At 43.7% G+C, this 144,179-nt stretch overlaps 4 protein-coding genes across 6 annotated transcripts; all 4 read right to left on the bottom strand.

Annotated features, from left to right (window-relative positions):
- Positions 1–36,992: 36,992 nt before the first annotated feature.
- DHX35 (DEAH-box helicase 35) lies at positions 36,993–65,434 on the bottom strand. Of its 2 annotated transcripts, none has more exons than XM_050313583.1 (22): positions 65,376–65,434; positions 63,208–63,341; positions 62,737–62,829; positions 62,500–62,577; positions 60,758–60,862; positions 59,448–59,509; positions 58,760–58,829; positions 58,107–58,166; positions 56,100–56,212; positions 55,668–55,764; positions 54,469–54,627; positions 52,967–53,177; positions 51,163–51,287; positions 50,650–50,704; positions 45,663–45,758; positions 45,238–45,332; positions 44,555–44,632; positions 43,291–43,420; positions 42,518–42,599; positions 41,974–42,045; positions 40,239–40,377; positions 36,993–38,728 (listed from the first exon to the last, which is right to left on the bottom strand). In XM_050313583.1, the coding sequence occupies exons 1-22, from the start codon at positions 65,413–65,415 to the stop codon at positions 38,684–38,686; spliced, it is 2,139 nt and encodes a 712-aa protein (XP_050169540.1). In that variant the 5' UTR covers positions 65,416–65,434; the 3' UTR covers positions 36,993–38,683. The 2 variants fall into 2 exon arrangements, with proteins under 2 accessions (XP_050169540.1, XP_050169541.1); XM_050313584.1 differs by having other exon boundaries at positions 40,266–40,377.
- Positions 65,435–66,739: 1,305 nt separating this feature from the next.
- Positions 66,740–71,751, bottom strand: LOC126639086 (protein FAM83D-B-like). The gene is made up of 4 exons (XM_050313592.1): positions 71,296–71,751; positions 69,997–70,164; positions 69,270–69,394; positions 66,740–69,017 (listed from the first exon to the last, which is right to left on the bottom strand). The coding sequence occupies exons 1-4, from the start codon at positions 71,749–71,751 to the stop codon at positions 68,627–68,629; spliced, it is 1,140 nt and encodes a 379-aa protein (XP_050169549.1). The 3' UTR covers positions 66,740–68,626.
- A 2,131-nt stretch (positions 71,752–73,882) lies between these two features.
- On the bottom strand, positions 73,883–79,727 carry LOC126639083 (protein FAM83D-B-like). The gene is made up of 4 exons (XM_050313588.1): positions 79,272–79,727; positions 76,527–76,694; positions 75,522–75,646; positions 73,883–75,158 (listed from the first exon to the last, which is right to left on the bottom strand). The coding sequence occupies exons 1-4, from the start codon at positions 79,725–79,727 to the stop codon at positions 74,204–74,206; spliced, it is 1,704 nt and encodes a 567-aa protein (XP_050169545.1). The 3' UTR covers positions 73,883–74,203.
- Positions 79,728–80,470: 743 nt separating this feature from the next.
- On the bottom strand, positions 80,471–140,949 carry PPP1R16B (protein phosphatase 1 regulatory subunit 16B). Of its 2 annotated transcripts, none has more exons than XM_050313803.1 (11): positions 140,807–140,949; positions 123,071–123,475; positions 94,029–94,099; positions 91,914–92,059; positions 90,572–90,675; positions 90,118–90,242; positions 88,189–88,314; positions 87,741–87,816; positions 87,213–87,342; positions 86,315–86,483; positions 80,471–85,744 (listed from the first exon to the last, which is right to left on the bottom strand). In XM_050313803.1, exons 2-11 carry the CDS (start codon positions 123,315–123,317, stop codon positions 85,223–85,225), a joined length of 1,716 nt encoding a protein of 571 aa, XP_050169760.1. In that variant the 5' UTR covers positions 123,318–123,475; positions 140,807–140,949; the 3' UTR covers positions 80,471–85,222. The 2 variants fall into 2 exon arrangements, with proteins under 2 accessions (XP_050169760.1, XP_050169759.1); XM_050313802.1 differs by lacking the exon at positions 140,807–140,949 and adding an exon at positions 124,541–124,586.
- Positions 140,950–144,179: the final 3,230 nt, after the last annotated feature.

Raw genomic sequence — 144,179 nt, 5'->3', positions numbered from 1 at the left:
GAATGAGGGATGGGGCCCACTTAATTATAAATAAATAAAAATAAATAAAAATAAATAAAAATAAAATTCAGCAATGTTTCTCAGAAGTATTCTGGGGTAGACAATGAGGTTTCTGAGAACTATACTAAATGTTTCTTCCTGTTGTGCAAACAGGGAGTAAATATTCTGAAAGCACCTTTAGGATTAGATTTTAATGTCAGCCTTCAGGAAGGTAACAAGCTCTATGGCCAGCACAAGCAAGAGGAGCACTGCAATCTTTTCTTTCCAGGTCAGTTTTGCTATGTGGGACTGCAGTTGGGTGATCCTGTCACTGCCTCTGTGAGCTGCCCAAAATTGTCATTTCACTTATTTCTTCCGTTATTTCTCTCTGTGACTATAAATCAACTAAACCAATTAATTAACAAGTAATTTGCACGATATGTGAATATATATGTCTCACAACAGACACAGAAATTACTGATTTTCAAAAACCTTCTATGATAAATTATATAATTGTAAAGAAGACTGTCCGTATTAAATGACCTGTAGCCAAAAGTGATCTCAGACCCCTCATATTGCACTATCATGGGTTTGTTTTTAATAGCAGATACTCATTGTTTCTACTAATGTTCCTTGTCTACGTTTTATTTTCAAAAAAAAAACTACATTAGGATTGATATTGCATTAGGTTATATCAGCACAAAAATGTCTGTCCAATGTCACATCAGTAGGAAGAAGACTTCTAATGCTGGCTGCTGTTTTATGGGATATTGTGTACAGGGTATAAATATTTATATACGGCGTGTGTTTGTGAATACATGGCCGTACACAGGACCAGCCAGACCCAGTTAATCAGCCAGTTTGAAAACTTCATTGCTTTCAGATGAAAAAGAAAATTATATTAACATATCAATAACACATACATTCTGAGAGAGTGATTACCCTTTACATCTTCAGGATATCCAAGCACCCCCCACACACAGGCCCAGCTATGCAGCCATCCTATCTGGAATATTCTGTCTCAGTATCTCTCATTTCTCCCCTACTCTTTCTTCAGACTTTCTTCTCTCTCATCTGTCTTTCCTCTTTAGCTTTTTCCATCTGTCTCATTTCTCTTTCCATTTCCCTTGTTCAACCATCTTTCTCCTCTCCCTTTTGTCATTCATCACTCCCTTGTCCTTTTCTTTTTCCTTTTCCCTCTTTCTCCCCCTCTTCTCCTCCTGTTCTTCTCCCACCCCCATTCCTTGCCTGCTTTGCTTGAGGTTTCCACCTTGTGGGTGCGTACTGCTGACTTCACATTTGCTGTGGTGGGAACTTCACATCTGTGAGTGGATGACAGGAAAGATTAATAACTCCGTGTTCCCCTTCTCCTTGACTGTGGGCCTACCTAATGAATAAATATATAAATAAAAAAATGAGCTAAAAATCATCTAAATAGAGACCCAGAGCCTGGAAGAAAACAATATTTTGCTGAATCTAGTATTAAAAAAAAAAAAAAGGCAACAAAAAACCCCTGCAACCTCTAATGATCTTTAGTTTACACACTCGGCAATTTTTTTCCTAAATACTTTATGGGAAAAAAAGAAAAGTTAGAGGCAAAGGCATGAGCCCTTTCTCCTGAGCCAATTAAAGGAAAAAATATTTAAAAGCAATAATACAGAAGATACAGGAAACATATGGGAAAGAAATTTAGATGCCTTTCAAGAAGCAGAGCTGTCAGTGGTGTCAGAATGCAATCCCTGTCAGTACCAGCTCACACAGGGTCATGTAGGAATTGCACTGAAGAGCCATAATGTTAAAGCAAGGAAGGTATTTCTGGCTAATTCCAGCTTTTCAAGGCAAATGGAAACCTCTGCCTTGGCTCCAGACCCACTCACACCATCCACACAACTCCTATCACAATTTAAGTTTTATTCAATTCCTCATTTGTAACTCTAATATTTGACTTAACATTAATTGAAAGCAGGGACACCCAGAGCAGGTATGATGCCTCTTCAGCATCTTTGGAGATGGAGGAGGGAGCTTTGCACCAAACTTGTTCTCACTTTAATCCCTCCCCTCTCCCTCCAACTTAAGAAGATCTCAAAAGGGTCTTTTTTATCAAGGGGGGAGGAGACTGGTCACTACAGGAGGGGACATTTCAACTGGGAACAGCAGGCTGCCCAGCCTGTGCAGGTGTGACAGAGGCTATAACAGCAACAAGTCTTGGGGTTTCGAATCATCACCCCCAGGAGATCACACACTGTTACAAATCTTGCAGTCTGATCCAAAGACATTCAGCTGTGATGTCAGAGTTTTGAGATACAACAGAACTAATACTGCTTGCAACATGTAAATGTGCAGGGGAAGAGGGGACAATAATTAAATCAGGAGCTCAACTCTGCTTTTTAGTCTCAGGCAAAGTTGTCGCTGGCTTTGCTGAGCCCTTTGCAGGAGCAAGAAGCAGAGGAGTAACCCAACCCACCACGTTTTATTGCAGTTTTGTCCAACTCTAGCAACCTGCCTGAGAGAAAACATCCCATCTCTTTCATCACCTGCTGCCCCCAGCCCCAGTGCAGGCCAGGGGCATCCCCACATGAACATCCTTTGAGCAGGCTTTTTCCCAGAGTAAATTTTTTGGAGCTATAGAGGAAGGAGACAAGAAATAGCAACCACTGTGTTTATAGGCAACCTCAAGAAACAAAAATCTGTAGTACAAAACTCCAGATATTTCACTTCTTATTTAACCTCTGCCACTTCTCCAGTGCTGGCCACCTTTGCTGCTTTAGAAGGAAGAATATCTCACACTGCCTCTCCCTCCCTCACACTGCTGCTGTTCAGTGTGGAGGAGAATTCTTGCCTGCAGGAGCTAAATTAAGTGTCTCCTATGACAGGTAAATCTCTTATCTTTATTTGAAACACCTGAAACTAAACGTGGCACTAAAGTCCTGACCTCAACAACCTTGTTTGGGGACATCTATGTAGCAAACCCTGGTTGCTCTTTCTAAAGTCATCTGTGCATCCAACTGGGTTATTACAATATAGAAAAACATTTTGAACCTTCTAAAAATCAGCAATGTAATAAATACAAGCAACTTTAAATTATACAATAATTATAAATAAAAATCAAACCAGACATGAATTACATCCCTGCTAACACTTGTATACAGGGGTAATTTTACTCATGTGAATTTACCAGCTAAGCCCCATAAAATCGTATGGGAAAACCTTTATTAAAAAAAGGTAGATATCTTGCCATCATCTAATAAATATGTAAACACACACATGCCCAATTTTGTAAAAGGTAGTATTTAAATTGCTGTTATCAATGAAGAAAAATATTGATCCTAAGCCTGCAGATTTCTTCTAGGAAAACTGCTGTGATAATATAGTGCAGGATCATGCCCAGTGCACACAATCTTACAATTCTTTTCTTGAAATTTTAAAATAAAGCAATTTTTCTCTGTGGAAATTTTGCTCTATCCATGAATACTAAACTGTGCTAAAATGATAGTGACCTTCAGGTTTTAAATTTGAAAAGAAATCTAGATGGAAGAAATAAACGCAGTGTAAATAGCCACTGGGTAGTTAAATTTATTTTTAAATAGCATCAAAGTTCAGAAGAAAGAGAATAACAAAGAATATCTCATACAGACATGCACAAAGGCTGTGTCTGTATAATTAGTTATCTAACAGTAACCAAAGTCTTTTTTATACAGACTGATTAATTTTGAGATTGCATCTTGCAAATCTGAACTAGAAATGCTTTTTGTGCAGTGTTCAAACACGAAGCTGCCTTTGGTAACACTACAGGCTGAGGAGCCCGAAAAGATATTTAATTTAGATTGAACAGGACACTTATGCCATGGTAAATAAATCAGTTTACTAATGAAAGTCTTTTCGTTGATGTTTAATGGCTATCATATCTATGGAATTCCTGTTAATCCAAAATAAATGTGTTTAATAATCAATTGATATTTGTTTATAACACAATCATTTTCTTATTGAATCAGAATCAAATGCCTATCAGGAAATGTTAACTTAAAGCTTTACTAAGACCTCCGGATAAGAGTATAATTAATAATTATCTTACTTCTTGAAAAGGAGTAACAAATTAATTGTCAAAATATTGTAATGGATGTTGTGAAACCCCATAAATGAGAACTTTGAATTGTTAAGTACAAAGAAGAGATAACACTTTCTAAGAGCAGATTAAAATGTCTACATTATAATTATTACAGTTAGTAGGATTTCTTTTTCTGGATTTTAATAATTCTAAAGTCTTTTTTTTTGTGATTGAATTGTTTGATGACTGGGAGAAGAAAAAGAGAGGAGGGATATCTTAATTTTTTTATTTCCTTACAGCTACTTACAAAATAGCTGCTCTTAGTTTGACAGATTTTCCTTTCCAACAGCAATTCTGTACTACTGAAAATTCCAAAGTTCTTTTTCTTTCTGATTTCTTTTAGAAGATGGTGGAGAGGGAATATGACAGTTAACTCACTGGCTTTAATTGCAAACACATCACTTCCCATCAGCACAGTACTTGATCAAAATGTCAGAGATAAATAAATTAAGACATCCATCAGATTCCTGTCCCTCCTTTTATCTTTTAAAAGAAGTTGGAAAGTGCCTGTTGTTCCCATCCTAAGGGCTGGGCTGAGTTGTGTCGGATTCTCTGCCACTTTTCAAGCACTGAGGAATTATTTGTTTCAGTGGTGTCAGCCTTGCACCCACCAGCAAACCTCAGCAGCAGAAGCAGGGACTGTGCAGCCTGTGAGCAGCACTGGGGAACATCACACCAGGGAATGGGTTCTTGAGCACTACAGTGAACAAGGAGAGAGGCAGAGGCTCTAAACCTCTGTGTAAAAGTGGAATAATAGATGGCTGAGAGCCAGAAGTGTATACATACTGTTAAAATGAAGCTGTTAAAGAAGATGCTCTGTGCAATTCAGAAGCTACCCCTGCCTCACTCTGCATTTGGCCACATTGATGTTGTTTATCCATAGGCTGCAGTGGAAGGAGAGGAGGGTGTAAGAGCAGTTCAGTTCTACTTAAGGAGTAATGATGTTTTACAGAGGAACCGAAAATGTTCGAACAAAGTGACACCTCCTTTTTCATTTGCTCCCCACTCAGGAAGCTACAACCTTGTCCACCCCTGACAATTATCTCTATTAGTGACCCAAAGCACAGGCAGACCTTCAAATTGTTCTTTTCCTAACATTTCAAAAAAGTAGAAAAGGAAAAGAAAAAATAAATTTAAAAAAAAAGAGGAAATTGGTATGTATTGAACTGAAACAAGCACTGCTCTCAGTCCTTCCTTTTGCTATTTGTGACAACTTATAGCACAGGAGTCTCCTGACACGAATATTTATAAGAATCACCAGTCTGAGAAATCTGGATATAGAACACAAAAATCGCTGCTGCATCGGTCCTGTCAAAAGCACCATCAGGTGACCCAACCCTCAGTCAAGCTGGAGGAACGGGTCAAAAATTGCCAGGAAAAGGATTAATCACAAAGAACCGCACGCAATGAATAGAGGAGCACACGTGAAAACCAGACTGCTCATACAGTTTGCAAATAGAACGGGAATAAATTCCCTAATGAATTATTCAAGATGTGGTCAGCTCTACCTTGGGCCGAATTTATCTTCCACGGGAGCAAATGCAACTCCTCATAAAGTTCACGGCACTTCTTAACAGGAGGCTGGATGGTCGGGGCTTGTCGGCTGCACTCACTGTTACACTGGAGACTGATTTCTCTGGAAGGCTTTGTCAAGTGGTTCAAGTTTCTAATAAAAATGTGAACTTCTGCAAAGGAGGAAACCAGATTTTCAGTAGTGGATCTTGCATGCCCCAGCCCAGAAGTGTTTAATGAACCTTTTATAAAATGTTTGCTTGTGTTGGTTAAGTAATCAACAACATTTCGGGAGACCATCGGCTACCAGAATCTCATTGTCCTCTCTGCATGTGAGCTGGAGTGTGTAAATATATTTTAAATATATATTTTTTTTCACTTGAAGCTATATGTGTGCACAGCTATTACAACTAAACTCCAGCAAGCCAAAAGAGTCACCCTATCTATGCAACACAATCATAATTAAACATTCAAGCCCTGTCATAACAGCAGGCAGAGCTGAAAAGATCTGACATCCTTAGCACCAGTTCACTTGAAAAAAAAAACACATTGCAGAAGAGAGCTCATCCCTTTGAAGAGAAAAAGAAACAAAAATGGAGAGAAAAAGGAGATGGGAAAAAAAGAAGGAATAAAATATATTATTTACGCAGCAGAATATTAACTTCTTTCATTTCTTTATAACTTCTATACAATTTAGGATCTAAAATTCTTTTCTTTTAATTAAAGAACAAAATTCTCATAATTCACTGTGCTGGTTTAAATTTTACCAGCTCACTGTTCATTGATTACGAGGCAGGAGGAGCACTTCAAAACATCCCTTACACATGCAGGAAAACCAGATAGACCGGGGCAGGTTTGAGAGCGTCCCCAGCACAGCCAGGGTGTCGGTGAGAAGAATGCTGTCGTCTAACAGCACCTCTGGGCTGCAGCCTCCCAGAAGAGAGAAAAATGCTGCCCTGTTACAACTGTAAAATAAAAATAAAAGTTCTGAGTTTCAAAAGAGAAAGTAAATCACTTCAACCAGCAACGATAAATTACACTTTATAATTATAACATATATAACATTTACCATTTTAAAATGAATGTAATAATTAAACTGAGTGAAAAATTAATAAAACCCATAATTTCAAGGTCTCCAAACAGCTTTTTACCGTGCCTCAAGCCCGGCTACATTGGAAAGCCCAAGAGCTCCATCTTGTGGTTTTTCTGTTCTGAGGTGGGGAAAATAATAACAAAATTACTTTTAAGTCACTCAGAAATGCAATTACTTTTGCTGGCATCACACATAGAAGCAAGGCAGAGAAGAAACTCAGCCAACAAACCATGTTTTGCTCTGTTTTGCTGTGCAACATCATCTCCTTTTCTCGCTTAAGAAAGAATTCTCTGCTTTTTCCTAACCCACAACCCATTGCAAAACTGTTGTCAGCAGCAGGACCTAAATTAAATAAGACTGCGGTCTGAAAGAGAAAGTTGCTGGGCTGGAGAAGGGCATAGCACCCAGCAGAGGGGCTGCACAGCTCCCCATTGAAACCAGTTGGCAGCTGCTTGGCACGAGTGATTCTCTTCCCACAAACACCCTCCCTAATCCAACAGAAAGGAGATATTTGGGCCAGGCCTCATGCATGCAGGTCCCTGCAGTTATTTTCTACATTTTTTATTTACCGTTTATGACATTTGCAGTAGGACACCAGAGAGATTCTGAACTGGATGTTCTTGCCTGGGTTTCTACAAGGATGGCTCTGAATCAGCTCACTCCTCTGCCTCCCACCTGCAGCTTCAGTATCCACCAGAAGCTCCAAGGTCAATTTATAATGCTATGGGAAAAATGAGAGATATGATAAAAGAGAACTAAAAATTAAGAAGGTACAGCTGCTTATTTGATGGAATAAATCCAGCCCTGTCACAGAATGGGGCTGTTTCAATATCACAACATGCAAGGAGTCAGTTGGCAGTGAAAGCTCTCCCCTAACATTTGTTACTCACACTGGTTATGCTGAAACAAAGCAGAAGACCCTGAGAGACAGCCAAAACTTAAATAGGGGGCTGCTGAATCAGATCAAGGTGCTAGAGAGAAGAAGCTGTCCTGTAAGATGTGGTGCTGAGCAGCACATCCAGATGAGGGGACGTTTCCCTCCTGGCAGGTACAGCAGGAGACCATCCCCCCTCACCTCCACCACACAGAGTTCAGCCCTCGTCTGCTCTTGTCCTGCCCAGGGCTGAGCAGGAGCCCACAGACATCTCTGCTGTACTTGGGAGGGCTGGAGGTTGGTCTAAGAACAGCTGGCTCACCCACAGCTAAAAATAATCAACCTCTTCCTATGTGTGATAGGAATCGTAGGAAACACATTGTCAAGTTCAGAGAAGGGCTAATGGCCATTTCCCCAAATCCATTTGTCTTTTGGCACTAGGCTGTGCAACCTTTACTCACCCTGGGACAGGACTTTGCTCCATCAGGACTTCCACTGGCAATAATGTCACTTTCCTGGATTAAAAAAAACACAGTGTATGAAAAGGAACAGAGAGGAGCAGAAGGATGGGGTGCAGCTCCAGAGAGGTTAAAGGACCTCTGCAGAATGGCCAAGGCCACTGTACCAGAAACTTGAAATCCACAATTAAGGAGAATAAAAACAAAGCCAAGAGAAGGCAGAGTGTAGTACAGATCTAAGGAGAAAAAACAGGAGCTCTCAGAGAGGGGTTTTATTTTCACAGGAAACGTTTCATATCAACAAGGTAGAGGAGCTAAAGGGTGAGTAGGCAGCCAGGTGGCACCAGGATAGTATTTGCCGAGGCTTGGGAGGATCATGGGAGGGAGAGAAAGTTACATAAATCTGAACTTTTCAGCTCACTGGTCGAGTATGAAAAGAGAAAAAAAAAATCCATCTCTCAGACAGATGTAAATTCAGGGTAAGCACGCAAATAGGATAACTAAATCTTGCATATATTGGTATCTGTTTTTTCCTGACTCATTTATACAATGGGCTGTATTTATGTTTCAAAATACTTCCCATCAAAATAACCTTAGAAGAAACAGGACTTGACTGACACCTTATTTCTCTGTGTTTGCATTTTTTTGCCATGCAGGGCATAATCTGGTTCTTAGGGAGTTAATGCACCTGCCATTCCAGTGCTGACAAGCAGTTTTTCAGAGGAACATGGAATTTTATTTATTTATTTATTTATCTAAGGAGCCCTGAAGATTGTTCTCGGGAGACTTCTTGAGCACTGCCAATAACTAGCAGGTACCAACACATGTACATTTTTGACTGCACCATGATTGATGGTGCTTATTTGTGGCTTGCTGCCTAAACCTCTCCTTTTCCTTTGCTTTCTGTCTGTCTCTCTCACTCAGGCTTTTTTAGTGTGGGGGCCGAGGGGGGTTAAATAATAAAGACTCTTTAGCCATTTGGGCTGGGGGAGAGGGGGGAGAAGTGGCGGGGGAATGATTTATCTGATGCCACTGTTGTCTTTGAGCTGCTCTGTTCCATGGAGGTTTTTAGAGCAGCAAATGGTCAGTGGAGAGAAACTGAGACCTATGGGCTGTGGACACAAACTGGCAAAAGCCTGCAGGAGCACTGATGGAGGGACCCTACCTTCTGAGTCCAGTCCTGCTTTAGAGCTCGTGCCAACTTCTCTCTCTCCAGAGTCAGAAGACCCAGCTAGCTCCCATGAGCAAAAAGATCAATCTTCATTTCTCTACCCCTTCTTCCCTATATTTACCTCCTTGAAGAAGGATGGGGATGAAAAGTCCATATAGAAGACACAAGGCTGTAGAAAACACCAGAAACCTGCAAAACTCACTCAGTACAACATTACTGGCCTGTCCATCCTTCACAAAAGTCCGTCCGAGAACTGAGCTTAAGAGGCTCACAGCAAACCCAGGCAAACCTCTGAGCTGGATGCTGCTTCTCCTTCAATTCCACAGATGACTAATTGCTTTTATCACTTTTCCTAATCCCCTTTACATCTGCACAGCACACTGGGGAGAGGCAGAGGAGTGTTTTCCATTTCCCTCACACACAGGTTAACCTGTTATTTCTCTTTCAAAGGAAGAAAATTGATCTGATGAAAGCTTAAGCATGAAAGGCCTGGCAACAAGACAGAAATAGCACCAGGTCTACCAGGAGATCCTTCTGATTTGGCGTAGCTGAATCCAGCCAGAAGCGCTGGCGTTGCTGCCAGCCGTGTGGGAGTGATTCACACCAGCATGGGCGCATGGCATGGTCCCTGCACCGAGAGCAGCCTAGAAACAAGACTCAAAACCTCCAGCCTGGGGAGGTTCAAAGCCCTTTACACCTCATCCACAAGGAGAGCCTGTGAGGAAATCAAAAGCCAGATGAATTTCAGCCAGAGACAAGGGCGCCTGTTTCTGGCACTTTTTACAAAGCCATCGCTGTGTGAGTGTGCATGTGCAGGACACACGGACTACACACCGTGCTGCTCTGGTGCTTCAACACGGGGTAAAACAGGTGCTCTGGATGCTGCGCTGTTGCCTGCAGCTGATTTCATTTTACCCTGAGCAGCAAAGGGCAGCAGGGTGGCATAGGGCTCCCTGTGAGATGGGGGTGCTCAAGTGTGTCAGCTGAGAGGGCAGCTCACTGCTGCCAGGGTATTCACAACACAGCAGGAAAAGACAAATATCTCCTTATCCAGGTTACAGCTGAATTCAACCTTGAATAACTGCCCCCTCCATGGGGCTGAAGTAACAGGGTCCAAAGGGAAAAGGTGAAGGAGAGGTGATTTCCCACATCACTGACTTTAAAGAGGCACTGTGCTTTCAGGACTGAAATGTAGATACGTGCAGAGAAAATGGAAAGCACAACCCAGTGTCTCCCAGCAGTGAGCTGAGCCCATTGGCTCTGAACAGCAACATTCCCAGAGCAGAGGAAAACTGCAGAGAACACATCAGACTGCTGGGATGGCTGTAAAAGTGTTTAAGTCCTGGACAGATGAGATGTTCTTCCCACACCTTTGTAAGGCAGCAGTGACTCCAGGGCTCAAAATGTCACAAAAACCTAACCAGAAGCATCAAATATATATATAAGCTCACCACCCTCTCTCAGCCTTCTGGTCCACACACCAACTGCTCAGAAGAAACCAGCATCGCCAGAGTCCTCAGAGCTGCTTTTCTCCAGACCAGCAGCACTGCATCTTCAACCAATGAGGAGTTGATTAAATCCCACAAAAACTCTGGCCATCCACCCAAACAAAGATGTTAAACTCCCTCAGGCTACAGTTCTTGCCCAGCTCCTCAGGTCCCTATAACAACACTGAATATCCACTGATGAGGGTTGTACCTACAAACTCCCTCTTACACAGCCCCATCCCAGAAGGGTGCTGGGCTTCTGCTTCCCATGCGGGTAGCTGACCTTCCCAAAACCACCCAGAAATCGGGTATCTCGTGGGTAAGGCAAGACTTTTGCCCCTTCATCCACAGAGAACAGGTGGATGCTTAGGTGCTGCTGGATCTATACACATCCCTGGGCACACTTGTAAAATCCACCTTAAATCTGCGGTGTTACCTGAGGTGCATGGCTGCAGAATGGTCAAACAGTACCATCTGCAGGGAACAGGAGAGGTTGCAACACGTGCCTGGTGGCCAGGAACACTCTTACTGCACTCTGGTGGGCTCCCACTCACATAGCTGAGGCACCGGCTGCCTTCACTCCAAAACACATTAATGGGAGGGACATTTCAAAAAACAAAACAAGGACAAAGCAATTTTTAAAACTTGCAAAAACTTCCTGTCTGGAGGATGGGAAGCCCAGACACACTCAGCAGAGCAGTGGCAGGTGGTTGTTGACTGACAGATCACACTGCAGAATTCACACCAAGCCTCACCCCGGGTCGTGCAGTTGTCCACCATGCTCTGGGGAGACATAGCTGAGAGCAAAGCTGTGCAGGGGCTCAGAAGAAGGAACTCAGAGCCAGGAGGACTAACTGGACATGAACACAGGAACTGGAGTCTCATTCCCTGTCCAACTTAAAAGGAAGGAGAGTTTTCAGAAATCAAGGCATGGGTGACACTCAGATGTCCTCTGTGACCTGTTCATCTGGGCTACAAAACATTCCCAAAGGACTCCTAGGTTTCCTTTAGCTGTAAATTTGTGGCACTTCCCTTAAAACCACCACCACAGTGAACCTAAGTAGCTGCAGCCACAGCATTTACTGCGCATTATGGCATCTGCAGAAGTGCTGACAGGGACAGCTGACAGCTCTCCACAGTGTAATTCACACCATAACATCATGTCCTAGGCACTTGGGCTTCTCACTGAAAAATTATGTGACGCTTTTTTGGAAATCCAGTGTCAATTTATTGATACACAGCCTGCACCAAATAATGAGATCTGCAGCAATTTAGCTTAACTTTCAAATGATATTTTTCTCTTGTAAGGTCTGTTTCAATCCACTACGTGCCGTGGTTTAACTTGGCAGCAGTGAAACACCCCACAGCTGCTCTTCATTCTTCCCAGTGGGATGGGGTCGAGAATAAGAATGAAGGTAAAACTTGTGGGTTGAGATAAAGACAGTTTACTAGAACAGACAAGGAAGAGAAATTAATAATAATTATATAAGAATATACAAAACAAGCAAAGCATAATGCAGTTGCTCACCACTCTGACTGATGCTCCGCCAGTGCCTGAGCAGCAGCTGCTGCGCCCAACCTACTAAGCACAAACCCACTTTGACCAGTTGGGGTTACCTGTCCCAGTTGTGTCCCCTCCCAGCTTCTCATGCCCCCCCCACACACCCCCATCCCCTCACTGTCTGAGCAGCATGAGATGCTGAAAAATTCTCAGCTTAGTGCAAGTACCACTCAGGAACAACTGAGTGTCATCATCATTCTCACCCTGAATCCAAAACTCAGAACTGTACCAAATACTAGGAAAAAATTGATCCTATCTCAAATGAAATTGGGACACCATGTTGAAACTCAGAGAATTCTTCAGCTGTACCTGTGACTCCAGCCTGCTCCCTTTTGGATTTCTGTCCTGAGCAGTTTTATTTGCTAAACTCTACACCAAGCCATAACAATGAAAAATTCTAACACTCAATAAACTCTTTTTCATTTCTTTCACAACATAAAAAAAAATACCTAGAGGTCAGAGCCTAGCAAGGATCTACCTCTTACTTGAACAGATCAACCCAAGATATTCCTTACATCAAATATTTTACAATATCTACTCTGCAAACCCGAGTCAGGGACCATTCAGCTGTAAAATACAAGTGTTAGTCCCAGCTTAAGCTCACGAGCACCACTGATTTCCCAATATCAAACACTATGTAGGTTTTGCCACGTCAAATCAGACTGTCTCACTAGACTTTAAATCCAATACAAGTGACCAAAAAAATCCACAATGTACACAAGGCCTTCAAAGTCTAGGCCCTGCTACCAGCTAGCCAAGATTGGATTAGTCCCCGTTGCATCTGACACCTACCATGAGGGAGGCAGAGTGAAGCTCGGGTTCTATAAAGCCACCAGACATCACAGGACACCAGTGCTATGGGAGCCAGGGACCTCCTTGCCCAGCTGTGAATCCAGTGCAGGGACTGAACCAGCTCCTGTGCATCACACTGTAATGATGATGATGGTAGGAAAGTTATCATACAGCTCCATTTAAAAAATAATGGTAAAAATCAAAAATAATCTGTTACCTTTGTCATCTGGGCACATTTCTCTGTGTTGTTTAGCTTATGGAGCACAGGAAAACCCTGCACAAAGTCAAATCTTTCCACATCTGCCACTGCTCAAACACAGATTTAGTACTGAAGAGACACCGTGGTCCTCATGCTTTGCTCATGTGCCTGGACTGTGAGTTTCAACATTCAATAAGCCACCAGAGATCTTGTGGATGGTTGGCACTTTGGCTTGATGCTTTATTCCTGCTGTGCTCCTCTTTACAGAGTTGCATTTTATATCTGTAAAGGGTTAAGAACACAGAGACTGTCTCCTCAAGGCTGGTTGGGATGGTTCAAAATCCATCCACTGGATCCAAAGCTCAGGCTAAATAACGTGGAAACAGAGTTGGGCCAAAAAGAGAAGGAAAAAGGCAGCTAATCTTGGGAATCGGCAAAACCTGACCAAAATTTGACGCAACTTAAGTATTTTACCTGTGTGCCTACAAAAAGACCAGGAACCTGAACAGTGGGTCCTTGTTAGACCCAAACTGGTTCACATTTCCTTTTACTAAACCTCCCAGAAACAGCAAAGGACATCCCTCATGGAACATCGTGCCAGGGCATATGAGAGCGCTCCCCTCGTACTTGTCTCCTTTTGTCCTCTGGGAAATCATGCACCAGAGTCAGGAAACAAAGAAAAATGGATATTTAATTCACCCACAAATGAATAGACTTCTCCTCCTCCTGCAGCTTTGTACAAAATCTACTTCAGTGTCAAAATGGTAGATTTGATGTACTTAAGTTTAACTCTTTCCAGTAAATGTATGTTTTTAATATCCATAGGAAGGGGATTATCTTAAAACACTATGGGTATATGTTTAGCTACATCTACAAGTTTTCTCTGTAAAAGGTTTTGAAAAAGCAGATAAGGGCATATTTTAGAGCTGAAAAATCAAGCCTGGGCTTATTTTCTAGGAACTCCTTTAATCAAATAAGAGGGAATTATCATGACCAGTTGAGGTTGGCTATAAGTCTGTTCCCACTGAAAAAGGCAGCCCCAGCCACAAGTCTTTGTGCTCCCCTCACCTCCATCTCAGTGATTAAGGTAAAACCTCACCTTTTTGTGTCCTGGTCAGCTCTGCTTTCAGGATTATCCCAATCCCAGCAGAGCAGGTAGCCAGCAGTGGGGCAGGGGCAAGGAGCATCCCTTTACCTGACCTGTCCCAATTACAGAGCTGGACTTTTAGAAGGTTTTAAAATCTGTGGCAAATATGCCTGTGTTCACTTTACAAGAGCACATGTAATACAAAAACATCGCAAAGGAGATGAAAATCATGATGCAAAAGGGGTTTTAATGTCCTAAACATTAAAAAAAAAAAAAAAAAAAAAAAAAGAGGCATTTTTCCTACAAGGGAGCCAGAGCAGAACCTGTGCTTTGCAATCTGTCAGCACCGGTGAAACACAGCCAGGGCACCTGAGGCTCCCCCAGCCCTTGCTCTGGATCTGCTGAAGTCAAATAATGCTCTGAAAAGTGGGTGAAGACTTTTGACCCACCCAGAGCCACTCCTGGGAAGGAACACCTGTTCAGTGCTGACTTTTATGGGTTTTTCTTCCATCATTCATATTATTTTGACACAGTTTTCTTCTTGCTGCCGAACGTGACAGCTCTCTATATTGACACTGTATAGTGTATTTATTCTAGTTTAGCACAGTCTCTGGTCCACAACGCTTAAAGCTACAGCCCATGTTCAGTCTGTATCGGTTTAACATGCCAGCACCATATGGCTTTCCATAATCAGCTGCAGCATTGTACTTCAAACCCACTGCTGCATTTATAATATTATTCTATGCTGCACAAACACCAATATTTAGAAAGAAAAATGTCCATTTTATTGGACTCCTGCTGATACCCCAGCTGTTAGCCAAGGCACGCAAAGAGTTTCTCTTTTTTGCATGCAAAAAAAAGAGCCCAAAGGGTTTTTAAAAAATCTTACATCTGAAAGGTACATTTTGTCCTGCCCCAGTAGGTCTGTAGGACTGAGTTAAAATGTGGTTTTTTATTAGATGAATTGCATCATTAAATTACATTATAAAAACTAAAAATGCACCATTAATTTTCAAAAACAATAGTAAATGCATCTCATTTCTGATACATGATTCTGCATTTAATTTTTGCCCTGGGCCACGTTTTTCTAACAGGCTCACTGTCTTCCATTATGCAGACTATACAAATGGAGCTAAATTGCTGGAGTTGGGGGAAGGAGATGTTGGTCAAATGTTTAATGTGAAAATAAATGAATTTCTAATCAGCTGTTGCAAAAAGAAAAATTACTTTTTGATCTCGGCTCAGCCAAGCAAGAATCTACCTAGCTCAAGCAATAAGAATTGTATAGGATGTAGAGAGAGACAAAAGGTTGGACAGACAGACAGTCACAGTAGTAAATTAGGTTAGTGCACTCAGTTCTGTTTGAGTAGCATTTCTTAATTAAATGTGCAGGAGTTCCCCTGAACTCGAGCCTCGTTTCTGCAGGGTCCTCACCACTAATGTAGCTGCTCTCCAAGCACCTATAGATCACTCTGGGTTGGAAGAGAAGAGAGGATAGAAAGGATGTGTCTGTCTGTATGGCGGTGGGTGAGCAAGGGAGCAGAACCAGAAGAGAAACAATCATCTCGAAACGTTTCCACGTGCCATGAATGGGCAAGTCGAACCTTGCCAGGGGTCCCACGAGCCTGGCAGAGGCCAAGGACATGCTGTGTGCTTGGGGGCTGCAGTCAGCTGTGATACACATCTGCAGAGAAAGCTGCCTGCCAGCCAGTGGGAATGTGTTCCAAATCAGCCCACAGCAGAGAGCCTAAACATCTTCTGCTCAAAAAGAGCCTTTGGAATGGCTCCTGCACCTCAAAATGCACCAAATCAGGACAAGAGCAACTCCCAAACGCAACTGGGTGGCTACATCCATCTCCTGTCCAGGTCCAAATTCAGCAGGTGATGTCCCCACCCCAAAAGGGCCACATTTGCATTCCCAGGGAATGTAGACCAGGAGGAGAGGAGCTGCAAAACCAGGCTCTGAGGGCCTGACATCCACACTAGCCACAGCTCAGAGGATTTTCGGTCCAGATTAGTCTCACTGTGGTCCCATGGTCTAAATGCCCCTCAGTGGCTGCATCACATGTTTGAGGAACATTTTCCATTTCACTCTATTTTAAAGGAATTGAGGTCAGCCACTCCAAGATGTGAAAGCAAACCAAAATCATAGAATCACAGAATGGTTTGGATTGGAAGGGACCTTGAGGATCATCTAGTTCCAACTCCTGTAGGTGGAGATAGCCAAGAGATTTGCCTCAGAAGTGCCTCCCTGATCCAAAGCACACCCCAAATATAGGGGTACCCAGAAAGACCCTGGAGGCCAACACTTCTAAGCAACAAAACACAAAGGAACATCACTGAAAGTACAGAGAAATGGAGAATTTAATTCCTCCTGAAGACAGGCAAGGAAGATGTTGAGTCCCAGTTTTGTACAGCCAAGCCCATCAGAAGTGTTTTAAGCCTTTTATTTTTTTCTGCCACCACCTACCACTACTAAAAGTTATTGTGGGTTTTTTATGGTAAGAAGGAAACCCACCCAGCAAAATTGACAAAAGGTGTGGTGTTCATGACTCTAATTACAGTATAATGCAGCGATATTATAAGCTAGTTATAGCTCAGTATCATTTTACACATAAAGAGTTTCAGTCCTGCTTTTTGTAGGAAAGACACAGAATAACTGCACAGAATTAGTTCTCTACATTTAACACTATTGTAAATAGTTTATGATTTATATAATTAATATTTTTTATTAAATAAATGATGAGGGTCAATGCAGAATGAGAAAATATGCTTTTTGGTCTCAACAGGGAGGCTAGGCTACATGGGAGGAGGAAAGAGAACACATGGATCAAGCACCAACACAGTCCATGGTGTTTCTAAGATTTTGTGCTGGTTTTATGGAGCTGGAATAAATAAAAATTTAAGGGAAACCCTCAGGAAGAGAGAATGAGAATCAGAAACAGAAAAGAAGATAAGAGAAGGGTGTGTATGGAAAATCCAAAGAGATCTGCTGCTCTAGGTTTTTTTATCAGAATAGTTAGTTTTAACAGAAACACATTCAGCACAAGTCAGATATCACTGGGAGCCCTGTTTCCCTGATCAGCCAGGTGAGTGATGGCTCCTTACCCTCTTAAGTTAACAAGCACACTCCTGCTCTCCATCCCCCTGTGATGCCAAGCAGCAGCAGCATCATGATGCACTGTTTTTATAATCGGCTAATGGATGAAAAATATTTACCTCATTACCCTCAGATACCCTTGTCAACCCATGACAGGAGCCATGTTGCTCCACATGTCCCTGGTTGAAAACTTCTATGCTAAATTAATTCGCATGCAACAAATTTTACACAACAAGTCAACGATGGTAGTGCAATAGTGTAGAAATGGTGTGCTTGTTCTGTGAAAATGTTCAGAGTTGAAGGAAGTAAATATTTTCTGCCTCTGGGTGAGAAATCTTTAAAAAGAAAAGAAAAAGCAGCTTCCCAGCCCCAGTAGGCAGGGAGCAAGGAGGGAAGGAGAGAGCCTTCTCCTGGGTGTCAGCTCTACTCATTGCTGTAATAAATATGGTCAGGATTTTAAATCATTAACTGCTTACTGTAAAATTCAGAGAGAAGCAGAAACCAAAATGGTCAACAACCTCTGACAGCAGGACTCTGGAACAGCCTGCCTGAGCATCTGACCCAGCCAGACCTCCTGCCCCAGGCGGTTGTGAAGTGCCTCTCTGGGTTAAGGCAGAAGCCTAATTCAATGCAATCCTATATCTAAGAAACTTTACAGTTGAAGGTATTACTCAAATTGATACAATCCTGGAAAAAAAAAATCCCAGTTGCAAATTATCAGCATTTTCCCCAAACTAATTTTGACTAAAGAATTTCTGACTCACTCTGGGCATGAGGGACACTGACAGGCCAAAGGTGACAGGTAGTGATCCAACAGCTGGGACAAATAAAGCAGGGAATTCTGTAGGCACTGTGGAAAATAGTGACCAAAGTCTCCTCCTCCCACTCTGACAGCCCGTGGGTCACAACAGCAGGGAAGGGACCAAGATACACTAATCATTACCTCACTTTAGGATTTTTGCTAATGCAGTGCTACCATACACATACAGCTGATTCTACATCCATTTCCTGATCAGCAACCTCTAGATCACCGAATAGATTTTTTTTAAAGAAGACTCTCTATTTTTAGAGTACATATTAATTACCCTTAAGCAGGTGCAAAATCAACCTGTTTATTATTGTTTCTTTAAATCCTTTATGGTACTTGCAAGCAAATAAATCCAGTTAATGCAATAAAAGGATTTATTGTCATCTAAATTTACGCCAACAGTTTAATCATAACACCTTTCCATCTGACAGACTTCCTCGAGAACAATTTGCCCCACAATTTGTCAGCAAGAAAACGGCCTTGTATAAATGCTGGGAGAAAATAAATGCTAATACGTGGCACAGTCTTTCATTCTTCTAATTGCCCAGGGAGTTTAAGGGAGACAGACTTATTTACTCATGGTAGGAAGCGTGCTGTAATAAATTAGCACTATTATGGGCCTAAGTAAGTCCCTGACAGTGACAGAACCAAAGGTGGTAGGGAAGCAAGGGGAGACACTGGCATCCAGAAAACATTCCTGCTGGTGAATGGGTGTGTGAGGGCACAAACCTCCATGTGAGCAGTGCAGTGTAATCATTTGTTTGCTCTTTCAGATGACACCTCAGTACCATAAATAGCAGGAGGTGCCTTGGCAAGCCAGAGGGGAGGTGAGTGAAGCAACAGAAACAAACGATGACAAACCCTATGCTCCCAGCCTGGACACCTCCTCCTGGGGTTCCTAATGAATGCCAAAGACCTCAAGCCTGTCCTTGAAATTTGTGAATTGCCATAACAACGGGCTGGTATTGCCACAACACAGATAAGCTTCAGGTATTCCCTTCCCTTATTATTATTTCTTTATTTTCTTCCCCCTCCCGCCTTTTTTTCTTCTTTTCCTTGTGTCCCTCTCTACAAAGACTCCCTCATTTCTCTGAAACAAATTGCCCACAGCTTGCTTTCCCATACATCACAGAGTGAGGACCAGGCCTTATCAACATTGCTCTGCTTTTCCCATCTATTACCCGGTTTGTTTGCACTTTTATCCCATCGTCCTTGCACAAGGGAGAAAACATCCATCATGCATACATCTGCCAGCTGTCACAGGGTTGTCAGCACAGTGACAGCCAACGTGACAAAACTGTTGTAACACTACACCAGCACTGGGGCTCTGAGTTGAGATTAAACAGGCAGAAGAAAAAAATAAAAGGGAAAAAAAATTTAAAAGTAGCCTTAGCTACAGAGAGTAAAAATAAAAAAATTGAAAGCTGCACTTTGTGCAAAGAGAAGAGGGAAGGGAGAAGAAAGCAGCAAAGAAGGAGGTGAGGGGTAGTGGGGTAGGGTTAGTTTTCAAAGATGTGTCAGAGAGCTGGTACAACAGAAAGAAACTGTAATAAGCGTTTTGTTACCTGGCTCAGATGAACATTCCTGAAGCAAAAACAGTATGCACAGCACTTCACCCTGTGTCCCAGAAGCTGCAGATCTCCTGCAGGAACATGGCACGGCTTGGCAGGACCCCAGGGAGCAGAGGAGGACACAGCACTCCCTGTACACTAACCACCACAGCAGGTTTGGGGGTCTTTCCTGTTGCTTCCTGTTCTTTCCTGAGCATTGTCAACAGATCTGCAGGCTCCTCTTTCATGGCCACTTCCTCCCTGCAACATTCTTCCTTACAATTCACTTGTAGCTTTGCAGAGCCCTTCCCAAAGCTCTGAGCCAGATTATGGGAATGCTGAAACCCAAACCCTATGGAGAACATTTTTTCATCAAAACATTCAATGCCAGTAGCATGACTAAAGCACCAGAGACATGAAGATGCTTTAGACAGGTGGAGTTGACGCCCTCCTGTCAGAGAACAAGTTACACTGATGTAAACCCTTTGGTCCAATACAGCTATATCCCAAATTTCTTAATTACTATCCAATCATGCCCTCTTTTTAAACTCCTGGAAGGATCAAGCCATGTTGAACACATCTACTCATTCATTGCTGTCTTGACTGTACCTTGGTCTCCTCCCTGCTCTTGCTCACCACCGTTCAAATTACACAGTGCTTCAGCTCTAGCACCCGTTTGGCCACAATAAGAATGGAGACCAGTTATAAACCCTCAGGACAGATAATGCTCTTATGCTAAAGTGAGGAGAAATAACACCATCCATGGGGTCAGGGGGTGATCCTCATGTTGTTAAAGACATCTTCCTTTGAAATACTCAAACTGCAACCTGTTGGAGACAGAGTCTCTGCCTCCCATTTGCCATCTGAAATTTTGTGCAACTGGCAAAACCTTCTCAAAAAATAGTCCAGATGTTTTAGCCATAAAAACATCAACAAAGGTTACAGACAAGAGAGGAGAACCTGGATGATCCCCTTTTCCCTGTGCCCTGGTGCCACCACTTCCTCAGCATTGTGAGGACCAAATTCAGCCAAGTGCTGCCAGCATTCAGCTTAGAATTATGGATTTTTGCCAGGTTCCCCCAGTCGGGGAATGCAGCTAACCCCAAGGAAGTTCCTGACACCATGGCTCTGTAGGAAATAAGGATTGTTATGGTTAAGAAAGCATGGAAAAGCTTGTGTGTTCCTTTCCCCAACTACTTTAGTGTTTCTGCTAAATAAAAATCCATTTTTATTCTTAAGGGAGCTGAGTGGAGAGATGTTGTTTTACGTCCTGCTTTTTGCCAGTGATGATGTATGTCCCTTTTACAAACTTATCTCTGGGTTTTTGCTCAGTTTATAAGCTAGGAGCAATCTTTCTTTCCTAGAGCTTCCTTCTCTCACAGTCTGGAGGAACCTTGAGATTTCCTGCAAGTGATTTAAAGGGCTATAACACTCGCAGGCTAGATTTGTTTTAGTGTCCATAAAACTCAAAAATTTCATAAAACAATTGGTGAAAATAAAATTACCAAAAAATGATGTACTGCCAGCAGACTGTATAATAGTTACGGGGGAAATGGAGAATATGATTCACTGGGGTATAAAAATGACAATGTATTTATTGCAGCGCAGCGACAAGAAACTAATTTGTCCCTTTTACTTTTCAGACAGGACTTGAATTCCAATTTTTCTCCTTTGCTTTTGCTGTGGGAGGGTAGGAACGGGCACATTGTGACTGCTGGGCTGGAGGCACAGCCATAGCTGTGGCCACAACGCCAGTTACTCTGCCATTGCAAGAAGAAATGTAAAGAAAAGCTGCTCTGTAGAGTTAAATAATCGAGAAAACTGCAGAAATATTAATTACAGACACCTTTGGCTAAAATAAGTGTTCAAATGTTAACCCAGAAACTGGTCTATTTGTGTGGCTGAAATAGAGTTAACTCTCCCAAATTCATCTTTTCTTCTTGAAGTCAAACCCTGCACTCCCGTGGCCCAGATGTTTTCCTCCTTAGGCTTCTCCAGAAGCTCACGGGAAAACAAACCAGACTTCAAAAAAAAATCAAAGGTCCAGGGTGAAAACAAAAGTAAGTGAGATGGTTTTGATGAGGAATCACAGCTTTCACTCGCCTCAAATTGTGGAATATTCAGCACCTTCCCACCCTTCCAGCCTTTGGACAGTCTGGTCCTTTTTGTTCTGGGTGCACAGTCAGTATGGGGAGCTGGAAAACCTCATTATAACACAGATTCAGAATTAGATCTGGAAACGGAGAAAGGGGGTTTATTCCCTGAAAAAATGAAGTTATGCAGCTTGACGTATTGCAGCTGTAAAGCAATGAAAATATGCGTTTGGCATTTCCAATGAAAAATTTTGGAGGGAATAGGTGCACAATAAAACTCAAACAGTGCTACAGAAAATTCAAAACCAGAATGTGGCAGCCCCTCGTGCAGTCAAGTCAAATGTACAGGGCATTCACCCGCCTTTTTAGGGGTATTTTAGGGTGTCTCTCTTGCTCCGGTTGTGCTACCCAGTGCAAACAAACTCAAAAGATCAGATCCTGGGGTGCAGAGAAGTTGCCCTCAAACCTTGGGCTGCAGGGAGAGGCTCTCCCTGTCCCGCAGCAACGGTGGGACGTATTTATGTCTAAATATCCCTTTCCAATTGACCACGGAGGTGAGCATGGTGGCTCTGGTCTTTGTCCCTTTGACACTTCATCTCTATATCATAAAGTGCTTCCACTGGCAGTCCTTGCTCTGGCAAGCCCAAAACAGAACAGGATTGATTCCAGGGCTGTATAAACTGGGTTTTATGAGGCAAGAGAAGCAGCTGAACATATTGCCCAGGTCATTGCCCTAAAATGCACCATAAAAGTGTTCTAAATTTTCTGTGTTTTGGGGATGGAGTGACAAGCTCACTACTTTTTCCAGCTTGCACAGGTCTCTGGAGTTAATAACTTTCTCGGGTTTTATAATCCGCAGAACTGGATTTCAGCACAGGTTCAATCTGTTGTTTCATTCCGTGCTATTAAAAACATTTATTTCTATGAGCCCCTTTACTCTCATCTGTCCTCAAAAATACAGGACACATCCTGCCATTTGCTCCTGGCCCATAACACTTAAGTCCTCATGGGTCCCTCCAAATCCTACTGAGAGCTGCTCTAAGAGGCTCTGGGCTGGCTGTACACAGGCTGACTTACAGGCTGAAGGTCTGGAGATAACTTCAAATGTGGGATCATAACCTCAGGAAATAAAGGAACTGCTTTACAGCAGCACTGCCTTTGGAAAGGGCCCTGCACTCCAGCCTGAGCACACATTATTCTTAAAAATATCGTAATGCATGATTTTTAGCATTATTCCAATTTCCCTTTTAAATCAGTGAGGACAGTGGAAGGAGGGCATCTCCTGGGGTTTCACCAAGCAAAGCCAGTGTACTGCACCCACATCCTTGTCTCCTAAACTGTGTGATTTGGGCTCATGTTGGTAATTTCGATGTTGCCACGGACAGCAGAGCCTTACAGCCAACTCCACTGGGGTCATAGTGCCAGGAAGGGATAGATCAATCATACCCATTTCAGAAAATACATTGTGGTGTGCAAAGTTTAAAATTACTGAGCCCCAGAGCCTGGTGTTCGACATTACAAACCAGCTTAGAGTCACAGAATCATTAAGATTGATAAAGACCTCTAAGATCATTGAGTGCAAACATTAATCCAGCACTGCCAGGTCCACCACTAAACCATGTTAAGAAGCACCACATCTACTTCTGCCAGAGCTTCTCCCTCTCTGCTCAGTCTCAGTGAATGTCTCCGTAGCAAAAATGTCTCAAGACATTTCCTCCTCACTATTTCTCCTTAAGTGAGAGATGCCAGATTTTCCTCTTAGTAAATTGCTTAGCAGACATGTTTATTCGCTTATTGTCCTTGAGATTTTATTCATTTATCTGCTAGTTTTGATTCTATTTTCCACCGTAGTCCTATGAGAGAAAAACTCAATTCAGGTTCCTTCCTGGGCTGTAACCTGATCAGAGAGCAGATCACACTTTACATTAATTGCTGTTGCCAAAAGTGACTTTAGAAATTGGGGGGGAGGCCAAGAGTATTCGTTTGTATATAACCTGCCACCCACATGGCTAATTACACTTTGCCTGAAATCTAGGGAGGAAAAGACTTGGGCTTTGAAATTAATTAATCCAGCTGCAATACATAGAAGGCAAGAGTCAAAAAGTTGAATACTGCCCACAGAAAATGTGTGCAGGTGAAGCTGATATCCTCCCAGGTACTCTGAAAACACTCCACAGCAATTGCTGAAGGCATCTAAAAACATGTACTATTTCTCCACTAAACCAGGCTTCTGGCACTTCCAATTCCAATCCCATTATGGCAAAATACTTATCCACCTACCAGCCATACAGGAACTATTTTGGGACTACTTCTAAAGTCATACGTTGTTTTGCTCTTTTTCCACAAAGATGTTAAAGTATTTTTGATTTTGGACTGAGGATTTTTTTTTAAACAGTTGCTAAATTACTGCTGAATTCCAGTAAAGCTCCTTTTACCAGAGCATGAAGCATTCAAACAATTAACATTTTCTTGAGATAAACATCTTTAATCTCAAGCATTTTATAGGCAAATTCACTATTTCTCATAGCTGAAAACAAACTGGTCTGTGTTAGCATATCACTTGCTCTTCAGAACAATTAAAATTAAAGCCCAGAACAACAAATACTAAAGTCTAGTGTTATTTTCACAATTCTCAGCCACCCAGGAGAGCTGGCTTTAAATCCACAGCCAGCACTGACCTGCAAGGAGCCCTGGCTGGGACAGTAGTACTGGTCCCCCCACTCAGCTCAGCCCATGTGCTGTTTCTCTCCCTTCTCTCCCAAAAGAAACCTTCAAAAGAAGCTTCTTCAAAACTGTAACTTCTTGCTTTGCTGGCCAAGGGGAAGGCTGTGGCAGAGCCAGGTGTTATCAGATCAGCACCGAGAGTAGATACACACTTTCCATACCTGATGAAGGAGCTGGAAATTAATAATAAAGCAAGAAAAATATGGTTTGTTACCAAAAATCACAAGTAGCCCCTGCCTCAGTGAGGTCCAGAATTATCTCAGTCTACAACTGCTTTTCAGGGTGGGAGTTAGTATTTCCCTGCATGGATTTTTTACAAAGTATTTTGGGATTATGGATGCGTTCACACAACCCAAACAGGCACACAGGCAGCTCACTGCAAAGCAAATGATTGCAGTGAGACACGTGAAGGTGGAAGAGACAGGTGGGAGTATCCCCAGGCAGTCACTGAGCCTTGTCTGACATGAGTAACTCCCTGAACCCATCTAACTGGATTGCTGTGACTGATGTGACCAGACAAACTGGTTCAGGCAGGTAACATACCCGTTTCTTACCTCTTACTATCTCCTATACTGTCCTCCTGTGCTGTTTCAAAGGACTGGCACAGAAAACACAAGCAGTGTGTGGCAGTGGATGCTTTCTTTGCATGGAGGCATATGATGATGTAACTCCTGCCCTATGCTCTCACACTTGGTTGCCCTTTCCTCCTCCCTCCTCTCCCGTCCAAAAGGTTTCTTTTCAAATGTTATTGTATTTGCACCATTAATGTCACCATCTGAGCTCCTCAACCTGCTTATAACAACCCTTAGTTCACGGATTTATTTTCCAAATGCCAAGAGTCTTGTTATCACTAATGAACTGTGGGAAGCATGAGAACTTATACATGATGATCTGGATTTATTTACTCAGCTGGCACCTTTTAACTACTGAAAAATGTTACCTCTTTAAATCATGTAGCCCCAGATATATGTATCCTAAAGCCTGGTAGACAGAAGATGCAGTGACCCTTCCCCATCACAGTTGATGACCTTCAGTTTTTAAACAGGATCCATTTTCTTAGACTTTGGCTATTCCTTTCATGTCCAGAAATCTGCATTACCCCATTCCAAAGAAAGGAAATGTGTGAATCTTTACACTGGAGATAAAATTCCAAAAAGGCCAGGAATACATGTATGTGAACATCCCTCCTGCTATCAACTAATTTTGTTTAAAAAATAAATTACATATCTTTAATCAGCTAATTATTTATCACATTCAAACTACTTGATTAATTTAACCTCTTTCCAGAAGCAAGTCTTACTACTCTACAGATCCAAATTCCATAATATATGAGGCAGCTTTGTGATTAAACAGGTAAAGACACTGGATGTGTCCTGTAATAAACATTGGCTTTCCTCAAAAACTGTGAACTTAATACTTCGATTTGCACACACAAACTATTACTTTGGGATATGGAATACTGCTGCACACAACCTTAAACTTTATAGAAGAAAAAGCTTTCATACCAGCAGGATTTTATAGTCCAAATTTTCATGGGAAGTACTTGACAGAAAGGCATGAACACAGCTGAAACAAATTCACTTAAGTTACACACTTCATTCAGATTGCACATGTATTTAAGAGTTCTGCTGGGCTATGGACCAAAAAACCAGTCACAGAAATCTTCTTATTCACTCTGAAATTTTGGTTTAGTACTTCTGGCCCATCCACACACAGGCTGAAGTTTTTGACAGAGATCTGCAATAGCAGAGCTAAATTTCACCACAAAACTCTCCCATGGACATGGTGGGGCAAGGCCAGCTAATATTGCACAGATAAAAGGTGGTGGGAAATGTCCCATTCCAGCAATACCTCCCAAATTCCTGTTCCTCTTTGGAAAGTTTTTATTTGCCTTCTGGTTCCTGAGTCTTTACAGTGGAGCCAGATCACATTTTAAAGCCATTTTCACAAACCACAATTACTAGAATTGCTTAAAACAAAAGCCAAGATTCTCCTGCAGTCACTTGCCTCCAGGAGCTGGGATTATAAACACCAGCCCAAATATCCCAAGACTCAAGAGCCCAAGAACAGGCAACACTGTCTCTATTTCAAAGCATGAAAAGGTATTAAAAGCTCTGGTCAGTAGAGGGTATAAACCAAATACTACAGGACGTGTGACTAGAGATCCTATTACTCCAGTGGATTTGTCAAGCTCTAATTTTATAGATAAAGCTCAAAAAATAAATATGCCATGCAAAATGTTATTGATAATTCACTCAGGGCAAAGGACTCTCACATGGATGGGCAGAGGCAGATGTGATACCAAAAGCTCTGTGCCAACTGGAATAGAACTCCAGCAGCTCAGCTTTGGGGACACAAGGTCCAGGCTGGTCCTTGTTGGGCTTTATTGGCCAACTTCAAGAATTCTGTCTGGTTTCTTCCAGTTGCTTATGTTCTCTTGGAAGACAAAAAAAAAAAAAAAAAAAGAGAGAGAGAAGGAAAAAAAGTGGGATGGATTTAGAACAAGATGGGTATCTGAGAAGGATTTGAAAGCATCAGTTAAATGCAGTGAGAATTGGCATACTCATGTTTTATCGTCAATTTTACATTCACATCAAATTTTACAGCTGCAAATGACCCAACCTACTGCAGGCATGCTGGAGGTGACCTGCCAGCTGCCCCCTCTGCTCCCTCATCTCACCCCTCCACAGGTGGTTATTTATCTAAGACAAGGCTGAAATTAAACTCTCATGTCAGTTTACTGTAAGAGGAGAGCAGAGAGCAGCAGGCAATGAAGCACATCTGATAAAGTGTGGATTCCCCCATTTGGGACGTGCTATAGGACTAAACCTGGAAGTAATGGACAATGGCCCCTGCACATCAGGGGCTTCCCCCAACAATCAGTGCAGCAAGGATGCACTAGGACATCCCACCACCTCAGGACGCTCCCCTGTGGCATTTGAGCAAAGTCTGAGGAACAGTAGTGAGAACAGTGAGTTCAAGGAGGTGCTGAAAGCTGCCAAGACCACTTGAGTTACCTGCTTGTGGAAGCAACTCCAGATGAAAGGGAAAAGCAACTCCAGATGAATGAGAGGAGCAGTGTTATATCAGCAGTGAGGGCAGAGCACTGAAGGAATGGCCTTACACAGAAGCAACTAAAAGGAATCAAAAAAGCCAAAAGCTTTTGGAGGTTTTCTCCTTTCTTTTCCTTTTTTTTTTTTTTTTGTATTAATAAACACAGATTTGTGTCAACCAATGTGTTTTGTGAATTTATATTATTTTCTCTTAATTGTTTCGATCAAAAATTCTGCCAATAAATTTGGGGATGTAGCATCAGTACCCTGGGTTCAAAAGGAGCAGCTCAGATTGCAGATTCCCAGTTCTTCCCCAGCCATCATAAAGATAAATCAGAGATGGAAAAAAACGAGTTGTCATTAACTAACAACATGTCCCTCTGTGTCCATCTGGGAAAAGTAGAAACATTACTTGTGAAGCAGCTGCTTCAGGCAGTATTGAGGATTCAAACCATCTAATTAATGAAGTTTGGAAAATAGCTAATACTTTCCAGCCTACAGTACTGCTGCTCTGCTGGTTGTCCTGAGAAGCAGAGTGAAGTCATTGCCAGGTAAAATCTTAACTGGCTTTTCTCTGACACTAACGATATCCTCAGCACCATTAATCACATCCTGATCAATGACTGACTTCAAAGCAGGACCCTCACTTCACTAGATGATCTCCAAGAGCTCTGCCACCATTAATGGATTTTACAGGATTCTCCACTGTATTTTAAAAGGAACAAGCCCAAGTTAGATAGGTGCCAGTGCTTAAGCACAGTTCAAGAGCTGGAAATAAACATCTGACCACCCAGCTTGGGTTACCCCTGTGCATCCTCAAAGTGCTAAAAATATATCTGCAAAATAAAAGCTCCTGCCCTGCACACCAAAACACAACAGGCATCAAATTGCATTAGAATGTTTATATTGAGGAAAATTGCATCCTGCAAACTTAAATTATCTCTCTCCTCCCTCTCCCCTCCCACGTGCCACAGCCCATTTCCTATTATATTTTTCTAACAAACCAATAGATGCTTGAAATCACAGAAAGCCATAAAGAATTGAAATCAAATTAAGTCTACATTCTAACTGCATTAGGTGCTGTCAAGCATAGTTTACTCACTCTTCACAGTTCTATCTAGAGGCTAAACAATTTTGTACCCTTTTTCTACTAATCAAAACTGATTACTCTGATAATAGACCCCTGACGCTGAACGCTTTATGAAGGTAAATTATGCTATATCGAACAGGAAGGGGAATGGAAAAGCATCCTAAGATAAATAGGTCTAAAGATGCATATATTGATCTCACACTCATTCCTTCTCTCTCTTTCAGTGTCTGTATGGCCAAAGGTTAAATCAATACTCCCAGTGCTATAATGCCATCTTTTATAATACCATCATAATTGGCTGTTACCACCCCATGCCCCTGGACAGGTTTGTGCTGGGGCCTTTTATAGCCCAGGGCTTTTGTTTCTTCCCTTCCCAGACCATGGAACTGGAGGGGCAAGTTAAACGTGGCCTCGGTGTTCTCCAAGTCAGAGTCTGCCTGAGCACCAGGGCAAGAGAAGGGCAGGGATGCTCAGCCATGTGCTGGAATAGCTGGGAAATTCGGCCAACAATCTTGCAATTCATTTACCCAGAATTGTTCAAGCATGAGCAGATCTTGTGCTTGAGCATGGTGATTTTTGATTTCGAGAAACAATATATCTTTACTGCTCTGGAGCTCCAAAACTCTTCTTCTTCCCAAAAGAAAGGATGGCTTTGGTTTTCCAGGCACCACAGACTATGTGTGTGAGGCACAGATAAAAATGCTCAAATAACAAAAGCTTGGTTGAACTGATTCTAGGCTCTATCTTCTATTTTGACACATCTCTCAGATTTGACAGATCTCTCAGTTATGCATCTCTCAGTGAAGAAGGAATTAATACCCCACTCTCATGTAACATTCTGTCCTCTCCCCACCCAGGTAAATCTGCAGGAGGCAAAAATACTTTGGACTTCACTAAAACAAGATAACTGACTCCAAATTTACAGGAAAACACAGAGGGGATCCCTCTAGGTCAGCAGCAGTATTCTGGGAACTACTAGGTCAAGAGGAAAAACAGCAAACAAGCAAGAAGGCAGGTGGACTCACACACACACAGAAATGCTTCAGGGTTCAGTTTCCCACCCATTATTACACCCAGCCTAGACAAGACTGGGAAATACCCTAAGAAAAGCATCATGTCCCAAGGGCAGCTGTGCTTTACAATAGTGCTTGACCAAAGGAAGTGTTGTTATAGAGCTACATCTGCTGTTCCAGTTTGGATAAAGATTTCTGCCCTGAAAAATCCAGAATTACCTTTTGGTCTGGGAGGAGAAAGTGACTGTTTAATCTAGTTTAACTCTTGAGAAAAAGGGGGAGATTTCACCTATTAAGGATGAGTACAACAGCTTGGATCAAGATATGAGAAGTCTTTTTAACATCTCTTGAAGTCTCATGGGGAGATGGTTCACTTTCAGAACAACTGGCTTGGTGAATATTTAGAAATCAAAACATGAATAACTGGCACTTATGGATCGAAACAATTTTAAATACCACAGTCCAAGCCCTGTCAATCACCATGGGCTGAGACCCACTCAGGTATCTGCATATGAATGCCACACATCAGCAATCAGGGCTGCCTTTGGATGCTCAAGAAGATGGATGTCCTCCTCTCCAAGATGAGATACCCATCCCACAAACCATTACTCTCTTCCCCCTGCACCTTTGCTTCCCTCTAACCCTCTTTCATTATTCATCCACTGGAAGCAAATGCAAAGAGTAATAATAATTAGACAAGTTCACAAACTGACCTGAACTTGTTTCAAGAGGCAAATGAGGGTATCAAATTCTCCAGGCACAACTTCAGGCATTTTAAGGGGGAGGAGGCAAGAAATAAACTTCTATTAATTGAATTATTGGTCCCACTTGAAACATCTGTGTCCTGGGAAAGACCTACCATTGCCTGCCTCCCTCAGCCATGTGCAATTAGAGGAAACCAAGCTACACAAATCACCTGATCTTCCCTCTGTAACTGATTGAAGGCTTTGTGGGTCATTGCTGGCAGCTGTGCAAAGGTATCTCTACAGGTGCTCAAATGGCCAGACTGACTCATTTAAACTTTGGGCCATGACCCAAAGCTCAGTCAGCTCCTGCAAGTGTCCTGGCAGAGTTGGCAGCAGCATCTGACAGAACTGCAATCCCTCCCCACTATTACAGGCTCCTCTGCACCACGAAATCCATTCAGTTTTCAACCCCCCTTTTAATAACAGCAAATCTGGCCTCTCTGCTCCCTGGCTGTGCCTCCCAAGAAAGCTGCTTTATCTCCTTTGCACTTAACAAGACAAAGAAGATGGTTAACAAGAACTTCTGCAGATATGTTTTATTTTTATTTTTAAGACCTTCGGAAGCCAACTCATCTGCTCTCATGGGCTTCTTGCTGATACGTCTCACTTTATTAGTGACTTCGGCCTTGAGTGCCTCAGCTGTTTGATCAATACTGCAGGGGGTCAGTGATATTTTCTCACTTTAGTGTCTTGCTGCCTTTAACTTTGTCACCTGATGAACAGCACTACCCCTGGAACGCTTATCTCGTATCGATTTTCTCCCCACTCCTGCTGCATTTCCAGCTGTCCCACCATTTCCCTCCCTGTCACCACATGCCCATTTAATGTTAACTTATCCCCTTTCTCCTGGGCTCTCTATTCTTACAGGGTCTTTTGCCTTCTCTCTCCCAACAGCAGATTGTCAAAAAAACAATTTCCTTTTTTTTCACCTGACTCAGTGTTATCCTTCAGCTCTTTATTGTTTGTCAGCGGGTGTCCACAGGGATGGCTGGGGGAGAGATGCTGAATTGAAGCAGATGTTTGAAAGCCACCTGCCCCCCACGTCATACCACCCAACCCGGGATGGAGGGCTCAGATCTACCCCAGGAATGATGTGGTCAGGTAACAGGCACCCTCAGACCTCAGCTTTCATCCCAGCCTGGATTTGGAGCAAACAACAATCTGTTGTTGTCCAAAACAGTGTTTCTGACCTTGCATTCCAACAGGAAATTACAAAGTAAAAGATGTTTCACCTGATACTTGATGTGTAAAATCTTAGTTTATCAAGAAAAAAGAAAATTAAAGAATCAGTGATTTACACAGCTCTATTGTCAGCCACGTAGGTGGGAGTCCACTGGATTCAGCAGACCAGATCTAACAGATTTCCAGGTTGTTTTCCTGTTACCAACCCTGATCTTTAGCCTTTTGAAGTTCTGAGCTCAGGGATGTAGAGATGGGGAAATGTAATTGCTTACCTTGTTCTACCTTTATTATACATAATTGGCTTGAATTTATCCATTTTTAGGCAAAATAGTACAGCAAATCAGGAAAAACATTCCATTACATCCATTAACATAGGAATATTCCTCTGCAGTACTTAGTCCAACAATTTCCTGATTGAAATCAGAATTCAAGCCCTTCTGAAATGTTTATTTTCAATAAACACATCACCCTTTAACAGCTAAGCATCTCAGCCCTGGTTCAAATGCTGCAAAAAGAAGCTGGTGCACTGAGCAGTGAGTGGAGCTCAGTCATACCCCACATCTGGGGGTTAACCAGAAGGGAGGATTTATTTGCAGACCATCCAGCTGAGCTCCATTCCTCACTAAGGAAGCTGGGGATGGAGGTAAAGGAGGTGATCACCACTCAGTAGATGAAGCAGGAGGACTGCCCAGAACACACAGGAGGGCCAGAGAACACTTTTTTCTGGGAAGGGTTTCACAGGAGCTTGTTTCCCCACCGGGACTAGTGAGAAAGGAATCAGGCAAGCAAGCCTCTCTGCCCAGCAGGAAAACCAGAGTCCCAGGGAGTAGAAGAAGAGTGTAATGGCAAGTGCTGCAGAGATTACCTCTCCTCAGTGCAAGAATGTTTCATAAATCCTGGCCTCCCAACTCACTTCTGCTGAAGCCACACAATCCCAAAGTAAATTATGGACAGGTTTATGGACAATCCTGTACTCTGGAGTGGGTGAGGACAACACACAGACCTAGGGCTGCTGGGCAGCTTGTCTCTGCTGCCTGTGAGAAGCTTTCAACCCCCTGGGGTCTTATTGTGCCTTCCTCTGAGCCATCTTAGAGGACAGAGCAACACGGCTGAAGGGCCACCCAAAGCTCTCCAGCCCTGCACATCCCTTTCAAACTCTGAGCACTTCCCTCCAGCAGCTTTACCCGTTTTCCCACTGCTCAATGAGGTGCATGCAGCTCTCAGTCCCTGCCATTAGACTCTCTGATTTAATGTACATGTACTCTTTTATTCATCCAACAAGTTTATTCTTTTGTCAGGTGCAGCCTCACATCGGGGGGCTGCACTGAGACGGATACACAGGGAATTTATTGCTCTAACAGGTTTATTCTTACCCCAGCCATTCATTCATGCAGACTCCCCTCTCCCTGGCATCCCTGTGCGTAAGTGGAGGCGGCAGGCTCCTGCAGAGCGAGCCTGCATTGCCCTCCTGCGGCCGGCCAGCAGATCCCAGAGCCCACACATTAATCATAGCAGCAGGAGTGTAAAATTCAATTTTACCTCTCCATTCATTCTGAGATGAGTTGAAGGCCGGCCTTGTACATATAAACCACACTTTACTTCATCAGAGCCCTGGTAACAAATGGAGTGTCTTCTTTGGGGAGTTTAACCATCAAAAAACACCGCGCCATTTAATTCCACGCGTGCCGAGGGTCAGAGAAGGAGCTCTTGGCATCAGCAAATGCCTGAGCCCTCAGCTGCGCAGTAAACTATGTTTTAGAGATTGTTCCTCAATACGAAATGATCAGTCCATTTATCTGCTAAAGCAGCCTGTCTCTTTGTTCAGTCTCCCAATATTTTTTCCGCTGACCTGATCTGGACAATAAACCAAAGTCATCTTAAGATACTCACCATTCAATTTGTTACTTGAGTGCCTCCGAGCCCTGCTGTCCCTGCCCTCAGCATGACAGGCTTCCCAGCCTTCATCATTAACCCCAGTGCCAGTGCTGGACACTCCAAGCTCTGCCCAGCTCATGGGGACAGGCTCTCCAGTCCCAACTCCTCCATCACCCAAATGCCCAGCAAGGTGTTTTGTCCACTGTCCCTCTCATACCAAGCACACAAACAGTACTTGTGTAAGGATTTAGGGCTCTCTGCTCCCTGGGAGCTGCTTTTGCAGAGTTGCAGCCACACTCCTCCTCCCAAGGCGATATCATTCTGGTTCCCTTTTACAAGGGGTAGCTTATTGGTACTCAGGGGGTGCAGAGTGCCCCCATTTGCAGCCTCAGCCTCTCTCTTGAAGAGTGTTACTGTGACTGAAGAGGAATTAGAAGTCCCACCACAGTCTCCTCAGTGAATACAACTGGATTTCCAGCTTTAGAACTGAGTCATGCATGTCTACATCACCCCATGGGAGTTTTCACAGTACCCAGAAGAGTTGAGGTCCCACCAGGACAACCACCTCAAACTCATTTTTACCTGGCTGTCTCAGGTAGATCAGTTAGCTTTCCCACTTAGCAAACTGAATGCCATGTACCTTATCCTTTGGTATCAGTAGTTCCTTTGCAGTGCATGGAAGATTAGACACCTACACAAGGCTGTGGTGTCCACTGCAGGAGCCAGATGTCCAAAAGTCAGCCCTCACAGATTCCTGACTCATGCCCAGAGCCCTTTCATGCATGTAGCCGTAAATAACTAACGCAAGTTTACGCTACAGTGATGGAGGGATTTAATCTTTAAAGACATTAAAAGAGCTTCCAAACCTCTGAACCATCCTGGCTACTCAGACAAGACATTGTCTAGAAAAGCTGCTCCCTATAATAATTAATTTTGATTCAGTTGCCATTTTTCATTACATGTTTGCCACGTGCTGCTCCACTCAGGAGCTCCATATCACCTCTTCTGCATCACATAAGCACCAAGAATTTAACAGCAGTTTCTGCTGACAGCAGGAGCTTTCATAGTGCTTCCCACCTCGACTGTGCCACATGAACCCTTCAGCCAAAACAACACAGGCTCACAGAACAAATGCGAAATGGAAATCTCTAGAAGGGCATCATGATTGCATTTCCAAGGCCCAGTGAGTCCGACTGGGGGGTGGGGGTGTGTGTGCAGAGCACAGCTTGGAGAGAAAAACGTCAAGAGCTGGGCAGTTTCAGACAGGGCCATTACCTTAATTTGTGGATTTTTCCCTGAAAACTTTTCATTAAAAAGGCTTTGAAATTTTTTCCACAGGAATATTCTACCACTTTATCCATGTTTTTAAGTTTCATGCTGCTTTTTCATTTTTTTTTTTTTAAATAGAAAAGGAGGGGGAACAACACTCCCTTGCAGGTCTGCATCTTTCTGCAGTGGAAAAGCACAGGGAGGAGAGGTGTGTAGCAAACTACTTTCTGCCATTCAGCCATGGTAGAAGAAGGGGCAGAAAGAAGACTCACTCCCTCCTCTCATAGCTTTTCCTCCAGTGACCACAAAGGAGGAGTTAAAGGGAGACAAGTGACATAAATAGTCCCCAGAGTTTAACAGAGAAATCCAAGTGAGGAAAAAAGTGCAACTAAAATCAAGCACAGCATTTAAAGATCAGTCAGCACTGAGAAATATCAGATGTCAGCAGTCTGTGCCTTCCAGTTTTACAGAGAAGAGTTTTCTCTCAAACTCTTTCAGCCTACTTTGGCAAGAGAACTCCAAACACACTAACCCACTTGCCAAAACCATTTTTGCCTTCCAGAAAGCATCATGTTTGTGGGTGTCAATAAGTCTGACAGACATTGCAGTCTCCTCCTGGTATAGGAGGTAAAATTTCACTCATATTTAGACTTCAGTAAAATGAACTACAAAGAGAGAGACAAAGTCAACAGCAAATTCAGATGCTCCAGTTCTTTCTGTCTCCAACCAAAAAGTCAGTCCAGAAAAAAATTCTGGAGGGAGGAGGTAGATACAGAATGTTTATCTTCCAACTTTTGTAAAAATACACAAAATGATCTCTAGTACCTCTGGAGTCCTTGAAGGTTTTTTTCCCCAGAGAAGCCTGGTGACAGACACTGAGCCTGCCTCCACAGCTCTGCTGGGTGCCATCAGCATGGCTCTGCCCTGCTTAGAGCTCTGTCAGGCTCAGCTCAACTCTCCTCTTGCTGCACCCAATGCAGGAATTCTGGCAAAGCCTAGAACACCTGTCTTGCCAGAAATTATATCACAAACCATGGAGAAGCAATAGCAGTTACCCCTCCCTTATTTTTGTCCCTTTTCTTTTTAGTATTTTAACTACTCGTCTCTTTCTTCAGATTAACCTGGAAGAGTTGTGACTGTTTTCTCATCAGGTTATCAGAATTACTTTAAATCTACAAGATGAGAAATGTATTTCAATTGATAATTATTTTAGCTGAACCTTTATTCCAATTTAGCTTTATCTTATTCTAGAGCTGACAGTACTGAAGTCATGAGTAGAAACATTGACAGCATTTTCTTTTGGGCTTGAGGAGTGTACCTTCCTTTTTTCTCCACAGTCATTTAACATCAATGGATTGTAAATTTACCTTTTAAAAAAATCTGTTTCCTTGCCAGTGAAGGAATTATTTCTATTTCAAGCAGTATTTTGATTCAACAGACTAGTATTTTAACCTCATGCTCTAAAAGCCAGAGATAAAATCCTTAAATGTTTCATAAACTACCGACAACCATCTTCAAATGACACCAACCTCCCCCACAACAGACTGTTTATGCAGCAAAGAGCCAACAACAAGGCAGTAACCCATCTCCTGTATCAAGGCTATTTAAAGCACAATGCTCTGTACAAATCTAGCAAAGCTGTAGGCCAAAGCTTTACAAAGCAAAGAGATTTTCAGGGTTTTTTAAGTTTTGGGTCTCCATCTTCAAACACCTTCAAAGGGTCCATATCTCTGATTTCTCTTAAAAGGTGACCTTAATCTGGATCCTAAAAACATTTATTCCTAGCCTGCACCTCTAGTACAAAGTCTGCCTGTTTTGTGGCTGATGATATCTCAATAGTTTGTAAAATTGCCAGAAAGACAAGTCTTAGTTTCTTCTTTTGTTTACAAAGACCTACAGCACCCATTCTTATAGAAGAAAAATTGGTTGTAGCATTTGGCAAAACTTGTACATCCCTGGGTTCTGAACTCCTCAGGAGTCACAATCATTCTTACAGAAAATTTTGCAGCTGTGCAGCCAGGTATAAGAACATCTGGGGAAGAGAGTTCTCCAGAACCACCCAAAATTCTCAGAACTGGCAAATACAGTAGCCACCCACTGACAGCCCAGGCCAGTACAAATACACAGTACCTTGGGAAATCACCCATTGAAGTGATGAATTCTCAAACTGCCTCGATTCAATGGTTTTATTTTTCTTAAGAATACTTCCAGAGGACAGAGAAACACAGACATTTTACAAGTCTTCATATTCAGTTCTTCCTCCAGTCCTTTAAGAGAAAAAAACCTGCAAATTGAATCTTTTCAGTAAGTGCCAACGCTGCTCTCAGCTCTGGCTGGGAGACAGTCCCTGCCCCAAAGAGCTTCCACTCTAAGAGATTTATACAAATGTAAGGGTCTCAGGGACAACAGGGAGGAAGGTGACACAGTTTTCATGCTGCTGGTGCCATTCGTGGAGACTGGTACATCTGTTTGTGCTGGCAGTCAGGACACTGAAGAGATACACAGTGCACATGGCACAACATGTTCTCTCTGCAGGTGTTTGGAAGGGAGAAGGTAACAAAGCTCTCAAGAAAGTTTTCAAGGTAGTCCTGTGATGAGGAAGGCATTTGTTCTATGTAGAAGTTTTTGCCTATTTACATACTTTAAAAAAAAAAGAAAATATGCCAAAAACATATTAATCAAATCAGTTGCCTTACAAAAATAAAATTTTCAAACAATATCTTTCTAAAATAAATATTAATAGGTAAAAATGGAAAATGGAAATAAATAAATACATGTATCCAAGCTATTTTGTTAAAACAAATAAGCACAGTTTCTTACTGAAAAGTAGCCATGGAATCCCAGTCCCCCCATTAAAGCAGAAACTGTTCAGAGCATCCTTCTCTTCAGTAACACAGGAAGATGAGTCCCAAGCAGAACAGATTCATAATAAAAGAAATATATAGGACTGTGTTCATTATAGGAAAGTACAAAACATTTCCTTCCATACTGGACAACAGAGACTAAAAAAACAGTGTTCCATGATATCCCCCTAATGAAATTTACTGGTATTTCCAAGCAGTCAGAGACTAACATTTTTTCTCCTGTAGGAAAAAAATAGACTAAAGTGAATTTGATTGTTTGGGAATATACATGTTCAGTCCCCTGATTGAACAAAAAAATTAATCCTTCTTAAAAATACTGAGCTCCTCTTCCTCCCCCTCCCCAAACAGCAACTCTCATGTGCAGAAACAAGACATTCCAGTCCAAAGCTGCCCACAGAAGGACTGCTCAGCACAGGTTGCCAGGGCAGCTCCATCTCAGGCAGGGGACTTTTACTGCTTGGGAGTACAAGCTGCACCAGTTTGACATGGTCCAACATGAAATCAGTGTTTGCATGGCAGCACCTTGCACTTCAAGGGGTAGTTGATTGCCCTAAGCTCCTGCTGGCAGGAGTCAGGCTCAGTTTTGCCGGTGTAGGTCACAGTGCTCTAGGTAACAGAGGCAGGGTACCCTATTCCCCATGCTCGTAAGGCAGTTGTACCACTCCAGGAAATCTGTTTCTTTCTTGAAGGTTTCAATTTTTTTGTGGTTTTGTATGTCCTCTTACTTTTTAAATTGTTTTTCTACCTATTTAAAAGGAGCAACATGCCCAGATTAACAACAGTGGTCAAGTAGGCAAAGAATAAAACGTCCACAATGCAAGCTCTACGTAGGTTTACAGTGTACTGGTCATGCATAAACCCCTACAGATCCTGGCAGGCATTTAAACATTTAAGTTGATGGAAGGTCAGATTGCTAATGAACTGACTGCTGAATGGACTGTAGCCAGCTTGGAATCACTGGTGGGTTCTGCTTCTGATGCCACAAGACTTAAACAATGTCAGTGGTCATCTACTTTAGCCCTTTTTGCTTTCAAGGAAAGATGCTGCAAGAAAAGAACAGAAAGTCTTCTTAGCAGGCACACCATGATTAGCAAAAAAATCAATTAGAATGATGCTTTCAGTCTTTAATCCCAAATTATATAAATTCTTACACAAATTCTTCCCAAGCTCTTATTATTGCTGATACAGCTAAAATAAAGTTTTGAAATAAAAATCCACATCTACCCCAAAGTGATATTGTGGCTTGGTGTAAAATATCATCTTCCAGTACTTCTGCACTAACTGCAAGCGAAGGGACAATTTCCCACTGGAAGCAAGTTGCCAGGTGTAAAAATGCACAGAGAGATAGAAGTGCTCCCAACAATACACCTGCACAAACACCAGGAGCACGTACATGAAGGACAAGACTTTAACTACTGTATCAACCCTGCAGTTATTGGACCTTTGGACCTCTGTGCTTTTAAAAACTTACAAAATATGAAATAAAAACATGAAGGAAATTCTGCAAAATTTGGAATGAGAAATAATTGACTGAGACCAGATAAAGCTGTAGAAGAACATCTTTTAACACAGGATCCTAATCATTGGGGATTTGGTTTTAACTTGATATAGGAATAAAACCTCCCATATTTGAGGAATCCCTTCCTAGCACAAAGATGTGCCCTTCAGTAGAAAAAGGGTCTGAATGTTTATAAATTAACATAAATCTGTGTGGTTTGCAATGGTTTGCTTATTCGAAATTTACATGTATGATTCAAAGCTTTACACAACAGAAACATTTCTAATTTTTAAACATTTTATAAGGAAACCCAAACCTTCTGGCTGATATGGATAACTGACCAAACTGGAAAAAGACAAATTTCCTCAAAACCAGCACAGTCCTCCAGAGCTTCCATTCACTTCAGGATGAAAGCAGTGATTAGGTCATACTGCAAACTGAATTCACCTCTATCATATCAAAAGAATGGTAATGGTAAAAATTAGGTTCTGATGTAGTTTCACAGAATATCCACATAGTAGCAGCCCTACCTTGAGAACATGTTCTCTCAGTAAGGTAGGCAGTAAATTCAAGACAAGTATTCTTCACTTACAAAAAGCAATTCAAGCTTGATCTGAACAAACTATTGAGTCCCACTTCCCAACGCCACCTACCTAAAGGAAAACCTCTTCCCAAACTTCAGCCTGTGGAGAGGTCATATCACTATGGGATGTTGTGATGTGCATGGGATGTGAATCAAAGGACTAATTATTCCAGAAAGAGGTTTGATACAGCACTGGCTCATCACCAAGTTCAGCACGTATATTCTAGTGTAAAATGGTTGAAGGCTTAATTTACCAGGGTGGAAATGAACCACTTTGTATCTCTGAGATCCTGTCTGATGTCTGGATAACAGGGAAAAACCTTTCATGCATCAACTTATTATCCTCTTCCTTTAAATTAACATCAATACAAATGAATGAACAAAACCAACTTAATTTTTGTCCAAAGAAATAGACAACAAACAAAACACTTAAAAAGGACAGATACAAGAGCTGCTGATGCAGCAATGGTACCGTTTGGGATTTATGCCGATTCCGTACCGTTCCTTGCTGGTAAAAATGAGGTGCCAGTTCCAGGAGCCACGCGGATTCAACAGCAGTCACATCTCTCATGTAATATTTAGCAGTCTGTATGACTTCATTGTAGACTACCCTAGGAGGAAAGAGAAAATATAGAGTTTGCTGTAAAGCAATGAGGGAGAGATGAGTAAGAGCATATTTAGGCAGTTTCACATACATGCTGCCAGAGGTGTCATTTACAGAGCATCAAGGGAGTCTTTAAGTTGTAACTTGGCCTCTTACCTCTTCGCCTTTGCTTGGTCAGAGTATTGTCCATTAAGACAACTTTAGATTGCCATGAAACACCTTCACATACTACCAAGACATACGGATATAAGGTACAGAAGAGAGAGTATTTCTTGTAATGGGGCCAAGGGGGACTCACAACTGATGCTTTGGAAGAAAGAATATCAGTTATTCTGTGATATCATAAGGAAAGATGTCAAAAGCACCAAAACCCTGGGCCCACAACAAGCAGGGCATGAATCTGAGCACAAGTATCCCTGGTGCCAGTCTGCAGACAAGCAAGATAAGCATTAGAGGGAGAAATCAGCTTTAACTCCTGCCAGAACATCTCCTGGCAAGAGATACAGAAGCAGCCAATCATGGGGACTCATCCCTGCTGCCAGCACGAACAGGATACCAGCACGGACAGCCTGTTTCTGAGGTCAACCTTTAGCAGGGAAAGTCCTCTTTCCCAAGGAAGCACAAACCCCCATGCTGAAGGGTTAGTCACCAAAGCCAGAAGTCACTATCTGCCTTCCATATGCAGCAGAGCTGCAAACACATGAGGTTTGTGGGCTCTTATTAATTGGTATTTTGCTCTCAAAAGCAAAGAGGAGTGAGTCCAAAATTCTCTTTGCCAAATGCAACATGAGATATGCCAACTAATACAACTAAAGAGAAAGCTGAGGAAAATAAACCAGAATGAGAACACATTTTCTATACACCTGTAACAGACAGAGAATTGAAGCCCTCAATAGAGGGTGGTTGCCCAGGAAGCACTAGCACTGAAATTTAGGTTGCTAATTACTCCTGTCTTACAGGATGCCATAAGCCATGACACTGGGCCAAGTTTATCCTTCAAAGTCCCAACAACAAGCAGTGAAGGACAAAAGCCCAAATACTTCAGGCTGATCATGGTGACCTGAAAGTTAGGAACACATTTGTTTATCTGAACATTTTTGACCTGCAAATAGAATGATAATATCCCAGCTGATGGGAAAGTAGAACCATTTCTTTCCTCAATTTGCTGGACAGCCGTAACTTCTCACATCATGTATTTTATGTGTAAGCCCTCTCCTAGCAAGCCATTTGCAATTACTGCAGCATATGTTTGACAGGATATTTCCTTAATAAGCTTAATAAAAGTAAATTAACCCTAGTTCTGTCTAGGTACAGAGACTACTCGGAGAACAATCTGCAGTGCAGGATATGGTGCCCACTAAACAAGGGTTACCTGGCTCTGCTTTCCAAACTCTGCAGGTTTTTCTGGCAGTTAAATGTCACTCTATTCCCCTGATTTATTTGGATACTGCCTACAAAATGTTGCAAAGCCAATTGGATTCTCTCTGTGGGAATGGTAACCTTCTACATTTATTTATCCACTGGGGGAGAGAAGTCATTCAGGAACATGTCTGGATGTTGCCTTAAAAAAATCTCCAAACAAGTGAAAGCAGCTTTAACTTACCAGCGTGGAGGTTTCTCTGCATACAGCACTGAGGTGGGGTGGATGTGAAGCTCATGGTCATCACGGATAGTCCTTGAAAGTAAGATACTATTTCAGACTGTGCAGCTATTTATTGTTTAACATTTCCCCAGTAAGAATGTCAATAAAAACAAGAACAAAAGAACTGGACTAAATTAACAACATTTGCATTTAACGAACAGATAAAAACAGGCTTAAATCCTTGCCAAAGGAACAATTGATAATTTAATGTCCTAAAAGAAGTTCTGCCTACATTAAATGAAAAAATAGTATTTCAGGCATTTATTTACTGTTGCACTACCACTGTACTTGCTTAAATAAACACAACCTAATTATTACTAGTAACAGCTTCCCACTATTAATAACTCCAAAGAGATAAACATTGAAGCTGTTTGCAAATACACAACAAAATATTGAGTAAATCAACTGCCACATGTTTCTAATTGCAAGTGTCTAGAGAAGCATCTGTTTGGTGATTAAATTTAGATTTATTCATCAAAGGAGCTTTTCAACTATATATAGTTACCTGTAAGCTCCAGTAGAGTGGAATTTAGCTGCATTGGCAAAGAATCCAGAAACTATACATCTCAAAACAGGATCTGGATCACCTGAATAGAAGAAATTTTCTGTAAAATGAGTCAATGGAACAGCAAAAATCCCTAAAATACCACTTAATCACCTCAAAAAACTTTTCACAGTGCATCAGACTTTGACAGCAAAGGTATGAAGGCAGACAAACCCTGCAATCTCATTTGTCTTCAATCTCACAGCAATTCAAAAATTACTACCTAAAAAATTACTGCTGCCACTCCATGCAGAGAGTTTCAGTCCTTCACCCTGCATGACAGTGAGTATTAAAGCCTGATTTTTCAGAGGAGTTAGAGACACGTGTTGAGAACTAGTCATGGCACCCGTGCACACATGGCACAGCTGGAAATCAGTGACTGAACATCATTTTGAACATACCGAAAAATGACTTTTTGGAAAGTCTAAGAGGGAACAGTGTGACCTATTTATGAGTCTTTTTGGTAAATCACTTCCTTAAGTATATAATCAGTGGTTAAAATCTCTCGCTGGAAAACTTAGCTAATGAAGATTGGATTAAATTTTAATTGTACAAATATGCTGAAATGCTCTTCTGCAGCCATTTTTAGGAAAAATATCTGGGTTTAATTAACATTATTTTTAGGCCAGGGAGAAAATACTTCAAGAGTTACAAGAAAACCAGGAAGCAGACTGACAATTTGGAAACTACCTTCAATATTTATTGAACAATGAGTTTAAAAAAAAATAATTCACCTTCACTGGACTTCTTTGGCACTTTAAAACGGACGAGAAGCTTTTTCAGTTGCTCTCTTACAACAGAAGCTCTAACAAGTCCTTTGTAGTTCAGAAAGTGATCCTGACACCACTGGGAGCTCTTACTGTGCTGCACAGTGAGAAGAACAGAAAAACTTGCAATGAGATACCATCAGCAAAACAAACCCCAATCTCTTTTGGATAGCCTTGCTCTCTTTTAATTCTGTCTCCTACAACATATCTATTGTGTTTTCCCTGAAAATTACCTATTTACATAGCACCTAACAAGGGTACACACCACCAGTAACTACCAAACATGTTTCAAAAAATTCCTAAATAATAGCAGATCAAATGCTGCAGGGTATTTTCGAACAGATGTGCTTCACTTCTTCATATGTGGTGAAAGAGAACAGCTTCAGTTGTTCCATTTCATCCTCTAAAATCATAAACTAGTCTGTTTTCAACCTCAAAATGTAAATAATCTTTTCTGTACACTGGCTTCAGTCTTCTCTATGCAGAGAACTGTTTCTCCAGCAGCCATCACTCCACGATCTCTGCATTTGGCTGTTTCTAAGAATCACACAGATATAAAATTTAAGGGGGATTATTTAGTTGGTGCCTGCCTGGCTGCTTTGTGGCAAGCCATGTTTAAACACCTGAGTGGTTATACTACTTCAGCTCAGCACTGCTGCAAATATATTATCACAGAATTGCTATATACCAGCAAAGTATACTTCTCCCAAATAGGTGAAGCACTTCAAAATCATTAAGTGAAACCTCAGCTTATAGAGCAGTATTAATATTGATATAAAACCTTAGGATGAATATATAAGGTGAATGAAAAAGAGGGTATGATGACCAATGAGTTTATTTAGAACAAAAAAAACCAAACCAAAACAAAAAAATTAAATTTAGATGCAGTTTTTCATCAGTAGAACATGACAAAATATTAACATTAGAAATTTGGATACTTGTTTTCCCCAAGCCCCTTCAAAAATCCCAGTCTCCTTGAAAACAACTGTCTACCCATAAGATTTCTTTTCTGTACCCAAACAAAATTCTCTTTATTCCCTGTTCCGAGGAACTCTGGAAGATCTGTGACAAAATAGGATCAGAATAGCTTTTAAAGCGGAACTATCACTTCATAGACTTAATAAGTTCTCAGCTTTGAGCATGCTGTGACTCTGAGAACTTTCAGATTCAGAACTGAGAACCTCAAATTCTTCCCATTCCTGCAAATCCACATACACTTGAACTGACTTACTTTGACAAAGGCTTCATAAACATTAAGCATAGTGAGGTGATCACCTTCTTCCACAGCAAACTTTCTGTGTTGCCTGGCCTGGAGAAGAATAAATAAAACTTTAGAGGCAGATTTTTGCAAAAATCATGTCGAATATCCTCAATTCCCATCAGCTCTGTATTTCCTGGTGACTTAAAATTATTACCATCTAGGGTAGTTCCTCCAGGCAACAGCAATATTTCACTACTTCCCCCTGTATTCAGGAGTACTCCTTCAAACGAAATTAGAAAAAATTATCTGATAAACAAATTCCTTTTGTTAAAATTAGGCACCTGCTACCTATTACAAATTTGTTACATCCTACTACTTTCTGTTTTATTCATCTCAAAAGGAAGTGGTGTGGGGGAAGGCTTGGGGTTTGTTGTGTTTTGTGGTTTTTTTTGCAAACCCTTACACTGACCAATACTGGTTTATAACCTTTCCTGTTTCTGGTCCTCAGAAGGAGGTTTTTACCACCAGTAAAGGACTCCAAGATTCCCACTGTTATTTAGTTTCTTCATTTACCTACAATTAATAGGTATAGTTCCAGACCTTGCTTCATTTTCACACAAACTTGCAGTCTCTAACAGGTACCAGGAAACTACTTGGCCGAAATCCAGAAATGTGGAACTAACATACAGAAAATGAGACACAACTGAACTTACAGCTTGAGCTTTTTGATTTGGAGGGATCACAAAGATGTTTTGAATCTGCATCATGGCAGCAATTGTCAAAATCTCCTGGGAGCAGCCAAAATTTCCTGAGGAGTAAAAGAAAGAATTCAGTAAAGGAAATCTTCTTTCGTTCAATTCACCCCCATGTAGAATAAAAAGGACAAGAGGCAGAATATGTTAAAAGCAAAATACATAAACTCCTAGATTTTTTTTCATAAGGTTGAATGTTTTCAATGGAAAACTTAAGAAACAAATGTGTTAGACTTGCTATTTATTAAAAAGGTTTGTGAGTTTAACCATTTCTTTTCACTAAGGACCATACCAAGATGAAATAGTTTGTCTTGAATTTAGGAAATGTCTAATACCACACTACAGTTACATGCCTATGAAGAAACCGTGATTGTTTTTTCTCCTACCTGATTCCAGAAGCATCTTTGCAAACATAGGATTCAAAGGAAACTCTGCTATTCTCATTCCCAGAGGCTCTGTTAACCGGCAGTGCATATCCAAACCTGCAGCCCATCAATAAATGTGACTGTGACGCAGACAAACTAGCACAGAAGAGTTTCTTTAAGAATTTATTGTGTACTAAAGAGCAGAATTATGAGCTAAAATATACCAAATGCACCTAGGCATTGATGAATGTACATTGCACTAAGCTTAAGGGCAGTCCTCAATATCCATTTACTTTCCCATGGGTCACCAGGATTTTTTTTCCCAAAATATTTGAACACACAGGTTTCCTAATTTTAACAGAGTTCCACGGTTAATGACAATGATTTAGAAAACCTGCAGTCCCAGTCAATGTCATGGCCAGAAGGGATATTAGCTGTTAGTCTTATACATCTCAAGTCTTCAGCAACATCTTGGTTAATGGGGATGTAAAGTAGAAGGAGAACAGATGAGAATGAAAACAGAGATAATTATGTAACAGGCATTACTGTAGAAACAGGAAGCAGGGTAGGTAGTAAATGAATCACATCTACTTAGGTCATGGAGAAAAATAATTTAATATTCCCTAAACAAGAGATTTACAGCTGATGAAGCTTTTCTACATTTTAGTCTGCCTCATGTGTGAACAACCAAACCATCAGGCATGTTCCAGCTGTAACCTTTTCCCTGGACGTGGTACAGGAAGGAGGTTTGATAGCTTGCTTTGTGATTCGCAGTTCTCACTGAGCAACCCTGCACATTTACCATTCCAGTGAAATGGCTTCCTGCAGTCAAACCCCTGCAGCAAGGGTGACCCATACAAACACCAGGTCATATTCTAACTCAGAGCTTTATGCTGAGACTTCGGGGAAAAGCCTTTCCTTTGCAAGAGGACATAAAAATAGAATTTAAAAAAAGAATAGAGACACAGGCATCAATAAAAAGGAAAAAAGCTCACTAAGAAAGGTAGCAAAGAGTAAAAATTGAAAGAGAAAACAGCAAGAAGCCAAGCTGTATGATCTGTGACAAGGAGGGACTAACAAAAGCCCAGTAACAGGACTTTAGGGCACTGTAGGTTGCATAACTAACCACAGCAAAGTGACCTGAGGAAACACAACTGTGCCCATGCATTATATAAACACAGTATTTACCAGACTATGTGGTGGCAATAAACCCACAGCTGTACTACAGCTCTGCTTCACAAAGAAAAGCAAAACCACAAATCCAGTCAAGGAATGAGCTCTTCTAGAAGTCATGCCGGTATACCTGAAACCACAGATACCTCTATCGAGTGTTTACTTTATTATTTGATATGTTATTATCTCATGATAATGTAGTAATTCACTCACCACACCCCTACACTGTTCAACAAAAAAGGTTTTTCACATAATGTCACAGTATTTTCCTTAGAAACAGGTGCAAAAGGCAGCTTATGCGAAATGATGAACTAATAAATAATAAAGTCACAGAAACTGCAAAACTTAAGGTTTATTTGACTTCTGCCATATGAGAAGGTTAAGTTCTACCACAATTAATAGCTATTAAAGAATATTAGAAAAGGCTGTCCTTCATCTACAGAAAGACAACCTGCATTCCTAAGCAGGAAAAAAGAGAAATATTACCATCTTTTTAACCTTCTAAATGTGCATCAAGCCAAAATCCTTTGCCTTCTGCTGAATCCTACAAATGTCAGTACAATTTTGCATGAACTGTATATATGTTGTGCACAGATGTCTTTGTAGCAGTAAGCCTGAATATACACAAAAGGCTTGCAATGGGTGCTAGTTTGGAACAGATAAAAGTTTCCTTCAAATAATCCTGGAATCAACCACTGTATCCATATGAAGATCTTATAAAAAGATATTACAAAGATTTTAACTGAACATGCTCAGGAGATTATTCAAGTACTACGGCACTAAAAATTTGCAAGTAACAACCACTAGCATGTGATGCACCGAGGGATTCAAACGCTCCTTTTTAGACTTAGGTAGAACGGTTGTTTCAGATAAGTGCCAATTCACAAACAAATCTTCAACAAAATCATGAACCTGAAATGAAGCTAAAATAAATCCACTTTTTAGCTTGCTTATTTAACTCCTAAATTATGCTTAAAGCAATAAACTCCAACTGACAACTTGGACTTTCAATGAGACAGCAAAGGAGAAGAGATACTCCTGATGTAATCAGTTTGCAGCACTTAAAAATAATCTCTCTAAAAACAGTCATGTGTTTATTCAACACAACTATCTCAGCCTGAAGAGCATCTGCCCTATACATGTTGGCACCACACTGGTGCAACAGGGGCCTGACCCCAAACTGCACATTTACATGTTACTGCAATGCAAATGATGAAATACATGTTCCTTCTTGCATAAGAGAAATTTAATCCTCACTGCACCTGCAAATGCTTGGGTAGCTTCACCTCTGCTACTTACATACAATTTTCATAATAAACCACCTAAAACCTTAAACTTCAGCAAAAACTGAAGAGTGAATCCGTGTATCACACACATGCACACACATTTCTTTTCATCTGAAACACCAACATCAGCATTTCTCTGCTTTGGTACAAAGCTGGGCAGCCAAGAGAATAACAGCTCTGTGAACAAGAACACTTCTGCCAAAATATCAACCAGCTAATCAGGGAGTTTATTGAACTTTCCTCTCTATTTCCCTGAGGTGGTTTTAGCACCCTTCCAACATGCTTCTGAGCCACTGTGATGGTCCTTGTTCCCAGCCCAAAAAGGTTGCCAAGAACCAAGTGCCTTAAGTGAAACCCTGCTTTGCAAGTGGAACTGAACCAGCACAGGGCAAAATCCTGGCCAAGCAGTGTTACAGTTCCATGAGAGTAAGAAGCGAGCAGATTGCCACAAGTTACATTACAGCATTTGTGAGTGATGTGAAAACAGCCACAAACTTCTGGAAGCTTCCAAAACTTACACAATCTCCTTTATGCTGCCTCATGTTTACATTATGGAGCAAATATTGCTAACTTTGAATTAACTACAAACACAGAGCTAAAGTCAAACAGAGCTTCATTTTGATTATGTGGTCTCATGTCAAGTTTCTGGTTTAAGTTTCTTGCATTCAAAAAGTTTAGACAGCTGTCAGAAAATCCCAAAAAATAACAGTTCTTCCTATAAACAAAGTTAGGCAGCATACATCCCACTTACCACAACTAAAAGGAACTGAAAACTCTGTATAAAAGATATTACTACATTGCGATTTGAGTGTTAAAAGCATCCAACTGTGGCTTAATGAATAAAATCAAAATGAACACACTTAGAATCAAAGACTATCTCAAGTTGGAAGGGACCCACACATAAGGCTCAAGTCCAACTCCCTGATTCTGGCAGGACTATCTAAAACTAAACCATATGACAAGAATGTTGTTCAGGCTCTACTGAATTTGAGAAGAAGTTGTGATTAGCAACTCAGAGAACAGAATAAAATATATATATATATATTCTATTAAACTGCTAAATAGTAGAAAAGCATTTTGAATTACAGTCCCAGGATCTGTTAGTCTATTTTTCCTTCTTTTCATTAGAAGTTTGTATGCATCTGTTCACTTGTCCACTACTAGAAAGTTCAATACTAAAACCAGAGCAGAGTCTTTGCAAGCTGCATGTATTTAAAGCACAAAAAGCCAGCAAGCTGTGCACTGAAACACACACACTGTCTGAAAGAAACAGAGTTCCAATTCATCCAGGAGAAAATGTGATGCTTTTAGGAATTATCACAGATTTTTTTTTTAGTGGTTGCATCACGTAATCACAGCTAACAAAATCCTAACAGTTTGACTTGCTGTGAGTTTGAACTTTGCCTCAGCTGCAGGACCACCATCACATCAACAGCACTACACTGCAGCAGGTGTAGCTTTACAGCCAAAAGTTATCCTGCATTCAGAGCAGACACAGACTAGAATCCATTTAAAAATTATAATTCGGTTAGCTCTTAATAACTTTTGTCAGTCATACCTTCAAAACCATAGCAACCAGAAGGGTTGAAAACTAACACTTGTTTTCCTAAGCCATGGGGAATCAGCCTTTTTATGGGGTTTCATGCAGAGCCTCCAGGGAGTGGCCTCTCCCAAAGTCAAGCATCAGATTTGACTCACAACGTTTAGGTAGAGTGCTACCACACACATCAAGATCAGATAATGAGTGAAAGGTGCTAACAGGAAAATTTACAATAGACACACTACGCTTTTTAAAGTCCCACCAAGGAACAAATGAAGAAGCAATTCTATGACCCTTGCTAAATTCTACGTTTTTACAAAGAGTCTGATCCTGAAAGAGAAGTCAAACCTTTACTTTCAACCTTTATTTATACTTGTAAGTGTACATGTTTCCATCAGTGGCATGCTAACATGAAATGAAAGACCACCACACCAAGGGCTTGAGTATCTAACATCTTATCTAATTGGAAGCAGGTAAATTTAGTGTCTGATTCCTGTACTGGTCTAATTAGTGTCCAAACTCCCCTTGTATCTTCATACCACTCTGTACAGACTGAAGAAACACAAATAGGATCTGCCTGTGAACAAACACCCCCATCAGCTCAGAGCCCTTTTCCTACCAAGGAGTTGGTTTCCTCCTATGAATTGCATGGAAATATACAGAAGATAGCTATCAAATAGTCATTTACCCAGTCTAAACAGTCAAATCTAAACTAGTTAATACTCTATGCAATACAGTCCCAGTTCCTCGCAGAATGTTACTGCTGCCTTTTGATTCCTTAGCTGTCTGAAACAACCAAAGGAAAAGTAAATCCAGAAGAGACTGAGGTACGCTTTAAAAACCCACCAACAAAAAGCTTCCCCCAGTCAGGGCTGCGTTCCTCTTTTTCAAAGCACAGTTCTCAAATGAAAGCTTGATTAATGTCCATCCAAACACCAAATACAAATTACAATTTTTTTCATAGCCCCTGTAATATGACTGCAAATAAAGCAAAGCACAATGTTCTCACCTCCTAAAGCATACAGCAACTCTAAAGCTTGCACCATTGACTGTGCAGGAGGTGGCTGTGAAGAGAAAATGTGCATTTATTAAAGTTATCAGAATAAAACATGAGTTTTCATTAAAATTCACAGATCTTTCTCTTTTACAAAATCCTTAAGTTTAACTACCAACCTTTGTATTTCTGCAAAATGAAGAAAGAGCTTTCACTGTCTTCCTTCTTTACAAATTCAGTGCAAAGGGACTACAGCCACAATTCTACAGAACCTCACAGTTTGTCTTTCTAAGACTTTCCTGACTTCTCAACACTTCTAACAGCAAACTCTGGAACACAAACAATCGTTTTTAAGTTGTCACACAGGTTATTTGCACTACTGATTCCCAGAAGTCCACTTTGCTACCTGACAGGGGACAGTGAGCTATGCTTTCCAAATCAGTACAGTGAATAGTTCTCTGGGTAATCAGCAAGTCATCCACTGATCTTTCTTCACCCTAAGGAAAGATTACGGAGCCTGGGACTCACCGAAAGGAAAGGGAATCTGAGCACATTGTCAATGCCCAGAGCCTTCAGCTGCAGGATGACGGGTGCCAGGTTACTGCGCTGCATCTCCGGCACCGTGGCCTTGGGCAGCTTCTCAAAGTCCTCCTCTGTTGTGGGAGAAAACAAAGCAACTGGGAACTGAGCTTCAACTCCCACTCTGTGCACTCAACACAACAGAACCAGACCCATTTCATGTTCAAATTACACACATGAACTCACATATGAATACCTAGCAAGTGTTAAAAGACGATCTCTAACCCAAAGATGATCTTTCTCCAATTTTATGATACTTTAATTTAAATAGAAATTCAATTGGTTTGGCTACACTGCTCTTTCTGTAGCTGACCCATCCCTTATTTCAATTTAAAATTTATAAATTCTTCACAGAAATCTGGAAATGCTTTATTTCTCTCCTGGGTAATGTTTTTGTCAGAAAAACAAAGGTAGGTTGCAAAATGCTACAAAAAAGGCTTTTTTAAAGAAGGGACATGGAAAAGTTCAAAACCAGCATGTTTTCAGTAAAAGGATAGTATTTTTAGTAACTACTCAAACAAAAGGAGGTTTAGAATTCATATTTAAAACAAAGATTAAGGATTAAAAAACCATTTTATTTAACAATGCTTTTTTAAAAGCATTCACTATAAAGTCTAAGTCTGGAAAAATAGTTCATATAAGGTCAAAACCCCTTTACCTTCCATTGACTCTTCTGCAGTGAAGGTAAAAAAGGCACATGCTTCATTATTTTCATTTCTACAGAACTCTTTTCTGTCTCTGGTCTATCTCAAACCTTCCTTGAAATAAAGACTGTGTACGTTTCTCTGTTGCTTTCCATTCAGTGTACTTTCTTCTCTTTTTTATTTTTCCTCCTTTATATTGCTCCTTAAAACACTTACTAGACCAGCACTTGAGCATACAAAAATATCTTCAGTGTAGTCATGGTTTCTCCAGTAAAACACTTACAAAGCTATGTAAGCTTGGTATGTTATTCAGCACGCATTGTCTCCTGATTTTTACTGGACACATATAAATTCAGAGTATAAATCACATCTTGGTTTAATGTGGCAACTGTTGGCAAGCACATACACATTTTAAAGGAAAATGCTTGATCTCTCTCAGTCTCAAAGCTCCAGTAAAACTACAGGGGACCTGAGGCACATCAGCAATGGCAGTGCTCAGCTGCAAAGTCTTTTCTCATTAAACAGCTGAGAACAGACACTTGGACTGCAGCTTTCTGGACACTGCAAGGTGCCAACAGATTTATTTGTAATTTTTGTACAGTGCCAAGCTCACTGATTTAAAGGAAGAATTTGGGGTAGGCTGCTATTCCTAGGAAAAAAACGAGACACAAAGAAGTTTCCCTCAGTTATCTAAAGTATTTCCAGAGCCTTTTTGTTATATGCACAGTCTAATGCAGACTTTAGTTAAAGAAAGCATCCCTGGTGAATATTATAAATTGAAGCAACTGCTCAGAAACCAAAAATCATTAAAGAACAAACTTCTTAGTAGACTTGCCAGTTTAAGAGTTGCATTAACATAACAGGTTTCTAATTGCTGACCCTGCTTAATTTGTGCTTCTGATTCATAAAAGGATTCAGTTTGCAATGCTTTGCACATGTGAACAACGTATTTCTAAATAAGTTAGAGGAATAACAAAGGGAAATTTCTTTCCCTTGAAGAAAGAACACAGTTTAGTTCCCCTTAATCTAACACTAAAATTAAAACCACAGTGCATAAAAATGGCAATCAGAGCAGCAAGTTCACCTTCCCTACACCTCCCAGTCCTGACCTGTGTACAGCCGGTAGCACTTCCCAGAGCGGTTCCGCCCCGCACGTCCTGCCCGCTGGTTGGCCGAGGCTTTGGACACCGGCACCACCACCAGGCACTCAATGGCTGTTTTGGGGTTGTAGGCCCGGAGCTTCACAAAGCCACAGTCAATCACAAATGCAATGCCATGAACTGTGATGGAGGTCTCAGCAATGTTGGTGGCAACGATCACCTGCAAATACAAACACAGTGAGGACACTGTGAACTCCCCAACCTCCATTACACTGTCAGACCTTTGCACCAATGCACCAGGACTCAAACACAAGCCACGTGAAAGGCCTCAGACATGACAGTTCCTGTAAACACTCTGGAGTACAAAAGAATCCAGTACAAGAAGCAGAAGGAGCTGTCAGCTTGAAATAAGCCCAGTTTTCACAGCTTCACAATCACTTTCTTATTCAAATTTATTCTCTCTTCATAAAAAGAACTTGGCAGAGTTTGCAGGGAAAATCATTGACAGTGTTTGCAGAGAAAAAGATTAACTGTCTGTAAATCAAGTGTTCTTATGTAGCAAACTAAAAATATTTTCTTTCTGCTTCTCAGTTATACTGAACTGTTCCTTGTACACTGGAGTGAGGTGGGGGATAGAAAGGGAACACAGCTGATCAAGCATTCCATGTTCAGCATTCCTGCAGAGATCCACTTATATTTATGTCCTAAAATGTTAAAAATAATTGTTCCCAGACAGTGTGAAATTTAATCCTTATTTCACCTGAAATTAAAAAGTAGGTCTTGAAAGTTAATCGACTAACATCATATCCTGGAGAGAAAAGAAGTATTTATACTCAATGTTCTCCAATGCCAGATGAACAATTTCACTTGTCAGCCTCCAGCAGGTACAGGAATTTTAACACGTCACCTCAGTGTAGTTTTGTCAGCTTATTTCAGTCCCAACGCAGACCCTGCCTAAGCAGAAAGCACTAATCATACCCAATTATACACTCCTGTGACATTAAATGTCCAAATAAGACTTGCAGGCATCAAAACAAAGCTTTTTTTTCTACTAAAACCAAGTTTTAACTTGTTTCTTAGGTGAAACTAAGAAAGCACTTAGCCGCTCTGGCACTAAATCTTCCATTATTGGTGGAAAACAGCCATAGACATTTTGATCACAAAAAAATGAAAAAATACAAAAAGGTTAACGCAGAGGAGTTCAGTGTAAGAAGATGCAACTGAATGAAGACAACTACAAAGTTGTATGAAGACACTTAAAAATTGCAAAGTTGATGAGGTAGATGAGAGACTTAGAACTGATGTGTAGGAGTGATCAAAGACGAAAAGGGAACCCAGGGAACATGTTCTTGGTTCCCAGCTTGAAAACTGACAGGCAGCGTTGGGAGATGCAGAAAGTCTCCCTCAATAAGCATTTGCAATAGTCCCATGATGTGAACCTCATAAATCCAACTTGTGTGATGCAGACACTCTTCTAGGTGGTAGAAATTGAGACACAGTAATAGCCTCACCTTCCTGACACTGTGAGGGACTCTCTCAAACACTTTCATTTGCTCAGGAGAAGGCAGCCCAGCGTACATGGGGAGAACACGGAGGTGTTTTTTCATTCCAGTGCGAGCAAGAGCCCGAGCTTGTTCTATGAGCATGGAAACAACAGTCTCCACTTCTTCCTAGAGCCAGAGTAGCACAGGGCACAGAAAGAGAGAGGTTTCACTGTAATATCACATAGCTATCACCTAAATACACAAAAACACTATTATTTTACTTGTCCAAACTCCAAGATTTGACTAGCTCCTTCAATGTTCTAATGTTCTTAAATAAATTGCTATTCATATTAAATATAACTATATATAAATACTTATGATTTTTGTTATTTGAGACAACGTCACACCACAAATACATGAGCAAAATCACAAGGGGAGGACTGAACAAAGTTCAGGAGAAAAAAGGTATATTTTCCTGTCTATCTCACAGTGCAGAATGCTGTGGGACTGGATCAGGAATGACACAGGAACAGCACTGACACCTATTGATCAACTGTACATTTAATCTCAACTGTGGCATCTCACTCTTTAACACATACAACAAAATGCTCAAATGTTGCCTCATGAGGCATCAAATTCATTTTTCCAAAGTTAAATCAATAATAGGAATAAGGGCTTTCTTTTGAAAATATGCAAGATGGTTTTGAAGCTCTTCAAGGTGGCTCCTCACTGGAAAAATGTTAAGTTACTTCCCATTTGCTCTTCTCAGCTGCAAAGTGAGCTGACAAGCATAAACAGAGCAGAAGAAACCAGTAAATTTTTATCTCATAGCAATTTGTTTTCCTGTCAAACATTTCAGATGCTAAGCCTAACAAATGTAAATTCCATTTGCTTTAACTATTAATGATGACTCACAGTCAGTTTAACAGCTGTCTATGTGTGACTTGCATCAACAAACCATACACTGCTCCACTCAGTAACAAGGCTGAAAAAATACAGCATTAAATGAGAAAAACTATCATCCATGACTAGCTTTGATAAATTTAGGCCATACTTTCTCTGTAAGTCTTTGGGACTCATCTAATTTTGCCCCCGTCAATACAGAAATGTTTGACATCTTTACAAGATTAAAGTAAGCACAACTAAGGAAAGCAGGAGACTGAGGAGGCTTCACAAAGCCCACAATACAGCACAGTAAAACAAAAAAGAATTAATGATGTCTATACCTGGCCAGTTAAAAATGCCAGTATATCACCATCATTCTCCATCTGGTGAATTTTCATTGTAGTTTCCACAGTTGATTTTATATAGTCTGGAACAGGGCTATGAGGAGAGAAAACAGCAGAGACATGAGCAGAAGAGTAGGTACATACTTCTCCCCTCCAAAAAGAACAGAGTAGCTTTGGACATCAGACATCAGCCACACCACATTTAGCTCATGGTGCAATCCTTGGGAAACAGCCTTCAGCAACTGATTTATTTCTTTTATACTACAGTAAGCTTTAAAATGTGTCTGCTCATATAAGCAATATTCAAATGTTTCCCAAATTGAATGTTATGCCTTCCTTACCATTGGTCTGGAAATTTCTGAGCTCTAACCCAGCAATATGATACCACAGTTGCAGTCTCCCCACTGACAAGACCAGACAGGAACACACCTCTGTAGGTAAAAGATGTCCACTGGAAATGTCCTCCCCTCCACAGTAAGGATCACACTGGTATCTTTGCTTGGGTCACCGGTATCATTTTGATTAAAGAAATCCCTGAATTTCTGTGTTAAAATAAAAACAAAACCACTTTCAGTTTGATAATTCGAGGAATTGATGGAGAAACCTAAAGCCATGAAGCAGTTAAATTACTACTTGGATGTTTACGTCATAAATTTGACAGTACCAAGTAAAAAATGGTTCAGGTGTATAAAACAAATACAGTCTTGCATGTTTATTACTTTGAGAAGCAAAAATCAAAAAGAGATAATAAAATTAATTGTATCAGCTGACACAGCTGGAAAAAGCAGATACTTAAGTATTATTGGATCTACCATATTAGCAAAGTCAAAGCTAAGAAGAACTTTAATGATTGGTTAGAAAAGTTTTGGGTACAGCTTGCATATTCTCATCCATTTTTCACTGAATGATTTTCCAGCTCTTACTGACCACCAAGATCTCCCTTGTAAAAGCAGAGTTAGGCAGATCTATGTAAGGTTTTGATTTTTTTATTTATTTTGTGAGACACCTTCATAAATTTATTTTATTGCCATAATGTATTTTCAATAAATAATAGCAAACGAATGAACTTAAGAACACAAATAATTCATCTCAACTTTTAGAACCATTATGGAGACAATCATAAACTTTCCGTATTAAACAAATATTTATATGGTCACACCAATCATTTTGCTCCTTTTAACTTACTTTCATATTAACTGTAAACTATTTGTAATGTGATTTCTGGCAGTTAAAATTTTGCATTATAATGTATAGAATACTGCAAGCACTACCAAAGCACAGCATATTATCAACATTTATGGCGTATAGTACTTGCCACTTAAGGGAATCTCAGTGTACCTACATCTTCAGCGCTACATGCAAGCTCTCACCACCACATCTCATTAAGGACAGTGGAGTTAGGAGAAGTATGGAAAAAAGGAATGAACGTGATATAGGAGATGGAGTAGCTGCCTTATGAGGAGAGACTGAAAAGGCTGGGGCTGTGCTTGGGGAGCAGAAGGTTGAAAAGACACACAGCTGAGGTTTACAGAATCAAAAAGTGACAAAGTAAAACTGGTGGTTGGGGTGTTGGTTTTTTTCAGACACAAATCCCACACTACTAGAACTAAGAAATCCTTGATGATACTAGCAGGTTTGAAAGAAATTAAATAAAGTACTTCATTAGACAGCAGGTGGCAAACTTCTGAAAACTGCTCTCACATGGTGTCCTGGAGACTTAGAGCTTCATGGAGCAGATTCAAAGACAAATCAGCAAACAGCAGGTCCATAAACACATACTAGAAGGAAACCGCAGGAATGTGCTGTCTAATATCACTACTACAACCAACTGCAGATGCTGAGGCAGCTCAGAGAGAACAGACCAACAGCAGGTGCACAGGCTCATGTGCTCTCCCTAAACAGCAGTTCCTGTTGTTGCCGCTGCTAGAGACAGAACACAGGGCTGGATGAAACACTGCTCAGATCTAAGAGAATTCTTCTTCTGTTCATACTCAAAATTAAATAAATGATGTTCTCAGTAGGTTACTTAAGTTTCCGCAGGATACAAGTCAATTAGGGAACTAGTAAGATGTCACTGAAATTAAATCTACTCATTTATTAGTTATTTTTACTGGTCTGTGGTCACTTGAATCGGAACTAAACCGATGTCAAGATTAAGCCAAGAGAATATCTTTTTATACGCCACCACCAACAAGAAGAAAGGAGGTGTCAACGTATGAAAAGTAGATTCATATTTAAACTCAATTCCAAACAGGTTTGCTAATAAATGAAAACCAAACACAACAATTTAACCACAGTAGGGTTTTTTCCTGCACTCCTTCCTCTCCCATTCACTACTCAAGCAACAGTGATGCTTTACAAGCAGCATAGAGAATAAAAAGCAGTGGAGACGCCATATAAGGTCACTACATTTCACACCAAATCTGTAAGCTGTACCTCTGCATCCAAGGTGGCTGAAGCCACAATGAGTCGAAGATCCCCGCGCTTCTTCTGAACCTGGGACAGAGACCAAGAACATCCAGAGTCAAAACTATTTTCTAAGACACAAGGCTAGAACAAAGTTTTAGAGCATCCAGATTAACAGAAACTTCTCTGTAAAAATACTTGGAAAGTACAAGACAGCCGATGAATGAAGCACCCATATCACCCCACAGACCTAAAAACCTGATGACTGTTTGGAGTTTTATATTTTCATTTTAAAGGAATTCAGTCTGTTATCATTATAATTTACTCTTCAGTTCTGTTGGGAGTCAGATCTTCAGCAGATTGAAAGTTGGCAATAACCCCCTATCAGATCACTTCACATGATCAGCAGCAGCAGAATGAACAGTGTCTTTTTGATATCATCATCTAAGGAGAGATTTCAGCATCAGAAAGAGAACACAGAGGATCGTGTCAGATGACCAATATGTAAAATAAGCTGCAGGATAAATGAGGAAGTAGCAATCACCCTCCCTCAAACGGGTTCACTTATGAGCCATCAGAATCAGAGATTTCATGAAAAGGATGAAAATTAAAACAGTTACAGAGAACTGTATTAAAATTAAAGAATAAAAATTGCAGAGAACTGTGAATTAAAAGAGAATAACCTTTTTTAGTAAGCCAATGGCAATATCTGTGTAAAGAGTCCTTTCATGAGCTTCATCCAGCATGAGGACACTGTGAATAAAGCAGAAAGATAAGATTTTGGAAATTACTTGACTGACACTAGAATCAGTGTCTTCCTGTCTTCTAGAAATACCATTATTTGAAATCTGCTGGTGGACTATTACTGTTCAAATCCACTTAAAAACCCTGCAGCAATGAAATAGGTTGAAAACTGTAGATAATACCACAAGGTACATACACACTGCTCTTTATTCAGGCTAGTTTTTGGAAAGCGGAAGAAGAAAAAAATGTTTACTGTACTGCATAGGTTTTCTGGATACCAGAAAAGTCTGGGTTTTTTGTTGATTTTTAAAAATTTGTTAGCATCAGAAAGAAAAAGTGAATTTAGAACTACCAAATTAAGCAATTCAAGGCTCCATGTGGCCCATTTAGTTTTTGTTCCAAAACCACAGTGTAAGATCTTGCTGGGTTTGGTGCTGCAATGATCAACTGATTTTCAAACAGTCTTACAACATAAAAAGTCAAACATCTACAATAATTTTCGCATTTCAAGGTATTTAATTTATAATAACCACTAATAATCTTTAATAACCACTATAATAATAGCTAAAAGAATGCAGTTGTTTACCAAATTACACTTCAGCAAGCATTCATTCCATCTTTCCTTACCTGTATCTTGTTAATAAAGGATCAGCCATCATCTCCCTCACCAACATACCATCAGTTAGAAACTAAAAGTGAATACAAAGAAAAATGTAAAAAAAAATCCCTCTTCAGTAGCCTTGATCAGCCATGTAAGTTTTAAAGATGATTTTCTTGGGTTTTGCCTTTTTTTTTTCAATTTTTCCTTGCCTTCAGTTTTCTTATGTTCTATTAAATTAATCCATTTTCAGCTATGGAAGCCAAATATGTATTTCTGAGTACAAACTCAGAGATATGCAGAGTGATTGCTTTTTAATCAGTATGGAATTTCTAAAGTTAGTTATTTTTGTTCTTAAAGATAAATCAGATTGACAGCACTGGATGGCAATAGAAGTTTCTTCACTCTTGTCTGTACATGGCCAAACCTGCTCCATCAATAACATCCTGTGTGCCAACCCAGTCTGGACCCTCTCAAAGCTGGCTCCTTAATACGTGTCACACACTCCTGACCAGAACACAAATCTTAACATTTCAACAAAATGCAACATTTCAATACTTTATTCCTATATTGGACAGTGGAAACAAACCAGCCTTATACAGCCACCAAAAGGTAGTTTGAACTGTGACTCCAACTGTGGCCTTGAACTAGGCAAGAACTGGTGGTAAAACCCTCAAATTTCCAACTCTAAATGAATAATCATCACACTAAAAAAAAAAAAGGAAAAAAAAAAAGCTGCAATTTGTGAACAAGCATCTCAATTTCTTTCACTGTAAAAGGGATAGCAGTCTCAGAAAAAAAAATCAAAAAGCAAATTCATCATCACTGCTGTTTCAGCACAACTAAACCAAACCCTCTTCTGTACCAACACAGACAACATTAACATTGCTCACAGCACTGAAGAACAACTGCAAAGCTGTATTTAATCCATACCAAATTATCTCAGTTAGCCTACTCATCTTGGGTTTTATCTGTGCTTTTAATCAAAATCTATTTTTAGGATAGGGAGGATACTTTTTATCTGTGATTCATTGCAGCCTTTCACTATGCCCTTGAGTGATGTGCAGGTCACACCAGCACTGTACCAACAGTTGGCCGTACCTTGAAAATGCCTTTTAGATGGTGCTTGTCAGACTATCAGAATAGAACATGTATTCACTTTATTAAGGTTTGGACAGCCATAGCCATTTCAAGCATATTTTTGCAGTACCCAGCTGGAAAGCTGAAATGCTACCTATTCTCTTGACTGGGCATCACAAAGTTCTCATTAATTTTGCAAAAGTACTTGAAGAGTTTCAGCTAAACCTCTCAGAGCAACCACACACTGTACATGCTTCACCTTAATTCTTGTAGCCTGTGGATCTGTGCAGTCATCAAACCGAATGCAATATCCAACTTCATGTCCCAGCACTGCACCTCTTTCATCAGCAACTCGACCTGCAACCTGAGAGAAGAGGTTGTTATAAACAAGAAACAAACAGCTCAAAGCACACTTCATCCTTGTATCATTACGAACTCCAACGACACCTAAACACACAATAAAACTCCAAAACACATACATTAGTCCCAGCAGAATTCCAAGAACAAGCTACTTTTGGTTGAGTGACGCTCTAAGCCATATGAACAGGGAGTGAATTCATTACTTCACTTGGAATCTTATCACTCCACCACTGTCAGCCCAAGAATTCAGGATAATTGTCAGTCTGGGTAACACAAGCAAAAGTTCAGGAATTTCTAAACTATGCCTTATACCTTTGCAGTGACCTATCTTTGTTTCTGACAATCCCCATGCTCCAGATGGGAGAGCAGATAAATCTCCTATTAAAATAAAATACCATCTTCAGTTCAAGACAAAGCAATAAATCACCAATTATATTTCTCACCTCCCTGCAACAGCCAGACTCCAGGCTAATTGCAGCAACATTCTTAAAGAATAATCCTACTGTGTCTATATACTAAGACACTGTTGAGTAAGTGGACATTGTATACTAAGAGCTGAATTGAGTAATCTTTTTATTTTAGGCTTAAAAATCATGTGTAAGATATTAAAGGGAAAAGTGAGTTTGCTGTGAGAAGTCATTGCAGCACACACATCATCTCCTGTAGAACTGTGCTCTGTCAGCTGGATGTCCTTTGAAGGAGAAAAGGGAGGACACTGCAGGCAGACTCAAAGCACAAGATGCAGAGCACTGCTAGAGAGTGTTCCTTTAACCATGTTGGATCTGGTAAAAAAATACAGGATGATTTAAAATGGCAAACTGTACAGCTGCTCAAACTACTACGTTTTTACCAGAGGTAGAAGCTGATTTGTTGCAGATACATTTTACTGTATTGTAAAGAACAGGCAAAATGAGAGTTATAGGATGGCACCTCAGTTCTGTGTACAGAAAGAAAACTGCAGCAGAAACTTCACCCACGAAGTCAGTGTCTGGCAGCAGTTATGAAGACAAGGAGCACTGGACGCAGACTATTACCAGAGAGCACAAGTCATTGCCCTCAGCATCTCTTTCCTCTCCAAGCACATCCAGCTGACATTATGCTCTCCAAGACATACTATGTATATGCAAAGATTTCTCACAATAAAACGGTTTCTTCTTTTGCCCAACACTTTTACAAGGGGAAAGAGACAAACCCACACCCCACAAAAACAACAAAAAACACAGAATGAAGATTCAAAAAACTATGATTTGCAACCCCTTCTTTCTTCCACTGGTACGTTACTTCCCACAGATTTACATCACTGCTTCACCTTCTGAAAGAAGTTAAGGGTCACACAAGCACAATTCTAGTCCCAAATCAGTAACAGCTCAGCCCTATGCAGCCCTAATTTCCATATACAGTTCTGCTGACATTACTCAATTTTACTTCAAAGCTTCTACATCTGCAATTCTGGACTTGGAATGTTTGGCAAGACCCACTAATCAGGTTGCATTTAGAGTTTAACACCAGGAACTCTGTGAGGAAGATAAGCAGAAGAGTCTATTCATTCAGGACCTCATGCAGTTGTGATTCCTGCTATTCAGCAAAACTAAATAAACTGGAGGTTACAATGAACAACACTGGGAAAATCTGGACACTCACTGAAACAGCAGCAACCCGACGAGGCTGTGTCACTCCAACAACTCTTCCTTCAGCTGTCCAGCCAGCTTCTGCCAGGTACTGCAATGAACAGGGTGGTTAAGAGAGACATTGCACATGGTGTGGATACAGCAAGGTGTTAGTTCCCCACATTATGTGCTTTTTCCTGGTCCTGTTTATTACTTCATGTAAAATCCCCTGGGGGAATACCTGATTTTACCAAGCTAAACAGACACTTACCTGTGGAATTTGCGTTGATTTCCCACAACCTGTTTCCCCAATAATCACCAGAGTCTGATAGTTCTCCACTAGGTAAAGTATATGATTTCTTAGCTGAAAGAGAAGATGAAATTTAAACATAAAAACCAGTATAAAAATAGGAAAACAATTAAAATTACAATATTTACATATCTAACAGATACAGTAACTTCCTGTTACATGGAGTCCACTGACAAAAGCTAAACAGTCCTTTAAAATCTATAAATGACATGTACAATATTTAATAAATAATATACATCAACAAAGCCCTTAAAACTGTCAGTTACAGCTGTCAAACAGAATCATCAATTCCACTAAATAGAGAGCATAAGATTATGGTCATAAAATTATTACTTTGTGTTGCAAAGTGATTCTATACTGCTCTTTCAAATTAAAGATGTAAGCGCCAGACATCATACAATAGATTCAATAAACCAGAAAGAACTCCTATACCTTAAAAACAGGCAGCTTTTGTCTTTGCTGTTCAATAGAAAGGGACGCATAAGGATTATAGATGACGGTCACGGCGCTGCTCTCAGCAGGGCTCTGTCTCTCCTCTGACACACTGACACCAGGGCCCTCCGTGCCTACATGACAGAAGTTAATTTCGAGTGGAAAAAAACACTTCTGCTTAGTGCATCACAATACAGCCAAAATAAACATGTTTCTTACAAGAAGGAATAATAGGTGGCAGCACAAAAAAACCCAATCTTCCTATTTAAAAGAAACAGGAGGAAAAAAAGCACGTAAGTAAAATATAGAACAAGATCTTGGGAACTGTCTTCTTTTTCTGTGCACCAGTTCAGATATACGTTCAATATCCTTCTCAGAAGTATGTCTGTGGATTTTAAGGCAGTCAGACATGTAACAGAACTTCCCTTGACTAACATAAACTGCATAAACACTCAGCCTTGCCCACTTTTGGGATAAGTCCCTCACTTCAGTTCTGAATTTACCTCAGGCACTGAAACCTGCAGCTTATCTTAAAACTATTGACAGCTGAAAATGCTGAATTGTGAAAGCAAACCAGAAACAAAAACTCATCTCAGTAACAGAATGTGTCATCTCCAACTGCAGATTCAACTGGGAAAGTCTGAGAGCAAAGAGAAGGATTCCCCAGTTTTGAAGGATTTGCTTACTTGGGCTTCTCCCACTGTTTAAAAACAGTTAGTCCCTATTCAGAGCTGCCAAGCAGTTTTATAGCAAATTGATCCAATTTTAAGAGTGGTTAGCAATGATTCCAATAACTGTTCACTCCCCAGGACAGATGGGGAAGTTAAGAGCCAAGGACTTGAATATGTGGATCTTGACAAATCAGTGAAGTTAACAGATATTGCTTCTTATCACCCACTGATTTTCTTTCACAGCCTTTTCCATGCTTTTTTAAATGCACCACTGCAAGCATATTATTATATATATATACATATTGTATATATACATATATTATAATAATATTCAAATAATTAAGAAGATGTTTGCTAAACTAATCTTGCCTCTAGAAAAGCTTTGAGGTGACCAATTTAAAAAAATTACCGGACTCAGACCCACCAACCTCCCCTGTGGGACAATGGGAATGCAGAGAGATGCCCAAATCATGAGGGAATGATCACTGAATCACAGCCCAGTAGAGGCTGGCAGAGACATCTGGAGACCTTCTGGACTTGGGTGATGACCTTCCTTACCACAGGGTCACTTACACGGGGTGCTCAGGTCCTCCTTCAGTGGGGTTGGAGACCTCCCAAGTTGCCTGACTGCTTGATCCAGAACTTGGCCACAGAAGAGGTTTTTCTCCTGTTTAAGCTGACTTTCTCATAGTTCAGTTTAAGCACTCCCAAGAACAGTATGGCTCCACCTTCTTTACACTCCCCATCAGGTATTTATATACACTGAAAAGATCCTCCTGAGGCTACTCTTCTCCAAGGTGCACTGTCCCAGCTCCCTCAGTCTCCCACTGCACGCTGCACACTCCATTCTCTCAACCATCTTCGTGGCCCTTCACTTTGTGGCCCTCCTTCAGCGAGTCCAGGTCTTCCCGAGCCCACCTACCGTTGCTTGGAATGGCCTTTCCAGCGCTGAGGGGAATGATCACCTAATCTGAGTATCTCCTGTCTCATTTTAAGGCCATTTCCCCTTGTCCTCTTACCACAGGTACGACAGATGACACCGGCCACCACCTTCCTACAACCTCCTTTCAGGTAGTTGTAGAGAGCGACGAGGTCCCCTTGAACCTCGTTTTCTCGAGACTAAACAAACCCAACTCCCCCAGCCACTCCTCATAAGACACATTCTCTAGTCCTTTAACAAGCCTTTTTGCCCTTCGCTGGACACGCTCCAGCGACCTCAGAGTCGACAGGAGCAGCGCCGCCAGCTTTCGCGGCAGGCCAGCGGAACGGGGCTGTCCCCGCAACCCCACACCACGGCCGGCCCGAGCCGGGGCTCTGCCCCCCGCACCCCCCACACCGCGGCCGGCCCGGGCCGGCTCTGCCGCGCACCCCGCGCCCGGCCCGGGCCGGGGCTCTGCCCCCCGCACCCCGCACCCCCACACCGCGGCCGGCCCGGGCCGGGGCTCTGCCCCCGCCCCCTCACGGCCGGACCGGAGCTCTGCCCCCCGCCCCCCTCACCCGGCTTCCAAAACTTCACCGGGCGCACGGGCGCCGCCATGTTGGGGTGAGAGGGCGGCCGGAAGCGACGCGCGGAGCCCCCGTGACGCTCCCGTTGCCATGGCGACACCCGCCCGGTCCCTCACGAGGCCCCTCCCACCACAACATAATAGGTTTTCCTTTCTTTCCTTATAAGGCTGGGGCTTTACGGCCAAAACTTTGCATTCGAGAGACAGCCGAGTTGTTATTAGCACCTAATAACATCTAATGTCCAGTAAACTGAGATGCGAGTGGGTGTGTTGGCATCACCCAGCGGCTGGTTGAGTAACAGTTAACTATAGACAGGAACAAAGAATCACAAAATCACTTAGGTTGGAAAAGACCTCTGAGATCAACGAGCCAACCTGTGATCACCACCATATCAACCAGACACGTGCCACGTACAATCTTCCCTTAAACACCTCCAAGGACAGTGAGTCAGTCCACCACCTCCCTGGACAGCCCATTCCAATGTCTAATCCCCCTTTCTGTGAGGCAATAGTGCGTAAATTGGGATCAGGTTTATAAAACTCCAAGTAATACTCTTAGCCTGGGTCTTGCACATGTCCATCTCCCTGCTGAACAGAGTACTGTGAAAGCCAAGGAAGTAATCTGCAGCTGAAATATAAGTACAACCAAGCACTTCCAGTATTTAGGTCTTCCATACATTTTTGGCCACACTTTTCATGGTACAAAATGAGTTTCATTAAAAACAATAAATAATTTTTTTTTAAAAAAAGGGAAGAGAAAAATGCAGGGACCAAAGGCCCAGAATAAGCCAAGCCTTTCAGGTACTGGTCCTGTTGCTAGGACAAAATGTATAGGATTGTTTAACCTGAAGAAGAGAAGGCTCTGGGGTTACCTAATTGTGGTCTTCTTTTTCTACAAGAAAGATAGAGAGAGGGTATTTACAAGAGCCTGGAGTGAAAGGACAAGGGGGAATGGCTTCAAACTGAAAGAGAGTGGGGTTAGAATAGAAATCAGGAAGAAATTCTTCCCTATGAGGGTGGTGAGACCCTGGCACAGGTTGCCCAGAGAAGCTGTGGTTGCTCCACCCCTGGAAGTGTTCAAGGCCAGGTTGGATGGGGCTTGGAGCAACCTGAGCTAGTGGAAGGATTTTCCTGCACATGGCAGGGGATGGAATGAGATGATCTTTAATGTCCCTTCCAATTATTATTGAATCAAATTTGATGTAGACTAAGAGTTAATTAAGTAGAGGTATAGGAATTATAAAAAAGGAGCCCAAACAAAGAGTTTCTAATAAGTTTAGTAATGCTGTTAAAAATTTACACTTATGGAAAAAAAATCTAATCACATTTCATATTCTTATTAATAATTCTCTTCATTAATAACTTGTAACACTAACAGTGCAGTTACGGTAAGTAACATAGACTGCGCTTCACAATGCTGTACCTCCATGGTCCCTTGTTATGCTAAGTCTGTAGATAACCCCTTGTAAGAAAGGTTATTCAGTTCTAATTAAAGATGGTCTTAAAATTTTAGCTATATATTTCAATGCAGTTTTAGATTAAGCCCACTGTATCAAAAATGAACACAACTCTTACCACAGTATTTTGTATTACCAATATATTAGCAACTGTTGTGAAAAAGTCCTACGAATGGCACATGGAAAGAGCTGCCCATTGAAGTAATGAGATGAATAACAAAGGCAAAAAGTTATATTTGAGAAAATATATACAAATAATTATTGTGAAAATATGACTGTATAAACAGTATTTTGCATAGAGTACAACATGGTTGTATGGATTCTGAGTCTATGGAATATATAGTTTAAAGTAAAAATATATATTACAAATTTCTTTATACCTGGATGAAAGTTAGGACTACAAAACTATAAATTATTGAATATTTACAGATTAGGAGAGTCAGAATTATTCCACTTCCACGATTATAAGTGCAGAAGAAAAAGGGCCCAGATTAGTTGTATCCCAAGCAACACATTATTGCATTGTCTATAAAGACCATTTTTATAACCTCCATGTGTTCAATGTTATCCTGCTACTGTTTAGCAGAAACATTTATGAAACTCCCCAGCTAAGTAGGAACCTTACCCTTTGAAGCCCAGAACCCACAAGATACTCACACAAGCATATACACAAGTATTTTGCAGTAGAAGAGCCTCAAGAACAACTGAGAAATAATAAACTTTGGCTTTGCCCACAGCTGCCATTTCTGGACTAATGAGTTTCTGCCCTGGCAGGCTGATGGAATTTCAGTGCCTCAATGTACTGCTGTTTGGGTGGAGAGTTTAGTCATGTGGGTTGGATTTTTTTGGTTTGGGTTGGGATTTTGTTTGTTTTGGTTTTGGTTTTGTTGAAGTTTTTTTTCCCCCTGGAAACTGATGGATTTAAAGAAATAATACTAATCAAGCTTCCATGAAACCTTAAAAATATATTATTCTATGGCTGAGTTTCGTATCATTGCATTTCTGGTGGAAGTAGAGCTTTTGAGAAGATGCAGCAGCTTCAGAGATTTCAGATCTACTCAGCTTTTCCCACAACATCAGACAGCAACAGCAAACATAAAGAAACCAAAAAGTATATCCAGTAATGCTAAGAGATTGGTCTCATTTGTCTCTACTACAAACATAGTAGGTCCTTTGGAATACTATCCCTTGTACACATTTATTGCATGATGTCCAACAATCCAAATATAATACAAAGGTCACTTGAAATTCAGGCACTGCAAAAGCCTTTTCTACATGACACTTTAATTCATTCTGTCTGACAGCACAGCTTCATGTGAAGAAAATGTAACGTTTGAGGACTAGTAGTGTGGTACTACCCTACTAGTTTCTGGATTAGGGTTACACCAGTTCTGGGTCATGAAGTGGTGGAGAGCTCATGCAACCAAGCCTAAGCTTAGACTGATTTCAGAGCCTTACACCTATCCTGCTTTCATGCTTGGAAGACTTTTAAGCAATATGATTTTTGATACCTAGATTCCTTAAAAGAAAAAGGGTTGAGTTACTGAGCTAAGGCACTGCCAACCCGTCAGCTCAAAACATGAAAAATGAGAATCTAACAGAATACTAGAAGCCAAGAATGGAGTTATAGAGATCTGTCTTAAAATCACAATTCTCATTTCACTTTCTCTCCCTTTGAGGTTTGTTTCTCAGCTCCTCTCACAAACACACTGTAAGATAGCGCTGGACAGGGACAGTTGGACATGGTTCCTGAGGTTCTGCTTCTTGCCCTGCGTAGATGTGCAGTTCATCTTTCTATGATCCAGTGTGGCCTCATAACCAGGGAGCCGTTCCTCTTAGTCAGCGGAGGGGAGGTGTGTATGGCATTGTTTGGCGTGTACACTGCCTCCCTTGAGGCATGCAGCCAGCTTCGCTTCCTCTTCAGATTTCCAACAAATGCTCTAAGATACAAAAAGTCCATTCTCAGGAAGTTTTCCCTGGTCATGTCTCTGGAAGCCACTGTTATCCTGACCAGCTGGTCCAACACCTTGTTCTTCTTGCAACTGGATAACTCTTTGAGGTTGATTGGCTTTGACCGTGCATGGAGAATCCGAAATTCCAGGTCAAACTGTGCAACTACAGGGCCTGACAGGATCAAAATGTTACTGCTGTTCAGCTTCCCATCTGTCCAAGTAAAACTAGCAAAGGAAAAATGAGAAAATTGTGAGTTAACTAAAAAAAAAATCAGTAAACAAAGTATTAACTAAAAATTCACTTTCATCACATTTAGTTACATTGTTCTTATAATCCAGCAGATGAGCAGTGGGTTCTTCTTTTATGGATAAATGTTACACATAAAATCTGATAAGGAAAGCAGTTCTGCAGCATTGATGGTTTTCCTTTCAATGTAAAGAAATCATGCTAAACAACAGAAAAAAACTAGCACTTGCCTGTAGGAGCCTGTTGTCACTCTGATGCCATCAATTAACATGAACTTTTCACAGACTTTTCCAATAATTTTGGCACCCGACCTGGTGCAATATGTGTTCCCAGTGATAATTCTAACTCTCATCAACTGTTAAAGATACAGCAAGAGTCAGGTGAATTTCAAAGTTCTGTTTAAAGGAGTAACACCCCAATAACGATCCCTGATTTCCCTTGAACTAGCAAGGATTGCTGTGCACTGGCACAAGAGTCACTCTCTAGGAACTAAATGATAGTTTTGTCTTGTTTTAGTAGGCAAAGAGGTGGCATAAAAGGGCAAACCCATAAACTGACTGTGCAGAATGACTGTAAAAACTCCTTCCACCTAATTCTGTAGGGACCAAAATTTCACACACTCCCAAGAACCTGCTTCTCCATCAGCCTTCAAAGACTCGGCAAGCCCAAGCAACTCCAGTCATGCTTTGGGAACTGGACATTCCTCCTGCCTTTCCTTGAATGTTCAACTAGTATTTATTCTCAGAAAGCAGCTGTAACATCCACTTACAAAGGTTTCAGATTTTCTATTAATTGCTGCCTTATGCAAGAATAGTCAAATCTTCCAAGAATGAGATGGAGGTACATAACTCCCACTTGAAGCTGTGGCAGCAAGTATAATAGCTTCTTCTTTTGATGGCTCAGATTACACTTGTAAGAGGAATAGCTCCCTATCCCTATAAATATGACAAGGCTCACCTTTTCCTGTTCAAGGTCAACTCCCAGATCCTTACACATTTTTAGAAAGTGGGAAAACGAAGACTGATCTAGCAGGATATACACTTTAACTTGCCGCTGGCTACAGGCTTGCATGAAGTCTTTGAAGATATCAGTATCTGTGAAGGAATCCATAACCAAGGCAATCATCTGCAACAAGTTTTAGAAGAAACCATTAGGCTATTTCCACAGCATCCCAAAGGAGACAGCACATGAGGAATTTGACTTTCAAATTAAATATTTCTCCACACACATTTTTTCCTGATGGTTATGGAACATGGTACAGCCTTCTGTGATATGGTATATTCTTCCTCAGCCTATGGCAAAACCAGTGGTCTAGTTCTCTATTTCTGTGTTAGACAAATTTGGTTTCCAATTCCTAAGCAAGAGGGTTTTCTTCCTGAGAACAGATGTCTTTTCCTCAAAACCAGAAGAAAAAGGTGAGCTTATTTCCAACACTAAGGTTTTCCAGAGTGTTTCAAACTTTTCAAATATGAAAAGAAGCACTAAAAAAAACCACACACACACACACAAACAACACAAAAAAAACCCAACAAAAAACCCCAAAAAAAAAAACAAAAAAAAACCAAAAAAACCCAAACCACCAAATTTTAACTGCTCCGTTTTGACTGCCATTTACGTCTCACCTCTCTACTTGAGATAAAAGTGAGGTTTGTTTATAACTTATTATTCTCACGATATTTGAAGTCAAGATCTGACTATTCTTTCAAGTTCCTTGAGTAAAGCTTCACTTGAGAGCCATATCCTGCCCCCACAGACCTTCCCCACGGGCGGAACCCCAGGATCCACCACAGGATGAGGAAGCAACAGCTGCTTGTGAGAGCTGGGAACGGGCATGCTCGGGATGTATCGCTCACGAGTGCCAAGTACCCGAGGGAGCTTAGCAGCACCGAGAGAATCGGGACTCCGTTTTCATCAATATGGGGGAAGGCAAATAGTGAACCTATTTTAAGAATAAATAAAAAAAGGTGGTGCGAAAGAAATAATAAGAAAAAAGGAAACAGCACAGTAAGTGAAAATGGGAGTTTATTTAAGAGCAAGTGAAGGGGAGAAGGACGAAGTGGCTCCAGGCAGCGGCGCGGCACTGGAGAACCGGGAAAGGGGGAGTTCGGAGATGCACCATATAGACTGCCACTCCTTGTATATTTTCGAGCTTGTCCTTTTCACGAGGCATTCTCTGCTTGGCAGGGGCGGTTCTAAAGCCGCCTGACCTTGCTCGGTGTCCCGTGAAGGAGGCGCTTATCGGTCCCGGGCACTCACCTGCCGCGCGGAGCGGATCTGCCGCCGCACCGCCTCCTTGCAGCCGTAGATGCTGCTGCTGTCCCCGCAGCCGGGCTGAAAATGCGCCTCCACCCGCGTCAGCCCGCGGAAGGCGCCGCTGGCGAAGCCCGGCCAGCCCAGCTCCAGCACCGGCGGCTCCAGGTCCGAGCGCTCGGGGAAGTAGGTGAGGGATGAGGCGTCCAGCGAAGAGCCGGGCGAGGACTGTGCCGCCGGCTCCGGGCCCGCGGCGAGCGGCAGCGCGGCCCGCGCGATGTCCTGCACCTCGGGCTCCGACAGGAACGGGGGCAGCTGCTCCCGCCGCAGGAAAGCCCGCAGCGCCTCGGGGCCGCCCGCCACCAGCTCCTCCAGCGCCAGGCGCTGCGCCTCGCTGTACGGCCCGGCCGGCGGCGGCCAGCGCCCCGCGCCCTCCTCCAGGCACTGCGACGAGTTGGCCATGGCTGGACCGGCCCCGCTCAGCCCGCGGCTCCTTTATAGCGCTCCGGAGGCCCCTCCACGCCTCCCGTCCGGCCCCTCGCCCACGGGACAGGCCTGGGGGGGCAGAGCCAACAGCCCTCTCCCCGCCCAGGGAAGCACCCGCAAAACAGCAAACCTAGCATTAAGCCGCGAGAGTAAGTGCAGCCCTCATCCCAGCCCAGATGAAAAGGCTGCTCCTAAGGTTAGAGAGGGCAAATGGTCCCAGAAGGAAAGCACCAAGCACCGGAGAAGTCACCCAGACTCAACACGCCAAATTAAGAGAAAACAAAGCTCAGCAATGATCAGCTGAAAACCCCACGGCAAAAAAAAAAGTTTATTTGTAAAGTTTCTTATTCCTGTAAGACTATCTTAACAGCTGCACAGTGCAATAGTTAAAAAGCACGTGGAACAAACAAGTTGATCGCACATACATTCAAGTACTGCAGAACATGAACTCTTGAAAATACAACTCGAGATTGGCTTTGAAGATGTATCTTGGCTCCCTCTCTGCAACTTGTTTTGCTCCCAGTGTTGCAGATGCAAGGATCGTGCAATAATGTATCTTACTGTTTCAAGCAAGTGCAGACAGAGATTTTTTTTCCCACCTGCACATCTTTGCACATCTGCCCTCCAGCTTCAGGGAAGGAGTGGCTGCTTTGAATTCCAAGCAATAAAAGTATCTAAGCCTCTTTGTTCATAGAGATTTCAGACAGAAAGACCAAAGTTAATAGAATAGTGTTGCTCTCTACACTTGCAGCTTTTTTGAGCTACAGGTATTTTTCTGTTTATTCACTCATTCATTGCTGTTTATAGGAATTTGCAAGCCTATAAACATGCTGAAATGTGCCATCTGCTGGACACACGTGGCCCTAAATAAGAAAATACACAACCCAGACTCTGAATTGAGCGGGCAGAGTTCAGTGTGGTTGGTCACTGAAGTACAGGGGTGCAAGTCTAAAGAACAACAGTATGTGGTTAGATCCCAGGGAGATTTGACACACTCTGCTCAGTTAGGTAATCCAGCAAGCACAGACATGCACAGAAAACTGCAAACAAATATTCAGATGATGTTTCTGCAAAACAGCTAAACCTAAGGCCCATTCAATATTGAAAGTATTTTCAAAAACTGGAGAGGCACTTTATCTCCTCAAATCAAGTTAGTAGTGGATAAAGGATAAACAGAGGAGGAAACAGAGTATTTCAGACAGGACTGTTAAAAACTCATAGTTAGTTGTACAATAATATTACCCAACATAACCCACAACATTTTGTAGTGCATTTGTCAGTTCACTTTTGAACAGGGGCTTTGTCACATGCCCTTGATGATTGTCTTGCCTCAAGTTCACTGCAAAGGAGGAAGCTTTACAGGTTTCCAAACAGATGTAAGATGGCTCAGACATTCCTAGACAAAGCCAGAATTAGAAATTCATTTTACAGTGCTAAGACTAAAAGTGTAATTAATTAATAAAGCTTAATTCTATGCAACAAGTTGCACAAGACACAAAGTTCTTTGAAGTCATCCCATAAGTACAACAGGTATGCTGCAGTAAGACATTGAGCTCCAGACAGTACTTCATCTCCCACTCACAAGCATGAAAACCCAACACTTCAGCAATACATTCCCATTAACAGTCTTACAGGTCCAAGATCACTAGCTTTCAGTTCCAAATACTGGAAACAATTACATCAGGACTGTATCTAAAATGGGTACAGATGTCTTGGAGTGCTAAGCTGCTACTTCCTGGTCTAGTTTTGGTTTTAAAAGGATGCTATTCTGAGGATGTGTATAATTATACAGAAATATACATGTATCTACACAAAGGCAAGATGATGATCAAACCGAAGAGCTACTTAGCTCAGTTTGTTTCAGAAGCCTAAAACAATGAATAAAGGATATAGCTGAAGATAAGAATATGCAACTGCTCAATTAGACCCTTCACAACTTTAGTGGAAGTCAGATTTGGAATAAAATGAGCTTTATAGTTCTTTATAAAAATTGTTTCTCCTCATGCCAAATATAAAGTAGAAATAAAAGCCAATATTAAAAAGAAAAAAAAATTGAGTGTACCTTGATTTAAGCTAAATTTCCAAAGCCACTCTGAGCAAGCTCAGTCTGACTCAAGATTTTTCCAAGTTTACATAAATTAAAACCAGAGCGTTAGCAATCCTAGAAACCAGTAGCAAGTTTATTTTTCAGGCTAAGCATCTGGAATTAAAATGATCTTCACTGTTAATGCATACAAGATGAACATGTAAGTAGTTCCTCTATAATGACTCTTTTTTTAATCACTTACATTGCATAGTATAAAACAAAGTGCTGGAGGGTGATGTATCAAGAAAAGTAAAACTGCTGGATGGAAGTGGAAGAATCAGTAGGTACAAAGTGACTGCAGCTTGAGAGTTGAACTTGTGTGCTCTATGGTCAGTGCAGCAATCATTTATTCAGGGAGAAGAGTGAGACATCCCGGAGGCTGCGCAGGCTGGCACTGATGTCCCGCCTCTGCTTTAGGTTGCATCTGCCAGTGTACTGGGTCATGTAGCTCTCAGGCACACGGCCCCTCCGGGAGAGGATATCCACCATGTGGCTCAGCTTTGACCTGATAGTGGAGTAGTGGAATTGCCTCTCTTTATGCAGTTTTTGGAAATATTGTGCTCTGTGACTGCTGGAATATTCAAAGGACCGGAGAGAAGACAGTGAGCCTGTTGAGCTTCCAAGAGAACACTGGGACGATGACGAAGACAGCGATCGCAGACTAGAGTTTGATATGACGTTTCCAGTCAGAGAATATTCTTCTTTTGACAACTTTCTATGAAGTAGGGGTGTTTCTGTGCCTTCCTCTTCCTTTGTCTGTGTCACTGCAGTTTTCAGCAAAACTGACGTTTGAGTGCCCGTTGCTCTCGCAGTGACAGAAGCCTGAGTGCCAGTTTCTGCCATGGCAGCACTGGTCTGCGTGGCAGCATTACAGGTGCTCACAGCAGCTGTCTCATCCCACGGGCCAGTTTGAGTCGATGAGCTTTTCCGTTCCACCATGATCACTTGATTGCTGAATGACTCCTCTTCACAGAGGCAAGAATGCCCCAGGTTACAAGGCTTTCCTCCATGGCGATCTTCAGCCATATCTAGTTCTTCCAACAACTTCTTTGGAGTGCTCGACAGTCTGGCAAATTCTGCTCTCAGGTTGCCTTCCACAGTGTATTCTTTAGAGGACTCTGGTCTGGTCACCAGGTGATCAAACAGCCCACTCTTCCTGCAGCTGGATGGACCTTTAGGGTTGATGGGCAGTGACTGGGCATAAAGAATCCTGAATTGCAGGTCAAAGTGTTCAACTACTTGGCCTGACAACACCAGCAAGTTACTGCTGTTCAGCTTCCCATCGGACCATGTGAAACTATTGAAAACAAGATTCACAGTTAATCTCCAGTTCATTTCAACACATACAGTTACAGATATTGAAGTTACAGCTTCGAAATGCTGCATGTAAGGAAGGTACAAAGCCGATAGACTATTCACTCCTTCTTCAGGAAGAACTCTATTTAGCCAAGTGCTTTGTTAGGAACAAGATGTGTAAATCAATTTTCCAAAGGTGTTTTCACTTTAGTGTAAATTCAGTTAGATAGTTTTCACCCAGTTAGATTCAGCTAGTCCACATGCACTCATTAACACCAGGCAAATAGCAAAGTTAATAAATCCTTCTTATAGCAAATCCCCCTTTCTACAGCTTCACTGTGCACCAGCAGACCCCAATACTTGCCTGTACGAGCCTGTTGTCACTCTAATGCCATCAATTAACATGAACTTCTCCTTAGCTTTCCCAACAATTTTGGCACCTGACCTCAGGTAGTAAATGTTCCCGGTGAGAGTTCGAACTCTCATCAGCTGGTTCAGAAAAGAAAGGAAAAAGTAACACCAGATTTAAGTTAACTTCCAAAAATGTTTGATTAGCAGTTTTACTTAAAATTCTATGCACACTGTGGAAAATAGGAATGAAATTTCTTACACGGTCTGTATGTGAGTGCTATCAGTTACACAGTGCTAAATTTGTTAGATTAGCAAAGTCTGCAGAGAGAACGGCCAGTTCCAATTAATTACTACCCAGGAAGCTAGGAGTGATTCCCTGTCCAGAGAAACTCTCACTGGAGGGAACATAAACCTGTCCAAGCCAAGCCATAACACAGCCATGTCAGCCTATATTCAGAGCAACCAATAAATCACCTGGTCACATCATCCAAACATTTCTAAAATAAAGCAACTAGGTATTAGGAAAGAAATCAGATCATACCAGAGCTATACCACCCTTGAGTTTCCCATGTTTCTTTTTTCCTTAGCAAGCAGTTCCTTGAGCCAAAGACTATTTAAATATTGCAAAATTAAATGCTTGAAAATTGTTGCATCCTCAGGACAGGGATCACAGACCACACACTCCACCCAGCTCACCAGGCTGGTGCATGACGTGGCTGTAACTCCTACATACAGGCAGAATAGGGTGACAGATGTGCCTTTTCTGCATGGTTTTTGCTGAGTCTGTGAGCAGTTTCACACATGAGATTAGAGGCTGTACTGAAACCATACAATATTGAGCCTTGATTTGCAGGAGCTGAGTAACAATTCAGAAAATTCCCCTTTAGTTATCAAACAGACAAGGTGTTTTAGCCTCTCAAGAAAGTCTGATGCTTTGTAGAAGGGTTTCTTTGATATGCATAAACTGTACCACAAAAAAAATAAAAACAAACCACACCCACCCACCTTTAGTACTTACACTTTCCTGCTCGGGACAAACTCCCAAATTGTTGCACATTTCCAAGAAGTGGGGTAGAAATTCCTGGTCAAGGAGGATATAGACAGGGACTTTGTGCTTCTTATAAGCATCCTGCAGGTCACTGAAGATATCAGTATCTGTGAAGGAATCCATCACAAGGGCAATCACCTGTGAGACAAGTGACAACACTTAGTCAAGGGATTTATTTTAAGCAAGGTCAGGTCACTGCCTCCGCCAGCCATTTTCTCCTGCTGCTATCACCAGTGTGACCTGCACATTTTTTTGTCCTTGACAAGTTATGATAGATTCCTGTATTCCCACGATGTTTATGTAAATTCAGTGTGTCCCAGAATGAGAAGGGTAAGCCTCAAGAGGATTTTCCTCATGACTGCTGCTTTTGTACATTTTCACATCCTCCTTTCCTACATAGTTCCTTGTAATCTGGTCATTTGGTTACATTGGGAAAACTATCACATTAGAATTGGGAATTTAGACAAGTCATTTCCACACTTGTTTCCCCCAATGTTTCAAACAGCTACAGGAGAATTAGCTCCAATGGCCTCCTCGCTGTCCCAGCTGAACATCTCACTAACACTGACTGATTTCCAGACTCTTACTAATCTGCACATTCTTACTGATATTCCATCACATATCTTCACAAGAAATCCTTCCACCCAACAGTTATTTAAAGAAGGTAAATCCTAAGACAGGAGGATTACATTTATGAAGAATTTCTCCAGCTAATTTAGAGCCACATCATACACTGTTTAGGTGCTAGAATTCTCACCCTTCAAATCCACATCTAGGTAAAGACACAAAGGATTTAGCTTCATGACTGACTTTTCTATTCTCCTTCTATTAGACCAGTATCAAGGACAATAATTATACAACCTCTGCAGCTGGCACCTGCCCTTATCAGAGAGATGATGAATCCATGCACTGCTACAACACACCCAGGGTGTATATTCAAGAAACACAGCTGCTCTGTGTGTGGCACTGCCTGTATTCAAGATAACATTTCCCACAGGAATAGGCTAAACTTTGCATTCCCACCTCTGTCCTCCTGTTCCCTAAGGGATTGGCTTCATTTGGCTGAGTTCTTAGGTGTAACACACACATACACATGGGTATTTCTAGATAAAGTTACTTTATGCTTGTGCTTCTTGCATGTCTCCCATGCTTCTCTCCACCCAATCACTTGTCTAAGCGCTAAAGGAAAATAATTATTTTTTTTTTTTTTTTTTTTTTTTTAGGAAGAGATGTTTTTGACAAGACCAGACAAGTAAGAAAGCAACCCCTAAAAGCAAAACAATTCAAAATAAACCCTTGGGAACACTGATGCCTTCATGTGACTATTAAATTCACAGCACATTTGAGTTCTAATCCCAGCATTATCAGCTGAGAAAGAAATAGTTTTACTGAAAATGTTTAGAGGAAAGAGAAACCCCTTTTCTCATCCATTCAGGATAGCATGGGCAAGACAGAAGCTATGTCCTCTTCAGTCACTTGAGCTAACTGCATTTGAGCGAGCTGGGAAGGAACTACACAGCATCTATAGTTTTCCCATTCTTTGCATTAACTTGAAGAACTCCATGATGACTGAGCAGTATCACACAGCATCTCATATTCAGTAAATTTTAGGGTGTCAAAAATTTCTCTCATGTCCACAAAAACGCTCCTTATTAGGCACATACACAGCTGGGGCAGGAGCAGCTTGCCTGTCTCTCAGCTAAGTGCAGTGGAAGGTGCTTCACAGGATGCTGTAAGCAACAATATTACAAACAAGTATGGCTTCTTAGAGAAACAAATGTTTTTACGGAGTTTATTCGAGTCTCAGTACTATTTGGCTGGTCTCATCTACCTCATAAGGATCGTTTGAGAACAAAGCTTTCTCTGTGACCGTTTCCGGCAATGAGCCCCATCAGCCGTGTCATCCTTACACATTCTCTAAGGTTCCGTCCTCGGAAGGGACCAGGGACTAAGCTCAGTTGCTGATTGAGGGAGTGCCGTGTGCGAGCACGTTACACACAGACAGGGGTTGCTTCATCTGGCCACCCAAAGAGGAAGCTACACATTTAAATTTCAGCTAAGCCAATTGAATGGATGCTAAGGGGAAGGGTGGTTCCCTCCGGGGGGTGAGAGTTGGAGGCTAGAAACTCAGAGGTGTAATGAGTTACAGAAAACAGAAGTGACTATGCGCCGTGTTTTTTAAGCCGTACTCTGCATCAGAACAAAAACATCCACTTCTGTAGGAGGAAAGTCCTGCTAAGGGCAGGTCTGCACAACACTTGGGGACAATTAATGAGCTGAAGAAAGGAGATATAATCATAGTGTTATCTCTGTAGATAACCTTCTTTTATAAGGGAGGTCTTTTCTGTCATACCCTTTGGGGGACAGTGAGAGATTTCCGTAAGCGAATCTGTCTGGCAGAGGCCATCAGTGATGAACCTGGAACAGGAAACCTTCCGCTAGGAGTGAGTGCGGGATCAGCTGGATGCAGCGGGTGATTTGTCCATGGTAGCCGCGCTGCACTGAGGAACGGGGAGCTCTTGGCCCATCCCCTCCGGAGCAATGTAATCAGGAAAGGGGGAGTTCGGAGATGCACCATATAGACTGCCACTCCTTGTATATTTTCGAGCTTGTCCTTTTCACGAGGCATTCTCTGCTCGGCAGGGGCGGTTCTAAAGCCGCCTGACCTTGCTCGGTGTCCCGTGAAGGAGGCGCTTATCGGTCCCGGGCACTCACCTGCCGCGCGGAGCGGATCTGCCGCCGCACCGCCTCCTTGCAGCCGTAGATGCTGCTGCTGTCCCCGCAGCCGGGCTGAAAATGCGCCTCCACCCGCGTCAGCCCGCGGAAGGCGCCGCTGGCGAAGCCCGGCCAGCCCAGCTCCAGCACCGGCGGCTCCAGGTCCGAGCGCTCGGGGAAGTAGGTGAGGGATGAGGCGTCCAGCGAAGAGCCGGGCGAGGACTGTGCCGCCGGCTCCGGGCCCGCGGCGAGCGGCAGCGCGGCCCGCGCGATGTCCTGCACCTCGGGCTCCGACAGGAACGGGGGCAGCTGCTCCCGCCGCAGGAAAGCCCGCAGCGCCTCGGGGCCGCCCGCCACCAGCTCCTCCAGCGCCAGGCGCTGCGCCTCGCTGTACGGCCCGGCCGGCGGCGGCCAGCGCCCCGCGCCCTCCTCCAGGCACTGCGACGAGTTGGCCATGGCTGGACCGGCCCCGCTCAGCCCGCGGCTCCTTTATAGCGCGTTTGAATCCAAACAGCGCCGCCGCCACTGGCGCGTCCCGCCCGCCCCGCGCCGCGGTTGGCTCCGGGCAGCAACGGCACCGCCTCCGCCCAGCTGGGAGCGGGGCGGGAGCGGGGCGGGAGCGGGGCGGGAGCGGGGCGGGAGCGGGGCGGGAGCGGGGCGGGAGCGGGGCGGGAGCGGGGCGGGAGCGGGCCTGCATCCGTCGCGCTGGGGCCGGGAAGCGCGGCCGCAGGAGTTCCCTGGCTGGGGACACAGCCCTGCCGTCCTTCCAGGGCGCTTTCGCCTTCGCGCGAATCAACCCTCCTGAGAAGGACCCTTTTAATGACTGATGTGCGTTAACGTATGCTGGACCTAATGCCTCGGGCATGTCCCAATCCAGGAAAGGCAGACACAACTTTGGCCCTCCCCCTCGTTCCCAGCATCATATTCACAGAATATTCTGAGGTGAAAGAGACCCACAAGCATCAGGAAAGTCCAATTCCTGTCCCTGCACAGGACACCCCCAAGAATCCCACTATGTGTTTGAGAGCGTTGTCCAAACGCTTCTTGAGACCTGCACTCGCTGAAACAAAAAGCTACACTCACCCACTCTCCAGATTTACTCTTCCAGACGTCCTTTGGCTGTACCGACAGCTAAGAGAGAGGCAGAGGCATTTAGCAGAGTCCCAAAACATCAACCAATTAAAAAAACCTCAGTGGTATTTTGGTATTATTAAAAGAAATTTAATATAATTTTTAAATTAAAAAATTCAATCTATTAAAGACACTGAGTCAGGTGCTAATACTGTCAGACATACCCTTTTGGCATGAGTTTTACATAAAGTTTAGGATTTTATGCATGTCTTCATCATGTTAAACCATCTTCATACTTACAGTAGCAATAAAGTCAATTCCATACAATATCAAATATCCTTTTTTAAAAAAAGTTTAAATATATTAGACTCTGATTGCCAAAATGCCATTTTATACACAAAGCTGCTAATACAATATACAGTTCTTACATTTTTTTTTCACATAAAATACATTTCATCAAGTTTTATTTGTACATCGTTTACTACTGATCGACAGAATTATGAGTTATTGCAGAAGGCTTGTCATCATCTGTTAATGTCCTGTACACACAGCAGTCCTGCCATGCTGTACCAGGGTTACCCACATTCCTGCATCCACTCTCACACTGCAATCTAAAGGCTGAAGACATAGCAGTGGCAATACTAAGGCTGCATCTGCACTGTTTAAAAACCTGTAACTCCCCTCCAGCTGCAGGTGGAGATAATTGCATTGGTGCAGCTTTGGGAACAGGTATCTTGAGCAGAGTCTCCTCTACTACAGCTTCCACAGTTGAAATAAAGCAAAATATTCTAGGTTGTACTTGTACCATGGCAGATGTTGCTGGAGAGCCCAGTGGTACTAGAATTGTGTGAGGGAAATGAGAAAGCCATTACCAGTTTGGCCAACATGAAAACAGTAGAATAAGTGTGAAAAACAACCAGGGACAGTGTTCTGTTGTACCAGCCACAGGCAAAACAGAACAAAAGAAGTAAATATTAGCTGTATTCTGTAGTAAGAGGTGAGACCTTGCTGCTATGAGCGTGTTCTGGATTCTGCCTGTAGAGAACTAATACAAAGTAGTCAACATGATTTGTTAAAGTAGAATGAAGACCCTGTGCATTTCCTTTCTGTGTATTTAGGAAGAGAGAAGTGGCGATCACAAGAGAAACTGAAAGAGCAAATAATAATGTCAAAATCTGGCACGTTCTGAACTTTTATCGCCTTGCAAACAGCCTAAAGTTAAAGAACAACACTGTATAGTCACCATAAACCTTTCAGAGATGGGTTACCTTTAGCAAGTATTATAAGGCACAGAAATACCCAGGTGTAGGGAGAATACCTTTCAGCAGATAGACAGCAGTTCATCCACAGCTCACTGGAGAGCAGTGCTATTGCTTTCTTGGTCCAGATAGTCCCTTTTCTATGGGATTGCTGATCTAGTTTCAGCAGAGAAGATCTGGGTAATCAGAGCTCCAAGACTGAAGCAAAAGGACACTATACAGAAATTGTAATGCCATTTGGGAGCTCGTAAGTGATTTCAACCCCATGAAATAAGACTCTGCTCAATAAACTCCAGAATTCATTGCCTCCACTGAGTATTGCACCAAGTCATTATTGCTGTTGCCCTGATATGCTCTTCTCCTTCCCTACCAGTTCCTCATCCACATGGTTCTTCAACCACATCTGCAAGATGGCACAGAATCACAACAGCTAGAGTCAGTTCTTCCCAAAAGTGGGAAGATTTTAAGATTCAGGAGTACCAAAGAAGTGAGACTAAGTGGGCTGAAATCGCATTACTTGGTATGTGAAATACAAATCCAGGTCTGATGTCAAACAGATCCCAGGAATGGAACTTAAGCCCTTATGTAATATTTCAGTGCTGTGACTTTCTTGGCTGACAGAGACATTATTTTGAAAGACACCTTTTTTTCGATATAAAAAGTGCCTTTCAATATGGAATGTAAAGCTGCTCTCAGCAACCAGTTTGTTTGTTAGAAACAGTATGATTTCAGCACACAGGAAGATGTGGTGAGCAAAAGGGTTATTCTTGTGGAGCTCTGCTTGCAATAGACCCATCAATACATTAATGTTAAATCTTTGCACAATCTGAACAACTAAAACCTTTGGGTTACTGCCCTTTAAAACATATAGATATCAAACCCCACTGTTGTTGTAACATTGCTAAATTTTACAGTAAAAGGCCTTATTCCTAGAGTGAAATACCAATGGAAGCAAAAGAGCTGTTAGTCTAAAATGAACTGGTTTCCCACAGTTTTAATGCTTTAGCAACTCTCAGTGAAAGCAAGAGTTAAACTACTTCACACTATTGCATTCAACACTCTTCTTTTCATTTCCTTGGAGTTAGGTAGGATTCAATACAGTTGATAGCACAGAATTGCTCTGAAAAGGAAAAGGGCCCAACTCCTCCTTCGCTAGGAGGGAAGGCAAATCTGGGCCCAAAGTTTGCACCATTTACAACCCAGTGGAGAGTGGCACCAAAATTTGTTACAGTGAATTCAAAAGTCTCATTAGGACGGATTTGGAAAGACAAACCTCACCACTGCGGGAGAAGAGAGGCACCCAAAAGATCATCTCCCCTATGTTCCATAATAACCAGGCCACACTTGGTGTTATCACAGAAGAATTTACTCAGGGTAACTGGAAGACCCACTATTAAGCACACACAGATGCAGGAAAGTCTCTCCAGTTACCAAATCATCCTCTTTCTACTAGAGACTGACTTTTAAAATCCCTTAATCTTAAAGTCAAGTACAAGAAGTATTTTCCAGTCTCATATTTAGCATATGTATTTCAATAATGGAGGAAGCCCAACTTCACTGAACGCTTCAAACCCTGCCTTTAACAGAACTGAAGTTTTAAATTAATTGGGTCAGCTTCTGCCATATTCTAGTTTGTTCCTAAGATTGGTGAGGAAAGAAAGAGTAAACTGTCAGTCTGGTAATGACCTCACAGGTCCACAAGTGTTTCCTGCATGGTGTGGCTGTGGTGGTGACACACAGCCACTGCTGCTGCCTCAAGAAGCCCAGAGCCCTGTATTGTAATATATCCAGCCCCAGCAATGGGCTAGATTTGATGGGAGCAGAAGGTAGCACTTAACAGTCACTGGCAGCCTAAGTCAAATCTTTATAGCCTAGAAAAAAGTTAAGGCTGTGAGGATTCCCACAGAGGGAACGCACATGTGAAGGATAATATTGATGTCTAACAGCCACCCGATAAAAAGATGGGTGGAAGCTGCATTTGCTGTTGCTTGGCTGAAGCACAACTAGATGAGCTGGATTTAATCCACTGATGGCTTACAGAGACACAAACAGGTTTATATCTTCAGTCTGGAATTTAAGTTGCCCAAGAAGACAAGTATTCATGCAGGCAAATAGTTACATTTGCAACAGCCCCTCTGTGCAGAAAAGAGGTTGAAGATTTACAGTTACTGCTGTAGATACAACTGAACTGTGGCCAGTTCCTCAGAGCTGTGTCCCATGGGGCACTCTCCTCTCACCTCCCCCAGGTACACAAAGCCTGAACTTGCTGAGAAGCCCATCCTAGTGTTTCTCGGGTGGTCTCTCAGAGCTCACATGGACTGCACCAAAAGACAGTGTTGTGTGCCAGCAGCTTCACAGCAGAGAGGCTTTGCTAAGCACGGCATGGTGCAAGGCAACTCCTTCAGACACAGAGGCATTTAAATGTTCTGCTGACAGCTGCTAATCACTGCTGACAACTTCAACATGGGAGCTGGAAAACAGACCAAAAAAATCTCCTGTCCTGCTGCAACAGTGAACTACCATAGCAATGGTTTAACTGTTATTTATGAGCCAAACACTAGAGGTTAATGCAAGTGTCATCACATTATGGGATTAGAAATGGTTTCACGGCGTTTCTACATTAGTGTTGACAAGCCTTTCCTCCTCACCCCTCCTGAGCCCTGCAGTTCTGGAAATCCAAAAAAAAATCAGATTGCAAAGCACACTGCCCCTAGTATCTGTGTTGAGCATATAGAGTAAACAAACAGAATCAATAGGAAAGTGAGATCAACAAAAGTCTTTTCGGTTTTAACAAATTAAGAGTCTAAATAGTACAAATAAGTTGTTTTTTTTAATTACTTATCCCAATATAGACCTTTGCCAGTATTTTATTGCAGTAAAATTCTATTGCCAGGGCCCCTTATTGCAACATCAGTTTTAAAGCCTACTGAGTGAAGCCTGTTCCAGGAAAAGTTCTGCTTCAAACCTGAAGGCAGCCTGCAGTGACGAGCTGACACCTGAACAGGACCCAGCCAGTGCACAGTTCTTGATGGTGAGCTGTCACTGCAAGGAGATAATGCCTTGCAAACTTCCTAAGTGCAGCATCTACGCTTCCTTGTTGCTCAGGCCCAGAAAGTGCTGGAACCAGCTGGATGCAAAACAGCTCTTGCAAACCCTATGTGGGGGTTGACCTCCCCTCCAAGGTATGTGCATCACCCAAGGGTGAAAATGCAGGTCTGAACTGTCACCTTCCAGCTGTTGGATGACTTGCAGCAAGAGGCTCAGATGCAAAGATTTTAATCCAGATCCTTTCTTTGTTCCAAGGCATCTCATGACTTTCCAAGGATGGGGAGGCAGTGCATGATACCTTCTTCCCCAGGGAGCAAGATGAGGGAGACTCTTTTTACATTATATTGATGTTCATCCCTTCCTCTGCTAAAAGCCTTGCTCCACCTGCGTTACTCATTCAGCTGCAATGTAAGTAATTGGCAGGGTAAAGTACAATTCAGGATGAACGAGGTTGCCACAGTCAGGATGTCCATAACTAAATTCTCCCTTTGGAATGCAAACAACCTGGCAGCTGAGATAGATCCAACCAGCCCACCCACATCTTGTTTTCTCTGGGGAGAGACACAGACAAGACTAGGAAATTCTGCAGCACCCATGCACCTTCTCTTCCATTTCCTCCATGGGAGCTTTGAATTTCAAGAGGGGCGGATCACCACTGGACACTGTGTAATACACTGAGGTCCCATTTGAGCTGTAGGGAGAAGTCCTGGATTCCATTAAGTGCGACTTTGCCTCACCCATGTTCTCAGCAACTCCTGCCATGCCACTGCTGAAGTGGGTGCTGAGGAAAGGGTGCTGGAGGAGTTTGGCTGCAGCCCGCTGCCTCTTCAGTTCTGAGAGCGTTTGGTGGTTGTGCTCCTTGTAGGTGCCCCAGAACTGCTGGGTGTCAGGGAGCCCAGGGCTGCCGTAGGGCAGCACGTGGCCTGGGTTACTGTTGGGGTCAGCGTGCATGCTCCAAATGTCCCCGTTGGAAAAGGTGTACTGGTAAGGGCTGGCAGATGCCATGAGTCCATTCTGGAGTGGGATCTCAGAGTCACACTGGGTGCTTTTGTTTGCTAACTCCGGAAGGAGGGAGGAATTCTCCAGCACTGAGTTCTGGAACAAGAAGACATGAAAGAAGAGCATCTTCCACTGTCCCCCATTGCAGGGTTTATCCCTGTAACAACTTCGTAAGCCTACTTCCATTCAGCCTTTCAACCAGTCAGGTACTGCAGCACAAACACTAAATTCACCCACTAACGGGACCCGATAACGCTGTGAGTCCTAACCAGGTACATGGAACATTTAAGTCAGAAGGACTCACAAAAAAATACTAAATAGATAAGCATATTAATATAATACGATAGTAACTGAATTGAAAACAAGTATCTGCAAAGCAACTTTACAATTCTTTTGTGATTACCACTTTTAGCTGTAAAGAGAAATGCACACACCGTATTTTCAGAATCTCTGGTTCACTGGGATCTTATATCAAAACTATTTATGCAGCTCTAAATCCAAAACAGTCTTCCCTCTGGAGAGGGTTATCCCAGTTTATGACAAATGAGAATTAGGATGAAGTCTACACATTTTTTAGCCACCTTCAACCCCAGGGCACCCACTGCTACTGAACTTGCACTACCAGCCCCCCTCAGTGACTCCCATAACAGAGAAGAGATTGCTTACAGGGTCTGTATTCTCCTGGTCAGAACGAGTCTCCCCAATTTCTCCAATGAGACCCGAGTTTCTTCCTTCTTCTGCTGCCCCCAGTTGCTGCCAAACAATGGCCTCTTTCTCACACTCCTTCCTGTAAAGGTTTGTCCTGTCCGAAAGGCTGGCCCTCCTCACCACCTTCCTGTGGGACAGGGACAAAGGGCATAAAAGCTGTGAGTAGGACATAACAATTCCTCTTACCCCATAATCCTTCTCACCTCCACCTCACACTTCACAGCCTCTCCCTCTAGAATGGAACATGGATTTAGCTTCCTTGCACCCACACAAAGCAAAGGCATTAGTGTGGATATTAAAGGTGTGAGGAAATTTAAGGAGTTTTAAAGTAGCACTGCAGATATGCTTTAGAACTCATACAGTTCAATGAATAGATCTACTCTGCAACCAGTGGAGTAAAAATATAGAGGAATGGCCCACAGGCTGTTTAGGGAGTTTTGTGGTCTGCAAGACTGCTTTGGTGTCTAGTAAATGTTTTATAAAGACCTGTGCAAGCGGTGTCTGGGCACAGTATCTTGGCCAGGCCATTTTATTATTGAGAAGGTCAAGTTAATCCACCTGAAGCACTGACTGTCCAACACTGATCTCAGCGGTTTAACAGGGTAAATTCTCACCACTTGGTCCTCTGCTCAGAACAATTATTAAACCACAACAGTGCAAAGCCATTTACCCCCCAAAGAAACAGCCTCTCTTTCTAGTAAAGCAGCCACATTTCAAGGGACCTCTGCTTTGAGCAACCAAAGTCAGCTTCTGTCTCTCAGATGTTGTTCAGAAAGGACAGATGGGGTCCTGCACAACCACCCCTGGATGGCCAAGCCAATGCGCACTGGGTGACCTGCAGAAGAGCACAACTCACCCCCGGCTGCCTGTGCTGGAGGTCCTTCGACTCAGGGAGGATTTATGCCTCATCTGAGACTTCATGATCACATCATGTTTGTGTTTCAACTCCAGAAGCAATACTTTGAATTCCTCCTCTTCACACAGATCTATGGCACACACAGACCAAGCCCTTAATGAGACACTTCCCACGTGGCACCACTGACACCATGTTACTAACTGTGTCTTCCTAGTTAAGATACCCATGGTCTTACAGTTGTACTCAGCAAGAAGACTCCCAAGCACAGGTACAGAGGGATAACATGTGTAGAAATACACAGAAGAAGGACTTGGTGCTTGAGAAATGCCTTCTTCCTTGTTTTTATGAGCAGGAAGAAACACCTTGAGAAGCAGTAAAGCAGGAGCTTCAAAACTTCAATCCCACTTAAAGTAACTGAAACTTCGATTCTGAAGAAACTTAAGAAATTACATTAATTCTTCCAAAGGCACCATGTGAAGGCTCCAGCCATTTCTTAGGCATTTCTTTTTTTAAGCTTAGTGAACTCACCTATTGGCATCTCATCCAAAGATGTTCTGGCACTCAAACTAGCCCCATGGGACACAAGTAACTCAGCCATCTGCATCTAAAGAATGGAAAGTGAGAAAGTCAAGTTCATAGAGCTATTTTAGGCAATTTAGGCTTTCCTTCCCAAAGCTGAAAAGTTGGAATAAGATCAGAAGCAATGGCATGCATGCTCAACTTGCCTCAAATTATTCTGGTATGTGTGTGGTCTTAAACAATGCTCCTACCATTCAGCTGCACAGACATACTCAGACATACTCCATCTGAACTTTCGCAGCAACAAGTTCTTTCTGGAACCCAAAGGACCTCCTCTGATGCTGTCCAGAGAGCCCAGCCTCAGCACAGACTTATTCCATTTTCAGAGTGCTACACAATTTGTCCAGACAGAAAGAAATGTCACCCTCATACAGGATGCTTTCAGAGAAATCAGTACCTGTCCCCAGAAAGCAGCAGCATGAAGAGGTTCCCAGCCATCCCAGTCTTTAACGTCCAGGCTTGCCCCCTGGTCAAGAAGGACTTCAGCTGCATGCAGATAACCATTGGCTGCAGCTATATGCAGCTAGGAGATAAGAACACAGCATGAACCACCTGCAAGGATCACGGATGGCTTTATAGACCAAGTTTCAGCAGATTTTCTTAAATAATGTTTGAGCCTAGAGATGAACATGCACCACATTTCACATTTGGCAGATGCTACCAGATCAAAAGCAGGTTGTTCCTATTGCTAAAACTCAGTATTACCTGCACGTAATTCTGTTTGGAGAGGAAACTGCTCAATATTTCTTCAAATAACTTACCTATATGGGTTAGAAAAATAATGTTTTCACATTTTAAATCAAGGGCTCTTAAGTGCTTCCCAATCTGCAGGGGAACAGCACAATCAAAGTGCAAGCCTGCAGTGGAGAACATCATCCACTGTACACTCTGCATTTCTCATGCCAGGAGAATGTCTCCTCTTTCCCACTAATGTGCTGTGGATGGGATTTCTTTGATCAAATTTACAGCCTGCTTTAGTCAGAACTCTCTCCATACGACTGCACTTCCACTCATGATATTATTTTCACCACTTGAAAATAAAAAACATTTTAAACCTTGGCTACTTGTAGTTAAGGGAATATGCTTTTTCAGATACTGGCTTCCAACTACAGCCACCACTTTGGAGACATCAATAACAGTCTCCTTTAGTCCCCCAACTTAATGTTTCTGAAGATTTTCATATTTGCAGTCTGCTGTTGCATGTCTGAGAGAAACACTGACCTATGCACTGGTCTGAAGGGATTAACTGCACCCAAAGATCCTCCTATTTCAACTGTGCTGAAGAGGAGAATTAAAGCTTATTTTCAAAAAATTTCCATGTGGATTCCACCACAAAGAGTTAAACTCTCATCTGGAAATAAATTCTGATGCTTTCTGGCAACTCAATAATTTCTACATAAATTTTATGCCACTCAGTCATACCTTCTAGAGGTCACATGAATTAGCAGGAAATCACTTGGGGCTGATACAAATGGGGAAACCTAGGAGTCTGATTAAATTTATGTATATAATCCTTGTTAAAGGGAAAAAGGTATTGAAAAAATAAGCTGCAATAGAAGCTTCAGTCATCCAAGGTTATCTTGGAGGGAGCCTGCCCTCCTCTTATGCTTCTGGTATATGCTAAAGGTGACATTTAGATTAAGAAAACTGAATGCTGTGGCTTAGTCATCAAACAAATGAACCAAGTGCCTGTATATCAGTTATGTCTGGACCCAAGCATTAAATGACCAAGGTTGTATGAAACTCCCAACACATATGACCTCATTACTGAATTTCCCCTAAGCTGGGACTGCTGTAAGCAATGATTTAAGAAACATATTTGCAGGTGAAAAGGAAGGAAACAGGACTAGGATTGTTCAGCTTTCTCGGTACCTGTCCAGTCAAATCAGACGGCAGCTTGCTTTGTGCTCTACACTTGTCCTGGGTCCTCTCCTCTGCCAGGGGCAGATGCCATCCTACCTTGGCAAACACAGCAGTCATTGACTCCTTGTGAGCCAGATGCTATGCAAAGCAGAAAGGAGGCAGAAGGTCTTCAGAGTTCCCAACACCAGATCGTGCTCCCATGAAAACCAGAGGACTCTCATGCCTCTTCTATGGGAGTCTGATCAATCTACAAGACTAGTGAGAAACAAGAGGTCACTAGGAGGTCTTTCAGTCCCAGTTCCCTGGAGGTTAGCAGATGTTTATGTTCTGCAACTCCTCACTGTGGGATTTCTCCTCTCAGTGACTTGTACATGTTGATTTTGTATAACTCCTGCCTCAGGGCAGATTTCATAACCTCTGGGCTGAATGAAGGCAAAACTGAAGCTGCTGCAGTTTCACTCACCAGCGTAGCACCTTGGGCATCAGTCCTGTTCAGGTCCTGTCCAGTCGCAAGTATGTCATGAATGTCACAGATCATGACCTGCTCTGGAGCAGCACGCATCTCATTGATCCTTTCCTGTGTAATCCCTGTTAAAATTCCAGTTAGAGGAGAGTTGGAAAGGGTTTTTGTCTCCACTTGTTGAGTAAAATCAGACATGATCCTGGCTGATATGACCTCACACCCTTTTCAGAGAATATGTAGCTGAGGGAACCTGCCTGCTGTCCTTCAACCTCATGATGTTTAGGAATCTGAGTAAATAGACTATGAGTCTAGTTCCAAGAGTCAGGTTCCAAGAAATGATGCCAGGAGCAGCTCTCTGCTTTTCTCCAGAGGCCAGTCAAGAGCTGATAAACAAGATAATTTTTAGTACCACATTGACCCAGTTTTGTATTTTACGTGAACTCAATCTCCTTACCTTGATAGGCCATGCAAGTCTCAATGACATCCAAAGTTGGCTCATCTTCACAGAGGTCATACGGCATGTTGCCATCTGCATTTACTGCCAACAGGTCTGCTCCACTGCAAGGGAAAACCCAGTTACATGAGAAAAGACCTCAGACATCCTAGAGTAGGCAGTGCCAAATGCTGGGATAAATGCTTAGGAAAAACTAACCAGGGTTTAATAGTTGCCCAAATGCCACCAAGATACACACGAGATAAGAAAGATTTGAAGCAAAGCCAAGGAGCTATGAATGGCAAAGATTAATTCCAGAAGTGGATGAAAGGCAGCACACTACACCTCCTTCATGGGTCAGTAATGACTGTGTTGTTCCATATCTGCTCCATTTTTATTCCCCCATCCAAAAATTTCCTAACCCAAGTGGGCACATCCTCCAAGAGATGTCCAACTGCATCCTCTTCTCTCCTTCACTATACAGCCAAAAAAGGGCCAAATTTTCAACACTCATCTCTCAGATGATGGCATCACAGGGAGAAGTCTCCCTTCCCGAGGGAGAAGCAGCAGACATTACCGTGCAAGGCAGTAAGTTAACACTTCCAAAACACTCACTCTGGGAAATGGAGGATAGGGCTCCATACAGAGCCAGAACTACCTGTTCCAGGTAGGATTCACAGCAGGTGATCACCAAATGGTACAGCTCAAAACACACCTGGCTTCTTCCACCTTGCTAGTAAGTCTGGAAAAGACTTGAGATTTAGGGCAAACACTTGAGCTTTAGGGCCTTGGTGAAATCAAGCGGAAGGTCCAGTGTAAGCACCTGTGTCACCACTGGGGAACCAGTGCACTACAGGAAGCAAACTGGTTATTAATTAAGACCCAGTAAGACAGGTCACAAAGTTCACCCAGGTATTTGAACTATACAAACACACTGCTGCCCTCCTACAACAGTGTCTCTTTGACTGGGGCTGGAAGATCTGAAGAGGTGTTTAAGGGCTTGAAGAGGTGGACCCTTGCTGGCTGCTCCTATTTCTACCCACCCAGTGACCACAGTTCCACAAGCACATACAGACACACCAAAATACAGGCAAAATGCAGAAAATTTTGGCCCAGTCTCCAGAAAATTCATGAAACTCAGCCAAGCCACCTAGGGTTTTGTTCTGTCTCCTCAGCCTTTCTGCTCTTCCTCCTCCACCCCCTTCTCCCCCAAGCAGGAAGGAGTCCCATGAATAGCCTGAAAACAGGGAATAATCACCACCACTGCAATCTTGCAAGGTACTGAACAGTCTTGGTTTCCATCCACAAGAAGCTGTGGGTAGAATCAGATCTGCAGGAAGGACAGAGACAAGAAGCCACCTACTGCTGGATGAGGATCTTCACCAGGTTGATATGACCACATGTAGCTGCTGCATGCAGTGGAGTCCACAGCTCATTGTCCTTGGCATTGACATTGGCCCCATGGTTGAGGAGAAGTTTGACTATGTCTTCATAGTTGTCTATGCAGCACTGGTGAGGAAGAGATACAGACAGATTGGGTTTTTTAGACTTTGGGAAGATGAGGGCTTATACCTGCTCAGATGTGAAATAATATAGAGCACCTGGATGTGGAGACCTAATTTATCCTGCAATGTTTGGCAACAAGCAACTCCAACAGAGTTAAACAGCAGTAGGTCAGAAAGGCACCATGCAGAACACCTACACTAGGCAGAGCAGAGGTCACTGGTGTCTTAAAGGGCCTTCTGGTGTGGGGGCAGAACCAGCAGGAAATAACAGCAAATATGCTCACAGCTTCTATTTCACCGGGTCTTCCATATTCAAGAGAAAACATAAGAGAAATTCAATGTAACCAGTTTAACCACATACCAAGGGATGAGCTGACAAGCTGACATTCCCTTTTCTTAGGGAAAATCCCACACACTGGCATGTGATTAGTAAAAGTCTTCTCAGCAGTTCACCGCTACCTACCACAGTTATCTGCAGATGTGCAAATTGGACTCCTAGAATTATGAGCTACTTCACAGGGCACCTTCCATTTCCTGAAAAAGATCAGCATCCTCCCTGCATTTACAGTATAGTCCCAGAGGCAGCCTGCAAGAAAAGCCTCAACCTCTTTCCTTTGGAGAAGGTGGAATTTGCTTTTTGATCCACCTTGTACTCACATCTTGACATGAATGTGCATGTGATCAAGACACTAAATAAGATTCATTCTTGTGCAAGAAGCCTGTTTGTGGTCTGTGTGTTACTGCTGACCCACACAGGAGACTCACAGCTCAGCACACAGTATGGGCCACTAATGGGGCTGAATTCCAATCCACAACAAGCATTTTAGCAACTGAGTGACAAGAATCCTTTATGTATTTCTATTTCTGTTCACTATTTGTACATGGAAGTGAGATTATAATCGTTCCTGTCACACAGCCAAGTTACCACAAAAGTGTAATTGAGCCCTTCACTAGAAGTCACTGGTAATGGGCAACACTATTCACTTAGGAGTTTCTCTCTGTTCAGGGATCCAATTAATTCTACGGGATGCAAAGCTCCCATCTCAACTCCCAAATGCACCTTTACAATAACCTATCCTTCAGTGAGCAAGATAGGATTCTCCATGGCTTCAGTACCTAGCTGGTAGTACCTATCAAAGAGGCTGTCAGCATGTCTCTGTGTGCAGGATAACATCTCTTTGGAGAGGTGCTGCTGGTAGTGGCGGGGACCTTTTGTTCTTGTTGGAGCCAGTTTGCATTTCTAAACAAACACCCCATCCAGCTTTGAAGAGAGCAGGCAACTTGCAAAAGAATCCAAAATCCCAAGTCAGCGGGAGCATTTACAGCAGGCACTAATGGCGAGAAACCCTTGAGTGTCTGTTCCACCCTCGGAGCGCATGTGACAAACGCACCACTGTTGTTCACCGCAGTGGAGGCGGTAGCTGCCAGGCACGGCCAGTCCCACGGGCCTTGGACAGAATAGAAAAACCCTTATGGGATCAGCACAGAGGCTGCAAGGAAGGACACAGACTTAAACATCACTATTGCAAATCCTTATTTTACTGGTGAAGTCCGTGAGCCTGCAGTGAGCAGCACTAGGCTCTTCAAGTATCCTGTGCATCATTTATTTAAACCACCTTCAAAACTCACGGATTGACAAGGTCTCTAAACCTGAGTTAACATGCTTTAAGAGTTTACAGCCCACTTCTACAAAGATTAAAGGGTGGGAGAAATGTTGTTCACACCTGAAGTCTAGCCCCAATTCCCGAGCTCTTCTTACCACTGAACAAACCAGAGAGAAGGGTTTGATCTCAGTTTGCTCCCCAAGAAACTGGATTACAAGCATAACATAGTGAAGTTTCACTGCTTTAACTGAGCAAAAAAATTAAATACAGGAGGTCTTTCAGTTTAACCTGGACAGGTCTGCTCAGAGGGCAGCAGCAAGCCCGATGGTGAGGAGCAGCAGGGAGCTGTGACCTCCTCCCACACCTCACCTGATGCAGCGCAGTTAATCCATCCTCATTGCACAGGTCAGGGCTGATGTTGCTCTTCAGCAAGTAACACACTGTAAAGGAAGGACAGAGAAGAGTCAGAGCAGTAATTCTAACACCTCTTGCTCTCAGCCAGCCCTGGCCAGTTCAAAACACCATCAGGGTGTTCCAGTGTGGGCAGAGTTGCAGGAGATAGGAGCCCAACACTGGCCTGTCACCACAGTGCCAGTGAGGCAAGAGCATTTTTGGATTTATCCAGCAGAGAGCATCAGCATACAATTTTTCCCCAACTTCCTTCCATAGGAGACTGTGAATACATCTATCATTTTCATACAGTAGTGCTGAAACAATCTCCATTTTTACCTTGTGCTTTGCAATGTCTGAGTGCAACCTCTGCACTCTGCAGCCCAGAAGAGCTCAAAGGAAGTGGGGATTTTGGGGTCCTGAGTTACAGCCATAGGAGAGATCCCTCTAACTGTGAGAGGGATGAGGTCTTGCCTCAAGAAGTTATCTATCCATGCTGACAAACCAAATACATTCAGGACCACGTCACATCTAAATACACCACAGTTGCTTTGGACACTTCACCTGAGCTGTTGGGTGTTCAGAGAAAGCTTCCCAGAGGCTTTAATTTTTAATTGTTGCTTTGGGGGGAAAGCATAATATTTATTCCATTAAAATGCAAATTTATGAAACACATGAAAAGTTGTTAGCCCTTAGGTGAAAAATAAAGTTTGCTCTGAGGTACAGATCTTGCACAGGGCAATAGCAACAAGGCTGGCAGAGGATATAAATTAATAGAAACACCAGAAACTCTTCAAATTCAACACTGCTGACAGACCTCGATCCATGCCCATCTTTTGTTGTTTACTTGCTCATTCCCTGCATTTTCTCCAGAGAATTCACTATCTAATGCTTTTCCTACCTCAAATGTCACTGACAGCACAAGCCAGAGGTTCATAATCATGTCCCTAGGGCCAGAGTACCAACAGATATTCATGTCACATCTTATTTGATGGCAGGGATGCAAGCACTGAGTGAAACCAGAGCTGCAAAATAAGGAATAACTGACAGAGCTAAAAGGGCAATAACCATCCCCAGAGCTGGCAATCAAAACCACTGCAGCCTCTGATCCCTGTCCCACTGTCAGAGGGAGCTCTTTCCCCACACATCCACAGGGAAACCCAATTGCAGGGCTGCCCCTGGGGACAGAGCACTTCTGGCATCCAAAACAGAACATGAAAAACACACCCACAATGACATCAGTGTTGATTTATGAAGCTTTGTTTAAAAGATCTGAAAAAAAATGCACTTGGAAGAAAGGCAAAATTAAACCAAAGTGAAATTTTGATTGGAAGCCACTGATCTAACATTGTCAAAAAGGAAGGCAAGACTGGAAAGTGAAATAAAACACTTGAAAACACAGAGTTGTTTCACCCAGCTCAAAATGAATGCTCAGATTTACGTTTGCTGAAAATAATTTCAAAGCATTGACACCTGCTTGATGAAACTGATGCAGAAAAAACAGAATACAGCAAAGACAAAAGTCATCCACCACTATGGTGAGTCCAAAGCCTCTGGGTTTTTTACAGCTCAAAGGCCAGTGCAGGAATCCTATGCCTACACGTGCCTCAACTCCCCCAACACATGCGTGCTTAACGGTAATAAGAGTGCTGAACCCCAGACAATATATCCAGTTCAGTGACTCTGCTTCTACTGTTTCTGGTCAGCCCTGAGTTCTTGCTCTCCTAATCCAAGCTGAGTGATAGGTGAGTCATTCACCAGTGGGTCTGGTTGTCTCTTATTTACCTTGAATGCTCTGCCATTAAGGTTTTAATTCAATCTCAGTCAGCTAAGTGCCACCGTGTACTAATGACATGCAGCTCCATAATCATGTTTTGCCTGATTATAGAGATTGGGACAAGCAGATGCTGGCAGATTAACCTTATAAGTGCTTTCTCTCTATAGAAAAAAGCAGTAGCATAAATCCCAGCTTGTTACAGAGTATGGAGTTTTGTGTTGAAGGCACTGTGATCATGGCTTGACAGAGCTTATAAGAAGCCCTGAAGGGTTAAGACTCAGAGAAATATTTATCTTACCCTAAAGCAGCCTTGAATTCTTCACTAACCCCTGCAGGAGCACTTACGTTCACAGTGCACCTTCCCATGGCTCATGTCTGCCCTTGGGACAGGTCCACCATATTTCCCAGTATCTCCCAACACACTAAAGACCAGAGAAGAGCACAAAAAAGTCAAATAATGAAGCTAGGTATGAATGTAGTAACAATGAGTGCAGAAAAACATGGTATGAAGAAAAGATTAGACTCCTTCACAACTAGTCTTAAGCTGGAGTTTGCATCTCAGTGTTCAGCAGGGGAGCACAAGGCTGGGCAGCAACAATTCCTGGTTCTTTTCTCTGAAGTCAGAGTAATGCTGCCTTCAGTATTCCTCATGCTCCAGACAACAAATCCCAACAGCTAGGCAGAACTCCAAGAACTGTGATTTCCTATTACATACGCCCCCTTTTACAATTGAGGGCATTTACCCAGTGTCCCATCAAGCTCATAGCACAACACAGCCCCCACTCCTACCCACCACCCCAGCAGCAGGGCAAGGGGTGGCAAAGAGCAGCTTCATCACCCTCTGTTCCCTGTGGGCTGCAGAGGGACGTGGAGGGAGGACATGGACACCTTCCCCATAGCCACTACCCAGGAACAGGTCCCCCAGGGGGCCAGGAAGAACAACTCTTCCTTTCTGATAAACTTCAGGAGAAATGTGCAATTGTGGGGTTTCTAGGGCCTTAGGAATAGGGAAGGGGGGCACAAATGCGACACTTTGCAGTGCTGGACCCCCCTGTCCAGAGCTGTGGCACTGCCACTGACCCACTCGGCTGCTGAACACACAAGACAAGTGATGGGGACCCGAGCAAGCAAAGCGCTTCTCCTCAAGCGCTGCTGGTGCCACACATCTCGGTGCAAAGCCTAACGCCTTCTCCCCACCCTCCAGGCACTGCTGATGCCATACAGGTAGGAAGCAAATGCTTCAGCTCCCAAGGACATGGATTAATCACTCAGCACCAGCTGATCACCTTCTGTCAGCTTCCACTCGTGGAAGGACAATCCCCCCATATGCCCATGGTATAGTTTGGAAACAGGTCCTCTGCCAGCTCCTCTGTGAGCCCTGGCCCCCCTGAGCCTGACAGAACAGGCTTTTACAGGTCACATCATTGTGTTCAGCAGCAGCGGCAGCCTCCACTTTAACACCATGATTAACTTCTTAGAGAGCTCACTGCTGAAAATGCTGAGCTCCAGCAAATCTGTCCTTGTTTTCATGTAGGTAGGGACAGGTGGGAGCATGGATATACTTCATTAAGTGTCAAGCACAAGTTGTGGGAAGCAGTTTCAAGCGCATAGCAAATGAAGGAATGAAAATTATTACAATAGGAGCTGGGTGAAGAAATTGTTGGGAATAATTCACTGCAAATTATATTAACTGAACAATCACTCAAATGTATTTTCCATCATTCTGCTTGCTCTGTCTATAATTGAACCTCTTACATGCCAAGATGGTGTACATCCATCTTCAATTTATATTTTATCATTCACATCTGTGCTGTGTTAAATGAAAAATGCTCCCATAACAGCTGTGAAAATACAGCCTCAGTTTTAAGTCGCACTCCATCACATGTCCTATGGGAGCTTTGGAAAGATTCTCCTCCCCAAACACAGCAAACCCACTTCTCAGGAGCTCCCTCTCTTCCCAGGTATGTCCAAACCTCACTTATTTTCCCCAAAAATTATAAAGCAGGGGAAAGGCAAAAACAGCACTGCAAATGCCCTAGGGAAAATTCAGTGTGAATCATCTCTCCCACCTGAAGAGATATTACAGCACTATCATTTTTCATCAGTGTTACTTCCCACTGAGTTTACACTAGAAACAGCTTTTCCAGAAAAGTTCCTAAACAAGGTAAAGACTTTTTCATGGAGAAAAAGAGCCTTTGTTAGCACAATCCCTGCTAAGTCAATAAGCTACACCATAAAATACCAGATACTGTTACATTCCCATCTATACCCAGTGCTTGCACACCTCAAGTATTAATAACCCATATGAGAAAAAACAACTGGAACTGCTATGGACACCGGGGAGGGGGGAAAAAAAACAACCAACAGATACCTTCCTGAAAGAAGGTCCTGATTCTCCCAAAAATATATAGTGTCAAATTGTTCATACTGGCAAGCAGGTTCTGTGTTCCAAGTTTACATACACACACAGGCCATTAAGTTTATCTCAATCCTTCGCATTCAACAATTTCTTTTGAAAATAATTTAAACTCTTCTAGTTTACTTTCTGATGAACTAGGCTCTTTAAGGCTACCTTTAAAAGCTATTATTCCACTGAGGTCTCTAGGGCAGTAGAATATTTCCTGTATGTTCATACCCGATTTCACTGAATAAAATGAAGTTTCACTTGGGTTAAGACACAGACTTTTACACATTGCTGTAAGTCACTTCCACACAAATGTAGCTTTGGTCAAAGACCCAGTGTGGCAGAAGAAACTCCTCCCAGCATTACTTGTGAGATACCGTGGTGTCTGTGCCACGCAGGAGGGTTGGCAAAAGTCTGGAAAAACTGATCCCGTCCTGCCAGGCATGTCAGGATGGGCTCACTGCTCAGCTACTTCCAAGCTGCATGTTTACTGCTGTGGTTTTGCAGGGATATTTATTGCACAGGAGAAACAATGCCAGGAAAACAGCACTGAAGCTGTTAAGTGCCCTGCCAGCAAAGCATCCAGCTTCCTAGCATGGCATACTATGATATTCACATTTTACAGCATATCTAAACCCTAAGCAGTAACAGGATAAACTTACTCAGCCTTATCCTCCACTCCCTGCAATGTACAACTGATAGCCTATACTGGTCCATTGATAAAGACTGCAGCTCCCTAAAGCTTTTTGAAAGACAAAAATCCCCACAGAAAACACAGTGCCATACTCAGGCAGCTTCAAACATGTAGTACACCTAAAAATAAATATGGCCCAGTTTGCCTGCTGAGCCAGCGACCGAGACATCCCATCATGACTGATCACGGAGCTGCCTCAGGAAGGTTCAAAGCCTGTTAAACACTTCCCACCTAGTTTACAGCTGGACACACACATTGCTTCTAATATAGCCACAAAATCTGGGAGGTTTGGAAAGAGGCCAACGGAGCCACATCTGCTTTGTGCCATCCTCACACGGGCAGGGACACTGCATGCAGCTACACTGAACCAAAGTGCTGCTTCTCTCAAGGAAAATCTATTTCTGACTTTGATGCTTCTTGCTTAAGAGAGCACAGCCCTCCTCACCCCGAGGAGCCTGTTCCACACAGCAGGCTCCTCCTGCAGAGCTGGGGGCCTGGTTTGTGTACAAATTTTAGTCTGATAGCAAGTGAGAGTTGTCAACAAATCAAACATATCTAATGGACAGAGTACAATTTTTTCTCCCCTCCTCTGTGTCCATTTATGCTTCCTGCTTTGACCCTTATCCACCACTGTAGCACCAGAGCACCAAGAGGAATGCCAGAGGGACAGCCTCCTACAGAGGTGTCTTGGATGGACGGGCACAGTTTGGCCCCCAAACCCTTCTGCATCCCACATTTTTCTTGTTCTGCATCGACAGGACTTCAAGCTCTGATAATGCACTTAGTGCTAGTGATGCTAAAGCATCTTTCTTTAAAGGCTGCCATCCACCTGGAATTACTTGGATAAGTGTGCAAGTTACCCATCTGCAGCCAGCAGCAGAAATAAAGTCAAATTAATTTCAATAGGGAAAATAAAAATTAGAGGATGCTGCCATCTAACAAACCTTTCTAAAGATATAGTGTCATGTTCAAAAGTGTTCTCAACCCCTCCTCCTGTCAGGCTAACAGTGAAATTGGTCCACGCTGGAGATACTGAACACATAAAGCAAAACTGAAGTCAGAGATTACTTCCTTGGTTTCCCATTTCTCATCTGTTATTGGAAGAATAAATAAATCATTTTGGCATGGTTTTTAAACAGATGATGGGCTTTGAAAGGGATGAGTGTTTCATATAAACATGGGGCTCAGCTGCCTTCTGAGTGTGGGCATGGGGCCAGGAAAGCAGATTCCACAATATCCCTGCCACAGCGACACCTGGGCTGCCAAAGAGATTCTTTTCTCTTTAAGAGGCATTTTCGAGTAGGTATTTGAACAGTGCTGATTTAAAGAGTATTAAAAAGAAACCCTAAAAAGAAAAAAATATTATATCAGACTTAGGGAGGCATGGACCAAGGAGACAGAGGCCAATTTTCCCAAGGATGACTGAGAAGCTGTGACAAGAGGCAGAGCAATCCTGGCTTTTAGGGTGTGATGGTGCACAGAGGGAATTGTCCCACTGTGGTTGGAGCCACACGAGTCAGTGGCCTGTGCAGGGAACACCAACACAAAGTGAGGGATGAGGAACACATCTCATTTCTCTTCATGTTTCGGGCTTAGATGAATGGTGCCTACAGAGCCAATAACTGAGCTAGGACCTCCTGTTCAACTGCTACAGTTAGATCCAGTTTTCTTCCTACAAAAAACTCTTCTTGGAAGTCATGACAACACATGCAAATCCATTCAGACAACACATCAAAGCCTTTTATCTGAGCAGCACAGAGGATCCCACTTACCTACCTGTTCAGAAATAACTTTTGATGTATTGGACCGAAATCTACCTTCTGAGACATGGTAGCAGGCAGCACCTGTTGATGTCTGTACTAAGCTTAATTAGAAATTAGAAATTAGAAATTAAATCTTTCAGGGTACCAAAAAGGAAATGCACCAAAAAAATCAATTGGCTTTAATAGAAATGACAGCCTAAAAAGTGTTTAGATAAAAGGGTTCAGTGGTGTCAGAAGAGAAACTTTTGCAGCTGTTTGAGTCCATGAAGAGCTTCCCCAGCTACATTAGCACAATAGCATAACAAGTGATCAGAGGAGCAGAACTGCAACGCCTCCCAAACTCCACGCAGAACCAGCCTGCCAGTATTTGCAAGAGGATACTCTAATATGCTCTGTGTAGCAGGAAATAGTTCATATTGCCATTTGAAAGCATTATTAGGTTCCAGAGTCAACAGCCTCTGCCTCAGCTCATATTTCAGGTATCCTATGGCCTCAGCTAAGCAGCTGTATGGTGACCTGAACCACATGAACGTTTTTAAGTCTCAATTATAAAACAGGAAACTTTCTATTTAGAGTAACGGAAGAGCGGTTTTGGTGGAGGGGAAATACATATCTGCTTTTCAAGCTGCCCTGAGTTAATACTGAACAATTTCCCCCAGGGACAGCTGGCTGACCACATCCCAGGAGCTCAATGCCAAACCAGGCTCATTCCCCTCCTCTGCTCCTCATCCTGCCCCTCTTTAGAGACTCTTGTTCTCTGCTGTGCAATTCTAACCTTGCCCAGGTCTTTATAAAGGCACCATGTGCTCTAGCTGTTTCACTGCCTTCTCCACTCTGATCCTGATCAGCACTGTTTATGTTTTTCCCCCACCCACTTTGTCTCCCTTTAGTGTAGAATGAGTACATTGGGAATGAAGTACATCACACCCTTAGGTCTGCTCCCATGGATTGCTGGATTCATGGAATGGGGTGCCACATAGCCAAGGTCTGAATGCCTGAGCAAGGCAGAAGCACAGTGTGTAGGGACATGCTCCAAATGCAGCCCCCTCAAACCCAGCCCTGTGTGACATGGTCACGGCAGCAGCTGCTGCCAGCCCAGATGTGTCTCACACCATCACTGACACGGAAACCACAGGGGAAGCACCAGGGCTTAACGAGTAATCTGCTAAAACATCACCCTCTGCTCTACAGCACCATTTCTTACTGGAAATGCTGCGTTGCTATGCAGTATTGGAAGGGAAATGTCTATAAAAGCAGAAAGTCACTCCCCCCTCCTTTTCTTTTGTCAGATAAGGAGAAAATATGGTTTCACTCTAAAAAGCAAATACCACAGAAAAAACTTTCATGCAAGTTTGGCAGCAAACTGAACTTTACCAGAGAAGCACTGGTGATCCTTAGCAACCCTTCTGCTTTTGCAACCTGTAATTTATTCAGCAGCAAATTTTACACAATTCCGAGATCTGAATTTCAACAGCACCTTTCATCCAGAGATCTCCCAAAGTGCTGCTGCCATTAATGGAGTGAGTTCCAGGCTGTCTCCTGGGATTTCACAATCAATTTTTGCCTCATTTCACATCTCAGCCCAATTTAGACCAAGGCTCTGGAGGCTCAGGGACCTTTCTTTGCCAAAGTCACAATGACAGTCCATGGCACAGTTGTGACACTGCCCTTGAGTCCCAGGTCCCAGCTCTGTGGTTTAAGCACAAGAAAGCTCTACTCTCCCCTGTCTTCTCTGTTGTTCAGCCAGAATTGGACAAAGCAGCTGAAGCCTCAGCACTAACAGCTCTGACATCACCAGACCCCATGGGGAACCCTGTATTTCCAAAGTTCAGTTATTGTGTCCATGGGTATTTTGAAAAGAGAAGCCGAAGCCATGGCTGGGCAGCAGGTCTCAGCTAGCATCACTCCCTTGGAAAGGTCCCCATTTGGCTCAGATCCATGTGCTGACCCCACTGGGGACCTGGGCTGGGGGAGAAGATTGAGTTACAAGAGGTGGGGGAGGCAAGATGGGTGAGCAAGATCATCCAGAGTGCTTGGAGTGTGGCAGCAAGGCTTCACTTAATAAGGATCTGGAAGTATGCCATCACCAAAGTGGAGAATGAAGAACATTTGGTCTCCAGGCCTACATTTGACAACTGTCCCTGATCTTCACCAGCAGCCGGCCAGCACAACCTCTTTATCTCCCGTCACAAGCCCAAGTCCCAGAAGTTTGTGGTTTTTCAAGGCTGATCAAATCCCATTATTCCCTCAGAGTTTCCAGTGACTTACCTTTCAAGCTTAATTTCAATACTTGTCAAACATAGACAAACCACACAGTCTACAACTTCTTTTTTCTATTAACAAAGCAGTGCATTCAAATTGCTCTACAGGTCAAACACCTCCAATCCCAAAGTAATCCCCAAAAGTCCAGCATTTCCCCTGTGCAGCTACTGCCTTGTGGCAACCATGACAGCCCAACAGGGTGCAGAGACAGCAGGTAGCTGTCACAAGCCACAGAGCAACTGCATCAAGTCCCACAGTCAGTGGCACTGTCCCTTGGAGGAACCTGGCCTTGGGGGCACAGGTGATCCTTGTACCACCACATCCCAAGCAGGGACATCTCCCGGAAACACCTGTGCATCCCAGTGCTCCAAGCTGCAAACTTTTCTGTAACAACCAAGAGGATTAGAGAGCCACAGGGATTCTTCTCCCAGCTCTTAGCTACCAACAAACTCTTCTCAGAAAAGTCAAAAGAGTTTATCTGTGGACATCATCACCAAACGTTTTCAGCACTGCATGGAAACCAGCTCACATTTAAGAGAGGAATCAGAAGTTAGCACAGGAGCTTGGCAGAAATGCAGATTTTTCCACAATTACAGCCATGCTAATAATAAATGAGACGGGTCTGAAAGGAGGAGCACATCTCCTATGAAGAGAAGCTGAGAGACTTATGGTTGCTGAGTCTGGAGAAGAGAAGACTCTGAGGAGACTTTTAGAGCCCCTTCCAGTTCCCAAAGAGGTTGCAAGAGAGCTAGAGAGGGACTTTGGTCAAGAGCAAGTAGTGATAGTGCAAGGGGGAATGGCTTTGAACTGACAGAGAGGAGGTTCAGATTAGATGTTAGGAAGAATTCTTCCCCGTGAATGTGATGAGGCCCTGACACAGGTTGCCCACAGAAGCTGTGAATGCCCCATCCCTAGAAGTGTTCAAGGCCAGGCTGGATGAGGCTTTGAGCAACCTGGTCTAGTGGAAGGTGTCCCTTCTTGGCAGGGTGTTGGAACTAGACCATTAAGGTTTACTCCAACCCAAACAATTCCATGGTTCTATATAAAGAAACTGGTGTGGCAGATACTGTGTACAGAGGACATTACTCCCCCCAAACCAGGGGCTAAAGCTGGTGATCATCCACCTCATGGCCCTGGCTGATCCAGTTGAGGATGGTCTGCTCAATAAAGATCATGACATAAACTTACTGCAGGTTGCTAGCCGTACAATCCACATTTAAGCATTCAAATTAAAAGAAAAAAAAATAGTGGACAAAAATTTCATTTCCATAATGTTTCCTAATTTCATTGAAGAAGGTTTGAAATGCCCTTCCATGACTCCTCAGACTGCACAAAAGACCTTTAAATTAGGTCAAAACAAGTGGGCCCACAGTGATAGAACCTTGGTTGGTCTATAACCCCACTGTCGAGTGCTGTGCATACAGACCACCTTGTTTTAATAATTATCTCACCTGCTCCATCACACAAAGTTGAAAACTCTCTCAAACAACTTCTGCCACAAGTTCCATGTGATTTCTCCTTCCCACTACCTCAAGCAGTAGAAGGTGATTGTTCCCAGGCTGGGTGACACAATACAGCTTTGTGACTGCTCAGAGGGTGGCCCACATTGAGGCAGTTTCAGAGCTTGACAGGTCATTTAGACTTCAGAAAGGAGAAGAGGGGGAAAAAAAAAAAAAAAGTCCAACTTGCTGTCTTCCCCCTCGCCTGCCCTATCCCCAGGAAGTGCCAGCCTCATGTGAACTCAGGACAGCTTTTGCTGCCAGTTCTCCTCTGCTGAGCTTCCGGCACTTTGATGCAGTAAAGAAAGGAACTGCGCACGGGGGTCGGGAACACTTTCCTTTTCAGTGATTGCTTTTGAAGCAGAGGAGACAATCTCCATCAACTTAAATCTTTCATCTGCACAATAGAGCCTGAACTCAGCAAATTCCTTCAGATCAGAGCTGGGCAGAGAGAGAAAACCTGTTCCCTCTCTGGCAGGGGAACAAGGATGCTCCCTCACAGGAGGAAAGGTCTGTGGTCCAAACCCATTGGCACAGCTCACACCAGGGATATGAGCTCAAAAATCCCAACATTTACCAGACTTCTCTACCAGCCTTCTGTGGCAGTCTGGGAGTCCTTTACTTAACATAAAGAGGAAAAGAGCTGGAAGTCTCCTCCAGAAAGTGCTTTGCCTTAGTGCTTCAAGCCAGGTCACCAATGTTTCAGTCTGCGTGAACAAGCACTTTAGTCTCTGCGCATGCACTGATTTATTTCTTTTTAATCCTTTGCTTTCTATTTACATGTTGAGCTTATAATTATGAAAAAAATACATAGTTTAACCACCAAATTAAAAACTACGTAATTACTACAGTTCTTACACAGGTTTAAAGCATCATATTTGTCAGAGCAGTATCCCTGAACATCAAAGCCACAACTCCTTTTCACTGAGAACAAGGAGTTGTAAGCAACAGCAGGGAGGAGATATATATATATCTCTCCAATATATCCCACTTAGAATCACAGAATTGTTAAGGTTGGAAAAGACCTTTAAGATCATCAAGCCCAACCATCTGTTGACTTCTCCCCCTTTGGTCCTGCAAGAGGTCTTCTGTCCTGGCATGACAGACCCTGTCCAACTATCCACATTAACACTGCAAGTTAAATGCCTCCCCCACCCTCTGCAGCAAGAGGCAGCTCAGAGGAGTTCTGGTTTTCCTTTCTGCACCAGTGGAGAACAGCTTAATTTTGCCAAAGTATACCACATTTCCCAATAAAATGGTAGTTTGCAAAATGATTAACAGTCATTAAAATTCCCTATTAAGTTTTGCCACTAGCAACAGCAGGACAATTCTCCTCTCCACAGTGGTGGAAACTCTGCTTATTTTTGTACTAAACCCAGCATCGTTAATGAACCATTGCATGCCATCCTGGTTGCTTATGAGAGCTCCCTCACCAGTAGATCCCTATCTGGGGAGTTTTTCATTACATATTCAACATTACAAGAGCCTAAGCATCATGGACCACCTTTGAGCTATCAGAATGCCAGAACAGTGACATCCATCTTTTGGGCTTGACTGGCAGATTGCCCTGTACTCACTGTATCCCTTACACCTCGGAGTAAAAAGGAGAGAGCCTCCTTACTCTCTCCTACCATGCTGCTGGCCATGGCTGCTTCTGTGCAACTGAGGAGAACAGACTGCATGATTAAATTAGTTAAAATAACCTGACTTTGAACATCGAGACAGGAGGAAAGCCAGGCTTCAGCTCTGCATCATCTCCCATCCAGCCTGCAGTCTAATATTTTGACATTAAAATTTACAGTAACAACAAAATGCTTTAGTAGCTCAACCCACCTTAGTAAGTTCATTAAAGTAATTAATGCTGAAGTGGTTGCTTACACTGCTCTGCTGACAGCACTAATTAGAGGTGGCAGAGGTGGATCTCAGTGATAGCACATGGGACCAGGAGTCAGATGGAGGCTCCTGCACAGGAATGGACAGATGTGCAGCCCTGACCACTTGGGCTGGACCCAGCACTCCCCTACTCTCTCCTGCTACTAAACTCAAAATTCAGTATATCTAGCACTGAGTATAACTGAGCAACTGTGGTAGCTTCTGGTGCAAAAACATGCATTTCTCTGCTGACCAGTATCCCACATAAGAGGCTTGTAGCATCCAAAAAACCTTTTTAGAGCAAGTCCTTCAAGAACATGAGCCAGGCTAGCTACCCAGGGTGACAGGGCCCTCGCAGACCCTCACAAGGACAGGAACCCACGTGCTTTTTTTCCTGGAGACACCACAGACCATTTTATCACTTGGGAAATGAGGTGGGAGGATTGCATTCTCACTCACTAAGGCAGGGATATAACCTTCCTCACACAACCAGCCCCCTTCCTGAAAGCATAGGCAAAGACCCACATGGTCATTGTGCCTTGTGCCAAGTGCACTTGCATCCATTTTGGGAGGTATAGGAGATTTGATCCTCATTGCTAGATCTGTGATAAGTACAAGATCCCTCCTTAATTCTTCTTGGTCCTACCTTTGTCTGGAAAAAAATTTTTAAAAAGTATTTCTTTCCCTGCAGTTGTTTGTTACAGATGCTCCAAGGTGTTTCCCACAGTTCACAGTCTGAGGCAAATCTCAGTTTAACCCACCATTTAGTTAGTGGTACAACAGAGAAACTTTCTTCCTGTAAATCTTATCATAAAGAATAATTCCTGTGGAAAGGACCCCACCCGACCAGGAGCATCCAACAGGGTCTGAATCTCACATGAGCAGCTGCAACCAGTACAGTTGTATAATGGAAACCCGACCTACAAACCCTGAACCAAATTCTAGTTATTCCTCTTTGAAAAGTGAGCATGAGAAGGCTGCATGTGTCTTCTGCGCTGGCTGCTGCTGCCTCCTGCAACTGTAACCTCTGGCTTGGTTCCACATCCTGACAGGACTGCTATCTTTCCTCCAGCTGGCACACCTGGGAAGAAGGGGATCACCACCAAAAAGTGATCATTTGCATAAATTGCACCATCTGTGCAACCTCTACTAGGGGATGGACACATTTCGGTGGCCAAGCTCTCCATACATCACCATCCATTTTTGGTTGAAGAACACACAAAGGAATAGCTGGTGCTGCCTCTTCCACTGAACAGGGCACCAGAAGCAAGCAGCCCTTTCCCAACAAACACACATCCTTCACAGAACAAACGGGCATTGTATCATTGTACGTCCTCTGGGGACAGAACAACTGCGGGGGCTAAGAGGAGCAAGGTGACAACCAAGCTTGGCATGAGGCACAGGTAGTTTTGGGGACAGACTGCATTAACCTCTGCTGCTAAAGCCTTGCTCCCCAGTGGAAGCCCAATTCCTCATGAGAGCTGTTTCTCTACACAGACCAAATAAATCAGATTGGTTTGAGGTGTTTTGTGCCTGTGATGCACAACAGCATCAAACACGTTAAAAGGGAGAATATATGCACCACAGATTTCTAGCAAATAAAGCACGCATAAAGCAGAGATGAATGCTCAGCACACTCAGGCAAGGCTGTCCCACCGCAGGCAAATCACAGCAGCTGTGAATTGCAGAGTCATCCTGGGAAGGGAACAAGAAAAAGGTAGTCATCTTCTCCCCCACCCAAGCACCAGTCAGGAGAGCCCCAGTCAGATGGGAATTCAGAAAAAGCTGGGCCCCAGAGCAGCTCAGCAAGATGAGCAAACGCTCCCTTGGGCTTCTATTCTGCAGTGAAATTCCAAGAGCATTAGAAGGAGGTTCTTCAGGGGACTGTGGAAGGAACAGGAGCTCTGGTAAGAAGGTCCTTACATTGTCAGCAGTTCTTGAAATGCTTCACAAGCATCTGGTCCCTCCTTCCTCCACCCAGAGTATTTAAATCAAGGAGTTTCTTCAGGGAGCAGACGAGACTTGAGTGACAAGGTTTTCCCCATCTTGACTGGAAATCCCTTCCTTTCTGACATTTCCACTAGAAATAAGGAGGAATTTGCTGTTGATGAAGCACATTCCCAGGACTAAACTAGCAGTGAGGGACAGGGGCTGGCTTATGCTGACCCACTGACAGATCCTACTTGGCCCCATTCCTGGGACAAGTCTACATATTACAAGGGTACTGTATCTCCCCTCACAGATAACACTTCCCTCTCACAAGAAAAACAGATGGATAAAAATTACCCTGTTGGACTTATTCCAAGAGGAAAACAAAACGAGCCTGCAGTGAAGAAGGGCTACCTGAGCTGTTTTGGAAGATGCCCCTTCACCTCCACCTGTCTCCCCCATCAGGCAGTTTGAGCATGTTACAAACAACAGGAGCACAGTGAGAGATATTTTAGATAGCACACGCAACTGTAGTAGAGAATAACTCACTAAAAATCTGATTTACTTAACAATTGTACCAGCAGCTTTGCAAAACTGATTTCAGAAGAAGCCGGTGCCTTGCTGCTGCTCCAAGTCTGGGGAAGTGCAGTGCCACAGCCAAGACACGGAACAAGGCAGGAACACCGAAATTTCCCACAGCTACCCTTATCTTATCTCACAGTAACTCGAGGCTTGTTTTGAAAACTAGGACCTATTGAGCAAACAAACAAGCCAAGGCATTCACTAAACCCTGATGGGGCTGCGAATACTGTAAATCATTTGCAGGGACAGGGTTTACATGCAGAAGTGACAAGGAATACATATCTGCAATGATTTTATGGCCCACCAGCACAGCAAACAGTTTTATGTTCCTAAAAACAGCTGATTTAATCCTGAGCTAATTTTTTCCTCTCTTCTATGCTGTAACATACATCACCGTTATTAAGAAAGAAGAACTCTCAAAAATCAGATGTCCTGAAGCTAGAAAATTATGTTTCCTACAGCAAATCAGTTCAACAGAGGCTCAATAAAACATGATTCATAATTATTATTTTCTTTTTGATAGCTAGTAGCAACTGTCTTCTCCTTAAGTCTAGTGCATTTGCCAATCTAAAATTAATCTGTCCAAAAATGAAACAAAACATCTGCCAAAAAAATTCCCAGTGAATACTGAAGATTTACAGTTATAGAGCAGTGTCACCTGCTACAGCACCAGACAACTCAACAGTAATTAGGGTAGAGCCGAGACAGCCTTGTGGAAAGAGCAAATCAGGCAAATGGAAAATGGATGGGAGTAGCTAAATCACTTTAGATTTCCTTAACAGAGGTAGATCAAAAGAAAACTAACCTGATTAGGAGAGAGAGAGACACTGATCCAGATTCATCAAGCAAAGCAGAACACCTATAAAGTGATATTTATGCTTGTTTTCCTTAGCAGGGCCACACAAAGCACCAGCAGATCTGGCCTAGATTTGTGGGCTAAGGGTAGACACTTTTAAACAAGGTCAGCCCCCTCAGATTTAATTAGAGTAAGTGATTCTCATTGCCTGTTGGTAGTGCCACTCTCCCTGCTCCAGGCAGCTTGTCCTGATTATTGGCAGGTCTGCATTGCTGGACCCAGGCTTTTGGCTCAGCCCATTTCAGACAGCACCAGATTTGGTGGTGCACGGCAGACAGGACACTGGCTGTGTCTGCGCACAGATCTCCAAACATCCCATGCTGAGGATGCAGGGCAGTGTCGTGACGTGATCCCTGATACAACCCAGCATTCGGGCATGTTGGTGCTTCCCTTGGGATGCTCGCAGAGCTGGGTATTGTAGGAACATGAACTCATGCACACCCCAGGGACACTGTGCCTGCCTTCCCTAGGAAAGCCCAGTATGGATCCTGGCCCCTGCACCAGCCAGGGCACCATCACCTCCTCCAGCAAACCCTCTCCTGCGTGAGATTAGTCCACTGCTCTGCAGAGCTGCCACCACTGCTTAAAAGCAGCTAATTTTAATCAAATGCAGCCACTTAGTGACTTGCTGGATGTTCGGGCTCCTGCTCTACAGGACACTCAGTCACTGCCTAAGAACTCTTTGCCTGCCCAGCACAGCCACCAGCCATCCCATTAACACCAGGGCGGGGTGGTGCGAGTGCCTTCACAGCAACATACAGCCAGGTTGCCAGGGTATAAAGCTCCACAGAGCCACTCACACTCCTGTTCTCCCCAAATCCCATGGGAACAACTCGCTCCCCAGGAGTAATGACACTGCAAAGAGCTCCCACCCATCAGCAGTCTCAGAAAAGACCACCCTGGCTGTGTCCCCACACACTCCTGCCAGCCCAGCTGCTTTCCAGAGATGTACATGTCCCAGGAGATGCACAAGCACAGGTACATCATTTTCTTCCAATTACCACCCCCAGCCTGTGACTCCTCTGCTCAGGTTAAACATCTGTGCCCTCAAGTCAGCATTTTACACAGTCACTCTGTACACCACAAATTGTGCCAAATCTGATGAGGTTTTTGTTGCTCAGGAGGCTGTCCCAGAGCCAGGAACAGCTCCTGCAGCATGTGTATCCTGCTCTGACAAAGAGACCTCCAGCCTCCTCTTCACCCACAAACATTTCCACCAGTAAACCCTCTCCAGTCACAGCTCCATCACCATGCTTGCCTTTCCTAACAGCCCTCGGAGTTGTAACCATGAATCAAACTGCTCCTGTGCAGAAGGAAGACCCTCCCAAAGCACTGGGAGCAGGAAGAAGCACAGAGTGCTCCTGGGAAGCTTTGCAGTCATCCCCTGTCCACTGTGGGAAGGTGGCATCCCATGCTGCAAGCTTCTACCCCAGCTGTGGAGATTTCAGACTTCCCAACAAGAGCAAAGGGATGTCCACAACAAATCAGGCCATGCCCGATGTTCTCTCATATTTTAGTGCGAGATAACAAATACAGTCAAGGCTTTGCACGAGTCTCACCAAACCTCCATGTTCATGCATGTGGCAGACGCCATCTGACACCTCCCAAGGAGCTGATATTGCATTGGATGTTATTAGGATCTAACACAGAAGCTGCTTTGGGCCAGGACAAAACTGCAAGACTAACTTTGCCCCCAGTGAACATCCTTCTCTTGGCCCCAGTCCCAAGACCCCATGTTCTGTGGGTGACCAAGCTGTTACTTTCATCTCCAAGTGACACAGCAACCAGTGCTGGGACCTTAACCCCAAACTCAGCTCACTGGCTTTTGAAGCCTTCTCCAGATGTGGCATCTCAAGACCTCCACATACAATGCTCCCTGGAGGAGCTCTTTCCAGAGGGCACAGCAGAGACAGGACAGTTGGCAAATGAGGGGCTACAGCCACAAGCAGAATGGAACAAGGAGTAGTTTTAAATAGATGTGAGCCAGCTCAGTGGGTAGGTAAACAGGATCCCCACTTCTTTCCTGTTCCACGGTTGGAAAGCCCACAGGCCCTTCCTGTAGGAAGGCAAGGAGAAGGGTGGGGACCCCACAGCACTGGGATCACTTTCCAAAACTGGGTACCGGCTGTCCCAGGGAACTGCTCCTTCCCATGGCAGAGGTGAGAGATTTCCACAGCTGCTGATCAGTCTTGGTGCTGATCAGGACGATCGCCAAGGGGAAAAAATGCTGTGTCCGTATACTGTAATACCACAGGGCAGGAGGGCTTAACTGGGTGGTCTGTACACAGGCATCCCACAGGAAGGAGCTGAGTGTTTTTCACATGGACTCTATTCTTCTGGAGCACAAATGCATTACGTGACCAAACCAAACTGAGTGCAGGAGAAGTTAAAATACCCAAATATCTTTATAGGTCTGTGCCAAAATGCTCAGGGATCCACAAGAAGCCCCCAGTCAGTGGTAGCTGAATGTGCTCCTATCAGATCTTGGTCCAGGAAGGCTTAGTGAGAAACATACTCCTGGAAGCTGTGAAACCCACAGGAATGACAAAAGGATCAAGCAATGCCAGATGGCCAGACCTCTGGCTCATCACCCTTGCCCTGTTCTGGGCACGGCTCCTTCCACCTCTATCTGCAATCCAAGCTGTCAGTCCCACTTCACAGGAGAAAAATCAGTCAACAAATATTGCCCTTGAGCTAGAAGACAAGGCTTTGGGTGTAAGTAAAGCAAGAAATATTTCCTGATCACTTGTTCCCTGTAGGATAACTGACAGATCAATGCTGCAAACATTCCCCCTACTAAACACATGGTAAATCTTAGAGCACTGAGTGATACAATGCAATGATGATCCAAATCTTGAATCCACGCTACTCATTCAGTGCTGACCAGCATTCAGATGAGAGCTTTCTTGCCTCTGAAGAGTGATGGAAAATTGCCACAAATGAGAATAATTTGTGTCAGGGAACAGAGCAGCAGCTTTTTCATAGCTACTTCACAACTGCATGATTGAAGTTATGAAAAATAAATTTACTATGAAAGCACACAGAGAATCCTGCTTAGATGCCCTTTAAGATTAAATTTTTAACTCACTGGCCCTTCCAGTAAAAGCAAAATGGACTTCCAGCACCTCTCTATGACCCATTGTCACCTACCAACCCAGGCATGCTGTGCTTTTGGCACAACATCCAGCAGCAGGTTGGAAATAGATTGGTTACAGCCTAGACTGGAACTTCATATCAAGTCCTGACTTGCATCACTGTTGTGACAGCATCAGCTTTAGGAGGAAAACTGATAACTCCCTGACTGCCAGGAAGATGTCACCGCAGATCCACAGGGACTGCCTTGTCCTCCTTCACTGGAGCTCTGGCTCTTTCTAATGCCAGCTATTTCAGGCTATTAAACCAAAATTTTAATTAAAAGAAGAGGCCCATTTAAGTTCCCATGGAGCCCTCCTCTAGCCTTGCTAATTAGACAAACTGACAGGATCTGAAATAATAAACCAGATCTGAAAAGTTCCAGAGTCACAGAAAGAGTCTGAACTCAAAGTAGGTTGAAATTTGCTCTCCATGGAAGCACTGCATGCTGTCCAGCCCCAGGTTTCCAAGTTGGGTCCTAGTCTCTGTGGAGCTGATGGGCTCTCCAGAGGATTAAGCACAGGACCCCAGTTTGGATCTCACCTGTCTTCTCTGACAATTAATAATCTCAACCCAATGCTGGCAGACAGATGCAGAAAGTTCTCTCCATGTCCCTAATATGGGTGAAATGATTGTCCTTTACTGAAGGGTCACTGCACCTTTCAAACCCCAAGAGACTGAGAACTGCTAAGGATTTCCAGGTGAATTCTTTGTCCCAAGCCATTGGGCAGACCACAAATGTCCTGCAGCAACAAAAACCTCAGTGCAGCAGAGCTGCTCCCTTTCTATGCTTCATGCTTTCCATTCAATAATACCATGCTGGTAAAATTTTGCTGTTATTGAAATGGATGGTGTTGACGTGCAGAATCCTTCAGACTGGATAATTCACAGTGAGCCATCGTGTCTCACTGCGTTCAGGCCTTATCATTTCAACCAGAACTGTGGAAGTACCAGCACCTCATCTTCAACCTTTCCTGCTCTGAATCAGACCAGAGTGGAAATACTTTGAAGATGCCAGAATCATCCCCACCCACCCAAAACATGAATGTTTCCAGACAAATGTTGGTATAAAAATGGACAAAAATAGAAGCTGTGTGCAGATAACACTTCTCTACAACAGAAACCATCAGCTGCCAACCAGGCTAAAACAAGACTAGTGCAAGCAAGCAGAATGGTTTGAGTGACTTTCAGGTTAATTCCGGCTCTAGTCTCCCCCTTTTAGAGGTGAACTTGATAGCAGTAGCCCTTGGGAGATAAAAAAGTGGGTATTATTTTGTTTGGTGGTTGGGTTGTTTAGGGTCTTTTTACACGGGAAGGTGGTGGGGGTTTTTTAACTAATTGAATTTCTCTTGTCAGCCCAGGTAAAGACATACAAAGCTAAATGAGACTTTGAAAGATTTCTTCTTTCATAATTCAGAGCTTGGTGCTCTTCCACTCAAGGCAGGGACCACTCCTCTGTGCCTCTTTGAAAGCAAAGCCTAGAGCACCAGACGAGACCACTAGGAAAGAGGGAATTACCATCTGGCTTGAAAACCTTGGCCAAACTGACACATGCTGCAAACTGCTACAAAATATATTCATAGCAGGAGGAACACCCTAGAATAACTAAAGCCATCTTCCTACATGAGTGGCATTTACAGCCAGTCTACCTCACGCTATCTGGGGAATCCAGAGACCAAATCCAGCAATAAACAGTTGCAAATTGCAGGGATCTCAATGGAAACTGTATCTGCTTGCTTGGAGCTGCACATGGGCTCTTGTTCCCCAAACTAAAAGAAGTGCAGGGTGCTTGATTGCATCTTGGCTCTTGATTTCAAATGCACCAGCAGACAGAATTAAACAGTTTGCTTCCTGGCCTATTTAGCATCCTTTAGTGACGGGATAGAGGGTGGGTAAGGCTATGGGGATGTTTTTAAATGGTTATACCAGAATCAGGGTTTTTTTATTTTTTTCTCAAGACACTTGCAATGAATGATAAGGTTTCCCAAAGACCTGGCCAGGCTCCAGAGGAAAGAAACAAGCAGTGAAAGTGTATGTAGAAGCATATGCACTAGGCTATAAGGCACTGCCTGAACCAGCTGCCATAGCAACTGCTATTAAAGAAAGAATTAAAGCATTCTTCACAGAAGTAGGAAAACTCCCAGTCAATAAGCATAAGGATGAGGAGTAAGGCAAAAGAAAGGAGGATAAATATAAGCTAGTATGAAAAATATGAAGAACTGAATGAGCAGCAGGGCCACCTGCACATGTAGATGTGCTTTGGTGCTGTGAAGGTGACTATAAATACACTAAGATACCTAACTCCACCCTCATTAGCAAGCATAGCAAGCATTTTAGATACAGTTGATCCTGCCTTGGGGTGAGAGGTGGATTACATGACCTCTCGAGGCCCTCTCAACCTCTATTTTCCATGATTCTAGAAGGAAGAAATCTACACCAACTGAGCTGAGCTGGCCCAACTCCAGAAAGGCAGGAATTTAAATCTAGCAAAAAAATAGATTTAATCCACTTTTCAAATTCTCCTTGAACAGGAAAAGGATCAGAAAGCAGAGCCTGCAACCACAGCTTACAGCCAAGTTCTTCCTATCCAGAAACACATTTTCAATTGAATCAGAGTAGAGCAGCAACATGAGGTTTCTCCCTGCAGGAAGAAACCCCCCAAAATACTCATTTCCCCACTGACATTCATTTGAAAAGAAGAATTAGATACTTGTCTGGAAAACAGTGCTCTGGTTGTGGGCTGTTTAAGGTTTTTTACTTTACAAAATACACCTGAAAACAGAATGATACTGCAAAATGCCAGGTACCAGTGAGCTCTGGGGAGCAATCAGGCTAATGTCCTATATCCCTTTGGCAGAACTAGATTAGTTCTCACAACACAGCCCTGCAGTGGGGGACAGCTCATGGCTATCAGAGCTCATGGCCAAGGAGAGAAGACAGACCACCTTTTACTCCAGATTTCTGCTGCTTACTACACAGAAGACACCAGAGGTCCCCAACTGAGCTGCTATTTATGCTGTCCAATTACTCGCTATTGGAGTGGGACAAAACACACTGTTAACTGGAGCATAGGAAACAGCACACACCTGGAAGGCAGCCAGGCAGGCAAGAAAGAAATTGCCTGCAAGAAACCCCATGTTGCAGCCTCCAGAGCAAGGAGCTGGCTGGGCTGTAGCCTCAGCCCTTTCAGGTCATTATTCCCCTGAGCAGGCAGCCAGGCATGCTGCTTTCAAGGCTTGATCCGATCCATATCCATATCCATGGCCATGGCTGTGCTTCCTTGCCTTGGTCCCCCTTGTGCGGATGGCAGGCAGAAGTCCTCCCAGGGAAATCACAAAGACAACCAAGCTGGGAAGTTACTGGCTAGAAAAAGCCTCCAACATACAGGCAAATATTATCAGGCTCAGACTGGGAAGTTCTGGCTTCAACATTTGGCAGCCTGTAGATACCAGAAAACAAGCTGCCATCCATAGCTGCCTCCAGGTCACAGCAAGCAGACCAGCCAGGACACGGAAGGGAAAGGTTAAATGCCAATGATTTAGCACTTCGTTGTATGCATGAACATCTCCAGGCACCTGACTAAATTAAGGTCCCATTGATAATCTGCTGAGGGCTGACAAAAGTACTGACGTTCCCAGCGCAGGCGGCCGCTGCATCCTGAGCCCTCCCTGCCGTGATTTGGCCGGGCAGGGTTTGCAAAGCAGATGGTGACCTTACATATCCTACCTAGTGCACCTTGCATGCACAAGCTGAGGAGTTTCAGCCTTTCCTTCCCATTGCCCAGATTCCCTTCCGAGCTAGAATACTCATCACACACGGCTGCATTAACACCATTGACAATGGTGTTACTAATAAACCAAAAAAATATTCAGTTTGCATTTAGGTGTACATGCAACCAAGGAGACACAGAGTTTCTCCTCCAAAACGCACTGTAGCCAAATTTTAGAAGCCACTTCTAGTAAAAAAACAAAATCTTGACAACCATCATTGGCCAATCCCTGTTTGATTAAAAACACCTTGAATCCAAACAGACCATCCTTACTGGTGGGACAAGCAGTTTGAATCCAATGTTTATTCATTACCTTGTAATCTTATTACAAGATACACCAGAAGTATTTTCAGTGGTATCAGAAATGGTTGGAACTGGCACATGTGTAAAAGCCAGAAAGTGAAAAGATGCGAAAATGACCCATTTCCATCACAGAAGCCAAAAACTACAGAAGCAAGGGGCAAGCTGAAAGATGTGCCTACTGAGGAGAGGGTGGGCAGCTGGGCCTGCAAGGTGCTTAGAGGGAACAGGCTGTTTAAATTTTGATCAAGAAAACCCCCAAAAAAATTCCAGCCAGGATCCCTACATCACTGTTTCTTAGCAAGGATGGTCAGAGGGCATTCATGTGAATGTTTTTGGTTCTTGTTTTAGTCAAGAAAAGCAATTGCTCACTGTGGGGGTTTAGGAGGGAGTCTGCTTGTGCTGCAAATAGAGAAATTCCAGAGACGCAGAATTTCTGGTCTGTGGGTATGAAAAGAGTCTGTTTCTCAACTCACACATCTTGAAACAACTCAGTGCATGGAAGCACCACTGTCCCAAGAACAGACACCCCAATTCAACTGAAAGGGGTCAAGAAGAGGCTTGACCCACTAAAACCAAAGCTCTTCTGCAACAGCTGGTGTCATCTTTTATAAAACACATCTTTAAAAAAAAAATCTTTTTTTAATAAAAATACCTTCTAAAAAAAAAGGATTTCTGATCAAACTTGTTTGTTCAGAAAGAGTCTGAAACAAAATGTTGAAGTTGACTCCAGATTTGGGGAAGGAGAGGGCCTCATCCCATGAAAACCTGGGATGGACTTTCAGCATTAATATCTAAACAGAAAAGTTGGCATTTTAAGCTCTTATGGATATAATTTTCCCATTCAATTGAAATTTCAGGGAGTTGGGGACAATAAAAAAAGATTATTTACTTGTTATGACAACAGAGAAAGTTGCGGATTCAATACTGCTCATGCTCCCAGATGCCTCTAGTTAGTTGCCATATGCAAACCATCCTGTGCTGGCATTGCATTCAAATTGCATGAAAAAGCCAAGTTAAAACATTGGCCAAATACATGAATCTGCTTTTGGAAGACATACCAACAGCCATTTACAAAATTAACAAAATCCATCATTGTCAAGGGCTCCCACACACAGCTTCCCAAAGAGGAGAGCTCTCATTTCCACGCTCAGAGAATTTAAAACTCAAGAAATGCCTTTGTTATTGAAAAGAAACTTCAAATTTCTGACTCAAGTCATTCCCAAATACCCAGATATATACTCAGACTTCTGGTGATAAAAGAGGTGTGTTTTTTTCAGAGTCCTTCAAAGGGCACAAAACCCAGGAGAAAAATCTTCTCAGACAGACAAATGCACTTGCTTATAGACTTGGACACAGGAACCCCATGTAAAAAGCTTCAGGAGATTAATAACGTGGGAGGAAAATTAAGGCACCTCATAAAAGGTTTGAAGTGACAAGGGAACAGATCACATCAACTTGGAAAGGTTAAAGAAAGCAATTTATAGACACTAATTAGGGCCTCTTTTAAAAGTGCCTTTGCAAATGACAGGGTTGGGTTTATTTCAGAAAGGTGCAAAGGAAGCAGCCTGAACTCCCTGCAGATGCTCCTGAAAGGGTGGGTGAAGCATGCTCAGCGTCAACTCACATGTACAGGGTATTTAAGGGTCAGCATGAAGGGAAACATGGGGGATGTGTTTATGTGAATAAGCTGGTTCCTCCCCAAGGAAATCTCCCACACTGCCACAGGACGCAGTGAGCCCCAAGCTTGAGCCCACAGCTCTACCAACAGGAACTTTTTTTCTGGCTGCCAAGTCCAAGGTCATCAAACCTGAGTTTTCCTTCACTTTCTGCTCATCAGCCCTAAGGGTGTGCATGGTTAAACTCCTGCAGAAATGTTGCTTTATGCAACACTCTGGCTCCGGTAAAGTTTCTCTTGCAGGATGAAGTACCAGGAGGCGGGAGCTGAAGGACTCTGCAGCGATGCTTCCCAGAGCCATGGCTGGGAGGCAGCAGGTGCCTGTGGGAGGCAGCTCTCAGCAGGAGAAACCAGGGCACCTCCAGTATTGCTGGAAGGTGAATTGGTCCTTGGGGGTCATTATTTCTCCACTGGCTCACTGAAAGGAACACAGCTCACCACCCAGCTAATGCCAACACCTCCAGCTTTTGTCAGTCAAGCGGATGCTCCCCCTGCAAACAGCCCAGGTGTGAGAAGGGACTTCCAGACAGCAAATGCCACATGCCTGTACAAGCAGCTACTTTACCCACCTTTGGGATCTGTTTTTTCAATGTACAGAACATCAACTCCTCTCCCCAGTCTCTGGGGCTGCTTTTAGAGGAGCTCAGCGATGTAGAAAGACCTGGACATGACAGCCCTGCAGCAGCCAGGGCTGTTTTCAGGGATGAGGTGCTGCCCTGGGAATGGCAGGACTGGCCTCCTCCCCACAATTTCAGACCATGATTTTGCAGGACAGTCTCGAAGGGCTACAGCCTTCAGCAACTTCTTGTCTTTCTTCTCACAGTTCCTTTGCAATCAGTATGGTAGCTCATAAAGCACTGCTTTATTGCATTATAAAGCAACTGCTTCACAGTCATTGGAACAGCCCAGAGGCTGCATCCAGCACTGTGAACCCTGTAAGCTCTGTAGAGCTGAGTGTTCCCCCCTTGGTACCGTCCCCTGCAACCAGCTCAGACTGAGCTCAGAGTGGGGTGAGGACTCGAATATATTTCCACTTTAAAAAGTGATGATGTGTGATGCCCCTCCTCACAGCATTCCCATAGGGGAGAGTGGAGCAGGTCCAGTCTGGCAACTGGGAGTGCTCTGCTCTCACCTTGGAGTTCTCCCATGAACTGTCTGTAGGTCCAGGGCAGCATTCTGCAGCCCAGGGGAACTGCCCTCAGTCTGGGGTCACAGCCCATCACCTCCTTCTCCCCAGCACCACTGTCCGCTCACGTCTGCCAACAGCGTGCTTGCAGTGTGCTCCCTACCCTGGTTCTGTCTGCAGAGATTCAAAGGAGCTTTTAATAGAAACTTGTTTGTAAAATTTGGGATGTTTTGACAGATCTGTTGCAGAAGATGTGAGGAACAAACAGACAGAAGCCACCACCTCTTTGTAGCTCCTGCCCATGCTGATGCTCCCCAGGAGTCCCTGACTTCAGTCCTGCTTCATCACCATACTGAGATCATAGAACCACAGAATCATTTAGGTTGGAAAAGCCCTCTAGGATCAGAGTCCAACCATCCCCCAGCACTGCCAAGCCCACCGAGTGCCAAACCTACGCATCTTTTAAATCCCTCCAGAGATGGTGACTCCACCACTGCCCTGGGCAGCCTGTTCCAATGCTTAACAACCCTTTCGGGGAAGAAATTTTTCTCAATATCCAACCTAAACATCCTCTGCAGCAGCTTGAGACCATTTCCTCTTGCCCTATCACTTGTTACCTGGGAGATACAGTGATTCTGCCACATGCCTGGTCACCTGTGGGTGAACCTGCACTTCTTACGTGCTGAAGAAGTCCTCTTCCCTAAGCCTGTCACATCTGCAGAGTCAGAGAGGTCACAGGATGAGTGGAAGCCAGAGTGGCTGAGCCCAGTGGCTGTGCCATCAATGGCATAAAGAAACAGGGATAAGGGAAGGTGCTGCAGGTACATGTGGGTGCACAGGAGCTCTTTCAATTACATCTGAGCAAGAGGAAGGTAAAGAACAATGAAATCAGAACATTCAGCTCCTCAGGGACATGGGGCTGCTCCCTGAAGAGAAAGGCAGGGTTTTGCACCCACCGACTCCATCCTAGAGGGCTCAACCCATCCTCTGCATCAGGAGAAGATCACATCACAGCTCCAAGACATCTTTGGGACAAAGAGCCAACTCACTACCCAGCTCCACTTTCTTTTCCCTGATTTCATTGCACAGTATCTACTACCACCCCCTCTCCCACTTCAGGAGTGAGAATGATAAAAAATAAACACAAAGGCATGGAAAAGCCACAAAGAACAGAAGTAGCACACCTGCCCAGAAGCAGCTCGGAGGTGACACGTGCCAGCTGCGCTCCCAGCTCCAACCTTCCTCACACTGACTTCTCAGCTTCTTAATCATTTATATTTCACCTCCCCCTTGACTTCCCACATGGAAACAAAAGATGATTGATATATCAGAGTAATCACCTGGGATCTCCAAAAGCCCACGCATTCCCTCACTTTGACCTAGGGCACTTGATAAGGAATTTTCCCAGTTTGGCACCTGAGTTTGACTTTGTCCCCTCTTCCCTTTTATACTGGTCCCACAGCACAGAGAGGGCAGAGCAGGTACAGAACCTGCCCATACACTATTTTTAGGACTTAAATTAATTGAGCACAAAACAAATTTGGTGTAAAGAAGTAAGGCATCTGAAAAATCCAGCTACCCGAGGGAAGCACCTGTGCCCCAGGAATACTGCCCCTGCCCTCTCCAGCAGGTAGGGAGGTTGATTTTTCCATCAGCAGGGAAGTGTCTTTATCATGTTTGGTGTAACCAGCATCACATCAGAAAGAGCAACTGCTGGTTCAAGCCTGCTACCTGGACTTGCCTATGGAAAGAGATCAACAATTATGGTACCAAAGAGACATGCAGTGATGGATTTTCCATCACAGAAGGAAAAGAGGAAAGATGGGAGTTGAAAGCTCAACTCCTCCACCCCCAACAGCAAAGTATCCATGTCCACATGTGGCGCAAACCCATCATCCACAGGACCTCTGCCACCAAACATTAATGTCACTGCCTGAAAACACACCAGCCCTGCGTGCTCACTGCCATCACAGAGCACAACCATCCTTCACCAGAGCCTCCACCATTTGTGCATGCCTCACAAAATCAGGAAGTATTTGTAGGGCAGAGAGTGCAGGAGCTTTCCTCCTTCCAAATTGCAAAGAAAGCAAGCGCAGAAAGCAAAACTATGAGGTTAGGCCTTTTGCAGACCCACCACACCTTCCAACCTGAGTCCTGAGCAGAGGCACCAGTGCCGCACAAAGATAATGAAACGCTCGTTATCCACCCCAGTGCCATGACCTGTCACTGGCAGGTGTATGGCTGGGTACAAAAACCAAAACCATTCCCTGCCAAGTACCTGCCAGCACAGGTGAGGTCACCAAGTCACCTCACCAAGAGGTGACTTGGCAAATACTGTAACAGAGCACCAAGGCAGGCACCACTGCCCATGCTCCATCTCCAAACAGGTGCAAAATGCACAAATGAGGAGAAGTTACAGACCACAAAAGGCCTGCTTGGAAATAGGGACGTGACTTTAGGGAGATTCTTTGTAAGACAAGATGAAGTACTTGTCCTACACCCACCATACCAGGTAAGGGTACACTGCTTCTTGCAGAAGACGCTGAAAATCAGAGCAGCACTCACTAGCAGAGATGCTCAACCGGCTAAGAATCCTCCCAGCCTCAGGATCAGAAAGGTTGCACCGATTTCACTGCCTTGCAGAGCAGCAGCCTTAAAGGCTGCTCCAGCTCTCCTCCAAGACTTATTTTTACTCCTCTGTAAAAAAGTACTCTCTGGCTCCCTGGAACTCACAAGTTTTTCCCCATGCTCTGTTGAGGCAAATGGTTATTGACCTTTAGACATATTTTTTCCCCCTCTTTTCAGATTTTGTAGCAAAAGCAAAGCACTTTGATCCACTTTGAAATGGTGTAATTAAACCAATTTCTGCACAATATGCAGTTCAGTTCTATAGGAAGCAGTAAGCAAAGCCATACTTTACGGTATTTTGTGAAAAAATTCATATATCCGCGTAGCTCTCAATCCATACCCTCAAGCAGGGAAGCTGAGGAGATTTACACTGACATGTAAATCCCTGCGACAGACTTCTATAAAACCACTGAGAGGCACACCCAGAAGGCAAAGGAGCGTTTCACACCTTCTGTAAGTAGGAAGTGTGAAAAGGAAAGAGATGAAAACTGCCTTCCTTTCCCTAAATCTCAATCACAACTCCTGCCCTATCCTGGCATTTGTGCACCCACTTGTGATGCCCATCAAGGCGAAGCTGGTGTCATACAGTGTTTTGAGGACCCCACAGCTATATCAGAGATGGCAACACTTTAGAGATCACACCATGTCAAGGGCAGTCCAGTGCATGGATGACAGGACAGATGCCTCTGCACACCACAGAGGGCCTCACACAGAGCCAGACAAAGAAACTGCCAGATACAGATACTGTACCTTCCTCCACGTCGTTCCTCAGAGAAGCCTCCAGCAGAGCAACGCTGGCTTCAAAAGATACTTTCTTTCGGTTCACAGCATTTCTCTTCTTTTCATGCTTCCTCTTCTTGTGCTGCATCTCCTTCTCATACTGTGCCCACTTCTTCAGCTGCTGAGCCCTCCGCTTCTGGGCTGCCCGCAGCCTCTCCAGCGTGGGCACCTTGTCCAGCAGCTGCAGCTCGGTCAGGAGGTCCACATGGGCATCCATTGCTTCTGCCAAGAGAGCGGTGGGGAATGATGTCCCAGTGGGAAACAGTGTCCCACCACAGGTCCTCTGGATCACAGCCACCTGCTGCTATACCAGCATCTTGAGGCAGAGCTGAGGAGGGCCCATTGCAGTGTTCAATAAGAATATGGTGTAGAAATCTGAAATAAGGAGGAAAGTATGAGGGATCAGGCCTCCTCATTCCATGTAGGCAAGCAACTAACATCAGCCTGTTGGAAAACACAACAGGCAACACTTTCCACCCCAAAAAAGGCAGCTCAATTAATTGTGCTTTAATTGCTTGATTGTTCTCACTGACCTTTGTGATTTCCCTCTTTGTAATTTCCCCCTTCCCTTACTCCAAACATCCAAGCAAAACCCTCTTGATAAAGCAGCAGTTCTAATGTGCATGGTGTTCATGCCTATAGTTCACATCAGTCCTCTCTTAAAAGCAGAATTGTCTTAATGAGCAAAGATCTTGTACACATTTGATATAATTTGTCCAACAACTCAGGAGAAATTTGAGTGCCGAGACACACATCCTTCCCCCTCCAGCTGATCCCTTACAGCATAGCCATCACCCCCCATTGCAGGTGTCCCCACCATGCAGCCAGGACTTCTTCATCCATCAGCCCCTTCCCAGCCCAGCCCTATCCAAGGACAGACAGATAGGACATGGCTCCCAGGGAGGTATTGCTAACACTTAAATTGCCCCAGTTCTTAAAAACATGGGGGTTGTGTTAATTTCTCTCTTTGGGTTTTTTTCTCTTCCCCACATGCTAAATCACTCTGGTTTTGCTGTTCATGCTCCACAAGCATAGCGATGAGAGCAGGTAATTCACAGCTCCAGACTCTTAGTGTGACCATGACACTGACCTCTGTGCAGTGCTACCCACAAAGGCATCACCCAGGGACCCACGGGCAGCTGCCCAGTCACCTGCTGCACAGGAGGAGGAAACATATCCCAGATTTATAGAGCAGTCCAACAGAGAAAGGTGCATTTGAAATAAATACAACATCACAGGCAAACTGAATGAGTCCTTTCCAACTCACCCATGCAAAGCACAATGAATGCAAGGTGAGCATGCCAAATCCAGGTAAGAAGCAAATAACCACATACAAGAGACCTCTTGTGGGTCAGGCAGCTTGGAGGGGGAAAACAAAAAACAAAAAGAAAGTGCTGATGGAAAGGGGAGACTGCGGAAAACTTAAGTATTCTCAATCACCTGAGAAAGCCCCAAGGGGACGGCTGAAGCCATTCCCTGCTCAACTCTCCTGCTGCAAAAGAGGGGAAGCAACATCTCATAAGCAATTGATGCAAAGAATCTACGGGAAAAATAGTAAAAGAGAGGTAGCTAGACCCAGGTAAGACACATGGCAAGGATACCACACCTTACCCCATCCAGCTAAGCCAGGAAAAGCCTTAGCTTATCCCTCTCAGAGGGTGAACCAGCCCATCGTGGAGGCACTGTTCTGAGGGGTTGCAGGGAAGTGTCCAAACCACATAGCACATCCACCATAACCCAGTGAATTTCACCAGGCTGAGACAGCCACACCTACTAAACACAGCTACAGATCTTCCACAGGGGTTTGACCTTACCTATAAATATCTGGGCAGACTGACAGCGACACACACCATTTCCTCTGCCAGATAATTGGTTTGAGAACTGAAAACAAACAAACCCAGCCAGAGCACACAGGCAGGTCCTGGGCAGTTTCTTTATCCAGTAAATGGCCAAGGGCAGCTTCAGCAGCACCTGCAAACCTTATTTTGAGGGTTTCAGAATAGACCTGAACAAAAAAACCCTGTTTAATCTCATAAGAACTAGTTCCACACAGGGACAAACCCAAATCCTCATTAAGTTTTTTATAGGAGATACACCACCTAGAAATTCAAACACTTGCCTGAGATGGAAAATATCAACTCATTACTTTAGTATGTCTCTGGAAAGCAAGGGAAGGGTGCCATAGCTCCTCCACAGCACAAGAGCCATGCACAGCTCCCCATGACCCCTGGCCGCAGTCCACAGTCCCCACGAGCCAGGACTCATGAGGGTCCCCAGAAACCCTGAAGAAAATGCATAAATGAACATTCTAAAATGCTTTTATTTTGGGTAATCACATTTCCCAAGCACAGGCACTTTGGTGGAATGCTCTTCAGGACCTCTGGTGAACTCGGCTCCTGCCTCTGGAAGGCATTCCAGGGAAGGTATCTTTCCTGGCGATCTCCACTGCAGTAGCACAGGCTGCAGATCTGAAGCCCCGTTTACAATACCTCGAAGGAGGGGAGATAAGGGCAGGAAATGCCTCTTGAAATACTGAGGCACTCCCACCCCACTCCTTTTCCAGGCCACTTCTGCCATTGTTTGCTAAAAGATGAACAAATATTTTCCAAAACACACCTGGAGTAGAAACAATTCTGCAGGATTATTAAAGCAAAGAAAGCTTATTTCAGTATTTCCCAAAATAAGCTGCAAGCTTTCTCGGTGGTTTTAGGATTGCATTTGGGAAACAGCAACAGGACATGAATTTACAAGGAGAGGACAGGTGTGGCTCTGCTCACCCATGTTTCAGATTTCCTGCACAGACTTCATCCTGCAGTAGGTACTCTGCTCTCACAACAGACCAAAAGGGAGATTCAAGTGGTCTGCAAAGGGGAGACAAATGGAGAGGGGAATTCCACGAACATGGAGACACCTCTGGAAGTACCAAACACCAGCATCTCCTCTATCCAACAAGCAAATGAACGTCTAAAGGAGCAGAAAGCTCACCTTGAGAGCTATTCCTGAAGGAAGTGCAGCTCAAATTCTCCCAGACTTAGGTACAATTCCCTAAAACCCTCCACAGACCCCAGAGCTTCAGAAAGCCTTTGGCTCCATCACTCTGGCTGCCTGTTTTCCAGAAACCTGATTTCTCCCCTGTATCATAAAACTGGCACATTGACTTCTTGTACAAACCAGTCAAACCAACTATAGCACAGGTTCAGTCCCCAGCATCTGTTTACCTGCAAAGCAACACAGAAGTGGCTGTGTGGGTGTCTGTGGTTTGCAAGGCATCTCACTTTGGTTTCTGTTTTATTTAAAGAAGAAAAAGGGAGAAAAAGAAAGTGCCATCTTTGTGTTCGATCAAGCTGAGTTTCCATGAGCTCAGCAGATCTGCCTGGCACCACACCAAGCATATCCTGCCAGGCACACATGGCCCCCAGCCCCGCAGGGACAACAGGGACTATTTCAGGGGCCAAAAGGAAGGCAAGATGCTCATGCCATCCCCCTCCTTCGGGTGTTGCAGCAGGGTGCAAAATGCTTGCTCTAACTGTGTCAAAGATTGGTCCCTGTGAAGAGTTTGCACGTGTTGGTGAACACCATAGTGGGATTTCTTGTCAATTTGCATTTCCTGTGCCTTTTGTTTCACCTTAGTACAAGACTCACCTCACTAAGCCCAAAAGGTCTTTCCGGGCACTGGTTACTCACTCGTAATACAAGACCAGACAGTGATTCCAGGAATGGAGAGTTTCCTGAGTGAGTGATTGCAACCTGTGCAACCCTGCCCGGAGGCATCCCCTATGTACACACTCTTTCCCATTTCACATTTAGAGGCTGGCACCTGCATCCTGCAAAGGAGAAAACTGAGGGTACTTATCTTCCTGCTCCAGCACACATTCAGAGCTGTTCCCTTGACCTTCCTACAAAGCATTAGAGTTGCAGACACTTCGACATAACATTGCTGAGATTGGGACTGGATTTATTAAAGCAGCCACGCTGCTGAGGGAGGCTAGAGAACCTCCTCCTTGCCCCATCAGATGGTGAAGCTGGAGCTGAGACCTGCAAATCCTCCATCATATCTCCCCAAGGTACCAGTCAAAGCACAGTGTGACACTGACACAGAACACAAGCACTTAAAAGAGTCCTTCACTTAAGTATCATCACTTGATTTCGGTTTTATTTCACTTAAAAGAAACCGAACACAAACCACGGAAGAGTAACCCTTGAATGGGACACCTTGAAATGAAATAGTGCAGCAACTAAAGAATTCTTTAAGCTATGTATCTTTCAAGCAAAGGGAAAATTCAAGACCCTCATATGTGAGGAGCCACTTCTGAAATCAACAGGACCATTCCCATTTACTGGATTACTTGCAGGGAGGCACCTGCAGGATTGGGCCCAATTAGGTGAGGTGTCTGCAGCATGAAGCCAAGTCAGTGGCATGAAGAGTGACATAAATAGCCCTCTCCTCCCCACACCAAGCTAATCTCTCTGCTGGAATTGGAAATCCAGCACAAAAGCCTATAGCAGGGATCTGAGTGCATAAGCAGTTGGCAGAGGAGGTAGCTGCCTGATTTATTTTTGTCACTAAGAGTCAACTGCGCCATGGCAAGGTGAGGAATTGCCAAACTCACTCCTTCTGCTTCTTGTCAGGGCCAAGGCCAATTTGTGTGTTCCTGCCCCCCAAAATGCATGATGACCACCCTGTTGCAGCCCTTCGGCTGAACCCATCCTTCCAACAACGGGCGCCAATGAGGAATCAACAGACTTCTCCTTCAGGACTGTCCCTGTTGGGTGATAAAGAGAGGCTGAAGATGCGTGTTCTGCAGTGGTGTTTCTGCTGTTGGCCAGGAGCTCCCCAAAGACTTGGAGGAAGCAGCAGAGCAGCCCTTCATCACTTGCTTGTTGATGAGGGGAATAGCTCACTGCAGCCCAACAGCTGTAATACCATCTCCATCCAGAGACAGATGGAAAGCCACCGAGAGAAAGAGGTGACAGCCCAAGGGACAGGCAGGAACAGCAGGGAAAGGCAGGCACAGGAGTTCAACTATCCCCAAGGGAGGAAAAGGCAGGGGACACAAGGAGCTGCCCAAAGCGTAGATGTGCCATGGGGATGACCACACACAGAGCTGAGATCCATTCCCTCCTCCACACAGCCCAGACCAGGGTGAGAAGGGCAGAAGCATCCCCTTCCCACCCTCCCCAGAGGAACATCCTCCAAGTCAGTCGTCTCCTAAACCGTGTCCCTGTGGAGCACATAACCACGCCAGCTCTGCCAAGGCACTCCCCACCCCACCAGTGACACGTGAGCTGCTCTGATCTGCAGCACCTTAGGGAACATGGGAAACAAACCCCTCTCCTGACTGCTGATGGGAACACAGAGTCCTGTGCTGGATCAGGAGCTCTAAGGGCTTGTAGGATTGGGTTTTAATTAGCACATGGTACATCAAGTCAAGAGGGTCTTTTGTGCTAAAATCACCATAGTCTAGAACCAGTGTTTCTTTCTTTCTATAACTGCTTCTGTCACCTCCTGGTTTTTGGAAAAACATTTCATTAGAGCATTCTTAACAAAGACACTGTATCAAGCCCTATCCAGCAACTACCTAAACCATTACAGCCTCACACACCTACAACAGGGGACTCTGCTACTGGGTCTTCCAAACGAAGACAGACAGACAGGTGGATACCAACAGCCACCACAAACTAGGAAGGGGAGTTCAAATCACAAGAAATATCCCTCTGAGGAATCACAGCCCCAAAAACACTCATTTTCACCTGCAATGCTACAGGACACGGTCTCATTTCCTACAAAGCAGCATTTCCAGCCTCCTGAAAGGTTTCCTTTCTTTTCTGGAGCTTAAATTTTTACTTCTATCACACCCTTCCAGACAGGTTGTACCATGTCCCTTGTATGTACCTTTGTGCTTCGACTGTGACACAGATGGGCACTGCCCACCATCTCCCCCAGGACATCAGAGCTCATGGTAAGGCTGAAATCAGAAATCTGCCACTGGTGACACACCTGCCATGAACACAGCCCAAGGCAGCACATCAAACAACAGCTGGACAAACACCTCAGCCAGTGCCTTCACAATAATCTGCAACAAACCCTTCTCCAGAGGTTAAGAGCATCCACCGATGAACACATGAACACAGACCAAGGTCACTTGCCTGACTTCAGGCAGCAAACTCACTGCAAGAGCTACACCACCCCCTCAGGATTTCTAGTCCTGTGCTCCAGCCTCAGTGTGCTGGTGAAAGCTATTTGTCCCTCACTGGCTATTGCTTCTAGTGGCAAATTCTTGCCTGCACCATGTGATTCTCTCTGCTATGCTGTGAGCTCCACAACACCCACAGATTAACCACACTGAGGAGTGAAAATTATCAAAATTGGTGCTGCATGATTTAATATCACTGGTATCTTAGAAGCAAACGGCTCCTTTCCTCACTCGAGGCTTCAGTAGCATTTCAAGCAGCAGATGCTCAGCATTACCAAATGAATGGTTCCTCCTGAAGGAATGATGGGGAAAGTGGCAGGAAGTACCACTTAAAAAAAAAAAAAAAAGGGGGAAAGAAAAGGAAAAAGTATTTCAGCAAAGATCCCTTAGGGAACAAAACTCCTACTCTGCCCTGGAGTGCTGGTGGAGAAGAGCAGGTACAGAAGTCTTCTGGGTGAGAGATCTCATAAAAAATTGGGAGTTTCACGAAAGATTCTTGGCTTTCCCACAGGTTTCTTGTTTGCAAAATAAGTAACTTAATCTGTTCCCCAATTACCTTCCTAAACTGAAGATACTGTTTTACCATCTGCAGCAAAAGCAGTTTCATTGCTGCCTGATGGAAAAGGGCAGTGTGGTGCTGGAGGCACATCATTTTAAATTATTTTTCTAGCTTAATGGAAAGATCAAAATTTAATGCTAAATTCTTCTCTAGAGAATGAAAAAATTTTGGTTCAGCCACTTTAGTTCCAGATAATCTCTCTGTCTTCAATAAGCTCCTTCCCAGCAGAGGGAATGAAATACAAGCAAAAAGTGAAGCAGCAAGTCAAAAAATCTCATTGATAATGGAAAATTGTAAGTGCCTCTTTCTTTCCTCCTCCCAACTGTTCCACTCCTGACAATACTGGCAGCTGTTTGAGGAAAGCCCCTCAGTATTTTCACTATATATTTCCTGTAAACAGTCAACACAGCATAATATACAGTCTTTATCCTATTAATATTTCAACGTGGGTTTTCTTAAAAAAAAAAAAAAAGACCTTCTATGTTAAACAGTCCTCCCCCACATCAGCATGCTTGGAAACGCTGCTCTTTCCAGTGGCACCTCAGTGAGGACCAACACAAATCTGGTGGTGGCCCCCATGCTTCTGTCAATGACTGAAGAGCTCAGCCTGTGGGTTCAGTAGACAAAGCCATGAAGGGCTTTGTTTGTAGGATACATTTCTGAGCACAGCTTACACACATGGTTTAGGAGCAACTCAGAACATTAAACCAACTCAGCGCTCACTTCCCTCCACGTGGCTCCTGTGCAAAGCTGCTGCTGGAGCCCTGTTCTCAGTGCAAGGCACCAGGGCCTGGAGTTGTTTTAGAAAACCATCATAAAGGAGCTCCACAGAGCAGATGCACCTTTCTGTGTCTGCTCCACACAGTGCTCTCAAAGTTGCCACTTTTCTTCATTAAACTGCCCTTGCCTGGGTAACTTCAAATCCAGAACTTTCATGTGGATAGTTTCTATGTTCACTACAAGTCTGGAGGTTCTTCTTCCCTCTCTATTTTTATTCCCTAGCATCCACCTCACTAGCCAGGCTCCAGAGGCCAGACAGCCTCTTCACTCTCACTGGCTGTCCCTCCATATCCATGGGAAAAGTGGGCTCTTCCAGCCCCAGCTTGGGATGTAGCTCCAGACCAGGCATTGGATGCACCTTCAAGGGTGCCTTGGATCTGCAAAAACTGCTCAGCCCCCTTGCAGTTTCCAAGAGTGAAACCTTTGGATCCCCTCCTGCTTTTAAGTCAACCAGTGAATCAGTAAAAACACTGTAAAAACAGAGATCCTGAGCTCTTGGCCCTCAATTTCCACAAAGAGAAGGGAGAGGGACATTTCTGTCAGTCTGAATTTGAAAATCTAACTGTGATTTTGAGTCGACTTAAAAACCAGAAACTAAATTCAGGTCTCAATTTCAAACTACCCCAGAGCAAGCCATCCGCTTTTAACCTAGTGCAACAGAGAAACCTATTCAACAGCCTGTAAATCTGCAGAGAGCACAACTAATTGTAGTGGTACCTTTTTTCCCTTAGCTGAGGACTGTGTGCATGTAACCAAGAGCGCAGCTCTCCCCCTGCTCCCCGGTGAGTGTGCCCTGGACAGCACAGGCACCAGCTCCAGGCAGCACACAGGACTCCAGAGAAAAGGATGATTGAAGACAAGGAAATTATATTCCTTCAAGAATTCATCACATACCACTCCCCTCTTCCCTTTTTTGCTCTCCTTAGCAGAAAAGTGTCTGCTAACAAAATTTCTCCAGCATCACAATCCCTGCCCTTAGGCAAAGAAAGAAAGATCATAATGGGATTTCTGTGCAAACATGAAGCAAATCCCAACTTCCCTTGCATCAGAGCAGCCCCATCCTCTGAGTCAAGCAGTTAAATACTGAAGGAAAGGCATGCAGCATCTCCGATTATGTGGAACAAAAAATTTTAATTGAGGGCATGAGTCTCTGATTTGGCTCTCCATTTTTTTTTTTCCACAGTACGTTATATGGGAGTGTGGGTTGCAGCGCAGTCACCTGCAGGGAAAGTAGCCCGACCTATCTGTGACAGTGATATTACATAGTGTTGTTTGTTTTTCTGGTTAAAGCTTCCATTTTTTATCAATTCTCCCACAGACAGATATGTGGAAGCTTCTGAAACTGCATCCCGTTTCCTGACATTTTCAGCTACACATTGAGAGAGCTGTAATTTGGAAAACAACAATTTTTCCCCAAAGCAAGCTTTAAAGTAAGTCACGGGGGAAAAAAAGCCCAAATCATAACAGCCAAGGTAATTTCCAACAGAATCTCAAAAACACCACTGCAAGAGCCCACACCCTTCCCTTATGATATAAATTAAAGCCCTATTCGCGCCTGCACACCACTCTCCTTAACAGAAATCCTTCCATTGTTTAAACTCATTTACACATATTTTGGCCCTTGGAAAAAAAAACTAATCCTGGGAACTGCCCTATTCTGGCACAGCAACGAGCTAGGTAAGTGCCTGGATTTTCCATCTGCAGCTCCCAGGCACCTCAATTCATGCCAACGTGGGATGTGTCAGCGGTAGGGCTCCTGCAGACTCTCAGATATTAACAGGGATGTGCCTCTCCCTGGGAATACCCACACTAGAGGTGACAGTGGGACCGGCCATCCCACTTGCCCCCATATAGCTGTGCAACCCCAAGGCTGTGCCTCCCTAAAGCAGTCTAGGGGACACAGCATCCCTACAGGGAATTACCATCCAAGGGAACTATGTCCTCTATTTTTAATGATTTTCCGGTTTCTTTGTCACCAGAAGAAAGTCCTGCCTTGCTTTTCTCTTTCCAAGGCAAAGGTGTGATTCTGTCAGTTTTACGGCACCGCAGTTGACAATACCAGTGACTGGCAGGATTTAAAAGTGTTTGCTACACACCTGACAGAAGGAATATTGATTTTGTGGGAGATTTATGAGAGGGTTCTCTTCCCAACCGTCTGATTTATACACTTTAAGTAGCAGTTGTATTTAATTATTGCTAACAAAATGCTTTCAACTCTAAAGCTTATGGACACTATTGAGCATATCTATAACCATTCCAATAATCCTTGGAAGATTTTAATCAAACAATACAGAAAGATGTACTCTGACCCATCCTGTATCCATCGGGGAGCCTGTACATCTACTCAAGGTGGTGCTGCCCTCCTGTCTCTGTTGTGCAGGGACCAGCAGGGTGCCTGCAGGTTCTGCTGGGAGACTAAAGAGGTGAGACTTTGGGAAAAATTAATTATCCATGCTACAGTGTGGGATATTTTGTTCCATGCAGGTCAAACATCTGGATTTGTTGTCTAAGGCCCAGCCCTTGCACCTTGGTGAACTCTGCAATGATTTAAATTATTGTACTGCTAAACCACATGCACGTCACCAAAAATCCCATCCTTCTGTTCCCCCAGACTGTACAGGTCAAGGTCAGCCACCAGCATGCAAGAAGAGGGCCCTGAGGCTGCTGATCTGACACTTAAAGACCTCTAGCACAGAGGATCAGCCTTCCCTACAGCCTCCTATAACTGCTATAGGGTACCAGGACCAGCCCATTCACAGCAGCAGCTGAGATCGGCAAGCACCCCCAGGTCCTGTTACCACAGGGCAATCCAGGCTGCTTGCTTTCCTTTGAGGCCTGGAGGAATAGCGTAAGTGCATCTAGAACCATTACACTTCAAGAGGACAAAGGCTCTTTAAAATGCAGGTCAGCAGAAAGCCTGCACGGAAGCAGGCTGATGAAAAGCAACTCCGCCAACAGCTCCAGCACCGCCTCTCACTTCCACCTCTGCCTGAGCTCTGCTCCAGAGTAACTTGCCTTATCTCAGATGCAAACCCTCAGACTGAAACTAAACGTTTTGCTAGTAGAATGCTAACAAAATGTTAGCACAGCTTTCTGCGGTGCCAACATCACCAGTTTCAGTCTGAAATCAGACACTGGAGCAGCTTGCTGCTGCCTTGCTTGTGAGGCAGATTTTATGTTTCTAAAGAACCTTATTTTTAGGTGCAGTTATCAAGCCCCATGTCACCACACATGCCCTACTTTCTGTGTTTCCTACATCTCTTGGCCACAGAGGTGGTGTGTTGGCATGACTTGCTGCTCTGATAACACAATTGCTATGACATTCAGTTTCATCAAATATTTACCAATTCTTAGTTTGAAAATAAGACTTTGGATACTTTAGGTTAACTTGGCTACCAGAATTGCTGGTAGCGCTCTTCTCCCCATTGGTCTAGGTCTTACTTTGCTTCTATCATTTCTGGGATTACAAGCACAAGAGCTCTGCTGCCGCAGGCCAAGGAGAACCTCATCCACCCGTGGGCACAAGGTTTAGCCATCTTTCCCTGCTGTCTCAATGTGCAGCCAGCCAGACCTGTCCAGGGGAGAGACTTTCCCTGAAGATATCAAGATTTAAGGGCCAGAAGTCAGCTGGCTGCTGTTAAGGGAGACTTTCTTGAGGGCTTTTTAGGCAGAAGTACCCACTCTGCTATTCAGTACATACCTCAGCTGAGTATTTGTTCTGAGAAGCAGTTTTATTTGGATGTTCTGGAAGTGAAAATCAAATTCAGGTAGCAGAGGCATCTTAAAGCCCAAAATCTGATCTGATCCTGCAGGTGGTGGGGATGACCCTTCTGCATCCTGCTGACAGACCTACAGCACAGCTGCCACCAGCTGCTTTGGGGAGGTCAAACAAGCCAACAAGCAAAGCCCACCCACTACAAAACCCCTCGCAGCTTCCCCTACCAGATGAACACTTGCTCAAGACCTTACTATTGAAAAGCCAAATCCCCAAATCTCAGTTTAGCACTGTCAAACAGAGAAAACAATGGTGAGTATTAGTAGACACCTCACAGCCAGCCTGGGGCTCACCCCTTCCTTGGTCTTTCTCCTCAGATGGATACTTGACCTTTGAGCTGCTGAGCAAATCATCAAGCAGAATCTGCGCCTTTGAAATGCTGCCAGCATCCTATATTGCCACATGAAGCCACCTTAGAGCAATGCCTCACATTTGGGGTTCTCCCATATGGATCATTAGAGATGCCATGACTATACCATAACATCACACGGAGCAGCTGGGACAAAGTTAAACCTGGCCCTGAGGAGTAAAGTTGTGCATCTCCCCCTCCTAGACTGTCCTCTCTCTTCTCTTCCAGAAATACCCAATCTGCAACTCCTGCCCCTGCCAGCTCAAGGGCAGAGCATCAAGATGTAGCAGACTCTCACCTACAAAGCAGAGGTAAGGACTAACTCACAAGAAAGGTCTCTTGGCAACACAGGGTGAGAGAAAAGGAGGGGAGAATTGCTGCCAGCTTGTTTGTGTGCACTTAGGGTGGCATTTCCAACCCTGTAATTGTTGCATAATGAATTTAGCAACGGAGTTCAAGAGCTATGATTCATTCAGGCCAAGAAAGCATGAGTCAGCCCCCAAAGAATCATGAGATGTTAAAATTATATACATTTAACTTGAGTTCGACAAATCTGAAGGAGCAATGTAATAGCAACGTCTCAGCACAACTCAAATCACCATCAAATATCCCCACTCCTCCTCCCAGCAGACACAAGACAAGAGCAGCACTAGAGCACAGCCTGGGTCAGACACTGCATATAATTTACACCTGCCACCCATGCCCAGCTCAGGTTATCAGCCTCAGCTCTGAAAAAGGCACCTAATGCTGCTTTTTACCTGGTGCTCACACTGACTCACTAATAAAGTCTCATCCAGCCTAAGAAAAGATCTGTGTGCAATCCTGCTGAGGACTCAGCACTCAGGATGCTCATTTCACTGAGTGTGACCAGCATAGGAGCCACACAGGGACATGAGAGGAGAGCAGAGGTGGCTGTGGAAGCTGGCAGTGAGGGTGTTACAGCAAACCACAGGGTTGGGGGTGGGAAAGGAGCACAGATCTCTGCAGGGGATTGAACATGAAACAGGGTAGATTCATTACAGAAAAGGATGCCTGAGTTAAGGAGTGTGCACAGCTCACTAGGAAGTGATGCACAGAAGACCTCAGGAAAAATAAGGTGTTTTCCTGACTCTGTTGGGTGATCCTGCTTAAGTCATGCCCCATATTCTGCATTTACAGAGATGGGTCATGCCCCATTTTCTGCACTGTGTATATAGAAAGTAAAGTTATTCTGAAGTGAGATAGGGTGTGAATTCAAAGCAGAACAACTATTCTGGGTTAACTCCCCAGGTGGCTTCTTATTCTAGAGTGGCAGTACCTTTTTCTAGTTTAACTCACTTTAAAAATAGATTAGGCCAATGGTTCTCATCTGCAAGGCCATGGTAGCTGGTCTGCTGCTTTTAGAGTGTTCTTAATTGGAGCCTGGATACGGGGACATGGGGGGCTTCAGGATGCAGATGTGATACTCTAAATTTGGAAACATCATATTAACTTAAACCAGGAAAAGAACAACTGCCTGCAGGAGTGTCTCCACAGACACCACAGCTTTACCTGCAGCAGGTGCATGGGGACACACCTGGGAAGGGGACAGCCCATGCAACGTGCCCAGCCCACCTTAAACCAAACAGCACTAGATGAGACCCACAACCTGCCCTTTGCACACACCCAAAGGCCTCCTTATAAAGCCATTTCTGAGGTTCATTTGAATTTACCATTTATCAAGCTTCCATTTAGCCCCATTAATCACAGCCTATCAAGGTCTTTCAAATGCAAACAGAAAAGCACCCAGCAACTGCACTTCCCCGTTTAGCCTTCTGCTGGAATTATGGAAGGCTACAAAGCAGGAATATGCCAACCCACCTGTCTCCTGCTTTTCAACCACTTCCCATGGGATGAAATCAGCTGACTATTCTGGAAAAAAAAAAAAACAACAGAGTAATCTCTTTCCCTGCCAGCTACCAATATTAAAGAAGAGCAAACAATGTATTGTGCAGGAGAAAGAGCATCCTTGTGAAGGTCAAGAGAGGCAGATGGGTGGTTCCGGCAGCTCCCACACCTGCATCAGCACATGGATGCTGTCTCTGGAAGCAGGGACAGCCAATCCATCTTTGTCAAAAGCTTTGTATTTCCTACCTGGACCTCTAGATCCAGAAATCTCAGAGCTCACCTAATCCTCCTCAAACAATACACCATTTGTTTGCTTTGTTTGGGTATTAAGGCTCAGCCTTCCTCAAGCTACTCTTTTTTTTTCCTCAGTGCCTATGTGGCTGTTAACCTCAGTATTGACACACTTCTGAGAGCCCTGAAAGGAAAAGCTCCATTAGGAAGAGCCACATCACTCTGAAGGTGACATTTCCCCAGCCAGCAAGAGCCAAGGGTGCTGCTGAGTCCTGACTCAGTCCAGCATCAGCAGTTCTCACTGACGAGCCCTTTCCCACCTTGCCATGAGACCCGGGGTGTTGAATTCATTCCTCACACCTCCCAAAGTCTTTCCTCTGCCCATCCTCTGAGCTCTTTGCTCAAGCCAAGGGCATCTCTGCTTCCCAAAGTGAGAACACTCCTGATTTCAGGGGGGAAGGTGCAGGTGATTCCTATCCATAATTATCTGTCTCTTATGCTGCTGCTGGTGCCAAGGCACTTGTGCTCCACACTGAGCCTGCCACTGAGCAGGACCAGGCATAAGAGTGGGCTTTGGCTTACTCAGAGCTGGAGTCAGGTTGTTCCTGAGCACCATGGGTCCCCTGCACCTCCACCCCAGCCAGCAAAGCACTCGGGCTCTGCTATCCCTCCCGTGTCAACTTCAAAAAAAACTTTTAGAATATAGTATCTCTCTCTGTATAAATAAAAACCATGTTGGAAAGTAAAAAGTGACAGTCTACAAACGTACATACCCTAAACAAGGCTTTTGCAAGGAGCAGAGCTGGTGCCAGCCGGCAGCAGCGCAGCAGAGCGGTGCTGTCGAGATGAATAAGCACAGGAGCACTCAGAAGGGAGACGAGGAGAGACAAGCAGATTAATAGAAGACGACAGATTTCTAGTAAGATTGCGATAAGCCTCCTTAAACTTCCCTAAAGGATGAGCCAGCTGGCAAGACCATCCTAGGAGGTGGTGTAAGTTGACTAACAGCCTTGCAGAAAGCCAACAGCTGACCCCTTTCACATGTCCCAGCTCACTCCTGCAGCTCCTCAAGCAAAGAAAGCTGAACACGCCATACCTGGATGCTTCCACCCTGGCACTCACCTGCAATTCCAGCCCTCCTTGCAGAGAAACCACCAGCCCTGAACTGTTTAGAACAAGCAGCAAGGTTGGGCTGACTGTGAGCGTGGGCAGAGCACGTGGCCCCATCTGGACACATAGTGGGGCTAATCCTGACCTGTGTTCCCAGTGTCAGGCATATTAGGGGAGTGGCACATCACTCCTAAAAAGGGCTTTGCAAAAAAGGAATGGGGATGACAAGGTGATAAGCAGGCAGGCTCCACCACACTTTTACTTCCTTCCTAAATTCAGCTCTGTTGGGATCCCCCATTGAGCCAAGTCCTCCAAAACCATTACACCCCAGTGAGTGGTTTCACCCCCTCAGAAGGAAGAGGAGGGCTATCCACAGGGGAAGGCAAGCTTGACGTGTTAAGATTTTTATCCTTTAGAGGATGATACCTTCAAAACCTGCTGGAGGTGGTGCAGACACCACGCCCAGGCATGGCCAACAGAAAGAGCTCACTGCATCCTCTTCCCCAGTGCCACAACAAAATCCCATAACTATTTGAAACTGGAGGTTTCATCTGGAGCAGCATCTTCTTCAGGAAGAACAGCAATAGACAGTTTGTTTGATATCAGGTAAGTTTTTCTTCTTAGGCCAATTAGCTGCTGATATAAGTTGCCCACTAAGGCCACTGAATCATCATTTAGCAGTTTCAAAGCAGACAAGATGAATTGCAGGCCAATTTCCCCCCTCGAGCTCAATGAGTGATTCAAAATGCAGTTAATAATAGTGGCTCATAAAGATCTGGCAGAGGATTTGAGAGAGCAGTTTATTACCCAAAAAGAGAATGATCTCTTTCACGCCAAGGCAGCTCAGATGGTGAAGATGTAGGGCCAGATTCTGCCATGTTACTTTACAGTCTTTACATACCCAAGTGCTGCTAAACTTGAGTCAGAAAGCAAAAAGGAGAAGCAGACCCAAAACAATGTCAAGGAAGCTCACAGTTAAAAGCCACTTTGTCACCAGTGGGCAAGAGACCTTTTAAAAGATGGGGAAAAGAAAGGAGTAACAACTAACAGAAATTTCAGCCACAGATCCTGCATTTCTGTGGGTTTATATAAGACAAAAATGACATATCCCCTCATCCACAAAAACTTCATTTTTTGTCAACCTCAGCTCTGTAACCAATAAACACTGGTTGATGTTTTTCTTCCTGCTGGATGAAATGTGCCTCGAGGCAACAGGCATTTTATAAATTATTAAACCAAGGGAAAATAAGGTTCCAACAAAGTGACTGCAGAAGTGATGCAGAAGCAACAAGGAGCTGGTACAATTGGTACCAGAACACTCTCACAGGGCCATTTTTCCTGCAACAACGGACAACAAAAAGACATTGTTAGAAATGCACAGCCTGGACACGTGGTCTTGATGGTAAAAAGAAGACATGGTATCTCAGCATTTCATAACATCCACCGCAGATATGTGAAGTTCAACACTTTATTTTTCTTATGAAATAGTCACTTATGCTTTCCAGTCAGAAGGAAAATAAGCTTTCTCTTTTTTTTTTTTTTTTCAACCTCATGAGGGATCTCAGGATGTGAAGAAAAACTCATTAAAATAACGCAGTAAGAGTTTTGCAATATCATCCACACTTTTTGATCCAACCCGTAGTGTAGAGATCAATCAAAGAAGGGAAAAACATAAATAAAAAAAAGTATTCTTCACAGTCAGGATTTAATACATCACATCTTTCACAACAAACACAATCTCACAACAGACTAAGTTCAGTTCCAGCCAGAAAAATCCCTTCTGCTTTCTGCCATAACAGCACTTGTCCCTTACGTCTGTGAAAAAACATTTAATGGTAATGGCAGGACACGGGACTCAGGGCTAAGGAAGACTGGGTCAAGGCGAGATGTAGGGCAGCCCAGGCAGCTGCTGCCCCCGAGGTTGTTAGGGAACAGGAGGGCTCAGAGATGAGTTTGGGTGTTTTTCCCCAGGTTTGTGAACCTTCTTCTTTCCTAGACACTTTTCCTGCTACAGCTCTATTGCAGATTGAAACATCCTCCTCCTCCTCGAGCAGTTACCACAATGCAGAAGAGATCTTTTCATAATAAGTAAGCAAAGACATTGGCAAAGTTGGCTCGTCAGAATGAACCAAAAGCATCTCTACCACCAGTGACACCTCAGGCCCTAGAGCTGGAGAAGGCACTGAAGTTCAGGCTGAAGTTCCCTTGGTCTGCCAGTATCTAAAGGAGACTCTCTGCAAGAAATCCCTTCATCTCACACAGAAACCAGCACTTGAAATCCCTAAGCCATTTCAGGAATTAGAGTCGCTTATATTTTGCTACCTCGAGTAAATTTCTTCCACACCCCAATCATTTCAAAAGGGAGAGGAATTTCAAGAAAAACCCATTCACGAGCAGACCAAGGCATTCATATCTATAGAGCTTTGTGTCTCGCACGATGACCCACGGTACAGATGACACTTAAACACCAGCGACAAAAGCTCCACGGAGTAAAAACTGCCTTGAAAGTCCTCATCAGTGGATGCGCCCACCATAAGGTCACTGGCCGTGCCGGGATGAGCCGCTGCCGGGGAGGGCAGCCTTATCCCAGCGGCTCCCGCCAGGCCGGTCCGGGGCTGTGAGGGACTGGAGTTACCGAAACTCTGCGTTGTGACCGCGGCGGGACCCGCCCCGCGCCCCCAGCACCGCTCCCGCGGGCAGCACCGCGGCAGCCACGGCGCCAGCCCGCAGCATCCCGCCGGGCCGAGCCGAGCCGAGCCGAGCCGAGCCCAGCCCACCCCAGCCCAGCCCAGCCCAGCCGAGCCAGCCCTAGCCCCCGCTCCCCGCCCGGCCCCGCACTCACCGCGGCAGCTCCGCAGCGGGCCCGGCCCCGCGCCCTGCAGGCAGCGGCCGGTCAGGAGAGAGGCACCGGGAACGCAGAGAGAGGCAGGAGGAGGCAGCGGCCGCGCCGATCACCGCCCGCCTCCGGCCCCGGCCCCTCCTCGGGGCGGAGCTGTGGCCGCTGCCGGGGGCGGGCGGGGACCGGCGCCCGCCCCGCGCCCACTCGGCAGGTGAAGGCGCGGAGGACCCCAGGGATGCTGTGGGAGCGGCAGCTGCAGGCTCTGAGGGATGACGGCTCGTCCGCGTGGGGCGGGCGGGGCTGTTTGTGCCGCCAGGCAGAAATGAGATAAATAAATTAATTAATATTTTTTAAAAACTGTTTGAGTTGTGGTGGAAGGTCGCACCCCTGCCTGTGGCTGCCCAGCTACCTGTAGATAAGATTTCCTCCGACTTCTGCCTGAGCACAAGATGCGCGTGCTGCTGCCCCCACTAAAACTGGAAGATGGATATCTACCTTAGAAGCCGTTTTGCCCGTTTTTTTTGGCATAAATAGCCGAGCCTACCAGCAGGTTCCTATTTGTCACAGAGCAATTTGATGGTAGAGTGAGGTTACAGAGAATTTTTTAGGGAAAACTAAAACCCGCCCCCAATACAATGTAACATCACATCAGGCTGTTAAACATAGGAACTGATACCAAAAACAAATGCATTTCCTGAAGTGTGCCTTATACCCATTTTATAGATAAAAAGAGGCAGATAAGAGCCTTTGTCAGGAGTCAAACCAGTCACCAGAGCTGGGAGAGAAGCCAAGAAGCCTCCAGGGCCGTGGAGTGGCACTGAGAAGCCCATACTCACCCACTGGGAGCAGAGCAGAGAGGATTCCTCACGCTCCTCTCAGATATTGTGTCTGGGATTGGTTGTTTTTTCTGGGGTGAAATAGGTTTCAGAAGACTTGGACAATTAATCACCATCTATACTTTTTCTCCTTGGGAAAGGGCCTCCACTAGACTGAACAGATCAATGGGGAACAGCTCTGACATCAAGCTGTGGGGTATTACTAAGACCTTTCTAGCTTAACAAAGACCTTTTGGTTAGAAATGACAGCCACTCCCTTTGAACATGACAAGGTGCAGGTAAGCGTTCACAGGTAACAAACCTGGATCTTTGCAATTGTACATGAGTGTGAAAGAGCATCCACAGGATGAAGGTCTGATTTAGGTGTGAACTTACTCTGACACCTGACTAGGAGCTCTGTCCAGAATTCACAAATTACTGCTGCAATGTGGCAGAATCACATTATAGGAGTCACCAACTGACAAATGGAGACATGTCTTAACTGTAAAACTTGTCTTTGCATATACAAAAACCTGGAAAACAAAACTTATGGGAAGAAAGTGCTTTCATGTCCCCCTTCTCACTGGATCCACAGAGACAGAGGTGCAGGATGGATGGCATGGGAGAATCTTTAGCCAAAGGTTAATTACAGATCTGGGACTAGACTTAGATCACCAGACAGAGACCTTGGCAGCCCTGGGCTGTGCATTGTAGAGGAAGCTTTCCAAAGCCTGGGTCTGGCAGTGGGTCTTAGCCCAGGGCACTGGAGAGCTGACCAACTTTGGATCAGTCTCGGAAGTCCATAATTCAGTTGTCTGTTTATTGAAAGTGTGTTGTAAGCACAGCTGCTTTCTGAGGCATGTATGGTAATGAAGGGGAGTCACACAAATACACTGGCTCTGGGCCGAACCGGTGAGTCAGCATAAAGAGCTGAAACGTAGCTTAACAGCTAGAGGATCAAAAAACCCCAAAACCCCTCATCTGCTGTTCAAATTTGGGTATGAGCATTGTGATAAGGACAGCCATCACCTCAGCAGGCTCTTGCAGTGCCCAGGGTCCAGGAGAGGAGAAAGTGGAGACCTTCAGGGGAGAGGGAGTACTGAGCACATCAGAGAGCTCACAGGCATCTGCATCATCCTCATTTTTTGGCAAATCAAAGCTATTGCTTCGGTTGCCAGTACAAAGCTTTGGATCTAGAAAAGAAATACAGTTTGTTTGTTTTTTATTCCAGTCAAAATTCACTGCATCAAATTCCTTCTTTTTTTTCAGTACAGATGAAAAATTTACAGAGATCTAAGTCTCTGAATAAAAGACATTTCAAAGGTGAAGTTTCATAAAAAGCACTACTAAAACGTCCAGCATTTTCAAGGACCCAGTTCCTAGTGTCCCCTTCCTCATCCAGTGTTCAAGGCAATTTCACAGGTATTTTTGGTCCCTCTAATTCCTTTCTTTAGGAATTTTGCTGGAAAGGTTTCACCCAGGCCTAAGAATAGGATTTTTCTCTTGTGCTTTTATAATACATAAGTTATTCAGCAGTCAGATGAGATGCTGGTATTCAATCGAGTTTTCTGAATTAAATAAATAGGTAAGAAGCTATGTTATTGAAGGACACTGAGTAGCCCCCATGGCTTGGAAGCACAAAAGGAGCTGCCACTCTTGGGCTGCCCTGGGAGTTTAAAACAAAGTGAGGTGACAGTAAAACTCCTGCCCTTGTTCTACAGGTGTGCAGGACGTGTGTTTGCAGTCGTTGCTTCACCATGCACGCGGTGGTGGCAGCTTGTCAAAGCACAGCACGGAGCGTAGGTGGGCTCAGGGAGCCGAGTGCCATGGGAGGAGCGGTGCCCGTGGCCCCAGGCAGGATCTGAAGGTGCTGTACTGTTTTTCCTCTCTCTGCTACAATTTCCACTTCCATCTCTGCAGTTTTAATGCCCTGGCAAAGATCTTCATGATGTTTCAAGGTCTCCTGCTGTATTCTATTCCAGCAAAGAGCTGCTGTCACAGAAGCAAGGCTGATGGCAAGCAAGTAGACCATGTCCTTATTTAAACCTGCTGCAAAGGAGCACGAGCCCCTACAAAGCAGAGGAGCGCGTCCTCTCCAGGGCCTGCACAGCAGAGCACCACTGACAATGCTCATGGACAGTGTCCAGTAGCACAGTGAGGGCTGGGGAGAAATAAAAAGCCATGAGACAAGAAGTGAAGGCAGAAGTTGGTCATGGTGAGCTGCTTTGAGCACTGGGGCTTGCACAGTGCAGGAGGTAAAACCAGTTGGGCAACAGAGGCATGGAAAGCAGCGGGAGGATTCTGGAAATGAAAGTGGGCAAGACAGAGATGGGGAAAACACAAGAAAATAAGCAAACTTGCAGGTGAGGGCAAGAGGTTTAGAACAGAAAGAATGGCAGGAAATCAGTGGTGAGGCACAGGAGAACTGTGGGGTGCTGGGAGGGGAGGAGTGATTCAGCTGTGGGTCTGGGTTCTTTAGGAGGAAACAGCAAGGGACAAGAAATGGAAATGATGCTCAAACAAGGGGGTTACCAGTAGTGAAACGCTATCTTAGAGAAAGA

Source organism: Myiozetetes cayanensis, unplaced genomic scaffold (genome assembly GCF_022539395.1).
Source record: "Myiozetetes cayanensis isolate MyiCay16 unplaced genomic scaffold, myiCay2020 scf19, whole genome shotgun sequence".
Lineage (NCBI taxonomy): Eukaryota > Metazoa > Chordata > Aves > Passeriformes > Tyrannidae > Myiozetetes > Myiozetetes cayanensis.
This window is presented reverse-complemented; position numbering and strand designations above follow the sequence as displayed.

Bases quoted from the DNA above. Each gene is read 5' to 3' on its own strand.
- LOC126639086 (XM_050313592.1), bottom strand. From the start codon at position 71,751: ATGGCCAACTCGTCGCAGTGCCTGGAGGAGGGCGCGGGGCGCTGGCCG. The intron at 70,165-71,295 runs GTGAGTGCCCGG...AACTTGTTGCAG, and splicing joins AGATCCGCTCCGCGCGGCAG to ATGATTGCCTTGGTTATGGA. The intron at 69,395-69,996 runs GTGAGCCTTGTC...TATCTTTAACAG, and splicing joins TTGACCTTGAACAGGAAAAG to TTGATGAGAGTTAGAATTAT.
- PPP1R16B (XM_050313803.1), bottom strand. From the start codon at position 123,317: ATGGATGCCCATGTGGACCTCCTGACCGAGCTGCAGCTGCTGGACAAG. The intron at 87,343-87,740 runs GTGAGTTCACTA...TGTGTGCCATAG, and splicing joins TTTGGATGAGATGCCAATAG to ATCTGTGTGAAGAGGAGGAA. The intron at 86,484-87,212 runs GTGAGTTGTGCT...CCTGTCCCACAG, and splicing joins TCCAGCACAGGCAGCCGGGG to GAAGGTGGTGAGGAGGGCCA.
- DHX35 (XM_050313583.1), bottom strand. From the start codon at position 65,415: ATGGCGGCGCCCGTGCGCCCGGTGAAGTTTTGGAAGCCGG. The intron at 55,765-56,099 runs GTGTGTTCCTGT...CTCTCCTCATAG, and splicing joins GACATCTTTTACCTACAGAG to CCCTGTTCCAGACTATATAA. The intron at 51,288-52,966 runs GTCAGGACTGGG...CTCCCACAACAG, and splicing joins GTGCTACCGGCTGTACACAG to AGGAGGACTTTGAGAAGCTG.
- LOC126639083 (XM_050313588.1), bottom strand. From the start codon at position 79,727: ATGGCCAACTCGTCGCAGTGCCTGGAGGAGGGCGCGGGGCGCTGGCCG. The intron at 76,695-79,271 runs GTGAGTGCCCGG...CTTGTCTCACAG, and splicing joins AGATCCGCTCCGCGCGGCAG to GTGATTGCCCTTGTGATGGA. The intron at 75,159-75,521 runs GCAAGTATTGGG...TGTTTTCAATAG, and splicing joins GTGACAACAGGCTCGTACAG to TTTCACATGGTCCGATGGGA.